General features: G+C 44.5%; 1 protein-coding gene across 1 annotated transcript; it reads left to right on the forward strand.

Moving 5' to 3' along the window:
• Positions 1-9,901: 9,901 nt before the first annotated feature.
• On the forward strand, positions 9,902-106,877 carry TNN (tenascin N). Its single transcript, XM_075320146.1, has 15 exons — positions 9,902-10,004; positions 21,148-21,520; positions 31,682-32,056; positions 37,056-37,430; positions 38,644-38,907; positions 40,999-41,184; positions 59,628-59,717; positions 74,121-74,384; positions 76,259-76,389; positions 79,183-79,315; positions 81,537-81,688; positions 81,789-81,885; positions 89,573-89,737; positions 90,240-90,403; positions 103,664-106,877. The coding sequence occupies exons 2-15, from the start codon at positions 21,169-21,171 to the stop codon at positions 103,748-103,750; spliced, it is 2,835 nt and encodes a 944-aa protein (XP_075176261.1). The 5' UTR covers positions 9,902-10,004; positions 21,148-21,168; the 3' UTR covers positions 103,751-106,877.
• The last annotated feature ends 37,302 nt before the right edge of the window (positions 106,878-144,179 follow it).

Here is a 144,179-nt window from a genome sequence, read left to right on the forward strand (position 1 = left end):
AGTCACTACTACATATGCTGCAAAAATGTTGGGGAATGATAAAGTGAGAAAATGTTCAACTTAATCATTATTTGTTTTTTCTTTTCTGCTTTGATACACCCTCTGATGAAGCAGGGCGAAACGTGTGTTGGTGTGGAGGGACACAATAGCTTGATATTCTACTGGTAATTGATACAATTGTGATTATGCTATTATCTTTTCTTGATGTTCTATGACTATTCATTTATATTTTAATGACTTGGCCTGTTTACAGAAACTGAGGATCATTATGGCAGCACTTTTCTTGATATGCTGCACTATTAACTGTGCTTGTTCGAGTAGGCCCGTTTAGTGTCCTATTTTGTTAGGTACCTTGTTCCTTTTATAATTTTTTTTTATACCTGTATGTACATTTCATTTAATAAATGTGATCATTTTAAAGGAATTCTGTTTTTGTTTTCATTTCTTAATGCCCTGGGCCTCTTTTTTTTATCTTTCCCTGGGCATTTAGTAGGACTATTGTCTTCTCCAGTAGTCACATCCATGTTTTTTGTCATTTATTGCTTTATTCTCGAAGTAGAAAACAGCCACACAGTCCACGAGGAACTAGCAATTATAGCTATATGGTTTCCTTTATAGTCATTACTACATATGGTGCAAAAATGTAAGGGGATGACAAAGTGAGAGTTCAGCTTAATCAATAGTTGTTTTTTCCCCCCTGTTTTGATACACCCTCTGATGAAGCTGGGCGAAACGCGTATTGGTGTGAAGGGACACAATAGCTAGGAATTCTGCTTGTAAATGTTACATTTGTGATAACACTACTGTCTTTCCTTTATGTTCTATGACTATTTATGTATATTGTATTGATTTAGCCTTTTTTCAAAAGCTGAGGATCATTAAGGGAACACTTTTTATTCTCTTGATATGCTTTACTATTAACTATGTGTGTTCGAGTAGACCCATTTAGTGTCCTGTTTTGTGCTTTTATAATTTTTTTATACTTAAATGTACATTTAAATTAATAAAATTGATAATTTTAAAGGAATTTTGTTTTTGTTTACTTCTTAATGCCCTTGGCCTCATTTTTTTTTAGCTGTCCCTGAGCATTTAGTAATACTATTGTCTTCTCCAGTAGTCACATCCATTCTTTTTTCTCTTTGAGGGCTCTTTTCTCAAGTAGGAAACAGCCACACAGTTCATGAGGAACTAGCATTTATAACACGTCCTCTTAGGGTTATGATGCAGTCAAATATTAATATTTTAAAATAATGTTTCCTTTTTAATAAAGAGTGAAGAATACAATGTTTCCCTCATTTGTTGAACGTACTTCTACTGGGAGATTTTTCCTATTATACAGATAAACTGGATCTTTGGAGCAGGATACCAAGACTAAAGGGTGCTTTACACGCTGCGACATCGCGAGCGATAGCACCTGCCCCGTCGTTCGTGCGACATGTGGTGATCGCTGCTATAGCGAACAATATCGCTACGGCAGCGTCACACGCACGTACCTTGTCAGCGACGTCGCTGTTGCTACCGAACAATCCCTCCTTCAAGGGGGAGATGTGTTCGGTGTCATAGCGACGTCACTGCGGCGTCACAAAACGGCCGCCCAATAGAAGAGGAGGGGAGGAGATGAGCGGCTGGAACATGCCGCCCACCTCCTTCCTTCCTCCTTTACGATGGACGCAGGTAGGATGATGTTCGTCTTTCCTGCGGTGTCACACATAGCGATGTGTGCTGCCGCAGGAACGACGAACAACCTGCGGAATGAAACACCAACGACATTATGATTTGGAGCGACGTGTCAACGATCAACGATTTTTGCCATTTTTGTGATCGTTGATCGTCGCTCCTAGCTGTCACACGCTGCGATGTCGCTAACGACGCCGGATGTGCGTCACAAACACCGTGACCCCGATGATATATCGTTAGCGATGTCGCAGCATGTAAAGCACCCTTAAGTGACATGTGTGGATACCACGTAGGATACCAGGACTTAGCGACACTACCATATGGCACAATGTGGTGACAAACCTTATCTTTGTGCCTCCTTGTCATAGCACTATAAATATCCATTTTACTAGCTGTGCTACTAGCATCTGGACAGAATTTGCAGGACAAAAAAGAATGTCCTAAAGCAAAGCGGGTTGGGGGGATGTCAGTGAAAATCACACGCACACACAGAAAATGCTGATGGCAATGGCTGGTACATCTGCGTATACTGTCTGCAGTGTGCTGACTGTCAACCTGTGCCGGATGATTAAAGGGAATGCCCAACTGTATACAATTAAAGTACAACATTATTATTATTATAATTATTATTATGTATTGCTTTTTTTCTTTTACTGTGTTCCTTTCCAAGATGACACAGAAATAGGAAATTTAATAGGGATCATCAGTAAGTCCAGAAACAAACTGTTTTCTTAGATTAAAGTGGCTCAGTCAGGGGCTAAGAACTTTGCACAAGTAGAAATGTTTTTCTTCATTGTCAAAGCCATACAACTAACTTACTAATTGAAGTAACATTACAACAAATGAATACATATGTATCCATTTTCCTACTGAGAACATCACTGCAGGGACTGCCTGCTCCAAGCCTTTGATATTTTGCTACCCGCCAAAATAAGCAATAAAATAACCACATATAAATATTAACATGTCAGAAATTTTGGATAAGGTGTGATTGGAAGCAGATTTATTTACCAAGATTTTGTGTTGTATGAAGAAATAGCAGTTCTATTATTATTATTATTATTATTATTATTAATAATAATAATAATAATAATAATAATAATTTATTCATATAAGTCATACTCCTTTGTCCTCCAGCTTCATAATAATAATAATAATAATAATAATAATAATATTAATAATCTAATATATAAAGCTGAATGTGTGTGTGTGTGTGTGTATGTGTGTATGTCCGGGATTGGCATCTGCACTGTCGCAGCTACAGCCACAAAATTTTGCACACTCACACGTCTGGACCCCGAGAGCGTCATAGGCTATGTTTTAAGGGGAAATTTTAACCCCGCGCTTTACAGTTATTCGACAAAAAACCTGCCTCCATTAAAGCGAATGGAGCTGGGAGCCACAGTGCAGCCAGAACTTCAGAAGAATGCACAGCCACGCCCTTATATGGAATGTTGGCGTGTCACAATGCAGCCAGGGAAAGAGACAGACACAGACAGGGAAAGAGGCAGACACAGACAGGGTAAGAAACAGACATAGACAGGTTAAGAGACAGACACAAAGAGACAGACACAGACAAAGAGACAGACTGACAGGGAAAGAGACAGACACAGACAAAGAGACAGAGACAGACACAGGGAAACTGACAGATAGGGAAAGAAAGGGAAAGAGACAGACAGGGTAAGAGACAGACAAAGACAGGTAAAGAGACAGACAAAGAGACAGACACAAGGAAAGAGACAGAGGGAGAGAGGGAAAGAGACAGACAGGGAAAGAGAGGGAAAGAGACAGACAGGGAAAAAAAATAGATAGACAGACAGGGAAAGAGACTGAGACAGATGGAGAAAGAGACAGAGACAGTCAGAGGCAGACAGGGAAAGAGACAAACAGACAAAGAGATAGAGAGAGATAGAGAGATATATACAGAGGGGGAGACAGACAGAGAATGGGAGAGAAGTAGAGAGACAGTTACTATCCCGGGCGTTAATACATTCCATTTATACATTCTATCCCGGGAATGTTAATACATTCTATTTTGTTAACAACAGTTATTAACCTGGGCGAAGCCGGGTAGTACAGATAGTTTATTAATATAAGTCATACTCCTTTGTCCTCCGGCTTCATAATAATAATAATAATAATAATAATAATAATAATAATAATTTATTAATATAAGTCATACTCCTTTGTCCTCCAGCTTCATAATAATAATAATAATAATAATAATTTATTAATATAAGTCATACTCCTTTGTCCTCCAGCTTAATAATAATAATAATAATAATAATAATAATAATAATAATAAAATTAATTATCATTATTATATTATTATGAAGCTGGAGGACAAAGGAGTATGATGCTTACAAAAGGTATATTTTATTAGTGAATATAATAACAACGTACAGAACAGTTATTTAAACAGATGCAAAAGATTAAAGAAAAAAATGGAGCAGATAAAAAAGGGCTGAGTCAATCAGAAATAATACTGGGAAGGCACTAACAACAAGAGCCGTTCATGCATAAGAATATATTAAAGTGCATCTGCAATTAGCAATGCAAGTAGAGTAGAATATGTCCTGAAAGGCTATACTATTAGCACAGGAGTAAAGAGCAATCTCTTAAGCATATACCACCTATAAGCCAACATCAAATAAACATCCTAGTGTGCAAGACTACTCACATGAGTGACCAAGACCATACATAGATAAGTGTACATAACCATATTATCAAATATAGAAACATAAAGCGTGTTTCGCAGTGTATGTCAGCTTCATCAGGGGGAGGAGAAAAGTTGTTGTACGAGGGGTTGCTGATAAGTCTTTGGCTTTACCTAGAAAGAAACAAGATAGATGATGAAACTTTACATTTATTCCACATACTCTCCACTGATGTCACCACACTTCTTACATTGGTATTCCAAGTTCTGTAATCCTAGCAAGAAGAAGGATTTTGCTTGTGCCTCAAACCAGGCATTTGTAACAGCCATTGCATCAGAAATGGTGTGAAATTTGGTACCCTTGAGGTGTTTCTTCAGGTTTGGAAACAGATGATAGTCGGAGGGAGCTATATCTGGTAAATATGGTGGGTGGTCAACCAGCTGGAAGCCCAGCTGTGCGAGTTTTGCCGTGGTCGCTTGTGAAGTGTGAGCGGAGGCGTTGTCTTGCAGGAACAAGATACCTTTGGACAGCTTGCCGCGCCTTTTGGCCTTCAGAGCTGCCTTCAATTGGTCCAAAAGTTCAATGTAATACCTTGCATTGATAGTGGAACTCTTTTGAAGGTAGTCCACTAGCAGCACGCACTCCTTATCGCAGAACACAGATGAAATCACCTTTGTGGCTGATTTTTGCACCCTGAACTACTTTGGACGAGGAGAACCACTGTGCCTCCACTCTTTTGACTGCTCCTTGTTTTCAGGGTCATACAAATAAATCCAGGTCTCATCCATAGTGACCAGTAGATCCAGGAAGTTCTTATCAGTCCAGAAACGCTGACAAATGGACCGGGAAGTTTTCACTCGCATGCTTCAATGATCTGTTGTCAAACATTTGGGGACTCACTTTGCAGAAGCTCCCTCATGTCCAAATGTTCATGGATAATGACACAAACACGTTCACGGGAAATCCTCATGATGTCTGCTATTGTTTTAGCTGAAATTCGTCGATTCTCCAGTATGAGGTTGTGCACAGCATCGACGATCTCCGGAACAACAACCACTCTCGGTCATCCAGGACGTTCCTCATCATTGGTGCTGAAGGGGCCTGTTTTAAATTTGGCAACCCAGTTCTTAACTGTGGAATATGAAGGGCATTGATCCCCCAATGTCTGCAACATATCACCATGAATATCCTTTGCAGACTTTCCTTGCAGAAACAAGAATTTTATCCTTCCTCTGCTCTCAGTTGCTGTGAAAATGGCATTAGACGCCGCCATTTTGTTTTCCCGCGCGAGTGCCATAAGCAACAAACACAAAGTTTTGAAAACATATATTAGACACATAAGGCTTTGATGGGATGTAACATTTGTTACCATAGAAACAAAAAAAGATCACAAAGCCAAAGACTTATCAGCAGCCCCTTGTACCAGTCAGATAAAGGTAGCTCTTATGTCTGTGGAGTGGGTCACATGAAAGCTACAACGCCAATGAGACTGCCTGTTTTTGTTGCTGATATTGTTACTATTATTATTTTTTTAGGGTGAGGGGACATTTTTTTTTTGCATACTAATTTTTCAGATTTCCTTCCTTAGCCAGCAAAAGGTTGTTATAAATGGCCTAGATGCTCTTTTTGGAGGTGAGGTTGTACCTCGTTTACTCTTTGTGGCTGTGTACAGGTGCAGGGTGTGTTATAACACTGGACAGCACCACTGCCATCACGCTGCGGGCATCACCTCTGCATCAAGGACCGAAAACCACCCGGGCGGACACATCATTGGTGCAACCTGTGCGGTCACACATGGGCCCAAGGGGTAAGGAGGCCCATTTCCACCACCAAAGTAGGTGAAATAGAACATATTGATGCATTTTTGGACTGAAAAGGGACCATATATTGTTCTTGCACAGGGACCCTTTTCTATCTTTGTCCACCAGTGAAACCACCACTTGCGTTGCCTTCCTCTCTCCTGTTTGTGTCTGCACTGATCAGGACATGTGTTTCCAGCCTCCACTGCTCTCAGATGAGGTAGCAAAAACCTGCTGACAGATTACCTTAAGGCTATGTGCGCACTAGTGCGTTTTACCCGCGGATTTACCCGCGGATTTGCCGCGGAAATTTCTTGAGAAATGTCTGCAATCTTTGTGCAGACATTTCCCAGCAAATCCTATGGTAAAAAAAAATAGCTGTGCGCACTGGTGCGGATTTTTCTCAAGAAATTTCCTTGAGAAGAATTTCTCGAGAAACTTTCTTGAGAAAATGAACATGTCCATTATTTCCGCAGGTACCCTGCGGATTTCGGCAGTACAGCCTGCAAAAATCCGCAGGGAACCACCCGCGGGAAAATCGCGGCAATTCCGCGGCTATTCCGCGGCTAATCCGCGGCAAATCCGCGGCAAATCCGCATGCGGATTTGGTGCGGATTTTTTACGGAGGTCCGGAAATCTTTCACTCCCAGAAGTTTCTCAAGAAATTTTCTTGAGAAACTTCTCATTTCTAGTGCGCACATAGCCTTAAGCATGTGAAATGGCGAAATGTAGCTCAATGGGGTTGAGCTCTGATGATTGACTTCACTTCCACTTCTTTAGCTTAAAAATCTCCTGTGTTGCTTTTTCAATATGTTTTGAACCATTGTCCATCTGTCCTATTAAGCTCCCTCCAATCAACCTTGCTGCATTGTTCAGTGCAGATTCAACTAAATGCAGCAAGGTTGATTGGAGGGAGCTTAACAGGACAGATGGACAATGGTTCAAAACATATTGAAAAAGAAACACAGGAGATTTTTAAGCTAAAGAAGTGGAAGTGAAGTCAATCACCAGAGCTCAACCCCATTGAGCTACATTTCACCATTTCACATGCTTAAAGGGAATCTGTCAGCAGGTTTTTGCTACCTCATCTGAGAGCAGTGGAGGCTGGAAACACATGTCCTGATCAGTGTAGACACAAACAGGAGAGAGGAAGGTAACGCAAGTGGTGGTTTCACTGGTGGACAAAGATAGAAAAGGGTCCCTGTGCAAGAACAATATATGGTCCCTTTTTAGTCCTAAAACGCATCAATATGCTCTATTTCATCTACTTTAGAGGTGGAAATGGGCCCCCCTTACCCCTTGGGCCCATGTGTGATCGAACAGGTTGCACCAATGATGTGTCCGCCCGGGTGGTTTTCGGTCCTTGATGCAGAGGTGATGCCCGCAGCGTGATGGCAGTGGTGCTGTTCAGTGTTATAACACACCCTGCACCTGTACACAGCCACAAAGAGGAAACGGTGTACAACCTCACCTCCAAAAAGAGCATCTAGGCCATTTATAACAACCTTTTGCTGGCCAAGGGAGGAAATCTGAAAAATTACTATGCAAAAAAAAAATCTCCCCCCACCCTAAAAAAATAATAATAGTAACAATATCAGCAACAAAAACAGGCAGTCCCATTGGCGTCATAGCTTTCATGTGACCCACACCACAGACATATGAGCTACCTTTATCTGACTGGTACAAGGGGCTGCTGATAAGTCTTTGGCTTTGTGATCTTTTTTTGTTTCTATGGTAACAAATGTTACATCACATCAATCAAAGCCTTATGTGTCTAATATGTTTTTCAAAATTTTGTGTTTGTTGCTTATGGCACGTATCGCCCTGTACACGTCAGGAGTCATCCACCTGCTTCTGTCTTCAGTAACATCATCAATAAACCCTAGTGACCCGAGGCCATTGGAAGCCATGGATGCCTGGCCATCACACTGCCTCCGTGTTACAGAGAATGTGCTGTGCTTTGGATCATGAGCTGTTGCAAGCCTTCTCATTATTTCGTCTTGTACAGGTTGATCTAAGTTTCATCTCTCCAAATAATGCTTTTCTAGAATTGGATGGCTTCATATGATTTTTTTTGGCAATGTCTAATGTGGCTTTCTATTTTTAAGGCTGATTAATGGTTTGCACCTTGTGGTGAACCCTCTGTATTTGCTCTCTTTAAGTCTTCTCTTCATGTTAGACTTAGAGTTGGAGTTTTTTTTCCTGCCATCTCTCTTTTTTTTGTCCAACTAATTACATTGTTTTCTCTTCCATTGAGAGCTCCTTTCACCACATGTTGTGGGTGCACAGTATTAGCTTCCAATTGCCACACCTGGAATCAGCTCCAAACCTTTTACCTGGTTAATTGAAAATGCATTATCAAGGGAATAGTCCATGCAGTCCATTCAATAGATTCTGAGATAATTGGCCAATTACTTTTGGTCCCTTGAAAAAGGTCCAGCTACATACATAACTGATGCAGTTCCTAAACCCTTACTCCAATTAGGATGTGAATACCCTCAAATTAAAGCTGAGTCTGCACTATAAGTCCAGATTGATTATATAACTGTATCTGGAATATTAACAGCTAAAATGACCAAACTTATGTTACTGTCCAAATATTTCTGGATGTAACTCTGCAATTATGATGTTGGGGTCCACTAATCAAAAGAAGGGCTGGGTATGCCAGCACGTAGGAGGAAGATCGCAGGGTCCCAAAAAGCCATCCACTGTTATCTAGAGATAATAGTTAGATTGCATAATTAATACTTCATCAATGTCTGTAATGAAGTCCTTTAAAAGGGTTGACCACTACTTTTATATTGATGGCCTATTCTTAAGGCCACTTTACACACAGAGATAAAATCTTTGACAGATCTGTGGTTGCAGTGAAATCATGGACATATTGTTCCATTTGTACACAGCCACAAACCTGGCACTGATTGTCCACAATTTCACTGCAACCACAGATCTGCCACAGATTTATCTCTGTGTGTAAAGTGGCCTTTAGGATAGGCCATCATCATCAGTGTCGGATCGGCCGGGGTCTGACACCCAAAATCCCCACCGACCAGCTGTTGTCGGTCTTGACAGCGGTAGCAGGCAGCCGGAAATGCTCAGTTCCGGAGCTGCTCAATCTTCTGATAGTGGCACTGCACATCCGCCTCCCATTCTAATCAATAGGAGGTGGATGAGCAGTACCCGGCCGCAGCCGCTATCAGAAGACAGAGCAGCCCCGGAAATAAGGGTTTCCGGCTGACTGCTGTCTCCGCAGGGACTGACAACAGCTGATCAGCAGGGATGCGGGGTGTCGGACCCCGGCCGATCAGACATTGATGACCTATCTAAGGATAGGACATAAGACATTGATAAGGATTGGCCATCAATGTAAAAGTAGTGGACAACCTCTTTAATTTTGGCTGATCACAAGATCTGCGACCACAGAGCCAGATCAATATTATATGCAGTGGCCTGGGCTAATCAATACTGTCATGTCAGATAATGAGGAATGTAATGTTCAGCCTGTCAGTCTGCTAATCATAACCTGATGTCCAACAAGTCGGGAATATCATCTTTCCGAGCCTTCCAATGTGTAAAATACCTGCTGACATTTGTTCAGTGTGTTTTACAGGGAGTTTTGTGAGCTGTGAAGGCATGGGATGGGGGGGAGGTCTTCATATGGGCAGATGGGCTGTAGGAAATCTAAGCAAGAATTTTAAAAAGAAAGGGGGGTGGGATAGAGGGATTACAGGGGTCCATGACACTTAGTAATAAACACTGGCATGAGAGCAACTCCCCTGCATTGACGATTGGTCCCTTCTTCTAGATCTGTGCAACACTTAAACTTGCTGAGAGAGCAAGAAGTGAGCAGAGTCCAAGTCTTCTGAGTGGGGTAGGTGTGCCCTGAGCTGTGGTGCCCAGTGCACTGTCCTATGGGTGGCAATGGCTGCATGTTACTATACTGTGCCAATCTGCGCCATCAAAGACATTGACGTGAAGTTTTTGGTGCAGTTTTAACCGAAAACTTAGGGCGGTATAAATTGTAATGTGCCATGGAATGAGATGGATTATTATAGCTTTATTATGGAATTACATTGTGCATGTGTTTTACCATTTTACGTGTAGGTTTAACTTGATGATATATTAGAGTTTTATCTTTTTTTTTTATTATTTTTATCCGAATTGCATAACTTCGGACTAATAGATCTACGGTCTCTGATGTCGATTTTTCGGATGGTTCTGCATTGCCCATTGATCTGACTTCTGTTGATTGATTGCACATTGAATGTGGTCCTGAGCTGAAAATTGTTTGTATTGATGTGAAGATTTTGTTTTGATTATTTTATGCTTTGTCTTTTTTTTTTTAATCGTTACTTCTACAGTCAGATTATGTGATAGTAATGAGTAAGAGATGGATGATTTTTCTTAGAATAGATATTTCTGGGGTTTTCTGACTTGTAATTTTTAATACAGACACCAATTTTTGGAGAGGACTTGTCGGCTCTCCTGACATATTCCCCTTGAGATAACCATGGAGGAGCATCTTTTTTGAACTGTATAGCTCCTCTGTTGTCACTTATGGTAAATGACTAATAAATTAACACCTAGGAGTTACCATTCTCCTTGGCAAAGGGGTGTGTCCCTAAGCATTGATTGGACAAAGGAAAGGGGATGCTAATGCCCAGTTGTCAATTTGGTAATATATTTCCAAGAGGAATAACAGAGGAATTGAACTGTTCAAAGAAAACAAGTTCCAAAATAGGGTATTTATTAAAATATACATATCAGATCCTCTTAAAGATTAGAACATGTCATTTGAGTGTTGATAAGCATGAAGGGGTTAACGTCATTATATTATAATAGTTTTCCGCCCCTTATTGTTTTTATGGCTTTTACTGCTGGCATAGAAAGAAGTGTATTTAATCACAGATTCAGGCTGCTGCTCTTCCTCCTCCTACATGCTTTATACTGCAGCTCTGCTTGTTCACATTATTTACTGTGTATATACACTAGCTAGTGACTATCACCTATTGAGAACATCATAATCTTTGATGTCCAACCATTCTGACAATGAAGGGTATGAGGTTCTGGTTTAGTGTAGTGCTGCCTTCTTATTAATTATTCCTTGGTCGGGCTCTGGGACCACCAAACTGTGCAGGGTGGCCAGGGGGTCTGCTGTGCAGAGTAAATGCAGGAGCCCTGAGATGTACATGTGGAGGCCACGGTGCACATGTTGAGTCTTTGGAGAGTTTTTTACCTCAGTATTTGCAAGGCCACGTGCACATGGTGAGTATTCAGTGAGATTTAACATCCTTATTTGTAAGGTCATGTGCACACGGTGAGTATTTAATGAGTTTTACCTCAGTTTTTGTAAGATCACATGCACATGTTGTGTATTTGGTGAGTTTTTACCTCAGTATTTGTAAGATCAGGTGCAAACGGTATTTATTGAGCTTTTACCTCAGTATTTGTAAGGCCACGTGCACATGCTGAGTGTTTAGTGTGGTTTTACCTCATTATTTCTAAGTCCACATGCACATATTGAGTATTTGGTGAGTTTTTACCTCAGTATTTGTAACCCCAAACCAGAAGTGGGCGATAAATACAGAAGTGGTACCCATGTGTCTATTATACTTTTCCTCTGATTGTTCCCCTCCTGATTTTGGCTTACAAATACTGAGGTAAAAAACTCACCAAATACTAACAAAGTAAATGTGTCCTTACAAATACTGAGGGTAAAAACTCCTCAAATTCTCAAAGTGTGCACGTGGCCTTACACAAATACTGAGGTAAAAACTCACTAAAAACCGTGTGTTCATGGCTTTACAAATATTGAGGTAAAAAACTCCCAAAATACACATTGTGTGCAAGTGACCTTGCAAATACTGAGGTAAAACTCACTAAAAACCTTGTGCTCATGGCCTTACAAATATTGAGGTAAAAAACTCCCAAAATACACATTTTTGTATTTGCGGGTTTTTTTTGCATAGACTTACATTAGTGCCGTATTGTGCCGCATGGGCTTGCGGTCGGTCCGGTTTTTGCCGCATGCGGCAAATTTAGCCGATGCCGCGGCCGGATGGAACGTTGCCTGCAACGTTTTTTGCTCCGGCAAAAAAAACGCATCGCGCCGCATCCGGCCGCTGTGGCGCATTTTTCAATGCATACCTATGGACGCCAAATTCGTCGGGATGCAGAAAAAACGCATCCGGTCGCCGCATGCGGTTTCTTCCACTGCGCATACTCAGTAGCATGCCGCAACCGGAAAAAAATGGACGGGCCGCATGTAAAAACTTATGCAAAAGATGCTGTGTTTTCGCCGCATCCGTTGCATAGCTTGCACAGCCGGACTGAGCCGCACTGCTCAAACTGGATGTGTGAAAGTAGCCTAAGGCTATGTGCGCACTAGAGCTTTTTACCCGCGGATTTGCCGCGGAAATTTCTTGAGAAATGTCTGCAATCTTTGTGCAGACATTTCCCAGCAAATTCTATGGAAAAAAAAATAGCTGTGCGCACTGGTGCGGATTTTTCTCAAGAAATTTCCGCGAGAAGAATTTCTCGAGAAACTTTCTTGAGAAAATGAACATGTCCATTATTTCCTCAGGTACCCTGCGGATTTCGGCAGTACAGCCTGCAGAAATCCGCAGGGAACCACCCGCGGGAAAATCGCGGCAATTCCGCGGCTATTCCGCGACTAATCCGCGGCAAATCCGCGGCAAATCCGCATGCGGATTTGGTGCGGATTTTTCCGGAGGTCCGGAAATCTTTCACTCCCAGAAGTTTCTCAAGAAATTTTCTTGAGAAACTTCACATTTCTAGTGCGCACATAGCCTAAGAGAGATGCTGGTGACCCATAATAGTCAATAGCCAACTGAGAGGGGAGAGGGTGGATTGCCCTCTGGAGAGGGGTTCAGCCCCTTTTTCTTAGTGGTCATTGAAGATTTAATACCTGAACTTCTAAAATACAATCTTCTGTCGTGTCTCTGATACTTTTTTGTGTCCAAAGGATATTTTAAATCTTGAAACCTTGCACAATAAATATTAATTATATAAATTTAGGATCAACTTTATATTATACTATATATACGTTTCAAGCATATACATATTGCATTCATCTGCCGGGTTGCTGGTAGATTTTTTTTGTATTTTTATTTTTTTATTTTTCTAGACATCTTGTAAAAAAAAATCACCGACAGCCAAGATTTTTTTACATACACATTATGGTTAGTGATGAGCGAATACAAAATTTTCGGATTCAGATTATTCATACTGAATAACTAGTACTATTCCAGTATTCGTCATGAATAATGAACCTAAGGGCTCTTTTCCACTTGTGATTTTCATGTGTGAGTGCGATCCGATAAAACATCGGATTGCATTCGCACCAGTGTTAATCAATGAGGCAGTATCCTCTTACCGTTTATTTCTCGTCACAAATCGTGCTCTCGGTGCAATCGCAGCATGCGAGCCTTGGCTCACGCACCCCCATACAAGTCTATGGGAGCGTGTGAAACATCGCATGTTATGCGACTGCAGTGCGATATACAGTACACAGAGACAGACAGCAGAGATGATGGGCAGAAAGTTCTCCCTCCCTCTTCTCCGCAGCTGTGATATGATTGCAAGATCGCATCACAGTCGCATGACCCTCGGCTGACGCTCGCAGCAGAGGGTCATTAGCATATCACTTTCGATGCTCTCGCATCGGAAGCCGTACGCAAGTGGAAAAGAACCCTAATGAAAGTCATTGGGGAACCAGAGCATTTTTGAGAAATCTTCAAGATAAATGCTTTGGTTCTATTGCATTAGGTTCTTTATGTGTCACGAATACTGGAATAGTATTCGATATTCAGTACGAGTAACCCCAACTCGAATATTTAGTATTTAGTCATATTTAATTGTAATAAATCATTGGGATTTTAAAGAGAATCTGTTAGGCCCGTATGCCATCCAAGCCAGCAGGATTCACATTTCTGCATCAAAATTCCCTCCTGACCAGCCATGTATAACTTCATTCTATAAAATCAATGTGTAAAAAAAAGCATTTGTTACCTCAGTTTTTCGTATGCAAATAAGGACATGTGATTAGTCGCAGGAGCGTTAGTTTCCCTAGACTAGTTGGCCCTCTTTCCATGTTATTACTCCTCTGTAGCAGTGATAACATAATTTCCAAGAGTCGGCATCACCGAAGCTCCTGGAAATCTTGCGCATACGCACGGCTCATGTCGGCAGTGTCAGTGTGACTCAGAAGCTGGGTGTATGTGTCACTGTTTCAAATAGGCGCACTACGCATGATCGGAAGTGCAGAAGCTGTTCTTCCGATCATGCGCATTGCACCTCTCTGAAGCGTACAACCGGCTTCTGACGAGGACCAATGCTGCCAATATAAGCCGTGCGCATGCGCAAGAATTCCAGAAGCTGTGATGACGTTGGCTTTTGGAAATCATGTTATCACACCCACAGAGGCGTAATAACATGGAAAGAGGGCCGACTAGTCTGGGGATACAACGCCCCTGCGACTAGTGAAGGCATTAATTAGTATATGAAAAATGGAGGTAATAAATGCTTTTTTTTGCACATTAATTTTAGAGAATGATGTTATACATGGCCGGTTTGGAAGGGGATTTTGATGTGCAAATGTGAATGCTGCTCGCTTGAAGGGGATACGGGACAAGACAAGTTCCTTAAGGGATACATGTCTGCAGCCCATAATTTTGATATGAAGACATCAGCTGCATTCACTGGGAACTGTAAAATGATAATAATCTACATAGATTTCTCCAACTTTAAAATAACAGATTCATCAAATATTTCACAGACAGGGGAAAAAAAGTTCCCTATTTTTTACGTTCTGTCCGGGAATTTCTGGAAAGTTGTCAAACCTGTTCATCCATTGTCTCTGATTTAGGAACATCTGGAAGCTCTTAATATATATCTTCCCCTAGCAATAATGATCCGGTCATTACTCATTAAGGCTTGGACTGGAGTAAGCTACACAGTAGCTGCGAACAGTTCTCTGACATCTGTGCTAGATTACAGTAACTAAAAACATTACTCAATGTTATATCTACTCTACTGGGCAATATCAGTCTGGACAATGGATTTTGTTTTATTGAGTTTTGAGTTCCTCCTACCTACAAATTCCCAAAAGTACAAAATAAAATATTGTGTCTGTCTGCAACCACCACTAGAGGGTGCCAATGAACCATCTACATACAGATTCCTTATTTATCTGTACATACCCATGTTTTGTTTCCCCAAAAATAAGACAGGTTCTTATGTTATTTTTTGGTCTGAAAGAAGCGCTAGGGCTTATTTTCAGGGGATGTCATATTTTCCCACGAACAACAATCCACATTTATATTGTTGAAGAAAAAAAAATCAACAATTATTCAAATATAATCATGTCATCACATTCTGGAACATCAACATTTTCCATTAATTCTATTACTGGGTGAGATGCACATTTTCTTATCTGATCTGCTATTCTCATGGTGCAGAATCCGTCCTATAGTGGTAGATATATACCAGATTTACAATGGTTTAAATTATTTGCTTTAATTTATTATCCTCTATGTATTGCTAAGTTTACCCCCAAAAGAAAGGAGACACCCCCTAAAAGAATCACACTTACCAGACCCCACACAATTAGAGTTGTTAAGTGAATGGGCTCTCACATACAAATCTGCGTCACTGTCAGGTCCCCCTGTGTTCCACAGCGGTTGCCCCCCCTGGTGACTGGAAGCAGTATCACTCTCGCGGAATGATACTAGCACCTGATCTGTTTGTTAGAGATGCCATGCAATACAGCTGGAATGGCGAGGGACCTAACCGCAATGCAGATCTCTGTGTGAGAGCCCATCCACCATCGGCACTTGCCAACTGTAATTGTTTGGGGTCTAGTGAGTGTGATTTTTTGGGAGGAGGGAGAAGGTCTGCTTTTTTTGGGGGGGGGTATTTGCTTTTTATTTATGGATGCCTTCTTTCTTTTGGGAGTGTCTTCTTTCTTTGATGAAGAGTCCTGCTGTATTCTTTAACTTTTTTAGGTGCTTGGACACTTCCTTATTGAAGCGCAGCTACGACTTATTTTTGGAGTAGGGATATTTCAAGTATACTTAAAAAAAAAAAAAAAAGGCCCCCAAAATCCTACTAGGGCTTATTTTTTGGGTAGGGCTTATTTTCAGGGAAACAGAGTATCAGTATGCAGTAAGCTCCCCCTAGTGGTGGCTACTAGCAGCTAGTGTAGTTTATTATGCAGACTTATTTTTATTAGTTGCCAGGGTGACACGGTGGCTCAGTGGTTAGCACTACAGCCTTGCAGCGCTGGGGTCCTGAGTTCAAGTCCCACTAAGGACAACATCTGCAAGGAATTTGTATGTTCTCCCCGTGTTCGCGTGGGTTTCCTCCGGATACTCCGGTTTCCTCCCACACTCTAAAGACATACTGATAGGTAATTTAGATTGTGAGCTCTAATGGGGACAGTGTTACCAATGTATGTAAAGTGCTGTGGAATCAATAGCGCTATATAAATGAATAAATATTATTATTATTATTATTATCACTATAAAACATTTATTATACTTTCTATAAATACAAGACGTTATTAGATGATGATGTAGCTCTAGGAAGTATTCTCTCTGGGCTTGTGTAGGTTTATGAATCCCTATCCATTATTACAGGTTCACTTACTGTGCAATTATATTTTACAACCCTTCAGGGATTTGACACTCATTGAGCTTATATTACAGAAGCCTACTATTGAAGTTTAAAAAAGTCCTACAATAAAAATAGCACCCTTAGAAGCAGAATTTCTTAAAGGGAGTTTCCATATGATTTATAAGGACTCTGAATGCCTTACAATACTTTTTTTGGCATAGCCCATCCTGCTTTCCATGCACCATTTTGACAGTCCATTAGCACAATATAAAAGCTCCTCCTGGTGTTGCGCTATCTGTATTCCTTTCGTTAATGATGATGCATCGGTGTCTTCACTGTCATGTTAGAGGTTTGTACATCCTAATAATTACAAAGGTCAATTGGATTTGTTAACCTCTGACCTCTAGGATGAGATATGGGATGGTCAGACACTAAGCATTTCTCCCAGCAGATGAACAAGACGCATGAACCAAATTTCCCATGGAGAATTATATGTGGATATCCATGCAAAGAGGAAGAAAACACAGTAAAAACCAGTACTTAATGACTGGACAATTTTTATATTTTTTTTTTTGCTTTTATCATGTGAAGCTAGAGAATACAGGTTTTGCCATGTTTTTAAATTTTACGCTGTTCACGTGTCACACAATCTGAGCCATTATTAATTAAAAAACATTGGGTGGATGGCTAATAATTGTTATATTGTTTTTATGAAATGTGTGGAAGATAAAATATTACATGTTGTTTACACTAATTATTTGCGTTTTCTTCCGTTTTTTTTGCAGGAATTTTTTTGCTCATTTTTCCTTCATGCAGGAATCACAAAATATTTTTAGGACATCATGATTTGTTTTTGTTGTACAGATTTTCCCTGTAACTGAGCATCAGAGGCTCAGTGGTTAGCACTGTACTACACATAGGGAGCATGGTGGCTCAATGGTTAGCACTGTACTATATATAGGACACCACAGTGGCGCAGTGGTAAGCACTGTACCCCACATAGGGCAGCATGATGGCTGAATGGTTAGCACTGTACTATATATAGGGCAGCACACTGGCTCAGTGGTTAGCACTTTACTTTACTATATATAGGGCAGCACAGTGGCTCAGTGGTTAGCAATATACCATATAGATGGCAGCACAGTGGCTCAGTGGTAAGCACTGTACTACATATAGGTCAGCACGATGGCTCAGTGGTTAGCACTGTACTATACATAGGGCAGAAAAAAAATTGCTGAGTGGTTAGCAATATACCATATAGAGGGAAGCACGGTAGCTCAGTGGTTAGCACTGTACTACATATAGGGCAGCAAGGTGGCTCAGTGGTTAGCACTGTACTATATATATGGCAGCCCAATGGCTCAGTTGTTAGAACTGTACTTTACATAGGGCAGCACAGTAGCTTAGTGGTTAGCACTGTACTATATATATAGTGCAGAACAGTGGCTCAGCGGTTAGCATTATTATATATAGAGCACCATGGTGGCTTAGTCGTTAGCAATATACTATATAGAGGGGCAGCTCGATGGTTCAGAGGTTAGGACGATACTATATATAGGGCAGTATGGTGGCTCAGTTGTTAGCACTGTACAATAGATAGGGCAGCACGGTGGCTCAGTGGTTAGCTCTGTACTATATATAGGACAGTACAGTGGCTCAGTGGTTAGCACTGCACTATATATACTTTATGGCAGCATGTATAAAGCAACATGGAATTTCTGGACGGTTGGTAACCCTGTTCCTTGGTGCACCAAAAGTGGCATAACTGCACATTGTGTTGTGAGTGGTACAAAAGGGTGCAACAAGTGGTCTCCTATTCACTTGTATGGTGGTGGGGGAAGTCTTAGGGTATCACTGGTCTGATATTAATGATCCTAGGAAATGTAACCAATATTAAAGGGAAAACTGTCATCTGATTCATGCTACCCGAAATAAAATCAGATATTGAATACACTATTGCAGCAATGTATGAATTACTCTGCAATCTGCCGCGTTTCAGAGAAAAAATACTGCAATCTCCAGCGGCTTCTCCCCAACCCTATCCCTTTGACTGACAGTTCCCTCCCTATTTTCACATACATTGGGAGTGAACTGTTAGTCTAGGAGAGTGGGGAAGTGAGAAGGCGCCAAGGACTGGTTTCCAACTAGTCTGCTGAAATACATAGTCCTCAACTTTTTTAAAGTAAAATTTGCCCATGGTACAGATTGGTCAGACATCTTGCACCCCCACCATATAAGTGAACACGTGAATTTGTGCAGCATGAATCAGATAACAGGCTTCCTTTAAATGGTACCTGTCATGTAAAAAATGCTATTACGTTGCAGATATGGGATTAATCTGCAGAGTATTATAGTTCTGAAGTCATGTGGCTGCCACACTGAGAGCCTCGCCGCTGGGAGAAAAAAAACGTATTCCTCTGGGCAGCATCAGGCTTTCAGTCATAGGGGAGCGGCCAGTGTGGTTTCATTCAATGCTCTGTGTGTAGAGAGTGGCGGCTGTAACCACGCCCCCAGCACTGACTGACAGCCGCTCTGAATTGATGCAATGCTGATGAGGCTGCCAATTAATGCCAGATACAGTCGCCAATCATTCTGCACAGAGAGGTAACTGAAGGAGCATATGTTTCACTCCTATGACTAAAAGTCGAAGGCTGCTGGGAAGAATAAAAATCATTTCCTCCCGGCAGCAGGGCTCTGAGTGCGGCAGCCGTACGGCATCAGAAGTTCCAATAAGCTTGAAAATAACCCTTAGGCTACTTTCACACATCCGGTTTGAGCCCTGCGGCTCAATCCGGCTGTGAAAACTATGCAACGGATGCGGTGAAAACACCGCATCCTTTGCATAAGTTTTTACATGCGGCCGGTCCGGTTTTTTCCGGTTGCGGCATGCTACTGAGCATGCGCAGTGGAAAATACCGCATGCGGCGACCGGATGCGGTTTTTTCCGCATCGCGCCGCATCCGGCCTCCATAGGGATGCATTGAAAAATGCGCCGCAGCGTCCGGATGCGGCGCGATGCGGTGTTTTTTGCCGGAGCAAAAAACGTTGCAGGGTACGTTCGATCCGGCCGCCGCATCGGCTAAATCTGCCGCATGCGGCAAAAACCGGACCGAACGCAAGCCCCTACGGCACAATACGGCACTAATGTAAGTCAATGCAAAAAAAAACCGCAATCGGCGTTACAAAAGCCGGTTGCGGTTTTTCTGCAGAACGCCGTATTGTGCCGCAGAGCAAAAATCCGGATGTGTGAAAGTACCCTAATAGTGTTTTTTAACAGACAGTTTACAGAGAACCTGCCACCAGGTCAATACAATAGTGGCTATTTTTTTCTCTTACTTTATTCTTTATGCTGCCCTGACTAATATTTTTCTGCCATACTGATCCAGAGATATAGGCCTTTTTATTCAAGGCTAATTTTCATGACCCTTACCAAGGGGGCATGAGTGACCCACATGGTAATTATGTAGGACAGCATAAAGACGTGTGCCAGAGGATCCTGTGAGCCACACCCCTTTGTAAAGACCAGAAAAATTTGCACTAAATAAAATAGAGCTAATCTCTAATGCATTTTTTTTTTCAAAATAATCCAATAGTGTAAATATAAGCAATATTAGTGTGGTTATACCCTGCTAAAATATTTTTGTTGCCGGGCTTTGTTAGAACTTGAACCCATGGTTAACAGGTTCAACTCTAATGACCTGTCACACTGAGATTTTCACAAACTTTGACGACTGTCATGGAGGCATCAGGTTCTGTTCAGATTACAGGTTCTGTCTGACACAATGCCTGAGAAATTCTCTGGTGTATAGGATCAACACAGTCAGACTCAGGCTTTGACCAGCTGTGTGCTGATTCACGGGCAGGCTAGCAAGAGTTAATCTCTGCTATTCTGCTTGTTTGCTCTCTTTGATCACCTGTTTTGAGGGAGCCTATCACATCTGCTCCTCGCCTGTATATGCTGGCTGGGTCCTTCCTCCTATGCCATCTATAGTATATCTTAGTTGCGATGGTATGGCGTCCCAGACTATATGGTGGTTGTAGTACCTATTGCTTTGTGCAGTTGTGGAGTTAACCCCAGTTGTCTTTTGTAGCTACCTTCCTGCTCTTGTTTTCCTCCTGAATTTCTTATTGTCTAATCCTTTGTATGTGCAGTGTGTCAGACTTTTGGCTTTCCCTTGTCTGTCTTTATCTGTGGTTAACATCACACTTCTGCCCGTTGTCTCCATAGTGGGAGGGGGATGGGGGGGTGTATCAGATTAGGTCTGGTCAGGAGCAAGGCCAGGAACAGGACTCAGAACAGAGGTTCTGATTTTATTTAGTTCAATTCTATATAATTATTAACACTTTGTGAAACTCATTCATTCATCTTTCCCATGCAGTGCTCCTGGTGAGGACTCACAATGGACCCGTTATCATTTTGGAGAGTTTTGACTTCGCTCCTTCTTTTCGGTCCCTATCATCTTCTAACTTCTGGAGCCTCCATCAAAGTCTCAGAAAACAAGGGCTGCAGCAGTGAGAAGGCGCTGTCCATCACCCACATCTACAGTGTGCCAGGAGAAGACAATGAACAGCTCCAAACCATGGAATCAGATGATAATAAGCTGGTGTTCAGGCACCTCCTGCGGCTCCAGAGCCCGGCTGAGGACTGCCAGAAGAACGCTTTCCTAGATGACCTCCTCGCCAGACTGCAAGCATTAGAGCTGGGTATGAAGGAAATGAAGGAGCAGTATGATGGATGCTGTGTAGCTGCAGGTAATTACCGCGCATAGTAACTGGGATATTCTGTGCAAGGTCAATATTACTAAAGATCAAGTGCCCGATTCCTTATTTCCATTTTCTTCTGCCTCTTTTGGTGCCAAATCCTTCAAATTAGTGCATGCAGTTCATACATTTTGCGCAATATTAAAATGATATTTATCTTTAGCCTTATGTATGACCTTTCAGCTCCATAAAATTATATAAAATTTGCACAAAAAATTAAGATGTACAAAAAAAAAATCACTCTATGTCACGTTCATCTCCCTGTTTTTAGAGATCAGTGACAGTCGTTGGACTGGAGCCTTTCTTCTGGCTCTCTACATTTAAATGCGTTTTGTTTCTCTTAGTACTGAAATGGTTAAATGTCAGTTTTTCTCTTTCAGCTTTTCAAAGTAGTTCCTAGCTGAGTGCTTCAGATGCAGTAGCTTTGTAGTCACGCCCTTCAGATTTAAATAGCGGTGTTATCCAGCAATCCCTGCTGAAGATACAATGTTATTTGGTCTCTGGCTGCCTTGGAGGAAGGTTCTGCTATGGAAGTTTCCTGTTCTCAGGGTTTAACCTTTTGGTTGTGTTTTCTCCTTGTTTGTCTTTACTTACCATGTGTCTGGTTAGTGCAGTGGTGAGGTCTAGTGAACCCCAACTGCCCTTCACTAGTCAGGACCTCTATAGGGTCTTCTGAGGGTCTCAGGTTCCTGCTCAGTGACAGTTGTGGAGATTGTATAGGGACTGGCTATGAGAGGAGGAACAGCTGCAGGTGAGGTTAAGAGGGTGTTCCACCAACCCCTCTCACTAGTTCAAGGGCCTCCCGCTGTATTGTGTCCCCGATGTCCCCTTTTGTTTGTAGTGTTTTTTATTGTGCATCAGACGCATGTAAGTCTGAACGCCTCTCACCAAACTTCCTACACCCAGCCATCGTCACACTCCAGGGGGGGACTAGAGTACATTTGCGCCCACAGATTACTGACATGGCTGATGGACCAGGTCTTCCAAATCAATTTATACCATCTGTGTTCATCATAGATGAACCCCCAACAATGAATGATGTCCCCAAAGTGCCCTTCTACCCCATCCTAGGAGTGCACCAGGTAAATGAATATAAATACTTAACGAGCCCCATTCCCATAGTGAACTGAATAGTGGTGCAGGGAGCTGAAGGCTCCGTACTCCACCATTCTATTGAATAGCGTCTGCATCTTCAAAATGAATGGGGATATATCGCAGACCTGCTAGGATTGAGGAATAGCTTCTCAAATCTCGCATGGTTGGGAGGTATAGACGTATTTTTGGTCCTTTTCCTGCACTTGTTAGTGCTGATTTCCTCACAGATTGCACAGCTTTACTGTTCTCAAGAAGACTCCTGGTGGAGGAGCATGTGACCAGATGAATGCAAATAAACCCCCAACAATGAATGATATCCCCAAAGTGCCCTTCTACCCCATCCTAGTAGGGCACCAAGTAAATAAATAAAAATACTTACCGAGCCCCATTCCCATAATGAGCTGAATAGTGGTGCAGGGAGCCTTTAGCTCCCTACTCCACCATTGTATTGAATAGTGTCTGCGTCTTCAAAATGAATGGGGATATATCGCCGACCTGCTAGGCTTGAGGAATAGCTTCTCAAATACCGCATGGTTAGGAGGTATAGAAGTATTTCAGGTCCTCCTCCTACACTTGTTAGTGCCGATTTCCTCAGGGACTGCACAGCTCTGCATTTCTCAAGAGGACTGCTGATGGAGGAACATGTGACCAGACCCGCCCATCAGACTCCACCAATAGAAAAACAGCCTTTCCATGTTCAGTCTTGTTTAATTGGAGGAATTTGATTGGAAATCTCAGATCACATGCTCCTCCACCAGCAGCCATCTTGAGAACAGCAGAGCTGTGCAGTCTGTAAGGAAGGGAATGTGTAATACTTATATGTTAGTATAATTAGTATATATTATACAGGGTAGTCCAAAAGTAGGTGGATAGTATGTGTGATAGGGTTATGAAGGGGGAGATTTACCTGTGAAAACTGGATCTGTGAAACTGACTCAGTTGCCCTTAGCAACCAATCAGATTCCATCTTTCATTTTCCAAAGCGTCTGTGAAGAATGAAAAGTGGAATCTGATTGGTTGCTAAGGGCAACTGAGTCAGTTTCACTTTACACCATGTTTGATAAATCTCCCCCTTCATAACCCTATTACACACACGGTCCACCTGCTTTTGGACCACCCTGTATATTAGTAAGTGCCACAAAGTCATGTTGCCAACACATTTGTTAAAATTAAAATATTGTGGACAACCCCTTTAAGGCTAGGTTCACATTTCCGTTGTGTTGCATCAGTGTGTTGCTTGACGCATGTGACTGATGCGTTGTACAACGGATGACAAAGAACAGAAATCATTGTCGGACTCCGTTGTGTGCGGGGGGCGGAGCCAAGCAGGGCCGTGGCGCTGAGGACGTCAGTGCCGTGGGGACTGCAGGGCTGGGGACAAGTGAATGTGTGTAAGTGTGAGTGTGTACACATGCGGAGTGCGGGAGGGGGCGGAGCCGAGCGGGGAAGTGTCGGCCTCCTTGCACACGTATCCAGGGTAAATATCGGGTAACTAAAAGCAAAGCACTTTTTGCTTGGTTACCAGATATTTATCTTGGATACCAGCGTACACCGCTTAGCGCTGGCTCTCTGCACACGTAACCACTGTAAATATCGGGAAACTAAGCAAAGCGCATTGCTTGGTTACCCGATGTGTATCCTGGTTACGTGTACAGGGAGCCAGAGAGAGCATGCACAGCAAAATCCTATGCATTGCGCTGATCAAAAAACGTTACAGGCTGCGTTGCTCCCGCCCGGCGGTCAGTTAAAAAACGACTGACCGCGACGCAGCGGATGCAACGCAGCGGATGCAACGCAGCATCATCAGTCGCAATCCGTCACTAATAGAAGGCTAAGTTCACACTTCCGTTGTTTTGCATCAGTCACATGCGTTACTTGACGCATGTGACTGATGCGTTGTACAACGGATGACAACGGTGACAAAGAAAAGAATTTCTTTGTCGGACTCCGTTATGTGTGGGGGCGGAGTTTGGGGGGGCGGAGTTCGGGAGGCGGTGTTCGGGGGCGGAGTTCGGGGGGCGGAGCTGAGGACGTCAGTGCCGCGGTCTGCATGGCTGGGGACAGGTGAGTGAGTGTGTGTGTGTATGTGTATGTGTATGTGTGTGTGTGTGTGTGTCTACATGCGTGTGTACATGCGGAGTGCGGGAGGGGGCGGAGCCGAGCTGGGCCATGGAGCTGAGGACGTCAGTGCCGCGGGGACTGCAGGGCTGGGGACAAGTGAGTGAGTGTGTGTGTGTGAGTGTGAGTGTGTGTGTACACATGCGGAGTGCGGGAGGGGGTGGAGCCGAGTGGTGAAGTGTCGGCCTCCTTGCACACTGTATCCAGGGTAAATATCGGGTAACTAAAAGCAAAGCACTTTTTGCTTGGTTACCCGATATTTATTTGGATACCAGCTTAGCGCGGGCTCCCTGCACCCGTAACCACTGTAAATATCGGGTAACTAACCAAAGCGCATTGCTTGGTCACCTGATATTTATCCTGGTTACGGGGGCGGGGAGCCAGAGAGCGCATGCGCAGCGAAATCCTACGGATCGCGCTGCTCAAAAAACGTTACAGGCTGCATTGCTCCCGCCCGGCGGTCAGTTAAAAAACGACTGACTGCGATGCAGCGGATACAACGCAGCATCATCAGTCACAATCCGTCACTAATAGAAGCCTATGGGGAAAAACAGGATTCCTGCAAAATATTTTGCAGGATACCGTAATTCCTCAAGGCGACAGATTATGACTGATGCAAAACAACGGAAGTGTGAACCTAGCCTTAGGAATAAAAACACAACTATTTTTACCTCTCCCCATTAGGCTGCTTTCACACTACGTCTTTTTAACATGCGTCCTGAACGTTTTTTTGCTGCAAAAGCGGATCCTGCTTTTACAGCAAAAAACACATGCAAACGCATGTTTACTTTGCAGGATCCTGTCACTGGATGTTTAGGGGCGGGCATTGGAGTCATGTGATCGGGAGTGATGGGAACTAAACGTGCCAGACTGGGAGCCGGCTTCTTACAACTGCGGAGGTTCGTAACCAAGGTAAACATCGGGTATACTTGCTTGGATACCCGATATTTACTTTGGTTACAAGCGTCTGCAGCTGCTAGGAGCCGGGCTCCCTGCACACGTTACCAACGTAAACATCGGGTAACTAAGATAAGTGGTTACCCGATATTTACGTTGGTTACGAGTGTCCGCAGCTCTCAGGTGGGGGAGAGGGAGAGGGAGAGACAGGAGAGGGAGGGGGAGAGACAGGAGAGGGAGGGGGAGAGACAGAGAGGTAGGAGAGAGAGGGACTGATCACGCGAGACTGGTTCTGGGCATGCTCAGTAGAGCAAGCAGGATCCTGCCTATCAGCACGCCAGCGTTCACATACGTTTGCATGCTGTTTAGTCAGGATCCAGCGATTTGTAGTATTTGGACGCAGCTCAAAAACGCTACATGTAGCGTTTTTGAAATATGTTAAAAAACTGCAAGTCGCTGGATCCTCACTATAACGCACGCAAACGCAGGTGAACGCATGCTAACGCGAGTCCATTGCAAATGCTTTGAAATGAAAACGCATTTGCACTGGATCCGTTTTTGCGTTAAAAAAACGTTCAGGACGCATGTTAAATAAACGTAGTGTGAAAGCAGCCTTATTTGTACTTGTCACACGCACAGTTTCTGGCTCTGTGTATAATTAATAGTTAATTTTATCCAAATAGTCACCTTTAATTCCTCTGTTATTCAAATACAGAAGCAGAAATCACTTTTTCGGCTTAGACAGCTTAGTTATGGATGTCGTACATGTGCTGTGGATATGCTTCTTTCAAGGACGTTGGTCATCTGTCTCACCAGTGTCTATTAATACCCCCGGATCCCAATTATAAGATTAATAATTAAAGCCTGGCATGACTCTTAAGTCTTTTCTTTAATCTTTGATGATATATCTCTAGATAAAGTGTCCTGGGAGATAAATTTTTATGACATTTTCATACAGATAGTTGGTTAAATTAGTATAATTGATTTCTGCTGTTCAATGTTACGTCCCTATCTAAGGACGGCTGTGCTTCCTGGCTGGAGGCTGACAGCGGGACTGGTATTAAATGAGGCGTTAAACACTTTCCTATTGCTATATTGTGCTACATATATATCTGTCATCATGGGATGAACATTGATGAGGGCGGCTCAAAATTAAAGGGTTATTTTCATATTCAATAAATGGGTATTTTTGAATAGTGCTTGCAAATACAAGCAAATTTACAATTTACTGCTCATTAAAATTTGCAACCGTTCTTGAGATATTAACACTTTTCTTTTGCTTTCAGCTTGTTGCCTTGGAGACCGACCACCACTGTTAGACATGAGAACATGCGCATTGCTTACAAGCTCTTTTCTATTGAGCTTGTAAACACTTTTTTTTTTTAAAGCTAGGGCAGGATTGCTGCAGTGTGCTGTTACCTCCTAATCTTGGGGAGCTTAACCACAGTGCTTTCAAGCCAGGCAGCGATGGTCGGTTTCCTAGGCAACGAAATGTAAGCAAAAGAAAAAAGTGTTAATATCGCAGGAACAGCTGCAAATTTTAACATGCAGTAAATTGCAAAAGTGCTTGTTTTTGCAATATCTATCCAAAATATCCATTTATGAAGATGGGGAATTAACCCTTTAAGCAAATTCAATATGGCCACCATTCCACCTGTTATTATTCCTTTTAGCTCATATTCACTCAAAGTAGCTCTCTGGTTAATTAGACCATTATATGATCCTTACAATGTTAGGGGTACATGGATATGTGAAGTTGCACCAAATCGTCATTCCGAAATTCACAATTAAGGAATTGGAACCCATAGATAAGGTATCAGTTGCATAAAAGTTTACGTGTTCAGATTATTCGGGAAATTGCTGCATCTATAAGTAGGGATTTATGGGATTTCAATAGACAAAGAGAGATAAGCTGCTGCCTGCTATTGCTTATCACTGTAAAACAGTAGAAATGATCTGCAAAAAGTCTAAATTCTCCAATCTCACGTCAGTGTTAGGATCATGTCACATCTTCAAATTTGTCCTTCTTTACATTTGTTCTTTGCTTGACATATCATGACATTTTAGGCTTGACAAGACATGAAATTTAAAAAGGATATATATATATATATATATATATATATATATACTGTATATATATATTTTTTTGTGATACCTTGTCGTAATATGTTTATGCTCTATGTGTCAGTATGTGGCCATCTAGTGCTTGTGATGTGAATTGCAAACTGTCAAGGTTTTTTTTTCTTTAGCATGTTGTGATATTATATTAAAGGGAACCTGTCACCAGATTTTGGCCTTCTAAACTAACACTAGCACCTTAATCAGCATCTGTGCTGTATTCTATAAAAGTACAAGTTAACCCCTGACCCTACAATTACCTTTATAAAATCTCCCGCCATGTATGTAAATTGTCCGGTCCACTCTGATGAGCGTCCTAATCTGTGTCTCCTGTCCCTCCTTTCGCCTCTTGTGCTGATTGATGTGGATGATGCGCAGTGAACTCGCCGGTTTGCGCAGGCGCACCTATGTTTTCGGCTCTGCCTGCAACAGTGCAGAGCAAAGTGCGCCTGCGCGAGTAGGAAATATGGCGATGTGGATGAAGTAGGTGATATCATCCACGTCAATCAGCACAGGAGGACAAAGAAAGGGGGGGACAGGAAGCACTGATTAGGACACCCATTGGTCTGGACCGGACAATTTACATACATGGTGGGAGATTTTATAAAGGTATTTGTGGGGTCAGTGGGTAACGTGTACCTTTGTAGAATCCAGTACAGATGCTGATTAAGGGGCAAGTTTTAGTTTAGAAGGTCAAAATTTGGTGACAGGTTCCCTTTAATTGTTTCATGTGAAATATGACTTCTTGATCAATTTTGTGCAAAGGTGTTGTGATACCTTGTCGTAATATGTTTATGATCTATGTGTCAGTATGTGGCCATCTAGTGCTTGTGATGAGAAATGCAAACTGTCAAGGTTTTTTGTTTTTTTTTTTTAGCATTTTGTGATATTATATTAAAGGGAACCTGTCACCAGATTATGGCCTTCTAAACTAAAGCTAGCACCTTAATCAGCATCTGTGCTGTATTCTATAAAAGTGCAAGTTACCCCCTGACCCTACAAATACCGTTATAAAATCTCCCGCCATGTATGTAAATTGTCTGGTCCGGTCTGATCGGCGTCCTAATCTGCGTCTCCTGCCCCTCGTTTTGCCGTCCTCCTGTGCTGATTGATGTGGATGATGTCACCCGCTTCATCCACATCGTTGGGCAAAATCTCACTCCTGCACAGAGGACTCGCCAGTTTGCGCAGGCGCACCTATGTTTTCGGCTCTGCCTGCAACAGTGCAGAGCAAAGTGCGCCTGCGCGAGCAGGAAATACGGCGATGTGGATGAAGTAGGTGATATCATCCACGTCAATCAGCACAGGAGGACAAAGAAAGGGAGGGACAGGAAGCACTGATTAGGACACCCATTGGTCTGGACTGGACAATTTACTTACATGGTGGGAGATTTTATAAAGCTATTTGTGGGGTCAGTGGGTAACGTGCACCTTTGTAGAATCCAGCATAGACGCTGATTAAGGTGCTAGTTTTAGTTTAGAAGGTCAAAATTTGGTGACAGGTTCCCTTTAATTGTTTCATGTGAAATTTGACTTCTTGATCAATTTTGTGCAAAGGTAAAGGTACACTTGACATACCTGTTTAGACTTCAGCATTGTGCCCCTACATCAAAGATTTCTCTGCCCACTCAGCTGCTTCCTTTTCTATTGCTGTTTTTTCATTTACATAATTGCAATCTTTTGACATCAGTCCGTGGAAATGAAAGCGCCTGGATCATTTTTCTACTATGCTTTCCCCTCTCCTGTTGCTCTTTTTTTTTATAAGATTCTTCAAACCGCAATCAAAAGTGTCAAACGCAGTACTGGAGATGGCACGATAACTATTTAGTTCAGCTTTTTATTAATACCCTCTATTATTGTAGTGATGATAAGGATAAAAAAAAAAAGAAAAGAAAAAGTTGTAGAGGAACCAGATCATTATCTCTGCGGTGACCCGGGGTCAGTTGACTTTTCTCCCTAATTAATATCAGATGCTGCTCGCAATGATTAAAGCAGTTGATCAAAGCGAGCCGCAGACATCCTGCCATTCTGAAACACTCCACTAGATAGCACCTTGCACCAGAAGATAATAAACTGCATAGGAAATGATAAAAACATGATGCTTTAAATTACAAAAATCACTCAAAACTCCCTTGAAGACGTGATAAATTCAGGATTATTGCCCATAAAATTCCGGAATTTTTGCAACCATCAATGTTCTACACCGGCGTAATAATCGGATGCAAGGGAGGAAAGGAAACGGCAAGATCCTTTGAATTTACTTACTAAATTGGCCGAGTAAAATATTAGATAAAAGATGCGTCTTCAGAACTCTCCTTCTACTTCTACGTCTCTAAATTGATGCAATTTAATACCATTTTAATTGCGGCTCCCGCAGTGATATTGTATTGTCGCAAAGGATTGTGGGATCCTTTTATATTACAGGTGTTAGCAATACATCTTAATTATCTTTATTTATTCCCCTTCATTCTCGTGATTATCGCACAGTTTCCATAGTTAACCTGTTGGTAGTTTATTTTGGAATTTCAAGAAAATGATGCCCCCAATGGGCAAGCAGAACCGTGACTTATTAGATGCTGGCGATTGCTTAAAGGGAAACTATCATCAGAAAATCATATTTTGTGTTTCAGGTTTTTGTGTTTTATGTATTTTTTTTTGAAAGATTTCATTGTAAGGCTGCATGCCCACGATCGGGGTTCACAGCCTTTTGGATGCATGTTTCAACTGCATCTAAAACGCTGCAATGTACAGTACAAGCACAGTGGATGGGATTTCTAGTAATCCCATGCCCAGTGTGTGTACGGCCCACAGCAAATACTGAACTCCTGTGCGGCTTTCCGCAGCATGTCAATTCTTTGCTGCAGAGACGCGAGTGTTCTCTGCAGGGACAACAGAAGAGAGAGACCGCAAGTGCCTGAGACGGATCGTGAGCACGGGCAGCTGTGGTCTCCTGCGGAGGAGACTCGCGTCCCTGTAAGTCAGGACCCGCCGCGTCCAGGACACAGCGGGTCCTGATCGTGTTCACATACCCTAAAGGGGAGATGGCACAATGGCAAATGGGGGTTACATCAGATACTGACTGGTCTTATGACCCCCCCTGGATTCCCCTAATACCGTAAAACTACATATTTTAGAGTGGCCTTTTATTGTGTCCAGCCTAAGGCACACCTGTGCAATAATCAACCTGTCTAATCAGCATCTTGATATGCCACACCTGTGAGGCAGATGGATTATCTTGGCAAAGGAGAAGCACTCAGTAAGGCCCCCTTCACACGTCAGTGATTCTGGTACATATGTTGATGTTTTATACGTACCAGAATCATGGACATATGCAGACCCACTAAAATCAAAGGATCTTCGCACACATCAGGGATTTTCCACTGACGTGTTTCCGTGTAGCGTACATGTATGTCCTTGTGTTCCGCATGGAGACAAATCCATTTTTTTCTAGCATCACTACAGTCCCATGGACCACACTATGGTGTGATCCGTGAAACACATACCAGAAAAACACGGACATTTAAACTAAAAAGCTTTTTAAACTCACCTGTCTCCAACGATGCTGTCTCGAGCCGCTGCTGTCTCCTGCTTCCAGGCTAATTATGCTCATGCATATGCACTGCACAGCCGACCTGGAAGTAACATCACAGTGGAGACAGCGGCAGCCGGATAAAGCATCGCGGGATACTTTAGCACCACGGACAGCAGCGGCGTGGACAGGTAAGTATAAGTGCCTGATCTCCGTGTATTATCCCGGATAGCACACGGAGATCACACGTGTGCCCACATCATGGCACAAGGGAAGAACATACGTACCTTTAACATGTTAATGAAAAACGTTGAATGTGCAGCAAAACAAAAATAATTGTATGTACCTGATTTCAAAATGATTTTACAATGATCTTCTATTTAATCTCTTTTCAGCACTTCAGGGTAAATGTAGTGGAAATGGAAAGTATGTCCCAGCATCAGGCCAGTGTCAGTGTGATGAGGGCTGGGAAGGACCGGACTGCTCCATAAAGAAGTGCACCTATGACTGCGGCAAGTTTGGTACCTGCGTTGATGGAGGATGTAAGTGTGCGGAGGGATACTCCGGCCCGGCCTGCAGAAAGAAGAAATGCCCAGTCGATTGTGGTGAATTCGGGAAGTGTGTCGATGGCACCTGTGTTTGCGCAGAAGGATACACCGGTGTGGGCTGCAAAGAGAAAAAATGCTCCGTCGAGTGTCGTCCTAATGGCCGGTGTGTAAATGGCGTATGTGTCTGTAATGAAGGTTTCATGGGTGATGACTGCTCCACAGGTAAGAGGCTTCAACTGACCACGTCTCCCTATTGGATGGTCCAGAAATGATAATGTCACAGAAATATATTCCATACAGGTTTGGACTGGCCCACAGGGGAGCAGGGCAATTCCCAGGTGGGCCCCTACGGCTGGAGTGAGCCACTTACCCCACAATATGAGCAGTAGTTGACCCAATTACATTATTTGCTATGTTCAGAACAAAGCAGCATCTCATTATTCACTCAACAAACTACCCAATGCGTTATTACATAGAAGTACAGATAGATGTGTGAATGAGGCTAATGTACTATTTGCATGGTGCTGAACTGTGGGCCCATCTGTATGTCTTTGGAGTGTCGGAGGAAACCAAAGAATCCGGAGGAAATCCACATAAACACCTGGAGAACATACAATCTTCTTACAGATGTTGTCCTTGGTAGGATTTGAACCCAGGACTCCAGTGCTTACCACTGAGCCATTGTTCGGCCCTATATATAGTACAGTCATAACCACTGAGCCACCGTGCTGCCCTATATATAGTACAGTGCTAATGACTAAGCCTTTGTGCTGCTCTATATATACAACAATGTTAACCACTGAGCCAATATGCTGCCCTATATATAGTACAGTGCAAACCACTGAGTCACCTTGCTGCTCTATATATAGTACAGTGCTATCCACAGAGCCAGTGTGCTGCCCTATATATTGTACAATGCTAACCACTGAGCCAGCATGCTGCCCAATATATAGTACAGTGCTAACCACTGAGCCACCGTGCTACTGTATATATAGTACAATGCTAACCACTGAGCCAGTGTGCTGCCCTATATATAGGATATTGCTAACCATGAGCCACCGTGCTGCTTTATATATAGTACAGTGCTAACTACTGAGCCAACATGTTGCCCTATATATAGTACAGTGCTAATCACTTAACCAGAAAGCTGCCTTATTTAGAGTACAGTGCTAACCACTGAGCCACTGTGCTGCTCTATATATAGTACAGTACTAAACACATATACCGTACTGCTCTTTATATAGTACAGTGCTAACCTCTGAGCAACCGTTCTGCTCTGTATATAGTACCGTGCTAACCACTGAGCCACGCCATAAATGTCTTGTAGATGCACTTCCCACCTCTGGGATTCACACCTATCTCTGACTTCTGTCTCACGGCTGCGCAAAAAAATCTTGCAATTCTTACACTAGCCAATAGGCCCAATAATAGATTTAGACTTCCTGTTGTTTTCAGCAGCTGCACGGGCATAAATAGTAACAGACTGCCTCTGACTATGTTGAATTGTATACAAGTGTTTTTTGGGACTTGCTTTGATCAAGACAGTTACAAAGAGAGGGGGAGGAGGTGAGCTGTAACATCAGCTATTGTGAATGATCAATCTTGTGTTATATACAATATATAAAGGTGTTTCCTGCCATTATAATCCTGCCTGTAATGATAAGGAGCCTGCTGAAAAGTTTTCTGTAAAGAACAGCCAACGTGAAAATGGCAAGAATTCTGTTTTTGTTTCAATTTACATACCATACTAATATGGAAAACTAAAAAAAAAATATATAAAAAAATAAGAAAAAAAGCAAAATATAAAAACCTGATTTATCTAAAGGGGGTTTATTGATGAAACTTTTCCTGTAATATCATGCTATGTATTGGGGTTTTGTGTATTTGGATATGGATTGATTTGTAGGTAAACTCAGAAGTTTCCATGACATTTTTTCTTCTTATTTTCCAGCTTCAGGTACATGCTTTTTAATTTTGACATTTGAAGCAATATTGTCTTAAATGTCAGCAACAAGATGATTTATAGAAACTAGAGCAAAGAAATAATGGTGGCCTTTCTCATAGCAACCTCACGTTTGTTTCCAAACTTTGCTGAGATATATAGCTGTGATATGGGACAGGATCACTAGTATAAAATGTCATAAAGGACGGTATATGGCTGCTTCCACTGATTCTTCAAGACACAAAGCATCAATAGTCATGGAAATCCTTGGCGTTCTAGTCACGTCATTGAATTCTTTATACAATGGAATTGCATTGTGCGTGCACCGAGGACATGAGCTGTGTCTCGCCCACATTTCCCTCAAAAATAGACCTTTGTAACCCAAGTTTTACAGAGTCCATATATAATAATATCCTGGTGTGCAATATGTAAATAAAAATAGTGAGATAGATAGATTGCTAGATAGATGTTGCGCTCCTGACTAATTGACAGTTTTTACAGTTGCCAACATTGAGATGCTGCTCCCAACTGTGCGCTGTCCAATGCGGCAAGCAGAGGCAGAGCCGAGGCAAGCAGAGGCAGAGCCGAGGCAAGCAGAGGCAGAGCCGAGGCAAGCAGAGGCAGAGCCGAGGCAAGCAGAGGCAGAGCCGAGGCAAGCAGAGGCAGAGCCGAGGCAAGCAGAGGCAAGCAGAGGCAGAGCAGAGGCAAGCAGAGGCAGAGCAGAGGCAAACAAAGGCAGACCAGAGGCAAAGATAGGCAAAACAGGGGTTGCTTTACCTCTGCAGCATCAAATCAGCTATCTGGCCAACTTTCCAGGAGGGGGTTTACAAGCTCTATAGCAAAGAGCTTGCAACTATTGGCCTAGGTCAGTGATGGCGAATTTTTCAGAGACCGAGTGCCCAAACTAAAACCCAAAACCCAATTATTTATCTCAAAGTGCCAACAGGACAATTTAACCCGAATAACAGACTTTGAAAGCATTTGGCATGTTTTTGAACAATTCATGTGATTTTTGCTGTTGCATTCATGCTGATAACTTGTCTAATCTTGACTCATACTTTGTAAGTTTGAGAGCAATGCAAGCAGCACTCAGGTCATTTGTTAGTCTGTTTCTGATACCAGATTTCATATCATTCAAAGCTGAAAACAGAGCCAATCTGTTATAGATGTCCCCTTCACAGTCCCATCCTGGTATATATGTCCCCAACATTGCTCCATTCTGGTATAGATGTCAGTATCATAGCCCAATCCTGGTATATATGTCCCCAACATTCGTCCATCCTGGTATAGATGGCCCCGTCATTGCACCATCCTTGTATAGATGTCCCCATCATTGCCCTATCCTGTTCTAGTTGTCTCCACCATTGCATCTTCCTGGTATAGATGTCCCCTTCATTGCCCCATCATGGTATATATGTCCCCATCATATCCCCATCCTTGAATAGATGTCTCCATCATTGCCCCATCCTGTTATAGTTGTCTCCACCATTGCATCATCCTGGTATAGATGTCTTCTTCATTGCCCCATCATGGTATATATGTCCCCATCATATCCCCATCCTTGAATAGATGTCTCCATCATTGCCCCATCCTGTTATAGTTGTCTCCACCATTGCCTCATCCTCGTATAGATGTCTCCTTCATTGCCCCATCATGGTATATATGTCCCCATCATATCCCCATCCTTGAATAGATGTCGCCATCATAGCCCCATTCTGGTATAGATGTCCCCATCATGTCCCCATCTTGGTATAGATGTCCCCATTATAACCCCATCTTGGTATAAATGCCACACACTGTACAAAAAAACCAAAACCCCAATTATACTCACCTTCCCTCTACTGCCCCGGTGTACTCCTCCGATGCTGTCATGACAGTAACTGACTTGAGTGTGTGAGCGGAGCAGCACATCATGTCCCTCTTGTGCGCAACCAATTACACCGCCATCAGCTGCTGGCATATTTGCTGCTCCACACACATGGGATTATGAAAGTGGGGAATAGTGAATAATCATTCTCTTTAATAGCGGCACACATGACCACCCAGCTGCTGTATGTAGGAAGCTGGCTGCTGGGTGGCCACATGTGCTGCTATTAAATATGATGAATATTCACTGATTACCATGCCTATAATCCCACCCAGCTCTCAGCACTGGCTTCAGTGCAAAGAGGTGGGTGGGATTTGGGGGAACAGTGAATATTCATATCCTTAATCAGTGCGCACATTACAGTGCATGCAGCTTAGGAGAGTGAATATCTGAGCTAAGAGTAATGTCTCCTCCACTCCAACACAACTTAAGAACTGCTAGTACAATAGCGCCAGCAGTTCCAAGCACCAGCTCTGGCTGAAGCGAAGGCGCTTGTGCCAACAGAGAGGGCTCTGCGTACCATAGGTTCACCATCACTGGCCTAGGAGAATAGCCACTGCTGATAAAATGCAGAGTTTTCATGGTAAATAAGACAATTAGCAGAGGTTGGATGCATTTCTTATTTTTTTGGGTGTGAGAAACTGGAAGGGATCTGTTCTTGACAAGTCATAATTACAAAAGAAGAATCATGAAAAATGCCCAAGCATGGGGGAGGAGAGAGAGAGAGAGAAGGAGGGAGGAGGAAAGGGAGAGAGAGAGAAAGAAGGAAGGAAGGGAGAAAGAAATAAAAAAGGAGGGAGGAATGAAAAAAGGAGGGAGGAATGAAGAAAGGGAGAAAGAAAGAGAAAAGGAGGAAGGAAAGAAGGAAGGAAGAGAGAAAGACAGAAAGAGTAAAGGAGGGAGGAAGGAAGGGAGAAAGAAAGAGAAAAGGAGGAAGGAAGGAAGGGAGAACGGAAGGGAGAAAGAAAGAAAGAAAAGAGAAAGAAAGAAAGAGAAAGAAAGAAAAGGAGGAAGGAAGGAAGAAAGGTACAAAGAATGAAAAATAAAGAGAGAAATAAAGAACGAAAGAAAGAAAGAAAGAAAAGGAGCGAGGAAAGAAAGAAAAAAAGATAGAAAGAAAAGGAGGGAGGAAAGAAGGACGAAAGAAAGAAAAAGACGTATGAACTAAGGAAGGGAGAAAAAAAAGAAAGAAAGGCTTTAAGTAAGATACATAGATTTACAGTTGATAGATCAATAAATAAATAAATATGAAAAAACCCCAATGTGAGATAAATATGAGATAGACAGATAGATAAAATATGTACAATACATACTGTAAATAGATTGATACAATAGAGATATGAGATAGATAGAGAGATAAATAGATTTTTGTTGACAATATCCCATAACAATCCTTCTTATCTCTCTTTCAGACATGGCCGGTCTTTGCAGTTTTAAAGGCAGGTATAATCCCGTCACTCGTTCATGTGTGTGTGATGAAGGTTGGGAAGGACCAGACTGTTCACAACGAAGCTGCCCCAACAACTGCGCTAACAATGGCGTATGTGTCAATGGCGTTTGCCAGTGTGCAGTTGGTTTCACCGGTCCGGACTGCAGTGAGAGGGCATGCCTTTTAGATTGTGGTGAAAATGGCAGATGTGTTGATGGTACCTGCCAGTGTAACGTGGGATTCACAGGAGTGACCTGTCTAGAGGAGGACTGTCTCGTCAGCTGTGGTGATAATGGGCGTTGTGATGGTGGCCAGTGCTTCTGTGAGGAGGGCTTCTTTGGTGATTCATGCTCAGAAGGTAAGATCCTGTATCAGTGTCGTGTCCATTCAATGAGATGTCTAATGATCAAAACACATTTCCTTTTGTGCTATTAGAGCATATGGACGTCATGGAGCGAGGCACCCAACTCATAACTCCTATTAGCAATGCAGAAAACAACAACAAAGAGTGTGTGATCCTCAGTGATCACATTGTGGTCTCATTATATCGTCTGCCTTACAATGTAACAAAGAACGGCTCTATGTATACAACTGTGTCTACTGCAAATAAAGCAACACAGTTACATCTCATTAAAGACATCAAATAATACATTAGTTAGAGAAGAATTAGTTATAATAATAGCAAGATGCAAGGAAAAAATAGATAAACACCAATTCTCAGAAAAGTTTGCATTTCCAACTAAGTCAAAATATTGTAAAAAAAAAACCCCAATTGTTATAAAATAGAATATCCTAAAATAATTGCTTATTTTTTCTAGGTGTATTCTTGGAACAGGTCACCCATATCAGAGCCCGGCATTCCCAATGATCAGCTAATTTAAAGATGCTGTGGCACAGATCAGTAGTGGTGGGGAAGGGGAGAGTCATGGGGCTTCAAATTTTATAGGGGTGTAAAACTTTTGGGCTTCCTCCTCCACGTTGAGTGGCATACAGCCCCAATGAGTGCTCATCTGGAGAGCAAAATGAATAACACAGACAGTGGCAAAAAAAAAAATAAAAATGCAAACAATAAATCAAGGCCACTAATTCCATTTAGTTTCCGAATGATTGTACCATTATGTGCCAAATTAAAAGCTGCATATGGTTATTAAAAATATGGTGCCCTAGAGTGGAGGAATGCCAACCACGCAGTGCTATACATAAAAGAACAGAATGGTTCTATACAATGTTTGAGTAATACGGATACAATTCATAATTGGTCAAAGGGTTTAGGTGCCCTTCAGGAAGGTCAGATGTTGCTGCTCCCTCTGCGATCACACAACATGAATGTCGCTGGGTCTCATCCTGGTTATGTACAAATAATGATAATTCACCACTAATCTTTGGAGTGTTATAAACAGTAGCGTCTTCATTTATAATTTTCTCATATATATATATATATATTTTTTTCATCTTGATCAATGTAAACATTTTCTTGTCTAATAAAAGAAGTGCAAAGATGCGATCAGTCACCGGCTGTTTCAGTGTCAGAGGTTAATATAAGTAATTTACCCATTTCTGCTTTATGACAGTGATGGCCGTGCAGAACTTACGTCTCATCAGTACAACAGAGGACTCTCTGAGCATTGCCTGGGATCTGCTGGTGGAAGTGGATTATTATTATATTAGTTATTATCCTTTTGGAGAGGAAGGCTTGAAACGGCAAATAAAAGTTTCTGCAAACCAAGACTTTTACCAGATTGATGGTCTGAACCCCAGTACATTGTACAAAATACTGATGTACCAAGTGAAGAATGGTGTGACCAGCGATCCCGCCGAGCTTCAGGGCCGAACTGGTAAGAAGCGTCAAAAGAAATTGTTCCTTCTTTCTTTCTTCCTTTCTCCCTTCCTTTCTCTCTCCCTTCCTTCCTTCCTTCCTTCCTTCCTCCATCTCTCTTTCTTTCTCTCTCCCTTCCTCCTCTTTCTGCTTCTTTCTTACCTTTTTTCCGTCCTTCCTCTATGCCTTTCTTTCTTTCTCCCTTCTCTTTCTCTATTTCTCACTTTCTCCCCTCTCTTTCTTTCTTTCTTTCTTTCTTTCTTTCTTCCTTCCTTCCTCTATGCCTCTTTCTTTCGCACTTCCTCCCTCTTCTTTCTTTCTTTCTTTCTTTCTTTTTCCCTTCCTCCCTCCTCTTTTTCTTTCTTTCTTTTTCTTCTGTATTTCCTCTATCTCTTTATCTCTTTCTTTCGTTCTTTATTTCTACCTCCTCTTTCTCTATTTCTCCCTTTCTTCCTTCCCTCTCTCTTTCTTTCATTCTTTCTTTATTTCTTACTTTCTTCCTTCCCTCTTTCTTTATTCTTCCTCTTTCTCACTTTCTTCCTTCCCTCTCTCTTTCTTTCTCCCTTCCTCCCTCCTCTTTTTCTTTCTTTCTTTTTCTTCTGTACTTCCTCTATCTCTTTATCTCTTTCTTTCATTCTTTATTTCTACCTCCTCTTTCTCTATTTCTCCCTTTCTTCCTTCCCTCTCTCTTTTTTCATTATTTCTTTATTTCTTACTTTCTTCCTTCCCTCTTCTTTCTTCTTCCTCTCTCACTTTCTTCCTTCCCTCTTTCTTTCTTCTTCCTCTTTCTCACTTTCTTCCTTCCCTCTCTCTTTCTTCCTTCCTTCCTTCGTTTCTTTTTCTTTCTTTCTTTCATTCTTTCTCTTTCCTCCTTCTTCTCTCTCACACTCTCTCTCTCCTCTCCCTTCCTTGGGCATTTTTCATGATACTTTTTTAATTATGACTTTTTAAAAACAAATCCCTTTCAGTTTCTCACACCCAATAACATAAGTGGTGCATCCAACCTCCTCTGGCACTTTATCTATCTATCTATCTTTCTTTTTGTTTATTTCATATCTATTGATCTAACTCCTGTATATCTATATAAAGCCTTATTCTTAAGTTATGCAAAGTGCTAGTAAAAAACATTCTATAAAAGGAGGGATTTTTAATTTTATAGATTATTGCTTATTGTCATAGTTACTGTCAAAACTCTTCATTTTCTCAGCAGTGGCTATTCTCCTAGGCCAGTGATGGTGAATATATGGCACACAGAGCCCTCTCTGTTGGCACAAGCGCCGTCCCCTCAGCTAGAGTCATACTGCCGCTTTGCACTGCAGGCGCTATCACGTTAGCAGTTCAAAGTTGTGTTGGAGTGGAAGAGACATTACTCCTAGCTCCGATACTCACTCTCCTAGGCCACAGGCACTACAATGTGCCCACTGATTAAGGATATGAATATTCACTGTTCCCAAAATCCCACCCACCTCTTTGCATTGAAGCCGGTATTATGGGCATGGTAAGCAGTGAATATTCATGCTGTTTAATAGCAGCACACGTGAACTCCCATCAGCTGGCTTCCTACATACAGCGGCTAGGATGTCACATGTGCCACTATTAAAAAGAATTATCATTCACTGCTCCCCACGTTCATAATCCCGGGTGTATGGAGCAGCAAATATGCCAGCAGCTGACGGTGGTGTAATTTGGTGTGCATGACAGTGATGTCATGTGCTGTGTTGCTTACATGCAAAAGTCAATTGCTGGCATGACAACATCGGAGGAGGACACCGGGGGAGTGGAGGGAAGGTGAGTATAATCATGTTTTTTTTTTGTATTATGAGTGATGTCTATACCAGGATGGGGCTATGATGTGGACATCTATACATTTATACCAAGATGGGGCCATGGTGAGGGAAATATAACAAGATGAAGACATATACCAGGATGGGGCCATTAATGCCATATCTATCTCATATATTTATACTATATATAGCTTTCCAATGGCCAGTTTGGCTTGTCCACTAACAGTTCCCTATTCTTGACTGATGGGATATATGGCGTAAAGTCTTCTCCAGATTACATGGATTTCCTTGCAGTAGAGGAAGTGACATTTACTTTCCATTTCCAGATGACTCTGCTCTAGGAACGCTCTGGGTGACTGAGGAGACGGAGGATTCCTTGGAGGTGGAGTGGGAGAATCCTGATACTAGAGTGGACTATTTTAAACTGAAGTATGCTGCCCAACCTGGAGGAGCGGAGACAGAGGTCCAAGTGTCCCAAAGCAAAGACCCCAAGACAAGATACATAATTCGAGGTGGGTAATCCAAAAGGCTCTTCAGACACTCATAACCTACGACCTTTCTTAATATGTTGGCACTTTGTAATTAATTGCAGTGCAACATGACGGGATAAAGGGCTTTTGTACTTGTTTAAAGAAAAATTTGCACAATGATAGATTAGGATAAAAGTTAAGTATACCTTCATACAGATTTTTTTTCCATTGTCATAGCTTCAATTTTGCAGGAGCTTGTGCTCCTGGTTTTTATGGCCCTTCGCTCTTGCTCTTCCCCTCCCTTCTCTTTATGTTAGAGATAACAGGAGGTAGAAGGTAATATGTGTATATTCACAGCATTGAGACAGTGGAAAGTATAATGGGGAGGCACAAGCACGTGAAGAGGAAATAAGAGCAGTATAGAAGCTGTGCATATACAGTATATGTGCAGTGAATACAGCAGCACCCTGGAAACACACATATCTTACATCCAGCCTATATTACTGGGAAAGACACTCTTAACCTTCGTCCGGCTGAATAGGTACAATTGTAACTATTCCCTTTTTAAATTGCAATCATTTTTTTTCTCGAAAAGCCGTAGAGGGCTGAAATTTCGTGACATCTCAGCAGTTTTGGTCCAGAATATATTGGCCAAATTTCAATAAAATATCTCCACCCCCTTCCGAGATAAGGGGTCGAGAAATTTTGGCAAAATTATGCAGCCTGACAAAAGTTAAAAGAGAAACATCTGAACCTTATATCTGCATATTAGGTGATCTGAAAATGAATGAAGAAATGAAGATTTCAGACTGAAACTTGTCCATTTTATGAACTAAAGTTATCTCCTAAGATACATACACATATTTTTTCAAAGTCAAAGGTGTCCATGGATTTTATGCGATGTCTAACTTAGCCCTGCTAGATCTTTGGATAGCGAAAATACAGAAATCATACGACCCCATATCAAAACTTACATTGGGCTATAAAATCTACATTTCTGTCAACTATACTGTGTTTTTTAGTGACCCTTTTCTAACACTCCTTGACAAAGGTCAGTAGAGCTCCATATACCGTGCTTTTCTTCAAATAGTAAATGATAAAATCCTATCTGCTTGCAGCCACCAATAGGGGGAGCTCAATGCATTTAGATTTTTACTTCTAATATTGAATTCAGTAGTAGTAATCTCACAATGTGACTGAAGGATAATGAGGAAGAGGGGGCTCCTATACTGTCCCTCATATTAGGGGACCCTAGGTTATCCCTAACCTCAGGGTTACCCCCAATGGTGGAGATGCCTGAGTCCTGTGCCTGGCTGCTCTCCGTACCAGAGTTAATCTGTCTCCCCCCTATCCCCGAGAAGGAAGGGGTAGGAGTGTGATGACAACTTAGATTTAGACAGACAAGAAAAACCAAAACTCAGACATTCTGTAAACTCATAAGAACAAACAAACTAAGGGAAAAGTAAGAGGAGTTAGGCAGCAACAAAAGGACAGCAAGGGTTAACATCACAAACGATCACAGCCATAAAGCACAACAACCACCAGTAAGTCTGGAACTATATCTCCAAACCAGTATAGATAAACTATAACTGGCACTAATGGAAGTATCTACCCAGCATATATAGTGGCTGAGCAAATTTGATTGGCTTCCACACAGCATCTGATCAAAGGAGACTAACAAGCAGCCCATTAGAGATTAACTCTTGCTAGCCTGCCTATGAAGTACAAGTCAGTGGTTCAACACCTGAGTTAGCCTGCACTGATCACAGACATCAGAGAAGTTAGCAGGCAGAGTGCCAGAATCTGTAGTTTCCATAAACCCTGACACTGCTATTATATTCGACGATGCGTGCTATAACCTCTTTGTGGCACTTTGTTATTGTCTTATTGTATGATAGCATAAGTGACATTAACTGGCCTTTAGTCCAAAAACATGGGATTGTTGCCTTAAAGTAACCCTTAATATTATTCCATACTTTGATTTGGGCTGAAATGGATAAGTGCATAATATCATAATGTCTTTTTTTCTGTGTTTTTTGGTAACTTTATACCATCTGGCCCAGGACATGGTAAAACATCGCTCTTTCTGAAGTTTCCATTATTATAAATGGGTCAAAAGTGTCTGAGATTAATGGGAGGATTGAATGAGAAATAATTGATTTGTGATTCCAATGGGGACTAGGACCAATATCAGCCGGTGGAACATCATTATGTTAGTGGAATAAGTCCAACATTAGGTGATCATTTATTCCTTTTTGACTTTATAATCTTATCCATCGTTTTTATTCATTAATGTTTCTTATATCTTCTCTTGTGCGTTTTGTCTTCTTAAATCCCAATCTTAGATGACATGTTGGGTAACGGTATTTTTCTGTGATTTCTGACACAGATGAAGTTTCACACGGATTTGGGGGGGGACACAGTCTGGAAATTGCTGTCAGTAGCACTTTACTTTAACCATCTCCATATGTTCAGAGGCTGTGCTGAAAAGCCTGTTAAGGGCTGTCAATGTATGGCTGGGCCCCAAGGTAACAAAGGAGATAAAAGGCCTGTAATACGTGTGTAACAGCCGATACTGATGCACCTACTCCAGAGGCCAATAGACTGAACAGTGTTTATAATATATATCTATTTGATATATAAGTAATCCAAAACTGTATTGGAAGATGCACAAGAAAGCCTGCAAACAGTTTGCTGAAGACAAGCAGACTAAGGGCATGGACTACTGGAACCTAGTCTTGTTTTCTGATGAGACCAAGAGAAACATATTTGGTTCAGATGTTGTCAAGCATGTGTGGTGGCAACCAGGTGAGGAGCACAAAGACAAGTTTGTCCTGCCTACAGTCAGGCATGGTGGTGGGAGTGTCAAGTGTCAGTGCTGCCGGCTGGGGGCAGCTACAGTTCATTGAGGGAACCATGAATGCCAACATGTACTGTGACATACTGAAATAGAGCATGATCCCCTCCCTTCGTAGTCCAACATGATAACGACCCCAAACACACTTCTAAGACGACCACTGCCTTACTAAAGAAACTGAGGGTAAAGGTGCTGGACTGGCCAAGCATCTCCAGACCTAAACCCTATTGAGAATCTGTGGGGCCTCCTCAAATGGAAGGTGGAGGAGCGCAAGGTCTCTACCATTCACCAGCTCTGTGATGTCATCTTGGAGGATGGAAGAGGATCCAGCAGCTCCTGTGAAGCTCTAATGACCTATGTGCCTAAAAGAATTAAGGCAGTGCTTGAAAATAATGATGGCCACACAAAATATTGACACTTTAGGCACAATTTGGCCATTTTCACTTAGGGGTGTACTCACTTTTGGTGCCAATGATTTAGGCATTAATGTCTGTGTGTTGAGTTATTTAGAGGACTTACCAAATTTACACTGTTATATAAGCCGTACACTGACTATTATTATTATTATTATTATTATTTATTTATAGAGCACCATTAATTCCATGGTGCTGTACATGAGAAGGGGGTTACATACCAAATACATATACAAGTACATTGTATCAAAGTGTCATATGTTTAGTGTTATCCCATGAAAAGATGTACTGTAAAAAAGAAAATAATCAACTTTGGAAAGTATGTGCCCCCTGGTAATGAATCTGATGTACACTGCATAGGGCAAAGTTATGACTTATAGATGTAACTGCAGGGGGTGAGAAGTCACCCCTAAGTCCTGGTGCCTTTCACTTAAGCATGGGACATGGTAGGTGGAGAGGAGAGACCTTCTTATGGATATCCAACTGTGAACCTTGTTAAAAAGATTTTTTGCTTTTCCCGACACAGTTTGTTACAAAACAAACAAACAAACGGTGCTTTACTCACACTCACCAGGTCCAGTACTGAGTCTCTGAGCACCCGAGCATAGTAGTGCTCACTCAAGTCATCACTAGTTGTCTGCACCTCTGATGTAGTTCATAGAACTGCAGCCAATCGGTGAGCTCAGCGTCTCTACCCAAATAAAGTCACTTAGAGCCACTGATTGGCTGCAGCATTGTCGGTGTGATGTCAAACACTGCAGACAATATGAGATACCGGAAGCAGCGGAGGAGACTCTGCCTCTGATCCGGTGAGGGTGAGTAAAACACATTTTGTTTTTTAACACAAATTACAGCCAGGGGACAAGGATTTTCCAAAACAGAAAAACCCCGTTTAGTGATTCTGGTGCACACTACACAAGGGAGAGATAGTGGCTAAGGGTATATCAGTATCACTATCCCCATTAGGGCTCAGTATCTAAATTCCATATCTGTATCTTTTGATGAGGAAGTTGCCCAAAGCAAAGAAAAAAAGTTTATTATACAGTCTATAGTGGTACAAAATCAGGCATAATTATAATTTTTACCATCTCATAAGAAACACTATAACCGCCCACGTCCAATACACACAAAAGTATAAAAATATAGCCAGATAGGTGATAGAAATATATTAGATACAATAGAGAGATAGATATCCTGCAGCTGTAGATGACAAAAGTGAATACACCCCTCACATTTTTGTAAATATTTTATTACATCTTTTCACGGGACAACACTGAAAATATGACACTTTCATACAATGTATCAATATTATACACTTACACATGTGGCACTAAAGGGTGTTTAAAGGCTTTGTTTAACCTAATAAATAAATAATTAAAAAATAACAAGTGGTCCCCTGTATTTTTGACAACCACAAAGGTAAAGCAGACAGCTGGGGGCTGATATTATTAGGATGGGATGGTCAATGGTTATTTGGCCCCTCCCAACTTAAAAATAGCAGCCCGCAGTTGCCGCAGAAATGGCGCATCACAATAGATGTGCAAGTTCTGGTGCTTCTCCTCGACTCTTCCTGATTTACTGGTGTGGTGGTCAGAATAATGGTAGTTGGGGTTGATGTCAGCTGTGTAATGTCAGCTGGCATCAATCCTGGTGCAAGTAATGGAGAGGCGTCTATCTACTAACCCAGTAGGTAAAAAGAAAAAAACACATAGAAAAATACTGTATTGAAAAAACACTCCCCCACTTACCCTGCTTCACTATTTTATAAAATCTACCCCCAAAAAAATTGACTCAGATGTAGTGCACAGAATCCGATGTAGTCCACAAATGGAAACTTGAAAGACATAAAAAGAGAGAAATAAAAACATGAGACTGTCCTTCGTTCACCAATTTATTAGAATGCAAAGTTCCTAGGTCCGACATAGTCCAGCGGTTCCCATGAGGTTCCTTGATTACCTGGATCAAAAGCTATGGCGCCTCAGCACAAGGCCTCAGAAAGAAACTCCATAGACTTTGATTAGCAGCCAGTCCCGATTCACGCTGCACACGGCGGGAACTGGGACACTGATGAGCGGTGATGCTCATCAGTGTCCCGGGTCTCGCAGAGCACAGTGTGAGCTGGGATTCCCTGCTGCTCAAAGTCTGTGGAGCCTCATTCTGATCCTGGTTGCTGAGCAAAGTCTATGGATCCTCATTCTGATCCTGGTTGCTGAGCAAAGTCTATGGAGCCTCATTCTGATCCTGGTTGCTGAGCAAAGTCTATGGAGCCTCATTCTAAGGCTTCATAGCTTATCATTCAGGTAATCGAGGAACGTCGTAGACTACGTCAGACCTGGTAATTTGCTTTCTAATAAATTGGTGAACAAGCGACAGTCTCTTTTTTATTTCTCTCTTTTTATCTTTTTCAGGTTTAATCCATTTTTGAGGGTAGTAATGTCTCAGAAATTCCTCTTATTGTTTAGATGTCCTTTCTTGAAATATCCTCAGAGTTAGCCATGTTTTAGTTTAAGAAGTGAGATCTCTTTACATAGTAAGTTAACACAACTTAATGTGTCCTGTTGAGTTTGTTGCATATCCAATATTGTATTGTTTGCTCTGTTCAATTTAGAATTAATGGCGGCTGTAATCTCAGACACAATCTCTGTATAAAATATGGTGAAGAGACAAACTCAATTTGTTAATTATTTTCTTAACAAGTATTTCTGAAACTGGAATATTTAACTCATGTGAGTCAATTGTTGCTGATTCTTTTGTACTGAAAAGAAGATTGCTTAACGATTCATTGCAAGAACTATTGCAAGATTTGTTTTTTGAGTTTGAAGGCAATGTATCCTTAGTATCCTTGATTACACAGTCTTTGGTGATCTTATTAGCATAAAGAGGGTGATTTTTCAAAATATGTCGTAATAGCATCAAATAGATCTCTCACAAAACGTACTGTAGCTGGCGCATCCGTGGCTTGAATATTCTGATATATATTATGAGTTTGATATGCTGTCAGTAATAAGACCTTCCGGATTCTTTTCATCATACTCTTTAGTGGTAGAAAAGGTATTATGTTTAACATATTCATTCTTACCATTGTCACCAGAAGTAGTAATTTTTCTGCGATAATGTCTGATTATGTGTTTCAGGTATATAATTCTTATCAGAATTAGAATTATCCTATTCCAGAGCTTCTGTCATGAGGGACTATGGGGTTAGCAGGAAACCTGGGCCCCTAAGCTGACCCTCAGGCTAGGATGCCCTGTCCTATCCATATTGTCAGAGATACCCCTAATGGTGGGGATGTCTGAGTCTCCTTCCTGGTCCTGCTCCTGACCAGCCCAGTTATTATACCTCCTCCCCCTCCCCCAGGGGAGGCCGGGACAGAAATGTGATTTAACCCACAGAAATAGACAAACAGGGGAAACCAAAACTCTGTCACACAGCACACACACACACACACACACACACACACACACACACACACACGCGCACACGCACACACACAGGTATAAGACAATAAGAGATTAGGAGGACATCAAGAGCAGGGTGGAAACAACAAGACAACAGGTAAACTCCAGAACAACACCAAGCACAAACCAACTCTTTCTCAAGCAACTCCGGGACACCAGAAGTGACAGACCAACACAGCATAAACTATAGTTGGCTAAGGTAGAAGATTCCCTCCAGCCTAAAAATGAGAGGGGCAGAAGTGATTGGCTTCCTTACAACATGGGATCAAATAAGTCAAAAAAGCTAATGACCCATCTACTAAAGATTGTAGGTGAAGGTACAGGAAGAGGGGATGCCAAACTCACAATTTTTTTTAACAGCGATTTGTGAAGCACATTATGAATCTTGTGCAACACCAGTAATGCCTGGTTCTGCTTGAGTTGATGAAAAACATCAGAGAAACCATCAAACAGAGTGTCAGACTCTGTAATGAGAGCCTGATGCCGCCATGACAGTCATCAACTTTTGTGCAAAACTCCGTGTAACAGCTTTGGCCAAGAAGTAACCTTGTAGGTAAAGATCCTCATAATCTTGGTGAATTGAGTCAATGGAAGTGTTCTCTTTTCCATTGTATATCCTGAGCTAATTTATTGTAGTTGTAATCCTCATCAAGTGGGCTAACAGCATTAATGTCCTCATATGCAGAAAACTTAGATTCGACCTTCATAATAGGAGTTTCCGATCTCTCATTAGATGACAAAGGCACTTCCCTTGTATACTCATCTCCACCATAGTTACATAGGTTGAAAAAAGATCTAGGTCCATCTAGTTCAACCTTACTCCATCACATAGTTCTTTAAACCTTCCATTAGGAGCCACAGTGGGGTATTTCTCTATTTTATTAGTGACAGTTCTTTTAATATGACCCTTGGAAAACTTTTTCATGAGATTAGTACTTTCTCCTCGTCTCTGCTCCTTTAAAATAGTGACATCAGCGTTATACTCCATAGGTCATGCTTTGAGAGATGCTTAAACAGCATTTATGTTCCCCAGGGGAAAAATGTCCAAACCCTTTGCTTTTTAGATTGAGGTGGGGAGGCCTTCCTCAAGCTGCAAGAGCCCCTGCCTATCCGCAGCATAAGCTTCGGCGCAGAAACTTGCTGTTGGCGTCCTGTCTGTGATTGACACCCGGACCTCAGCACTCATGGTCTCCACCTCATGAGGTAGGGAAGCCCTCGGTATTAGAAAGGGAGAAGTCTCCCTTGTCCTCCGCTATGTTGTGACAAGAGTATTAACATTGTTGAATACTGCTGGCGGTATGTCACTGGCCGGCATACAGTCTGCGGCTGCCTCAATCTTGCGTTCCTAGCAGGGTTTTCCCTTTGACACTCGGTTCTCCAGATTATAGTCACCTAGACTTGGGTTGGGTATTCCTTTGAGACCTTGTTTCGGAGTCTTCTTAACTTTAGAAGGTTGAGGAGGAACAGTGATTTTCTTTGAAGAATGGCGATAGCTCTACTACAAGAGCAAGAGCTTGCGGCAATCCAAGGCTTCTCAGGAGGATCTTTTAAAGTCTGTTTCTTCTTATTTGCAGTAAATCCTCTTCTTAAAAAAGCTTTAGCCATGATCCTGGATGTTTTGAGCACAAAACCACTGTTAAGTAATCCAAAGTAGCTCTTTCAGAGGGTTAGTAAGGAGCTCGGACATACAACGCTTGCTCCAGACCTTCGGCAAACCCTCTTCCTATAAGCCCATCTTTAATTCACTGGTCTACCTGAAGAAAACGGCAATTCTGCCCTTTGATATTAGTAATAAGGGGTCTTAGCACCTGGACCCCACTGATCAAAACTTCTGACTTGTTTCTATGAAGCTTTAAAAGTATTTTTTCCAAGTACCGTTACACTTTTTACCAGTTGACACCTCTCTATGGGTGATGCAGCGTTGACTGATATGGGGGACAAACAAAGAAAGAAAGGGGGTAAACAAGCAAGGGGCCTTTCGTGATTCAGAAAGGGTTTATATATGTTCTCAAGGCCTGTTAGAAAGTAGGACACATTGAAATGTCAGTGGTGAACTCTTCTCCATACTACATATACAGCTGTAGTTTTCTATCCACATATTCGACTAATTATGAAAATGACCAATCAGAAAAAAAAAACCAAAACACTTCTCAAAACTTTCTTTCATCCCTTTAAGAATTTAGTCTTTATTTTTTTAGGACAGAATAAGAAAATATCTTCCCTGCACATTACTGAGTTATACTATACAAATGTAAAATGTACAATTTTTCCAATCTGATGAAACGGTAAAAAAAAATGTATTTGGAAACTGTAGATAAACACAAGCTTAGTAAGATAGGCCTGGAGAATACGAAATTCTGCTTAGATAAGTATAAATTAGGTTATGCATCAAAGATTTGTTCTTGTAAGATATGATATTCCTAAAACAAATTTACTGAACACAATAGAAATTAGTTGTATTTTTCTGCGGTCAATTTTTCAATGAAAATATAAAACTGCACCCTGGTGTATGTGACTGGTAGAAAAAGAGATATTATATTAAAGATATAATTTATATTCCTAGTTGGTTTTGTATCTAGGAGAACATTGTTTTATAATATTATATCATAAACCATCATAAAATGGGATTTATAGAATCTGATTTAAAGGGATGCATTAGCTAAAGATAACTTAAGGAAGTTCCAATAGTATCTCCCGATACGACTTAATGAGTCCTTAGATGTCATTGAACGTAAATGTTTATGGAGACAATAGTCGAATTATAATGCCATAGCGTTAGATACTCAGACACTCAGCATAAGGCCTCGGTTCCACTTGCATTTGCAGGGATGAGCGCAATCCGAAAAAAACATTGGATTGCACTCGCACCAGTGCAAAACTATGGGGCAGTGTCCATCTGCGGTTGATTTCTCATGCCATACCGGCCTGAGAAATTAATTGGCAGCGATTCTCGGCTATGCACCCCCATACAAGTCTATGGGAGCGTGTGAAACATCACACTGCACTCACATGCCATCCGACCGCAGTATGATGATTAGAGACAGGCAGCGGAGGAGATGGGGAGAAAGGGCTCCCTCCCTCTTCTCCGCAGCTGTGATCCGATCGCAAGATTGGATCACAGTCGCATGACTCTCGGCTGACACAGCAGAGGGTCGTTAGCATATTGCTTCTGATGCTCTCGAATCGGAAGCTATGCGAAAGTGGAACCGAGGCCTAAAGGACAATCACAAGTAATCTTCTTCACTGGAGAGTCAAGAGATGGTGCAACGCTTGGTTTCATCATCTAAGTTGTGCAAAAACAGGACATGATGGCTCATCCAACTTGCAGAACAATTAGCCCACCACTGTTACCTAAACCCCTAAATTATATGTTTATAAACTCCTTAAAGGGAACCTGTCACCAGATTTGACGACTATGAGCTGCAGCCACTACCAGTGAGCTCTTATATACAGCATTCCAGAATACTGTATATAAGAGCCTACACCATTGTGTAGAATGTAAAATACACTTTTATAATACTCACCTAAGGGGCGGTCCGGTCCGATGGGTGTCGCTGCTCTTCAGTCCAGCGCCTCCTCTCTCCGGTCCAGCACTTCCTCTCTTTGGCGAAAGCAGTCCAACTTTTTTCTGAGGTCCGTGTGCATGATGCATCCTACGTCATGCACACCAGCTGCCATTAAGGTCCTGTGCAGGTGCACTTTGATTTTCCCTACTCAGGGCAGATCAAAGTATTGTAGTGCGTATACGCAAATGGTCTTTAACCTTTCCTCGTGCCTGTGCATTACAATACTTTGATCTGCCCTCAGCAGGGAAGATCAAAGTTTGCCTGCGCAGAACCGCACTGTCGGCCTGTGTGGATGATGTAGACATGTCATCCACGCTGTGCTGGGTAGAAGGAGGACGGAGATCGCAGCAGAGATGAGTCGCCAGACCGGAGAGAGGAGGCGTCAGACCGGAGAGCAGCAACACCCATCAGACCAGATCGCCCCCCCCCACTCCCCTCCTCTAGGTGAGTATTATAAAAGTGTTTTTTACATTATACAACACGGCCTAGGCTCTTATTATAAGTCAACCTGCCAGTCAATACGAGGCTTAAATAAGAGTCTGGTAGTTATCTGACAGTCAATAAGAGTCTTATATACAGCATTCTGGAATGCTGTATATAAGAGCTCAGTGGTAATGGAAGCAGCTTATAGTCACCAAATCTGGTGAAAGGTTCCCTTTAAAGAGGGTTTTGCCACAAATTTGTAGGAAATTCTAGCGTTTTCCACCTCTAGGACCTTCACAATAACTAAATTTGGAAGGAGATATTTGGTAAGCAATGGATTTGAACTCAATTGCTCCATTAAACCTGCTGCTCACTTTGATCATTCAATAGTGAAGAATGTGAGGATGAACCCTTGATAGTATTTATCACATGGTACCTAGGGGAAAGGTTCTTGGTGCCAAATCCTTTAGGAAACAAGAATTCTGAACACATATGACAACGTAATGAAATGGAAATTGCAGCCTTAAAGACAATATGTCTCTATATTGTGTGCTTCTAAACCACTGCCCCTGTATTGTACTGTATGGGAACCTAAAAGGGCCGTCTGAAAGAAAAGCCCGGACGCCTGCCCTGAAAGGGCTCAAGGGAGGGCAACATGACTGAGGAGGGATGCTAGGCCTGAGGGTTAGCAAGGGGTTAAGGTGCAGGGTATTTTGTGCGGGAAAAGTGGGAGGTGGAGTTATAGGGCTGTGGGGCCATGTAATTGGTCAGGGGGTTGCTAGGGTAGGGGAGTATATACAGGGCTAGATTAGGAGGTGGGAGGTCATTCACTACCTGGAAGACGTCTTGAATTGTTGCTGAATCGCTTGGATCCTGAAGATCGAGGGCTTTGGGGTACAGATGAAGAGGAGGAGGAGCAGCTGCAGCGATGGCCCGGCGAAGTCGGCGGCGCTGCAGATGGGGACCCCTCTGCCTCCGAAGCGGCAGTGAAGACTGCGGTTTCCTTAGCGCCTCAGCCTGGAGACGCCGCCGAGGACCCGACGGCGGAGAAGGAGCCCCAGCGGAAGACCCACGGCAGCGGCGGCAGATCGAAGAAACGGGACACAGCGGGGCCTGGGCCAGAAGTCGGGCCACGGGCATCAAGGCAGCGGGGCGGTGAGTGACATGGCCGGCCTCCCCTCCAATTCCGGTTCGCGGGGCGCAGTGTGATGCGCGCGTCGCGGCTGCGTGGCCCGCCGCGCTCACCTGCCCCGCCGAGCTCACCTGCCCCACCGCGCTCGCCTGACCCGCCGCGCTCGCCTGACCCGCTGCGGTCACGTGGGTCGGTGGTGTCACGTGGGTCGGCGATGTCATGTGGGGCGGCGGTGACACGTGGGCGGGCGGCGCGGTTACGTGGGCCGGCGGCGCGGTCACTTGCGGTCCCAGGAGTGAAGATGTCGCGGTGACCTGCATCAGATGTCGGCAGCGGGGCGGTGTGACGTGACCGGCCTCTCCTCCACTTCCGGGTTGCGGCGCGCACTGGTGACGCGCGCGTCGCGGCCACGTGACCCGACGCGGTCACGTGGTCTGGCGATGCGGTCACGTGCTTCGGCGCTGGTGTCAGCTGACCCGGAAGTGTCGGCGAGGAATCCTGCAGCGATCGGCGGCTGCGGCAGAGCAAGATGCGGGGAGGATTTCGCAGACCCAGACGACCGTCCAGCAGCGGTGCGGGCAGTGGTAAGTGACATCACTGGCCCTGACAGCCTCAGATTGGTACGGCGCGGGGGTCAGCGTGATACCTGGGCGGCGCGGCCACGTGACCCATGGCGCGGTGCGGGGTCTGGCGGCGCAGTCACATGCCCCTGGCATCTTGGTCGTCTACTACTGCCGGGGATCTAGGTGGAACAGCCTGAACGGGGTCCAGCAGGCAGTGGCGGCACGTCTGGCGCTGGCTCGGGGGGTCAGCAAACGACAGGGCTGACCCAGAGCTGGGCTTGTCATGCGATCGTCTGCATATGCCAGGAGTGCGGCCTGCGCAGCTGCGTAGGGTCTGGTCAGCGGCTGGGTGGCAGCACGGGTTCCAGCTGGCGGATGTGCGGCTGGAGCGCACCACCCCCCCCCTAAGTTGTGGCTCCGAGCCGGTGACTACTTGACAAGCGTCCCCGGCTGGCCGGCCAGTCCGGCCGGTTGCGTTGCGGCCCTGGAGGGCTGCAACCTGCGTTCACCCGTGGAGAAGATGGCGGTGCTCGACGCGGAGGACATGTGACGGCTGTTCCGTGGGATCCCATGGAGTCAGCCTAGTAAGTTACGGCTCACTTAAAACCTTGTATTAATGCTTGAATTATGGTGGGTGGTAAGGGTGTCGATAGGTATGATTTTGGGTGCATTAGGGCGGTAGTTTGTTTGTCAGCGGGTTTCGGCAGGAGGTTGGGGGCCTTGAGTACGGCGTTGAATTTTGTGTGTGAGTGGTTGCTACGTGGTCTCGGGTGCCTTGCTATGCTAGGGTGTCTATCTATAGGTGACGACTTTGTTTCTTCTGGATGGCGTAATAGCGCTTGCATTCTCTGGGTGTTGTTGTATGATTGGGTGATTTCCAGGTGGTTTGTGACTGATTCAGGTGGAAGTCGGCGGTGGGGTGGTGATTGAGGCAGGGATACGAATACTTGCAAAGGGGTTGTGGATAGCCATGGTCACGGCAATTCCATGGTTTCTGTAATGGTCATGGGGGTCTTTTAGCTAGAGGATTATCGCGGTTCATATGTGTTAAGAGTTCGATGGTAGTCCACTGACATGGTGGCCCGGTATGCGGGGGCGCATTTGCATTCGGCGTCTTACTCTGGAGCGTTGAATGGGGTGTGTGCTATTTGAGAGGTGAAGGGGAAGGTGGTTGCGTTTTAAGAGGGGTGTTTTAAGTTTTATGGCATCGGGCTAGCCCGGTTCTCCAACTGGTGTTGTGTGAGTACTGGGGGTATTTTGCTGGTCCACTGGGGCGCGGCATGTTTTGTTGCGGCCAGATGTTAAGGTCGAGATGATTGGGACAGCAGTTTTGGATATCTGTCCTTCCTGGCGGCGGTGGACGACACCTTTCTGGGGGTCTTGAAATTGACCAGTCACCTGTATGCGGTGCCCAGGTTAGCCGTCTATTGACAGGAGTAATAGGCGATAAATAAAAAAAAAAAAAAAGTCACGATTTTGTTGCCCTTGCCTGTAATTGGGTTTTCAGTGTTTGTTTCCGATATCTTTTGTACATATATTGTGTGGAGCTGGATGCTTTATGGTTGCGCAATGTCCGGTTATTGTGGTCTATGGTTCGGGTTCGGTCCCATAGTTGGGGGATTATCCAATATTCTGGATGGTTGAGTGCTTATTTTCTGGTTCTGGGACAACCTGGCCTTGTTAAGCTGTTTCTTCATGCCCAGGGTGTATTTGCAGAGTTAGAATGTGTGTGATAAATCGATGTGTGTGGTTCGTATAGGTGGGGCCCTATGTTTGAGGTACAATTACGGGCCATTATCAGGTTCCCGGGTATATCGTGCTACTGTTTTGTGGTCCAGTTTGGCTTCTTGAATTCGTGGGTTCACGTGCCGTTTGGGGGTTCATGGGGAGATTACGGGAGTCTGCCGGCAGTGTCTGCACAGGGGCAGTTTTAACAAGTTTTATACGCGCGGATTGGTATGCGGTTCTTAGTAGGGTTGCCGGCTTAACGTTGGCAGTCCGTATTGGGCGGCATCCGTCATGGCGGTTGATAGTAGCTCCACAGGAGTTTATAATAAGAGTGGGTGGTTCTCGTTTACGATGGGTTTGGGGTGTTTCTTTTGGGTACAGCTGACTTGGTTTTGCCTTATGGGTATATGGTTCGTCTTGGTGTGTTTCTTCCTGGTGCCCCCCGTGTGGGGGGCTCGGGTAATCTGTCGGTGCGAGGAATAAGTGACATTTGCGTTGGGTGATCCAGTGTGTGGCTTATTGGTGTCGGGGGGGGCCTCCTATTGGCGACTTGTGGGAGTTTCCAGCCAGGTAGTGCTGCTGGCGGGTGTTGCTCCATTTGTTGATTATGTGGACAGACCGTGGGGCCTGTTGTGGGTTTCGCTGGCTGTCACGCGGTGGTGCAGCCCCTCCCGGCTGTACATTGCCGGGCGGTTCCTTTGGTCTTACGTATTGGTCGGGACCGGCAGGTATCACTGGTACACAGTGGTGCGGCGCAGTTGCGGGTGAGGTATTTGAAGTAGTGTGTGAGTAGGTCGCAACTATGCCATCAGCTCCCGCAATGTCGGGCTGGATGGCTGGGGTAGCCAGTGCGGTATGCAATGGCTCTTATGGTTTAAGGACGTTTGGGGCGGTGCCCCGTTTGGGGGTTGTTTTGCGGCGCTTTAGGGCTGAATGGCGGACAGGCACCAGACACTCGTGGGTGCAACGTTGATGGTTGGCCCCGGCTTATGGTGTCTGCAATTTCGGAGAAATATGGTGTTTGAGTTTCCCGGGATTATGGGTCGAGTGGGAGTTTCTGTTCTCTCATTTTGTGAGTTGTATTGAGTCTGCAGTTTAGCGGGGATTGGGCGTGGTGTGCAGTTGGTTTTTGGTGAGAGGGTGGCAGCGGTAGGGTTGTGCTTCCAGGTTCAAAGCGCACGGAGATACCAATTTTTAACTGTGCTCATGTGCCCCCCTTTTACGGGGCTTTGAGCATTATGCGGTGGTCAGAAGGGTGTATTCTGACTTAGTTAGGGAAATCATCTGGTGGTGGGAGTATGGTTACACAGTGGGATATAGTTAAGGTCTTTTCTTCAGGCCGGTGGTCGGCCTGACTGTCTTTGGTCCCGTGTTGTTGTGTCTTTGGGGTGGAATGGTTTTGGCTATTGGACTGGGTGGTAATTCCAGGATCGGAGTGATAATACACAGTTTACGGGAACAGCAGCGTTTTGGTACCGCACGTGGGTGGAGGAGACGTGGTCGCTGGGGGGGCATCCGGGGTGCTTGATCCGTGACATCGGGCTTGATTGCCCTGGGCCATTTCTTCCTGCCTGGGTGGCGTGCTCGTGTTGTTGTTCGCAGGGGCATGACTGTCTAGCGGTTTATTATTTGGTATGTCTTAGGATCTGCCAGAGGTTGGGGAAACAGGGGAGGTTGTTTTGTTTCCTACTATAAGGGTTGGCTTTGCTTAATTACCAGCTGATATGTAATTTTTGGAGGCGCCTGCAGTGTTGCTGTCTCAACGAGGCCGAGCCTGCCCCCTTATTCCTTGGAGATGGGGGCGGCGGCTCAGGTGGCTCGTTGGGGACTGGTCGCGCAGGCGGTGCATAGGATCGGACAGCGTGGTTGGCTAGTTGCTGGTCTTGGGGCGGCTGCCCTTGTTGTACTGGTACACCAATAATGGTTGGCTTTGTTTAATTATCAGTGGATGTGTAAATTTCAGCGGCGCCTGCAGTGTGGCTATCTCAACGAGGCCAAGCTTGCCCCCTATTCCGTGGAGATGGGTGCGGCGGCTCTGGTGGCTCGTTGGGGACTGGTCGCGCAGGCGGTAAATAGGATCGGACGATGTGGTCGGCTAGTTGCAGGTCTTGGGTCGGCTGACCTTGTTGTATTGGTGGTTTGGTGCAGGTTGGCATCGTAAGGTCTATTGGGGGGTCATTTTGCTCGATTGACATTGGTCCCGCAGTATTGGTTGCTCGACCCGAGGAGTCGGCTCGGGTCGGGTTTTGGTGGTGGGGCTCGCACGTACAAGGTGTCATACGTGCTCGCTGTGGCTGAAAGGAGGGGGGTATTTGAAGTCGGTGGTTTGCACAAAGAGCGGGGGGGAACCCAGTGCAGGAGCGGGTTACCCCTGGTGTGCAATGGTATGGTTGGTGGGTCCCTGCTGTGCTCGGTCACAACGGGACATGTTAACGTGGGACCCTGCTGTGCTGGGTCACAGCAGGGCATGTTAATGTGCTGGGTGTCCTCGAGCCGGTGTGGTGCGGCTGAGGGCACATGGTGGAGCAACACTCGGCTGGGTGTCCTCGAGTCGGTGTGGTGCGGCTGAGGGCACATGGTGGAGCTGGTGTTGCAATCATGGACAAAGGGACTCTTCACTTACCCCCCCTCCTTTGCTGGTGGTTATGCTTATGGAGTTATTTACTATATTGATGAATAAAATGTTATTGATTATTTTGGTGTTAATAAACGAGGCTGCTGTGGCCTTTACATCCAATGTCACGCAGTCTGTGTCTTATTTTAGTGGAAAAGTGGTGAAAGGTGGATAACTGGTTTGGGTCAGAACGGCAAGTTCGGGCCGTCAGTCAGACGTTCCTAAGTCAAGAAAAGCCCGGACGCCTGCCCTGAAAGGGCTCAAGGGAGGGCAACATGACTGAGGAGGGATGCTAGGCCTGAGGGTTAGCAAGGGGTTAAGGTGCAGGGTATTTTGTGCGGGAAAAGTGGGAGGTGGAGTTATAGGGCTGTGGGGCCATGTAATTGGTCTGGGGGTTGCTAGGGTAGGGGAGTATATACAGGGCTAGATTAGGAGGTGGGAGGTCATTCACTACCTGGAAGACGTCTTGAATTGTCCCGCCCACCCGCCCTATTTTGGATTCCTGGCGATCGTCATGGAGAGACGAGGAGGATCGACCTTGTCGCAGCAGTCGGCGGAAAGGAGGGGGGTATTTGAAGTCGGTGGATTGCACAAAGAGCGGGGGGGAACCCAGTGCAGGAGCGGGTTACCCCTGGTGTGCAATGGTATGGTTGGTGGGTCCCTGCTGTGCTCGGTCACAACGGGACATGTTAACGTGGGACCCTGCTGTGCTGGGTCACAGCAGGGCATGTTAATGTGCTGGGTGTCCTCGAGCCGGTTTGGTGCGGCTGAGGGCACATGGTGGAGCAACACTCGGCTGGGTGTCCTCGAGTCGGTGTGGTGCGGCTGAGGGCACATAGTGGAGCTGGTGTTGCAATCATGGACAAAGGGACTCTTCACTTACCCCCCCTCCTTTGCTGGTGGTTATGCTTATGGAGTTATTTACTATATTGATGAATAAAATGTTATTGATTATTTTGGTGTTAATAAACGAGGCTGCTGTGGCCTTTACATCCAATGTCACGCAGTCTGTGTCTTATTTTAGTGGAAAAGTGGTGAAAGGTGGATAACTGGTTTGGGTCAGAACGGCAAGTTAGGGCCGTCAGTCAGACGTTCCTAAGTCATGAAACAAGTTATCATCTGTGCACAAGGTGAGTTATAATTTTTTTGAATTAGTGGCGGGTCTGACTGCTGAAACCTCCATGATGGCAAGAGTGGGCCACTTTAATCCCTTTTAGTATGGAGTGGCAGTGCGCATTCTCCACTGCCGCTTTCTCCGGTAGCCCCATAAGGAATTAATAAAGCGGCGATCGAGCATGGGCACTGCTATGCCTTTCTAACAGGGATAAAAGTGTCTGATTCTGGCGATCGGTGGGGGTTCCAACAGTCAGACCCCACTGATCTATTAGTTTTCACCTGTCCTGTGGATAGGTTATAAATTAATCCAACTGGACAACCCCTTTAACATATGGGGATAGCCCTTCTTTTCTGGAGAGTAAAACACTGATTGGTCCCTAAACATGCTCTTTCTGGGTTGATTGACATCTCTTTTGTGGCGTCTGGCGCATGCGCAATCAGTCCACCTCTGCTGGCCGCAGCTTCATCTGCACCCTGCGCATGTGTCAGGCGGAGGTGGCTTGTGACGACGTACCGCAGCCTGTATTGTACAGCCAGATAATGTGCGTTATATTTTAGAAATTGCTATTGTTATTATACAAATTAAATATGATTATTTACTTTTTCATTCCTCAGGCCTAAAGCCAACTACTACGTATGATATCAACGTCCAGTCTGTGAGAGGAGGACGGGAAGGAAAAGCCTCATCTGTAGTCGGCATAACAGGTATGATGGTAAATCTATTGTGGGCAATGTATGTACAGTGTGTCGTATCGGAGAAAGTATAACTGGGACTTGGGAAAAACTAACAGAGAGACACTTCATTATGAGGACATCGGCACCTTAGCCCCTGCTGCCCACAAGTAGAAGTGCACATACTATTAACGAAGGAGTCATGACCACACACCACCATCCATTAAGTCTATATGTAGCAGGGTTTTTTTCTATAAAATTTTGTGAAAGCAACTGGGAATTCTGCAGTGGCAAATCCCTACTGAAAAGTAGGGGTTTGCCTGCTTGCTTAGTCCATTTCGCAGCAATATAGTCAGGCTTGGATTCTCAAAATGTTTGTCACGCTTCCTGAAATGTTCTGTATGTCTCCCAATTATTCATTTGATGGCAGATCTGTATCCTCTCATAGATATCAGTGCAGTCAATGCAGGATAAACATGGGTAGACTACCAATGAGCAGTTCAACTGTAGCCTCCATATCAGAAAAAAGAGGTGAACTATTGATGCTAGAGAAGTGACATAAAAGTATTAACTCACTAGTGTTGCCAAACCTGAAACAATGTATGTCCTATAATGCAGTTCTGAATTTCTCCCAACCATTCAATTGATGGCAGTTCTGTAACCTCTCATAGATATCAGTGCAGTCAATTGAAATTAGTTGTCAGTACCCCCTAGGGGCTCCTCACTTATACCTTTCATATCAGGAAAAAATGTAAACATACACATTGGAGGATGGACATGACAATACTATAAGACATATACAACCTGAAGGCAATATATGTTCCCCAATGCAGTCCTGTACGTGTACCAACCATTCATTTGGTGGAAGTTCTGTATCTTCTCATAGATATCAGTGCAGTCAATGCAGGGTAGACATGGGCAGACTACCAAGGGGCAGCTCAATTGTAGCCTCCGTATCAGAAAGAAAAGAGGTGAAGCTTTGACGCTGGAGGTGTGACATGAAAGTACTAACTAAATATCAGGGTTGCCAATCCTGAAGGCAATATACATCTCACAATGCAGTTCTTTGCTTTTCCCCACCATTCAACTGATGGCAGTTCTGTAACCTCTCAGTGATATCAGTGCAGTTGTCGCGGGCGGGGAGGAGGGTGTCAGCACACCGCGCTCACCCCTTCTGCTCGGGTCCGGCAGCTGCTCCTTGGTGGCTCGAGCGGTGGGCCGGATCCCGGGGTGTCTCGAGCGACACTCCTCGCCCGTGAGTGAAAGGGGGTGTTTGTTGGGTGTGGGGATTGTTATAGTTCGTGACGCCACCCACGGTTGTGGTGATTGCACCACCGCTGCTCAGTGTGGGGGTCCCGGGGATGGTGATGCGGAGCAGCCAGGTGTTGTGTTGCCCCTCCGTGGGTAGGGGTTGGTGATCCCGGGGCCCGGTGATGAAATGTGAAGTGTAGGGCCTGGAGGGCGCAGGGGCGCGGGGGCAGCGCTGTGCCTTGCGGCACTATGGTACTCACTCAGCCTGACACACGGACACAGTTTGTACGGTAAACCAACGGCTGGTAGGACGGTCCCACAGACGGCTGCACCTGCACTCCCGATAGGTGACGGTGACGTTTCTCTTCCTTGCACCTATGTTGTCTGATGGTAGCGGTGGATTCCCTCCGGTTACCCGCTCCCCGACTGCAATCTGGGCCGGAGGAGCTCTACACTTTGCCCGCAGGCGCTGGCCCTGGGGAAACTGGTGCCTTGGCGGTGGCGGTGTCTCCCCGGTAATGGTCGGGCTGTTGCCGTCAATCGGGACTTGGTTGCTGGGGGATCTGCGTCCCCGTCACTGACGGATTTGGCAAATTTGGCGACTCCTAGCCTTGCCGGGGTCCGAGAGGTCCCTGCCCTGGTGCTGACTGTCCTTCGGAACACTGCTCCAGACCACCGGGCACACAGCCAACGGGGTCCTTCCAGGAACTTCCAAACGGTCCCCCTCCAAACAGTCACCGCCGTCGCTGACCTTGCATGTTCTAGCCCTACACACAGCTGGGCTCTCAGGCTTTGCACACTCTCTGCGCTGTCACCTTGCTTGCTTTCCTCCTTTACTCCCTTCACTTTCACTTTGTTGTTTACTCTAGCCCTCAGCTAGACTTCACTCTTCCCCTGCCCGGGGCTATCTGCCTGGTTTCTTCCTGCCTCCAGAGTTGTGAGCTCCTCGGTGGGCGGAGCCAACCGCCTGGCCCACCCCCTGGTGTGCATCAACAGACTCCTGGAGCAGGGCAACAAGGATTTCTGGTTAGCAGGTGTGCCTACCTGGAGTGTGGGGTGTGGCGGTGTTGTTACTCGTGTCCCCTGGCTTGCCCAGGGCGACACATTCCCCCTTAGCAAAATGCAGACCGTCCGCGGGCTGCCGTCCTACACCGGTTTTATTTTTCTGTAAAAGGGGATAACAAGGGTTAATCAAACATCAATAACATTTTTAATCAAAAACTCTTCCCAAACGGGAGGCACATTTTCTTAAACGTTGCAACGGTGTACGGTCACGGTTTCCGCTCTCTCCCACCCAAGCAACCTGGCCCTGATGCTGCCCCTAAAACCCAGGCAGCACCCCTTGACCCACAGTCCAGCACAAGTCACCCGAGCGGGATCTGTCCTTCCCCTCCAGAGGGTGGCCACCGGTTCCTTTGGTGGCTGGGCCCTGCCCTGCTCTGCTAAGGGCCCTCCCTCCAACCTGCCTCTCCGGAGGCGGCATTGCGGAAACGGTAACGGTACCCAACATATTTACAAGCCACTTAACGTCTGTGGTGCCCTGCAAGTTCACGGGCTTGTCCATGGATAGTTCCCATGCAAATAAACTTAAACGGTCCCCACGGGGACAACGGTGCCGGCTCCAGCCGGTTGCAAATCACACGGTGAATCAGGTGAAGTACTCGGTCATTTTCATTTTCATCATTTCAAACTTTCAAACAAACACAATGGTGGTCCCAACGGGGACTGTGCAACGGTGCTCCGCTGCCTTTTGCGGCTTAACAGTCCATTCTCACTCGTGGGGCTCTAGTGCCACCCTCACATGGTGCACCGCTCTGGACCCCAATGGTAGCTCGCTGCAGGCGATCTTCTTCCATATTCATGCGGGCATGCACATCCGCTCTACACCCCTCTCGGGCATCGATCTCCCTGCGCAGCTGCTGTTGCCGTCGCTCCCAGCCGGGAGCACTTTCTTTTTGCTCCGGTTCAGCGTGTGCGAGGGACGGGCCCAGCCAGAGTCCCTCCGTGTCGGCTACGACCGGCACCTTCAGTAATGAGGGACCCCGCTGTGACATGGCCTGCTCTGCCTCCTGGCAGCTGCATCCCCGCCGTGCCTCCGGTGCATCTTTGCTGACGGGCTCAGCCTTTGGCTTCTTCCATAGAAGCTGTTCAGGGTGGTCATGAGCTTCTGCTGCAGGTCGGTCCGCCGGGGCGGATTGGCAGGGTACCGCTACCGGTGGTGGTGGTAGCGGGCCTAGTGGCGGGGCAGCAGCAGCTAACGCGGGTAGCGGTAGAGGCAGCAGGGTGAACGGGTGTAGGCCGGGCCCCTCAGCCGCAGCGGCCGATCCCTCGGGAATACAGGGACGTGGGTCTCTTACCCGTTCCTCCAAATCTTCCTCCACCTCGCATCTCCACATAGCAGCCACCACTTCCACCATGTCGGCCTCCCGCTCCTCCAGGAGGAGCTGCCTGTGGATCTGCAGACGGCTGCTTAGCTGGACGGTCCGGACTTCCACCCACGCCACCATGCCGGGCGCGGGGACCACGGTGTTGTTGGTCGGACTCAGCATCTTTAGCAGCGGCCTCTTCCAGGAACCAGTAAATGGCCGCAGGGTCCTGGCATCCCTGCTTCCATAGCCGCGCTTACATGCGGCCAGCCGCCATTTCGTCCCCCTTAGCTCTTTCCGGCCCCTCCTCTCTCGGGGCGGGGTTTTGGCCTTCGCGCTTCTACTGCTCGAGAAGACGCTCGAGCGGGAACTTTTCGCGCCAAAGATGGCGGCTTCTGAAATTTTTCTGCCGGATGCCTCCGGCGGTAACAAGGCGCACCTCTACCCAACGGCAGAGCGGTAAGATCCTGTTCGTGATGCCAAGTCGTCGCGGGCGGGGAGGAGGGTGTCAGCACACCGCGCTCACCCCTTCTGCTCGGGTCCGGCAGCTGCTCCTTGGTGGCTCGAGCGGTGGGCCGGATCCCGGGGTGTCTCGAGCGACACTCCTCGCCCGTGAGTGAAAGGGGGTGTTTGTTGGGTGTGGGGATTGTTATAGTTCGTGACGCCACCCACGGTTGTGGTGATTGCACCACCGCTGCTCAGTGTGGGGGTCCCGGGGATGGTGATGCGGAGCAGCCAGGTGTTGTGTTGCCCCTCCGTGGGTAGGGGTTGGTGATCCCGGGGCCCGGTGATGAGATGTGAAGTGTAGGGCCTGGAGGGCGCAGGGGCGCGGGGGCAGCGCTGTGCCTTGCGGCACTATGGTACTCACTCAGCCTGACACACGGACACAGTTTGTACGGTAAACCAACGGCTGGTAGGACGGTCCCACAGACGGCTGCACCTGCACTCCCGATAGGTGACGGTGACGTTTCTCTTCCTTGCACCTATGTTGTCTGATGGTAGCAGTGGATTCCCTCCGGTTACCCGCTCCCCGACTGCAATCTGGGCCGGAGGAGCTCTACACTTTGCCCGCAGGCGCTGGCCCTGGGGAAACTGGTGCCTTGGCGGTGGCGGTGTCTCCCCGGTAATGGTCGGGCTGTTGCCGTCAATCGGGACTTGGTTGCTGGGGGATCTGCGTCCCCGTCACTGACGGATTTGGCAAATTTGGCGACTCTTAGCCTTGCCGGGGTCCGAGAGGCCCCTGCCCTGGTGCTGACTGTCCTTCGGAACACTGCTCCAGACCACCGGGCACACAGCCAACGGGGTCCTTCCAGGAACTTCCAAACGGTCCCCCTCCAAACAGTCACCGCCTTCGCTGACCTTGCTGTTCTAGCCCTACACACAGCTGGGCTCTCAGGCTTTGCACACTCTCTGCGCTGTCACCTTGCTTGCTTTCCTCCTTTACTCCCTTCACTTTCACTTTGTTGTTTACTCTAGCCCTCAGCTAGACTTCACTCTTCCCCTGCCCGGGGCTATCTGCCTGGTTTCTTCCTGCCTCCAGAGTTGTGAGCTCCTCGGTGGGCGGAGCCAACCGCCTGGCCCACCCCCTGGTGTGCATCAACAGACTCCTGGAGCAGGGCAACAAGGATTTCTGGTTAGCAGGTGTGCCTACCTGGAGTGTGGGGTGTGGCGGTGTTGTTACTCGTGTCCCCTGGCTTGCCCAGGGCGACACACAGTCAATTGAACATAATTGTGAATACACCCTAGGGGCTACTCACTTGTAGCTTTCATATCAAAATGAGAAGAAAACATAAAGCATACTTGCTAGAGGAGAGACATGGCAATACTATAAGGGATACACAACCTGAAGTCAATATGCGTCATGCACGGCTACCAACCATTCATTTGATAGAACTTCTGTAACCTATCATAGATATCAGTGCAGTCAACTGAATATAATAAGTATCCCCAAGAGGCTGCTCAATTGTACTTTTCACATCAGGAGTAGGAGAAACACATGCTGGAGGAGGAACATGACAACACTATAAGGGTTACATAACCTGAAGGCAATGTGCATCCTGCAATGCAGTCCTGTACGTCTACCAACCATTCATTTGATGGCAGTTCTGTATCCTCTCATAGATATCAGTGCAGTCAATGCAGGATAAATGTTGGTACCCCCTAGTGGCTGCTCAACTATTGTTTCCATATCAGAAAGATGAGCAGGGGTGAATCATGCCCATTGGAAGAGGAACATGAAAATTAGTAAGGGTATTGGACTGTGAGTTCACTGCACATGTGCAGAGCCGATCATTGTAAGATTTGAGAGTTAGGAAACCTAAAGTAATGATTTGAAGAGCTAATTTTCTCCCAGTTCTAGCAGTGCAATCCCCACCTATTAGGAATGTTTGTCATAAATGTGGTTAGATGGGATTTTAGGCACTCTAATGACTACCATCCAGCAATGAGACTTCTTTTTCTGATGAATATAATACAAACCGTGCAATTAGTGATGGCCATCCTACACTTAAAAAGTGCTGACAGGCGAAACAAGAGAAAGCATGAGAATTATTCATTAACCACTAATGAAGGGAAAACTGCAGATCTCAATTACCGTATATTTAAATATACACAGCATACATTAATGTTATCATGCAGAATATGTCATGCATCGCTCAGACCAAATTTATACGGATATCACATCAAATCTGCATTTTTACATTCATTACAGTCCTATAACTATTCCAGGGACAAATTGGAGTCTATTAACATAATAATAAAACACACCAACCTCTCCAGTTGGTAAAATGCTGGAATGTTTAACTCTCATCTCAAAGAACCTCCAACCTGGGCAAGAATGATTACTTTTGTAAAAACCCTACCTTTTTTGGAATGAGATATGTTTATATTTGTTGAAAATTTCAGCTAGATTTGCCAAATTTAAGACTGTTGGCAAATATGGTATAGCGTTTTTAATTGATATGCAAAAAAAGGCTGAAGAGCTATTTGGAGATCTGAAGCTTCTGTCACTCCAGTTCTATTTCCTATCCAACGTCACCTCCTCCTGTGCCTGAAGACACACAGTATGGCCTTGGTTCCACTTGTGTTTTGCACAGACGAGTGCACTCCGATAAAACATCGGTTTGCATTCGCACCAGTGCAAAACTATGGGAAAGTGTCCACCTGCAATTGATTTCTCACCGCATGCTGCATTTGGCAGCGATTCTCAGCTCACACATACCCATAAAATTCTATGGGCACATATGAAACATCACACTGCACTGTCATGTCATTCAAGTGCAGTGCGATGTACGCAGAGACAGGCCGCAAAGAAAAGGGAGAAAGTGCTCCCCCCTCCTCTGCAGCTGTGATACAATCACAAGATTGGATCACAGTTGCACGATCTTCGGCTAATGCTCGCAGCAGCGCATCATTAGCATATCACTTCTAATGCTCTTGTTGCGGGCGGGGAGGGCGCTGCGCTCATCCACTGCTCGGGTCCGGCACGGCTACTGCTTTGCTTGCTCGCTGCTCGGTGGCTCGAGCGGTGGGCCGGATCCGGGGACTCGAGCGGTGCTCCTCGCCCGTGAGTGAAAAGGGGAATGGTTTTGGGGATTGATTGTCCGTGACGCCACCCACGGTTGTAGTGAGGTTGTGACACCACCGCTGCCCCGGACGGGGATCCCGAGAGCGATAACAGGGAGCAGCGCAGTTGTTGTTTTCCCCTCCGTGGGTAGGGGGTTTGGTTGTCTCAGGGCCCGGTGAGGGAGGGGTGTGTAGCAGGCGTGTTACGGGGCCTGGTGAGGTGCAGGGTCGCGGGGGCAGCGCGGTGCGGCACGGCACGGTGGTACTCACTCAGCCAATGACGAATGCAAAGTTCTTGGTAAAACACACGGCTAGATGGACGGGGCCCACTGACGGCTGCGCGGTGGTTTTCCCCTGACCCAGTTTAGTAGTGTAAGTCCTTTCCTGCCCCTTCATGTACGCTCATCCTGCGCTCCGGTTTCCAGCTGGCTCCCCGGTTCGGTACCGATGGGCCACCGCCCAACCCCGGCTACCTACGGTTCCACCAAGACTGTCTTCCCGGCTCCTGCAGACGGCCACCACCGTCTGCCTCACTGGCTACACGAGGGACCTAGGCTCCAACCTAGGCCCCAGTCTGCGTCTGCCTCTCTGCAGACCTCCTCTTTCTTCCTCTGCCTGGACTTGTCTGAGCTGGTTTTTGCCTCAGGCCAGCTAGACTCCTCGGCTGCCTGACTCCGCCCACCTGGTGTGTCTGTCTGAACCCGAGGGAAGAAATCAGGTCTCGCTGGGAATGACTGCTGTGAACTGCTGGGGGTGGGGGTGTGTGTGTGTTGTTACCTGTGGCCCCAGGCTTGTTCAGGGCGCCACACTCTTGCATCGGAAGCTATGCGCAAATGGAACCGAGGAAATTTAGAACAATGCCAATGTCCTTCTTTCACCTTCTGTAAAGTAAATAAGAAAATATAAAATTAATGTATGTGGTATCTCTTTGATTAAAAAAATCTGATCTTTCAAAATATTACATTAACCAATCGATAAATGATGTAAAGAGCAAAAATTAAAAATAACAGAATTCTATTTTTTCATCATAACACTGCAAAAAAAGGAATGCAATGAGAAGTTATTAAATTTCACATGTATTTTAAAATCATACCAACAAAGCGCCAGCTCACCATGCAAAAAACAGCCATCACCCAGCTACATTGAGCGAAAAATGAAAATGTTACAGATCTTGGAAAATGGTGACACAACCTGATTTAATCACTGCTAGGTCTCTTTCTGATTACAAATATGACTAACATTCTATAACTATTACTTGATATCACGTTTCATGTTTAATTCTGCTGTTGCAGAGCTGTCATTGGTGCCTGGCTTGGCGGTTGGTGTTTTCCGGAGCGTTTCCGGTTGGAGGAGTTTATCCCTCCGTGCCTTGTTTCCGGGATCATGTCACCTTATCATGGTGCCAATTCCATCGGGTCGGCGCCAGTTATAGTCCTGCTCTGCAGTGAGTTCTCTGGTTCCTGTAAGTTAGCCTGATCCTGCGCGCCTACCTTGTCTGACCTCCCTGACTCCTGTCCTCCCTACTGCATCCATCCTCCCTGACTCCCGTTCTCCCTACTTCATCCGTCCTCCCTGACTTCCGTCTTCCTTACTGCATCTGTCCTCCCTACTGCGTCTGTCCTCACTGACTCTCATCCTTCCTCTCCCGTCCCCTCTCTGTTGTTTCATCTCTGTGTTCCCCGACTACTACCTGCTGTCCTGGCTCCTGACCTTGGCTTGTTACTGACTCCGGTTTAGCTCATCTCCGGTCCCTGATAATACCTCATGGCTTCTGACCTCTGGCTCTTCTTTGACTCTGACTTTACCTCCTCCCTAGTAGTGCGTGATCTCCTGGCTTTGACTTCGGCTTGCATGACTATCCCTGACAGATCCACAGGTGCAGCAAGTGAGACCTAGGATTCATCACCACTCTTCGTCTTTCAGGAGTTCCAGCTCCCCTGCTAGTATATTTCATTAAGGGGTTCAGCTCCCCCTGGTTAGATATTACACTTGTTATGACGTTGCGGGACCTCTATCAGGTGCTATGTATCCAGTGCCCTAAGAACATTGCACTTTGCTATGGGATGAGTAATGTCTTTGCATTTTATGGTTTTACCTTGGGTGGGGGTGGGGGAAGGGGCTTTCATTTAGCAATGACAGCAGTAATGATATTGTCTCGCAAATGATAATTTACCTTCTTGAAATGTAAGCACCTCTGCAACATTTCTCCCAATGCTACACATGCGGAAACTTGGGTGTACCCAGCACGGCTCATGTCCGGTCATTATTAAGTCATTTTCTGACTTTGTGAATGATTTATTTGCACTATCACTAGGTTTATTCAATCACTTGATCAAACTATCTCGTCATGCAATGATTCTCGTCACTGATGGTCGTTCCTGGACCCGTTCGCAGGTCTAATCAGTATACTCGCTGGATGGATATGTATATTACGAGCTGTCACACACTCTGTGAGCAATTGTCACCGATGAATATTACATAAGCGTACCGGAAGATGTTAACTATGGCATTTACAGCCCTTGACGTAAAAATTATTGTGCAGCCGCTTCGCGGACATACATTTATTTTTATCTCCCATCATGTAAATTTAGAAGGGGTCTGTTGAGGGCTGTGATTTCCGGCTTCTCGGTGATTCTTCATTAAACAGTACTATTTACCCACATGAAAATGCCTTATTTGCAATATCTATCTCAGGGCACACAAGTACTCGTGGGTATCGTAGCGTATATATCAGCAGCGGGCCGCCTTGTACATCATTCAGATAAATATCGCTTATTCTGCAGGCTTGCACCGTTTCATTATTTGTGTTTCCCATCTCTGGCATCAACCTCAATCTATAAATCCTTGAATTATGAATCTTTTAACCCTGTCTGCGAGGCAATCGTTTATCCTCAGCACAGAGAGACTTCTCCATGGTGCTAAACAATCCTAATTATTTTTTTTTTATGTACTTCGGGCAGCCGTGTAAATATACTTGCTTTGATTAATTTAATTAAGAAAACTGGTGCATAATAAAACAAGTAGATTATAATAAGCAGGAAGCTGCAGAGCGGCGCGTAATGCCGGTGTGAGCATGGAATTGGGATCTGTCACCTCCTGTGACAACTGCTCATTGTCTTCTATTGTCGAGAAACGGATATTTGAAGAGTGAAGAGAAAGCAGATTTACTTCCATTTGCAGGGTCCACATGGGAAAAGGAACATTGAGAATGGTAATTGTGTTCTGAGTGTTGCTCACTCCTTCCCCCACTTCCCTGCTCTTTATAACGTGGTATTATTGTGCAGTGGTAGTAATGCAGTAGTGCAGAAATGTGCCCATTGGGTTAGAATTAGTCTCGTATCCACCCTCGTATTCTTCAACTGACGCAATGACACATACAGTTGAAATCCGAAGTTTACATATACAATCTAAGGCCTTCTTCACACGTCCATGTCTCCGGTACGTGTTTGGGCCGTTTCCTCACGTGCCGGAGACACGGGCACACGTAGACCCATTAAAATCAATGGGTCTGCGCACACGTGCGTGTTTTGCTATGGACCGTGTGTACGTGTGGAGCATACGTGTGCCCGTGTGCTCCACACGTAGACATGTCCGTTTTTCTCCGGCATCACGGGAGTCACACGGCCCGCACACGGACCACACGGAGGTGATCCGTGTGACACGCACCGGAGAAAACACACGTGTTTCTAAAAAAATAAAAGTCTATACTCACCTTCTCCAGTGCTGCTGTCTCTGCCGCTGCTGTCACTTGCTTCCGACCGCCGCTCATTATGATCATTGCATATTCACTCCACTGCGGCCGGAAGCAGCAGCAGCGGGGAGTCGGCAGGACCGGAGACCGAAGATCAGCACCACGGACAGCAGCGCCAGGGACAGGTGAGCAGAAAGGTCCCGTTTTCCGTGTGCTATCACGGATAACACATGGAGAACACAAGTGTCCGGCACACGGAAGGCAATACGCAGCTTTGACACGTCCGTGAAAAACGTGCGTGATTTTCACGGACGTGTGACAGAGGCTTACAAAGACACATCTGCATAATTTTCTCACTAACTGACAGGAAATCAGAATAAACCTCTTAGGTCAATTAGGAACCAAAATTATTTATATTTGCCAAATGCCAGAATATGAGAGAGAGAGAATGTTTTAAGGCATTTTATTACTTTCTGTAAATTGAGAAGTTTACATACACGAAGAGTACTATGCTTTTAAACAATATGGGTACACCCACATGATGATGTCATGTCTTTGGAAGCTTCTAATAGGTTTATTGGCAACATCTGAGTTACTAAGAGACACACCTGTGGATGTATTTTAATACACACCTGAAACACACTGCTTCTGTCAAGATCAAGGCTGGCTTTTCCCTGCTGCTGGTTACTCCCAGCTCTGACCTGGTCATGTCAGGGGTTAACGTCCCTTGCCTCGTTCTGGATCCCAGGACGCTATATATTGCCTCTCTACCTCTGGCTCAGTGCCAGTGATATTTTTGCCTTGCAGCGTGTATACTGGTTCTCGTGAGTGTTCCCGATCTGTCCTGCCTCCCTGCTACTGTGTTCTGACTTTGACCGTCCAACGTTCGTCTGCCTGTCCCGGTCCCTGACTTCCTGCTCCTGTCTGTTGTTTGTGTTTACCTCTGCATACCTGATCTCCCGACTTCCGACTCGCTTCTGTTTTCTGACTTTGATATTGATCCTCCCTTTGCAGTGACTCGACTTTCCTAGCTAGACCCTGACTGCTTGATTACTCTATTGCCCCCTGGTGGTTCGCCTGTTAACTGCCTGCTGAAGTTACTCTGCTGCACTTCAGCTGCCTTTCCGTTACAGTGTTTCTTTGTCTTTCCTTCACTACTCTGCTGCCACCTAGTGGGGATTACGCTGTACTACGTCTTACTAGCCTTTGTACAGCATGACAGCTTCTTTGTGTAGCATCATGGGGAAGTCAAAAGAAATCATCCAAGATCTCAAGAAGAGAATTGTAGACTTGCACAAGTGTGGTTCATCCTTGGGTGCAATTTACAGATACCTGAAGGTGCCTTGTTCATCTGTACAAATGTGTGTTAACATGTAAATGCTGCTCGTGGAGTGTAGGTTTCCGATCTAACAGAGCCAGGGTTGTTTACCAGCGGGCGCCACCTAGTGGGCAGGCTGGAGAAGCAGTAGATTAGGTATCCAACAGGACAGCGTAAAGTTGAGGTAGAGGAGGAGTGACAGGTGGCAAGTGAGTGATTGGTAGTGCGGGCCTCATGGGGTGCCAGTTCTGGATAGGGTCTGAGTAAGAGAAGACATGGCCACAGTGTCAGGGCCAGTCAGGGAACCTTGAGGTAACCTTATGAGGTCAGGAGTGGGCTTAGAGAGTCGTTGGGGCCCAGAGAAGCTGTCTGGGCCCAGAAGAGGACGAAGGTGTAAGGAAAAGGGGAAAGAGAGACACAGACCCGGCCGCTTGAGGATGAGTTCCAAGATTGTGGGGGACTGGTCAAGAAAGATTACCGCAGAAACAGTAGAATCAGAACAGTGAGGCATAAGGCTGTATCTACTGTATAATGGTGTGAAGAATAAACAGAACAATTTTGGTTTCCAAGTGAAGTCTTTTGTTGCATGGGTTACTATTTCATCTACGACGATGACCGGCAGTGGGGTAATGGACACCAGCCTGAAGAAACCAGTAAGTGTTGCACACTCCACCTGAAGTCACACCTGTACACGGAGTCTCCTTGGCGAAGGAGCGCTGTGCCCGTACAGATTTATACAGAGCTCATGAATATAGAGAACTACCTGGCAGCAGGTTTATGAGCCCTCTAGTGATAATCTCCAGCTTGAAGTATTTTTCCGCTATAAATCAATAGTACACATGAAAATAAAAAACTTTGTAATATATATTATTGGAGAAGTCCTTTTCTTTCTCCTCCTTCACTGATCTTTCATCATCAAAATTCTCATTTCATTGGTAAAATGTGTCCCCATAACATCATAACATCATCATATGGGCTGTCCTATATTGTTTAAAGGTATAGTACTCTAAGTGTATGTAAACTTTTGACTTACAGAATAAAAATGCCTTAAAACATTCTCTCTCTCATTATTCTGGCATTTGGCAAATATAAATGACTAGTTGTAGTATCCGGCTTTGCCCAGGATAGTAACTGTCTGTCTGTCTCCCTCTCTGTCTGTCTTTGTCTGCCTCTCTCTCTCTGTCTGTGTGTCTTTGTGTGTGTATCTCTGTCTCTGTGTCTCAGTCTCTGTGTGTCAGTCTCTGTGGGTCTCTGTCTGTGTTGGTGTCTTTGTGTGTCTGTCTCTGTGTGTCTGTCTTTGTGTGTTTCTGTCTGTCTCTGTTTGTGTCTGTCTCTGTGTGTCTCTGTCTCTGTGTGTCTCTGTGTGTGTCTCTGTGCATCTCTCTCTGTCTCTATATCAGTCTCTGTATCTCTGTGCGTGTCTCACTGTGTGTATCTCTGTGTGTGTCTCTCTGTGTGTGTATGTCTCTCTGTGTGTATCTGTATGTCTCTATCTCTGTCTGTGTGTCTCTGTTTGTGTATCTCTTTGTGTGTGTCTCTGTGTGTCTGTCTGTTTTTTTTCTGTGTGTCTCTGTGTGTCTCTGTAGAGACCAATATCATATTACCTCACACATAAGCTTCTTATGCTAAGAACATCCTTCTTTGCCTATAGCAACCAATCACAGCTCCTATTAATGACCTGTAGCTCCCCCGCTTCATTGACTTTAATGTAAGTAGGTTTTTTGGCGAATAACTGTAATGCGTGGGGTTAAATTTTCCACTAAAAACATAGTCTATGATGTTTTCTGAGATACATGGGGTGTCTGTGGAAAATTTCGTGATTGCAAATGCGACGGTGCGGATTCCTTTAGCGGACATACACACACACGCACACACACACACACACACACACACACACACACACACACACACTCATCTTCATATATTAGATTTTGGTTCCTAAGTTACCTAAAACGGGAAAGGTTTTATTCTGATTTCTTGTCAGAGTGAGAAAAACGTGAAGATGAGACGTTTTAGATAGTGTATGTAAACTTCTGGTTTCAACTGTATAAAGGCTGATGTGATGCAAAAGGTATAAAAAAAAATTCAGTGAATTAATATTTAGAAACACATTTATGAGCAGAAAAAAAAGCCGCACTGATCTGTGCTCAACGCAGCGGGAGACCAGAATGGTGTTTGTGATCAGAATATCCAATGAATATTGTAGTTTATGACTGAAGAGAGTAACACTTGGCTATTATCTGTAGGAATTGATGGTCCTAAAAACCTGGTGGTCACAGACGTGGGTGAAGACACCGCCAGCTTATCCTGGCAGGCCGCCCGAGCTCAAATAGATCGCTATATATTAACATATGCATCTCCTGATGGACACAGTGAAGAGATGGCTGTGGGCAAGGAGAAGACCAACACTTTCCTGACCGGACTCACCCCCGGAATGGAGTACATATTCAACATATGGGCAGAAAGAGGAAACAAGAGGAGCAAGCGAGCCACCGTTACCGCCACAACAGGTGAGATTAGACATATTGTAAAATGGCTGAAGCTTACTATACGATTGGGAGTAATGCAGCTTTTTAATTAAACCTACGTCCCTGAGCCATTACTTTCTAGAATTACTTTAATTATTTTTAGACATATGGAATGGCCTCTTCATATCTAGGTGATGCCCCCATAAGACATTCATAAAGTGAGTCTATCACCCCCAAAATGCAAATTACACTACTTAAACATTTATATAGGGGACATAGACCCTATAAAATCATGCCAGCAGTAATCATTTTAGTGTTTTAGCAACGGAGAAATTGAGTTGTATCTCAAATGCAAATGAGGGAGCTTTAATGCACCCTTGCTATGGCCAAATGCTCAGTGCCCTGTAATGCCCTCCAGATGTCATTCCAGATAACTGTTAGGATACTGGGGGACAGGAGAACCTATAATGTCCTTCACACTAGGGGACCCTAGGCTATCCCTAAATTCAGGTTACTCCTGATGGTGGCGATGCCTGAGTCCCGTTCCAGCTATGCTCCTGACCAGTACTACTCTGATACCCCCCTCCCACCAGAAGAGGACAGGACAGGAGTGTGATACGAAACAGATAAAGTCAGAAAAGGGAAAACCAAAACTCCACTCTGCACACACAGGAATAGACAATGAGAGACTTATAAGTAAAGCAAGAGCAGGAAGGTATCAACAAAAAGGCAACAAGGGTTAACTCCACAACTGCACTCAGCAACAAGTATAATAACCACCAGATAGTCTGGATCACAATACCTCACTAGACCAGCTAAGGTAAACTATAGCTTGCATAGGTGGAAGGATGTAGCCAGCATATATAGGAGCTGAGCAGATTTGATTGACTTCCCCACAACATGTGATCAAAAGGAGACTAACAAACAGACTAGTAGACATTAACTCTTGCTAGCCTGCCTATGAATTACCACTCTGCAGATCGACGCCCGAGTTTGCCTGCGTTGATCACAGACACCAGAGAAGTTATTGGGCGGAGTGTCAGAATTTGTAATCTGAACAGACCTGCCGTCGCCACCATGACAGTCGGCGAAGATTGTAAAAATCTCTGTGTGACATCAGATTTCAAATTGAGCAGTTTCCCTGTTCCTTGCTTGACAGTGCTCGCTTACCCACTGCGACGTCTGCCTGAACTCAGTCCGCATTCCTTCACATGCGCACTGACACTGGAGGAGCCCATTGTCAATGTGGATACATTTTAATCACTGGTTCTTCTCTGAAGCTGCTTCCTCACTACACTTCTGGGTGTATCCTTATAGTGTGTTGCGGCTGCAGACAGGAGCCAGCGATCATAGCGCACCCACACCGACACTGTGTGTACACCAGTATAACGCATAGTGAGCTATCCTTCACTTCTAGAAGGACATGCATTTTTTCTTAGGCAATGGAGGAGCCCAGTGGCGCATGCGCAGTGTCAGTGTGCTCATGCTCTGATACCTGGTTACTGTTTGTGGCTGGCACTCACTGCGCTGATGGGCTCCTCCAGTGTCTAAGGCAGAACGGACTGCCTTTCTGGAAGTCCAGGATTGCTATCAATGCATTACAATGGAGGAGCCAGCGACGCACACAGTGTCAGTGTGCATGCACTATGTCTCCTGTCTGCTGCTCACTATAATGATACACCTGGAAGTGTAGTGAGTGAGCGGCTTCAGAGAGAAGCCAACGATCAGAGCACACCTGCACTGACACTGTGTGTGCGCTGCTGGACTCCTCCAGTCTCTAAAGGAGAACCGCCTGCCCTTCTGGAATTCCAGGATTACTCCTAATTTCAGGAGGTGTAGTCAAGCGCATGACAATACAATTACCATAATGTGTTGTAACCTTTCTTTAATGTAATATTTTATGTCCTCTAATCTAGATATTGATGCACCCAAAAATCTGCAGGCCACTGAAGTTTCACAGAATGAAGCCACCTTGACTTGGACTCCTCCTGTAGCTCAGATAGATGGTTACATACTCACCTATGAGGATGAAGGTGGAAACCGACAGGTAAAGGATTTACTGGGTGATCATGAACCCCAAAAATAAAGACAGACAAGTGAAAAGACAAAGCTATGCACACAGAAAGGTTAAGACAATAAGAGATTCAGGAGGAAAAACAAGAGCAGGAGGGAAGCTACTAAACAACAGGGTTAAACTCCACAACCGCCTCAAGCAATAAGCCCACCTTTCTCCAGAAAGTCTGGGACACCACACCTCACAGACACAACAAAGACAAACTATAGCTGGCATGGGTGGAAGGATTCAACCAGCATAAATAGGAGGGGAGCAGATGTGATAGTTCTCCCCACAACATGTGATCAACGGAGCAAGCAGACCAGCAGAGATTAACTCTTGCTAGCCTACCTATGATTCAGCACACAGGTCAACACCCAGAGTCTGCCTGTGTTGATCCCAGACACCAGAGAAACCATTGGGCAGAGTATCAAAATCTACAATCTGAACAGAGCCCAACGCCACCATGACATTCGGCACAGTTTGTGCAAAACTCCATGTGACGATAGGAGGTTGGACAGAAGGAAGATACCTGATGTCATAGCAGAGTATAGCACATATATCTCATATTGCTTGGGGCCTTGCATGTTCTGAACGGAAGTTTGTTAGTAAGGAATAAGCATAAATTGCTGAGTCGGATGCAAAAACGGGGCAGCGGCATAATTGTGATCACTTTGTCTTCCTTACTGACTTTGGCCTACTTACTGACGTTTGCTTATAGGTCACAGAGACCGGTGCTCTACATAATCATAGAAAGCAGAGTGCGGCTGTAACCACTTCCACTTCTCTTTTCAATCAAGCTCCACTGAATCCATATTTGCTTAGAGTATTAGCCTCCATTGCACTGAATATTCTGAAGTTTTAACACTATTCAGAGCCTGTAACAGTGAACCGCTCAAGCCCTAGGACATAAACTAGTAATTTGGGGTTGTACTTAAATCCCAATGGTTTCATTTCCATATCTAAAGCCTGGTTTATGTACAGTAACATAAAGAATATGATTGAGCAAACCATGGTATCTAGTGCATGTAAAACTCTGCAGTAAAGTAATTACTGCCATGCCAGATGGAGGAATACGAGCTGGGTTTGTTTAGTAAGGCTTTAATATCTACTTAATGATGTCGAAAGTGGGTGGATTTTAGCGCTGAGAGATATAATATAGATTCAATAGTATTAAAGAGGCTTTTTATGGTCTCTTTTTTCTGTATCTAGGTATTTGCAAGCACGTGGATTAGCCTTGAAGTGATCCGATTGTGACACCTTTCAGGTCTGATATATGTGACCAGTTCTATAATAATATGCCTACAGCCACTACTAGCAGGACCAGGGGAGCTTAGCGCATACAATTATACAGACCAGTATGCGGTAAGCTCATAAGCTCCCCCCAAGTGGTGTCTGAAGGCAATCAGAATTTAATTATTTAGATTCAATAGTATTAAAGAGGTTTTTTTGTAGTTTTTTTTTAAGGTATCAAAGTGTTTGCAAGCACAAGGAGTAGCCTTTAAGTGATCCTTGTGAGCCCCAAGGGGGGGATTAAAGGGGTTGTCTAGGCAAAGTGTAAAAAAAAGTCCAAGAATGTCTTGCTCACCTTACTGGTTCTCTGCCACTCCTGTTTGCATGCTTCTTAAACTCCCTTTCTTTCCCCTCTCTTTGTGCTTCTGCTGCTGCTATGATTTCCCCAAATAAACATGTGACTGCTGCAGCCAATCACTGCCTGCAGTGGTGACATGCTACAACCAGTGATTGAGTGCAGTGGTCACCTGTCAAAATGTCACTGCTGCAATAGTAAGCACAAAGACCAGGATTGAGACCCAGAAGCATCGAAATAGGCACGATGGCCAATTATTAAAGAGGACCAACCGCCAGGATTTTCCTATATAAACTAAAGCCTGTGCTATACTGGCGCTATCATGCTGATTCTATACATACCTTTAGTTGTGAGATCGGTTGTATACTTTCTGAAATACAGGCAAGTAAAGTTTGTGAAATTCATTTTTACTTGATTGATAGCATCTACAGAATATCTAGTAGGAGGGTCAGGTTTTGCTAGTTATTCCCACCCCTGTCTGCCTGCCTGTCCTTCCTCCCCCCTGTCCTTCCTCCCCCCTGTATGCCTGGTTGTCCTTCCTCCCCTGTCCTTCTTCCCCCTGTAATAACAGAGACAGGGAAGAAGGACAGGCAGCAGACAGGGGCGGGAATAACTAGCAAAGCCCGACCCACCTATTAGATATTCTGTAGCTGCTATTAATCAAATAACAGTGAATTTCACAAACTTTACTTGCCTGTATTTCAGAAAGTATACATCCAATCTCACAACTAAAGGTATGTATAGAATCAACATGATAGCGCCAGTATAGCACCGGCTTTAGTTTATATAGGAAAATCATGGTGGTTGGTCCTCTTTAAGGTAAGTATGACTTCTTATACTAATTAAACCTGTGCTTTTTGGGCCGGACAACCCTTTTAATTCTAGGATTTAGAGATCTGTATCAGAAAATAATCAAACGTTGACCCCTGTGATATTTTCAGAAATGGATCTGCACAAAATGTTTGACCTAAAAAAAATAAAAATAGTGTTGAAAAGTGAACATTTACTTTTGAAAACACATTAAAGGATATAATAAAATGTCAAGTTATAAAATCTAAGCAGAAGAACGAAGGATTCTGTGACCCGAGAGTTTCCCGTCCACCTGCTGAGATGTGAACGTTTTCACCTCTACTGTTATTAGGATGGTTCTGTCGTTGTTGTGTTGCCCAGAAAAAGATGAATTTATCTGTCAATTACAGGAGATTAAATTAGATGCTGCAGCCAAGAGTTACGATCTGAAAGGTCTCAAGAGGGGGTCAAATTACAATGTGTTCCTGAAAGCTTACAAGGGAGCACGGAAGAGCAGACAAGCCACCACCACGTTCCTCACTGGTAAGGGCGTAAAAAGGATTTTTTTTTATATATGGGTCATGCTGTAAAGTTCTGGTCACCATCACTGGTGCTTCGAAGTCAAGAAAGTTTGCCTTCTAACATGCAGTACCAATTTTTACCACTTGGTGGCCATACTTACAGCACCAGGCTGCTTTCACACATCCGGTTTTTGCAGAGCGGCTCAATCCGGCTTAAAAACCTATTCAACGGATGCGGCGAAAAAAACGGATCCGTTGCATAATTTTTTCCATGCGGCCCGTCCGTTTTTTGACAGATGCGGCTTGATACTGAGCATGCGCAGTGCAAAAACCCGCATCCGGCCGCCGGATGCGTTTTTTGCCGCAGGACGGCGTCCATAGGCTTGCATTGTAAATCACCGCACGAAAAAACGTGCCAGGCAACGTTCCATTCCATGGGCTAAACATGCCACATCCGGCAAAAACTGGACGCAACGCAAGGCCATGCGGCACAATACGGCGCTAATGCAAGTCTATGCAGAAAAAACGCAACCGGTGGCAAAACAAAACGGTTGTTTTTTTTCTGCAAAGCGCCGTATTGTGCCGCTCAGCAAAAACGGGATGTGTGAAAGCAGCCTTAGCCTTTCAGGGTGGTTTTCATGTATCCTGTGTTTGGTTGTGGGTAGCAAAACATTTAGAACCCAGTTATAACTACTTTTTTAGAATGCAAAGTCATCAAAACATACAAATTAGAAAAACTATAGATATAAAAAGCTGTCATATGTTGCTAATCACCTATTCCAGTTATTTGCGCGGCACCTCATCCAGAAAAAGTCCATCCGTAGATATTGTAATCACACCCCCTAGGCACACTTTAAAATCCTTCCTATAGCAACTCTATCACCTGATTTCTCTTATGCCAAGAAGATGGAGCTATGCAGAGGACGTCAAGTCCAAAAGGAAGTGATTTCAGTGCTTGTAGATGGCTTGTTCCTACTTGAAGAGAATTTGTCAGCAGATTTTTGCCGTGTAATCTGAGAGCAGCATTATTAGAGCCCAATTCCAGTGATGTGTCACTTACTAAGTTGTGTGTTGCTGTTTCAATTAAATCAGTATTTTATCAGCAGGAGATTATCACAACAGGACTAGGTGTCTTGTGTCTCCTACTCAACTGCTCTGTGCAATTCCGCCTACAACACTGATTAGCAGCTTTCTGCCTATTCACAATGTACACAGAAAGCTGCCAATTAGTGGTGTGTGCGGGGTTATAGAGAAAACTGATTTTGTGAAGAGGAAAGCAAGCAGACCAACAAGTGAAACATCATAGTGACCAAATGTAGAACTGGTGGGGGAAGGTTGAACTAGATGGACCTAGGTCTTTTTTCAACCTAAGTAACTATGTAACTATCATTGGAATCAGGGTCTCAGCCCCTATGCTGCTCTCAGATTACATAGCAAAAACTTCACAAGAGGACTATATGTCTCGTAATTCCTAGTAAACTGTTCTGTGTAATTTCACCTAAAGTATTGATTAGCAGCTTTCTGCTTATGCACAGTGCACACAGAAAGCTGCCAATCAGTGTTGTTGGCAGGGTTATAGAGGGCTCAGCATTGGAGCACCGCTGAATCAGCAGCAGAGAAAACTGTGATTGCCTCAAGATGAGAGCAAACAGACCAGCATGTGATACATTGCTGCAATGAGGGTCTCAGCCCCTACAATATGCTGCTCTCTCAGATTACATAGCAAAACCTCAAAACAGGACTAGATGTGTTGTGACTCCTAGTCAACTGCTCTGTGTATTTCCACCTACAACACTGATTAGCAGCTTTCTGCTTATGCACCGTGTACACAGAAACCTGCCAATCAGTGGTGTGGGCGGGGTTATAGAGGGCTCAGCATTTAAACAACTGCTAGATCAGTAGAAGAGAAAACAGTAATTGCCTCAAACTGACCAGCATGTGACACATCACTGGAATCAAGGTCTCAGCCCCTACATTATAATGCTCTCAGATTACATAGCAAAAACCTGCTGACAGATTCCTTAAGGCACTGCCCAGAAGATTAAACTTAGATTAGGGCTTGTGACTGCTGTAAAAGTTTATTTTGGGGTAGAACCTTATCCTAACAAAGAAATATAGAAAAATATGGCCATAGTGGGAGTTTGGGAGGTTTGGAGGAAGTGACACGTACACTTTAAAGAGTCACTATTATACATAGGAAAGAGTATATTCATCTTCGTGGTGCTCTCTGATTTCTCCACCAGTGGCAATCGTCATTACATTCCCCTTGGATTGTTCCCAAGTCCGACTTGCCGGTAACAGAGCGAGTGGTGTGTACACCATCTACCCCGGAGGAGAGAACACACCGGGAGTCAGAGTGTACTGTGACCAGGATACGGATGGAGGTGGATGGACTGTAAGTGATCCCTGAGTTATCTTTTGTGTTTTTTTTTTTTTTATTCTCACGCTTTTTCTATATGAATTCTGCCATTACCTTCTTTTTGTTAACCTTGTAGGTTTTCCAGAGAAGGACAAGTGGGAAGCTTGACTTTTACCAGCGCTGGAGGACATATGGAGAGGGATTTGGAGATCCCAGTGATGAATTCTGGCTTGGTATGTTAAAAGCGTTGAAATGTGACAGTGTGAATGTAAATGTATGCCTAGATAATTGGATTATATCTGTGGATACTCCATACATGGCTCAGATGGGAATAGCCGAACCTGTCAGCACCTTTTTTTTTTTTTTTTTTACATACACGAGTAGGGGAAATCTGTGTATGCATTTGTCCCTTATTAAAAATGATACCTATTTTGTAGATGCGCCAGTCATGAGAAATCTATTGTAGAACCCATGTGCAAATCAGGATGGAAGTGCTCCAGGGGTGTGTCAATGCATTTGGACTGCTTCTTTTAAAGGGAATCTGTCATCAGGTTTTTATACCCCATCTGAGAGGAGCATAATGTAGGAAAAGAGACTCTGATTCCATGCGTCACTTATTCGGCTGCTTGCTTTGGTTTTGAAAAAAAAAAAAATCTTTGTTTTCTGCTACAGATTTAGCAGTTCTCTGACTGCTGAGCTCTGTGTAACCCCGCCCACACCACTGATTGGCACCTTTTTGTATACACTGTGTGTGCCGCGTCAGCAGCCGGGCTGCTCAGATCCGTATCCGCGGTGGCTCGAGGGGCGTCCGGACACGGGGGTCGTACGGCCACTCAAATAAAAGGGGGTATTTACAGGGATTGTATATCTAAAGTTCGTGACGCCACCAGTGGTGTGTGGTAAGGTGGAGTACCACCGCTGCAGCTGGCAGTACCCTGGGGCGATGGAGTGGGCAGCTAGGTGTTTTAACGCCTCCACGGGTAGGGGGGCTGCTCCGGGACTCGGTGATGGTGTTGTGGAGTGCCGTTTGGGGTGAAGGGGGTCACTTGCGTACTCACTCAGTCCATAAAGCTGACACCGACAACTTGGGAAACCAAAGTTCTGGACACCACTGTCGCTGAGGGGAGCTAGTTTGGGTCCCGTCCCCGATGGTGTTGCCTGATGATCTGTGACTTTCCTCCTGGCACTAAGTTCACTTGTCAGTTAGTCCCGGTAGTGTAGAACTAGTCGGGTCCCGCTCCCCAGTGTGGCTGAGAGAGCTTGCTCTCAGGGTTCACGCTTGGGATTTTCTGGACCGTTTTTTTGGAAAGTCCTATCCCCTCGTTGCGCTAGTACCCCGATTTTGGAGCGGGTGGAGAGCGGATCTTGAAGGCTCCGTTCTCGTCGGGTAAATTGTCAGGTGGCCTGAAGCTACTCCCTGACCGTTGTGCCCCTGTCCCAGCCCAGTGATGGTACAAGGCCGCCGGCTGTCCTCCTCGACAGTTCCGTGCTCCTTGTCACGATCCCCTGCAACCGGGGGTCCAGCTCCTACTAGGTTCAGACCACCGTCTTCTACCTAGTTACTTCCAAAGAGCCCGGCTCCTGACCTCTTCTCTCCTTCATTTCCTACACTTCACTGACTTACTCCTAACACTCCTGACCTCCCCTTAACCAACCCCCCATGTGGGCGACCCTATTCCACTCAGGCCGTCCACTGGTGTGTCTGGTGGGTGTGGTGCAGAGTGTTCCTAGGATTTGATTGGCTGATGTTGGCAACACCATAAGTTGGGGACCCGTAACCAAGGAGGAGGTGGATATTGCACAGAAGGGCAGATTGCACAATACCATGTGACGACCTGATAGGCCAGGGCGTCACATGTGCATAGGCAGCAGGTCGCCATCTTAGTAGAAAGACACAGGAAACTGGAGAACTCTTGGCAAAATAACTGCAACCGGTTTAATACATCGTCCACCTTCACGACAGACATGGCCACACTTATACAGTTCTGTTGCCGCTCTTTCCGGGGGTACTCTGGCTTGGCCTATCCCACTATCTGGCACCTAGTCCTCCAGCTGCTGGGTATCTGCCTCTGCGTCCCCCCTCTCCGTGGCTAGCTGTGGTGCTCCCACTGCTACTGACGGCTTGTAGTCACTTGACTATGTTAGGCGCGTACTCAGGTACTCTTGCTCTGGGCGTCCATCTAGTTTCTGGACTCTTCTAAGCCTGTCCCAAGGTGAGCCGTAGGTTCCGGACCCTTGAAGGATAGCTCCGGGTTCCCCGAAGGACCCAATTTTCAAGGTCACGTTTTTACTCCAGCAACCCGAATGCAGAACTAACTCCCTAGAGATCCATCTCTCTAGTCAACCCTCTGTCACTCCTCTCACCTTTGCTCCCAGCTTCTTCTATTCACAGGGACTCCATCTTCCCTCCTGTATCTGTCACTGTCTACATAACATTCTTATACTTTACATTACACTGCTAATACATTAATAGCACATAACGTAATGTGAAGATCACACTTCACATTACCGTATACACAGTTACTACAGCTACCCGCAGTTGGTTTTATCAGGCCTCAGTGCTAGGTGGCGCCGGCCGCTGCACAGCTCTGACTCCGTTAAATTCGGGAAACCGCAAATGACACGCCCGCACCGGGGCCGTGGGGTGACTTGTTAGCGAGCGGCGGTTCTGGCTTTGGGGCTCCGCGGTGGCGTGGCCCGGCTCTGTGATCCCGGCGGTGTCGTTTAGGGAAAATGAAGGGGATATGTGGTATGCGGCAAGTTAGGTGCCGCTGCTGTGAGATGTGGGCTCCATGGGGCAGATGGTGATGCAGCTTAGATGGTGTAGCTCTCCACAGGTAGAGCTGGGCCTCAGGGCGGAAGGGGCTGGTAGTAGTAGTCTATCTTGACGGGCGCAGGCTAATAACAGAGCGACACAGGGATACAGTCGTGAAGGTTTTTACTCACTGTAGCTGGTTACACACACACCAGGGACCACCTTTGGAGTTCCGGGATTCACCGTGATGGGCTCCAGCCGATCCTGGGTAGTTCGGAGGTCGAGTCCGGTGCACCTTTGTAAAGTATAATCTTTCCTGGTCGTCTCTGCGCTTGCTTCGCCCTCCTGCCTTTCGCTCTCGCTCACTGAACCCTGTATCAGTGCCCGTGAACCCTGTGGAGTGGCGTGAAGCTTTGTCCCTTCGTCCTTTTGGGTCACCTTCTAGCGAATTCGTGTGCGGTGTATGGCTGTGGTGCTTGGAATCACCCCAGCCATTGGTTTTGCTAGCGGAGCCCGTAGGCTCTTCTCCTCTAACCAAAGGACCAATCCCCGTATTGCGACCTGGTCCTTCCACCTGTAGATTATGTGTGGAATAAGGACATGTTAGCTCCCGTGGTCTCTAGGAGCCTTTCTGTTGGTGCCCGGACCGAGCGGTACCTGCTCCACGCTGCGGGGCTTAGTTCCTCCACTGCACCTCTTTCTCTCTCTATACTCCAGTCTCGTGTTCCCATTCCTACGACTCCACCCCCCTAGCCTTGCTTCAGGTATAATCACGCCCTCTGCCATGTCTGATGACGTGTTTCTGAGCCTGGGTGTTGTGCTTCTATGTGAACTAGTTGTGATCTCCTCCTTACCCGAGATAGAATACCACACCTCTGGCTGAGGTGCAGTACCTCTGTGGTGACTGAAGCCTCAGGGGCGCCACACAAACTCCTGCAGCATCTCTGCTTCGCACATGTAAAACATACTTGACATACAGTGTGTCCACCCATATCCTATCCACCACCATTAACTTGAGAACGGCAGCAGCTATAGGCATAGAATGGGGTCTAGGTATAATAAAGTATCCATGCGCTATGCAATGAAACCACCTATAGCGCCACCTGGTGGAAAACAACGGAGTTAGCATTTTTATCTCGAAAACGGAACGAGATAGAGAAAAAAGTGAATTACAAAGTTGTAGGGCATCATCAATTCAATGCGAATCAACACCTTGCATACAGAAATGCTATGATTAGAACGTGTAAAGCTCACAAGGCTGCGGACGTGAAGCAATACCTCATAGAGACCTTCCTACAAGTCATTGGGTATGGTGGCTGCTTGGAGTGGTCTCCACGCTCACCTGACCTGACCCCATTGGACTTCTTTCTGTGAGGTCACATCAAACAGCAGGTGTATGCGACCCTTCCACCAACATTGCAGGACCTACCACGACGTATCACAGATGCTTGTGCAAACGTGTCACCCACCATATTGCACAACGTGCAGCAAGATACAGTATGCTGTCCAGAGTCCAGATGTGCATTGCAGCTGACGGGGGCCACTTTGAGCATCAAAGTTAAATGAGCGCCATATGCGTGACCAGCATTTAATGTTTTTGGGGCTGTCATAGGTTTTATATCATAGCATTTCTGTATGTAAGTTGGAGATTCGTATTGAATTGATGATGCCCTACAACTTTGTAATTCACTTTTTTCTCTATCTCGTTCCATTTTCGAGATAAAAATGCTAACTCCGTTGTTTTCCACCAGGTGGCGCAATAGGTGGTTTCATTGCGTAACACATGGCTACTTTACTATACCTAGACACCACTTTTATGCCTATAGCTGCCGCCGTTCTCAAGTTAATGGCGATGGACAGGATATGGGTGGACACACTGTATAACTCAAAAGGAATGGGGGTGTGGGGAACACCACCACCTCCTACACTGCTCTCAGATGAGGTGGCAAAAACCTGGTGACACTAACCAGTGCACGTTTAGCTTGATTTGCATATGGTTTCACATCTCATTTTTACTGGGGGACAAGCGCCTCTACAGCCATATCACTACTTCAATATGTGAAAATGTGCCAACAGGTTCCCTTTAAAGGGTGACTATATAAAAACTGTCTTATCCCTGGTGCAATGTGTGAGGGGTGACTGCACAGATATTCTAATCACACCAGCAAAAAAATACTAGACAAGTATCGGCACTTCAGCCACATTGGACATATAGCCGGTCAAACCAAGGTTGTCTGTTTTTGGCAGCTTTTGGAATGCATTAGCAGTTTGGAAGACAATACATCATTTTCTAAAAAATTAATATAAGCAGTAGTTTAGAAGTGACCTTAATATTACTTTGCAAACTTGAAAGGGTACTTTACACGCTGCGATCTCTCTAGCGAGATCGCAAGCGATCGTACCCACCCCCGTCGGTTGTGTAACACGGGCAAATCGTTGCCCGTGGCGCACAACCTCGCTTACAACCGTCACACTGACTTACCTGCCCTGCGACGTCGCTCTGGCCGGCGATCCGCCTCCTTCTACGGGGGTGGTTTGTGCGGCGTCACAGTGACGTCACACGGCAGGCGTCCAATAGAAGCGGAGGAGCAAAGATGAGCAGGATGTAACATCCCGCCCACCTCCTTCCTTCCTCATTGCCGGTGGACACAGGTCGGAGATGTTCCTCTTCTGCGGTGTCACAGACAGCGATGTGTGCTGCCGCAGGAACGACGAACAACATCGCTAATGAGCAGAGAACGATTTTTGGTTTCAGGACGACCTCTCCGTGGCAAACAATTTTGACCGCTTTTGCGATCTTTTAAGGTCGCTCGTACTTGTCACACACTGCGATATCGTTAATGACGCCGGACGTGCGTCACTGACGACATGACCCTGACGATAATTCATTAACGATATTGCAGTGTGTAAAGCCTGCTTAATAGTATGTGCACATGTAAAGTATTTAGTGCAGGAATTTCTACATCTCTTGGCAGGAAAAATGCAGCTGCAAAAATGCACTTTTTTTTGCAGCGCTTTTGATGTGTATTTGGTGCAGATATTTCTGTCATTAGTATGGGTTAAATCTGCAGCAAAAACGCTAAAATAATTGACCTACTGCAGATTTAAATCTGCACCAAATCGGCAGAGAAAACACGTGTGCATGAGACTTCAGGATTCTCATTCACTTTGCTGGTATCAGGAAACCCTTCAGATTTTATGACAAAACTGCACTGAGAAATGTGATAAAAATGCCACATGTGCACACCGCTTAATATGCGATCCAAGATGACAGGATTTCAGTGGTACTCAAGAAAGTTCTCAGGACCCTGGTCCTGCTGTTGCTCCCATAGATTCCTGATATGGACACTGGACCAGGATCTTGCAAATCCCTTTGCTCAGCTCTTCATGCCGGCCATTTATATAAATGACTGACCATTGGAAAGGGTAGAGTGGGCGCTTTTCTTGAAGGGTATATATATATTAAAGCGTATATCCACTACTTTTACATTGATGGCCTATCCTTAAGCCTGTTTTACACGAGACGACCGATTGTGCAATAGCACGATCGATCGTACCCGCCCCCGTCGTTTTTGCGTCACGGGCAATTAGTTGCCCATGGCGCACAAACTCGTTTATCCCCCGTAACTCGTACTTACCTTCCGGACGAGCTCGCTGTGGGCGAAGGGATCTTCGGCGTCACAGCGACGTAACACAGCGGCCGGCCAATAGAAGCGGAGGGGCAGAGATGAGCAGGATGTAAACATGCCGCCCACCTCTTCCTTCCACATAGCCGGCAACAGCCGCGGGAGGCAGGTAAGCTGCTGTTCATCGTTCCCGGGGTGTCACACGGAGCAACGTGTGATGCCACGGAAACGATGAACAACCGCCGCCATTTTAATTAAACAGTTTTATGAAACCTAGCGATGAGTACACGACTCACGATTTGTGAGCATTACTGCATCGCTAGGAGGTCTTACCCGAGACGATGTCGTGTACGATGCCGGATGTGCATCACGAAAACCGTGACCCCGACAATGCATCGCACGATCAGTCGTCTCGTGTAAAGCCCGCATTAGGATAGGTTAGGATAGGTTATCAATGTCTAATCGGCCGGGGTTCGACACTCTGTTATCGGATCAGCTGTTATCGGTCCTGGCAGCGGCAGCAGGCAGTCGGAAATGCACAGTTTTGGAGCTGCTCTGTCTTCTGATAGCGGCCACAGCCAGGTACTGCACATCCGCCACCCATTCTAATTAATAGCAAGCGAATGTGCACCTGTCCTTGGCCCCTATCAAAAGATGGAGCAGTGCCACAACTGAGTATTTCCAGCTGCCTGCTGCTGCCGCCGGTACCGAAAACAGCTGATTGGTGGGGTTCCGGGTTGTCGGACCTGGCCGATCAGACATTGATGACTTAAGGCCCCGTTACACGCAGCGACGTATCTAACGATATATTGCCGGGGTCACGGATTCCGTGACGCACATCAGGCATCGTTCGCGACGTCGTTGCGTGTGACACCAACGAACGAGCGTTAATGATGGAAAATACTCACCTTATTGTCCATCGTTGACATGTTGTTCATTTTCAAAAAATCGTTGATTGTAAAGGACGCAGGTTGTTCATTGTTCCTGAGGCAGCACACATCGCTCCGTGTGACACCTCGGGACCGACGAACTACAGCTTACCTGCGGCCGCTGGCAATGCGGAAGGAAGGAGGTGGGCGGGATGTTATGTCCCGCTCATCTCCGCCCCTCCGCTTCTATTGGGTGACCGCTGTGTGACGTCGCTGTGACGCCGAACGTCCCTCCCCCTTCAGGAAGAGGATGTTCGCCGCCCACAGCGAGGTCGTTTGGAAGGTAAGTACGTGTGACGGGGATTACCAACTTTGTGCGACACGGGCAACAAATTGCCCGTGACGCACAAACGATGGGGGCGGACCGATAAATTGACGCGTGTAACGGGGCCTTTATTCTAAGGATAGGCCATCAATGTAAAAGTAGTGGAAAACCCCTTTAATAAAGCATGCACATGGATTAGAATTCTTGTGAGAAGACCCCTTCAATGATTTACTGTTTTGTGTCAACATCCAATGGTTCAGCGCATGGGAAAATCTAATAGGCAGAATGTAAGAACAGTGGGTTCTGTTTTTCAGTAATATTATCTGTATCTGTACATCCGGGCAGGTCTGGAGTGGCTTCATAAACTTACAACTGGTCCAGTGAACTATGAGCTGCGTGTGGACCTCCGCGCCGGAGATGAATCAGCCTATGCCGTTTACCGCAACTTCAATGTGGGTTCTTCTAGGGACAGATACAAACTAGTAGTTGACGAATACTCCGGCACCGCAGGTAAGACTTCTTAATAACCTTCTTAAAGATTCTAGAACTTCAGCAGTATTGAGTTATACACTGAGTATTACAAGAAGACCTTACAACTATTGATTAGTGAGCGTTCTCCCCACAGCTCGTTAGGCCATCGTGCCTTGAGCATCTCGGTTTGAAAATGCTCGAGTTTCCCATTGACTTGCATTATACTCGGTTCTCGAGTTGCGTTGGAGAACCCCGGTACTCGATCAAGCACACTCGCCCATCTCTACTTAGAATCTATTTTGGGGAAATTATTTTTGGATTTATGCAAAAAGGGGTGTAAAAAAGTTGCAAATATTTATGGTGCATGACACATTTGCTACTTTCTGCAAATTCGCTGTTCTCTCAACTTTTTTGAAAGGTATATATGATTTACTAGGGGTAGACACGACTTTCTGGAGTCTGCTAAATTTATTAAAATGTAATCTGACATATTGGGTTTTCTTTGCCATTTTTTTTTATAATTCTTTGCTGCTGTTTTTAGGCGATGCTCTTAAATATCACAACGGATTGAAATTCACTACATGGGATAAGGATAATGACCTTGCGCTCACTAATTGCGCTCTTTCGCATCGTGGTGCCTTCTGGTACAGGAACTGCCACCTTGCCAACCCTATGGGGCAGTATGGTGATAACAATCACAGCCAGGTATGAAAACATAAAAAGTCACAAGGTTTGGCTTTACTTGAATAAATAATAAATGTAATTTAGGCCAGACATAGGTTCCATTTTGCTGTAATCTGTGGCTAAATTAATGAATAAGTGTCCAGTTTTCCTGCAATGCCTCCATAGGGGAAATTAGGCATTACACTGTCACCAATCAAATCAATGTGTTGCTTGAGTAATGCATGAAAGGACAGGTCCTCCAGAAAAAGAGATGTTCTCCATTCTGACTCAAAGACATCCTCTTTATTAACTCTGAATTTCCTTGTATAGTTTATAAAAATTGGGTTTCTGCAACAAACCATGGCTGTAATTTATTTTTATATAATTCTAAATTCTACCATAGTGTCTCATTGATTAATCCTCAGACGTCTACGGTAGAACCAGTTCTTATAATCAGGCTTAAAGCACCACTTCAAAGTTTTTTCAAAAAAACTTCCTAGCCGGAGTGGTATCACTATTGTATGTTTCTTTCTTCTAGTAATATACTTACCGGCCGCTGAATTCTTCTGTTCTTGGCACCTCTGCGGTCATCTTCTGGTTGGGAAGTGCCGGATTACTCCAGTGTTTGATGGACAAGCCATAGGTCACTTCTTTGTCACAATGTGACTTGTTGGATAACAAGAGATAAGGGCCCTTATGCTGTCCCTCATGTTAGGAGGCCCTATGTTATCCCTAATCTCAGGGATACTCCTAATGGTGGAGACGCCTGGGTTCCATTCCTGGCTCTGCTCTTGACCTGACCTAGTCTGATTTCCCACCACCCCCTCCCATCAGGGAACGACAGAGCAGGAGTGTGATATTAAACACAGATGTAGACAGACAAGGGAAAAGCAAAACTCTCACACACTACACACTACACACACACACACACACACACACACACACAGGATAGGACAATTAACGATTCAGGATGAAAACAAGAGCAAGTAGGATATTAAAAAAGGCAACTTCTGTAAACACCACAACTGCATAAAGCAACAAGAACTACTAGCACCAGAAAATCTGGGACACCACACCCAGGGCCGGCTCCAGGTTTTTGTGGGCCCCGGGCGGAAGAGTCCCAGTGGGCCCCATCCACACACAGACACCGATACGAACACGTACATATACATATTTAAAGACAAACTCACAAAAATACATATAAACAGACAAATCTATACAGTCATATACACTTACAGACAGACACACACACACACACACAAACACAAGTCTGCTGCATACAGACAGACACACACACACAAGTCTGCTACATACAGACAGACAAACACACACAACTCTGCTACATACAGACAAACACACACAACTCAGCTACATACAGACAAACACACACAACTCAGCTACATACAGACAAACACACACAACTCTGCTACATACAGACAAACACACACAACTCTGCTACAAACAGACAAACACACACAACTCTGCTACATACAGACAAACACACACAACTCTGCTACATACAAACACACACAACTCTGCTACATACAGACAAACACATACAACTCTGCTACATACAAACACACACAACTCTGCTACATACAGACAAACACACAACTCTGCTACATACAGACAAACACACACAACTCTGCTACATACAGACAAACACACACAACTCTGCTACATACAAACACACACAACTCTGCTACATACAGACAAACACATACAACTCTGCTACATACAGACAAACACACACAACTCTGCTACATACAGACAAACACACACAACTCTACTACATACAGACAAACACACAACTCTGCTACATACAAACACATACAACTCTGCTACATACAGACAAACACATACACAACTCTGCTACATACAGACAAACACACACAACTCTGCTACATACAGACAAACACACACAACTCTGCTACATACAGACAAACACATACACAACTCTGCTACATACAGACAAACACATACACAACTCTGCTACATACAGACAAACACACACAACTCTACTACATACAGACAAACACATACAACTCTGCTACATACAGACAAACACATACAACTCTGCTACATACAGACAAACACATACAACTCTACTACATACAGACAAACACATACAACTCTGCTACATACAGACAAACACACACAACTCTGCTACATACAAACACACACAACTCTGCTACATACAGACAAACACATACAACTCTGCTACATACAGACAAACACACACAACTCTGCTACATACAGACAAACACACACAACTCTGCTACATACAGACAAACACACACAACTCTGCTACATACAGACAAACACACACAACTCTGCTACATACAAACACACACAACTCTGCTACATACAGACAAACACATACAACTCTGCTACATACAGACAAACACACACAACTCTGCTACATACAAACACACACAACTCTACTACATACAGACAAACACACAACTCTGCTACATACAAACACATACAACTCTGCTACATACAGACAAACACACACAACTCTGCTACATACAGACAAACACACACAACTCTGCTACATACAAACACACACAACTCTGCTACATACAGACAAACACACACAACTCTGCTACATACAAACACACACAACTCTGCTACATACAGACAAACACATACAACTCTGCTACATACAGACAAACACACACAACTCTGCTACATACAGACAAACACACACAACTCTGCTACATACAGACAAACACACACAACTCTGCTACATACAAACACACACAACTCTGCTACATACAGACAAACACATACAACTCTGCTACATACAGACAAACACACATAACTCTGCTACATACAGACAAACACACACAACTCTACTACATACAGACAAACACACAACTCTGCTACATACAAACACACAACTCTGCTACATACAGACAAACACACACAACTCTGCTACATACAGACAAACACACACAACTCTACTACATACAGACAAACACACACAACTCTGCTACATACAAACACACACAACTCTGCTACATACAGACAAACACACACAACTCTGCTACATACAAACACACACAACTCTGCTACATACAGACAAACACATACAACTCTGCTACATACAGACAAACACACACAACTCTGCTACATACAGACAAACACACACAACTCTGCTACATACAGACAAACACACACAACTCTGCTACATACAAACACACACAACTCTGCTACATACAGACAAACACATACAACTCTGCTACATACAGACAAACACACATAACTCTGCTACATACAGACAAACACACACAACTCTACTACATACAGACAAACACACAACTCTGCTACATACAAACACACAACTCTGCTACATACAGACAAACACACACAACTCTGCTACATACAGACAAACACACACAACTCTACTACATACAGACAAACACACAACTCTGCTACATACAAACACATACAACTCTGCTACATACAGACAAACACACACAACTCTGCTACATACAGACAAACACATACAACTCTGCTACATACAGACAAACACATACAACTCTACTACATACAGACAAACACATACAACTCTGCTACATTCAGACAAATGCACACAACTCTGCTGCTCTGTGGGGCCCACACCCGCGGCTCGGCGGGGACAGCACCCGCGGCAGCACCCGCAGCTCGGCGGGGCCCACACCCGCGGCTCGGCGGCGACAGCACCCGCGGCTCGGCGGGGCCCACACCCGCGGCTCGGCGGGTACAGCACCCGCGGCAGCACCCGCGGCTCGGCGGGGCCCACACCCGCGGCTCGGCGGGGACAGCACCCGCGGCAGCACCCGCAGCTCGGCGGGGCCCACACCCGCGGCTCGGTGGGTACAGCACCCGCGGAATCGGCGGGGGGGATTGGCAGGGGCCAGGGCATACATCTGGGGGGATTGAAGCAGCTCACCGGGGCCCATAATGGGGAGGCGGGGAGGGCACTTACCCGATTAGGTCACGGTGGAGAGGGGGCCCACACAGCGCCGGACAGAAGCTCGCCTCCTTCATCTGTGGGACTGAGAAGGCGGTAGCTCCGCCCACAGATGAAATTCAAACCAGGATGTCTGCGCGCCTTAAAGTGACGGCGCCGCAGATTGCTGCCGAGGACTGCGGTCCCCAGAACTCGGCCAGGGACCGCAGAACTGTAAAGGCGAGTGGGCCCCGGCCAAGGGACAGGAGAACTGACGAGGCCGAGTGGGCCCCCCCGGCTCTCCAGGGCCCCGGCATTTGCCCGGGTTTGCCGGGTGCTGACGCCGGCCCTGACCACACCACACAAGACCAAGAAAGACAAGCTATAGCTGGCATAGGGGGATGGACTCAGACAATATATATAGGAGGGGAATGTATCAGCACACAGCGGGTTGACGACCGAGTCTGCATGTATTGATCCCAGACATCAGAGAATCTCTCAGGCGGAGTGTCAGAATTATGAATCTGAATAGGACCTGACACCGCCATGACAGTCAGTGAAGTTAGAGAAAATCTTCAGGTGACATTCTCAAGGTAAAAATGCCTCATAGGCTTGTATTAAGAGTTTGTGACCGTTAGCTCTGACTTCTGGTCAGTCAGAACGAAGCTGCGGTCACACGATGGTGGAACAGGAGTGAAGTGGTGCCGGGAAGAGCAGAATGCTGGTAAGTATCTTAATGAGGGCAGAGAACATTTATTAGTGATACCACGCCAGGGGGTGAAATAAATGAAAAAAAAACAAAAACACCAGAAGAAATCTCTAACAGCCATAGAAAATACCCTTATGACTGGTTAGGAATCTGCTGCGGATGTGTGGATGTGAGGCTACACCAAGCCAACAGATGTATACCACCTCAGGAGCACAATTACACATTAATTAGGACACAAAGGAATTACGTTCACACCGATTTTTCATTATTACTTTCATATTATTCTCTCAACATCTGTCTCCTTCGTCAATTATTGGCATTGTTCATTGGCCAAGGCCTTGTTCTAGTTTAGGAAGGAGTTTGGGCATATGTGAACAGCCTCTCGTACAGACATAGTTAGGAGATCTGGAAGCAGAAGCTTATTTTCTTGGAAAAGTTAATACATTCTTAATTTGTGAATATATATATATATATTGTTTTGGCAAATATTATTGCTTTGTTTCAATTCAGGGCATACATAAGTTTCTCTAATAAGACGTAGTTGGTGAAACTGCACCCTCAAAATGCTTCCTACTGAAAGGTGGTGGTACTTATTAGCAAAGAGCCCCTATTTTCCAATCAGAATTGTGGAGAGTTGGGGTGCGCTCAGATAATGTGCCCCCGATTATAAAATTGTAACCATTTGTTCTGTTAATTAGCCTATTGTTGCCTGTCTTGGCTACTGGCAAAGAACAGAATGTAAACGTGAAAATCAACTCTATTATGGGGTTGCCACCAAAGACAGAAGGGTGTAGAGTTTAACTTTCCTCCACCATTTCCATGACCCTTGGGTTATTTTTTCAGTCTTTGCTGGATACCAACACGGTTCTTTTAATTAACTCCTGCATGGGATCTCCTCATCCACTAGCGTCCTTTTCAAGGGTCACAGTGTCTTCTTCCATGGTATGTACGCACTTAGCTACTGAGCCAATCGGGCAGATCACAACTGGATCTAGTGCTGTATTATAGTATAGAGTGGAAACATAATTGCTAATCGGCTCATGACCGGGAGCTAAATGTGGAATTCAGGACAGGAAAACACATAGGCTATGTGTCCACGGTAGAATGTACCTGCGGATTTTTCTGCATGAAAGTCCGCGACTTTCGCGGCAAAGCCGCACCTTATTTTTGCCGCGGATTTGACGCGTATTTACCGCGGATTACCGCGAATTTACCGCGGATTCTGATGCGGATTTTTTTTTTTTCCCCATTCTATACCCAAAATCCGCACCAAAATCCGCAACAATAATTGACATGCTGCAGATTTTTCCGGATCAAAATCCGCGGCAAATCCGCCGCGGAAAAATCCGCAGCGTGGACACAACATTTCCAAAATGCCATTGAAATGGCTTGGAAGTGCCGCTGCTGCAGATTTTCGGAAAATCCGTGGTAAATCCGCGGCAAATCCGCGGCAAAATCCGCGGTAAATCCGCAGCGTGGGCACATAGCCTAAGGGCGGCTTTGCACGTTGCGACATCGCAAGCCGATGCTGCGATGTCGCACGCGATAGTCCCCGCCCCCGTCGCAGGTACGATATCGTGTGATAGCTGGCGTAGCGAAAATTATCGCTACGCCAGCTTCACATGCACTCACCTGCCCTGCGACCGTTGCTCTGGCTGGCGACCCGCCTCCTTCCTAAGGGGGCGGGTCGTGCGGCGTCATAGCGACGTCACACGGCAGGCGGCCAATAGCGGCGGAGGGGCGGAGATAAGCAGGATGTAAACATCCCGCCCACCTCCTTCCTTCCGCATATCCTACGGAAGCCGTGGTGAGGCCGGTAGGAGATGTTCCTCGCTCCTGCGGCTTCACACACACAGCGATATGTGCTGCCGCAGGAGCGAGGAACAACATCGGACCGTCGCGTCAGCGTAATTATAGATTACGCCGACGCTGCACCGATGATACGATTACGACGATTTTACGCTCGTTAATCGTATCATCTAGGCTTTACACACTACGATGTCGCATGCAATGCCGGATGTGCGTCACTTTCAATTTGACTCCACCGACATCGCACCTGCGATGTCGTAGTGTGCAAAGCCCGCCTTAGGCCCCTTTCACACGTCAGTGATTCTGGTACGTTTGTGCTTTTTTTTAAACGTACCAGAATCACTGACATACGCAGACCCATTCTAATGAATGGGTCTGCTCACACGTCAGTGATTTTTCACTGCACGTGTATCCGTGCGGCGTACCCGCGTGTGCGTGATTGCTGCACGGAGACATGTCCATTTTTTTCTGGCATCACTGATGTTCCACGGACCACGCAGTGGTGTGGTCTGTGAAACACGTGCCAGAAAAAAACGTGCTTTTAAAATAAAAAAACATTTTAACTCACCCGGCGTCCAGCGATGTCCTCTGCAGCCCGTTCTCCCTGCTGCTTCTGAGCCGGCTCATTATTGTCGCGCATATTCATTATGCGCGACACAGCCGACCCGGAAGCAGCTCCTGCAGGGGTCACCACCGGCCGGATGCTGCGTCGCGGGAGCGATCAGCACCATGGACAGCGGGAGCGGGCGCAGGTGAGTGAATCTCTAAGTGAAATCACGGGCCACGGAGAACGGAGCCCGGATTGCACTTAGACAACCCACGTGTGCCGTGATTTTCGGCACACGCAGGGACATGTGCGTGTTTTACACGCCAGTGAAAAACGTCTGTGTTTTTCACTGACGTGTGAAACGGGCCTTAGAGTAGCAAAAATTCTTTTTTAATCAGTCTTTGCAAAGACTGCAGAGTATGTTGGCGCAATAGAAATAAAGTATTATTATATACTCTATTATGTTATCTTTCTTCCTTTTCTCTCAAACTCCTTGTTGAGAGTGCTGTTTTAACTGCCTTGTTCATGTACCTAGAGTAGCTGTTTTGGACGGCAGGTCTCACAAATATCAGTACACCAGTGTGAGCTTCTCTGTTCCCATCTCACATGCCCAGACAGGGAAATTTTTTGTAAATAATGTCTGACATGAGGGAGAGGAGCAGAGAAGCTCACACTAATGTACAGATATTTGCTAGTCCTGCAGTTCAAAACAGCTACTCTAAGTGCATGAACAAAGCAGTTAAAACAGCAGTGAAAATGTTGCAAGATAAGGTAATGGAATACATTACAGATATTCATAGCCTTGCAAAAACTGATCAACAATTTATTTACAAAAATAGCTTAGTTGGTTTTTAAAGCAGTTGTCCAGGTTTATTGATGACTTTCTTCTAGAAAAGAAATGTTTAGATTAGCCGAGAGGAACGGCTATCAGCTCTTGTAATTTTCACCCAATGAATGAGCAAAACTTTTGTTCATCGGGTGATTTGATTTTTATGCGACAATCATTTTTATCTTCAGCACATCATGTTATTCAGTGTTGTGCTGCCAATAAAGGAGCAGTCAGACACCCGTATAACATAGACAACGATTGCATCACATCGAAATGCTCGGACTGGTCGGCGGCTCTCCTGAGCCAAGCATGACTATTCTGACTCATGGATGTGATGGCGCCTGAACAGACCATTTCTTCGGGTATTGACATTAACCGTACTCATGTTCATATCTGTTTCTCAGATAGTATAACTCAGCCACAATGAGAGAGAGAGAGAGAGAGAGAGAGAGATTTTCTGACCAGCAGGGGATTTACACATCTGAGCATGCTCAGTTAAAAAGAAACGGAATCCATCGCAGTAATCCGTCATTTCACAGATGATGACGGATCCTGCACCCGTAGGCTTACATTCCAACAAACGACAGATGACGACGGAACCGTCACTATCCGTTTTGTTGACGCAAACAAAAAACGTTACTGTGGATGTTGTCTCCGTCCGACGGACAAACATTTTTCGACTGTCGAAAGACAAATGAAACGTGAGGCCATCCGTCGCAATCCGTTGCTAAAACAAGTCAATGAGAAAAAAGTGGATCCAGCGCTGGATCCGTTTTCTTCAAAAGGCGACAGATTGTGACTGATGGCATGTGTGAAAGGGGCCTTACATGTAAGATGGCTGATGCAAAACACTCCATGGAGAAGAAGGGGCGGGTAATGCTGACATCACAGAGCTACAGGGAGGAGGAAGGGACAAAATACTAGGAAAGTCAAAGCTTCTGCCTAGCAACAGAAAAGCAATACACAGCAATGAAAACATTGAATAATTCCCTAGTCGTGGAACAAGACAGTGACAGCTTCATAGAAATTCAGGCTAGTTATATAGAAGACACAAAAGCACAATAGGGTTATATTGGAGGGATAAATGAAAGGTAATGAGTGCAGACTTGCTCACCTGGCCAGGTTTTATCAGACGGAACCACTGTTGTAGCTTGAAACGGCTCCAGCAGCCCCAGAGATACAAACAATCCTTCAATGAAGTCTAAAGGGTTAACACCACTCTGCCATAGGAACAAAAACTTCAGATAGGATCCTGCATAGTGATTTTATTCTACACGTTTTGCAGATACACTCCTTCCTCAGGAACAATCACCAATGTGATGGTGATTTTTCCTGAGGAAGGAGCTTATCACTGAAACGCGTAGAGTAAAATCACTATCAATGATCCTACCTGAAGTTTTCTTCCTACGGCATAGCGGTGTTAACCCTTCTTTCTCCACTGAAGCTTATAAATACATGACGTCACTCTCAGGTCAAGAAAGCCACCAGAAATTGTCATCTTTGTTGACTGCGCCCTTATATGCACTCTCTATGGTAACACAACAGTCGCATTAGCGATCATTTTGTCCCCATCACTGATCCCCGTCATTGTTCGTTGGCTAGTAAATGAATAGCAAACATATTGAATATTGTCATTTGGTGCTTGTTGCTGGCCTGAAATCAGCTGGTAAAATTAAACCAAAACAGTGCCACACCTATCCTGGTACAGTTTTGTTTGTTCCCAGAAGAGTCCTGGAGGTGGGCTTAAATGTCCATGTAATGTTGGACAGTGTGCCTTTAACTGCTGCAGAATATTTCTATAGGGACAATATCACGTTTTTTTTGTAGTTGCGGAATATGTAGTTTATAGGAAGCATAAATGATGATTTGCCCAGCAGGGTTTTTTTTCTATCACATTTCCATTTTGTTTTATGGCTCCTCTAGAAATAATCCCCTCTGCGTAAGATATTCATCCCTGGGAAGACGTGAGGCTCCTTGTTATGGTATATCACTCCAGAAAATGGCTCAGAATAGATTTGCTGTCACTTCTTCTGCCTTGTAAGGCTGCAAAAACAGTCGATGTAGGGTCTGATCTCCATTGGAGACAATGGATGTTCTGCTGATTTCAGGCATTTACATAATTTCACTGCTATTTTTGGATTTCTGCCAGAGCCATTAACATAATATACTTTACTTTAAAGACATATGAATTCAGAATCTTTCCACTTTGTGCCACGTCTCTGCCGCTGTAGAATATCTTTAAAGGAGTGAGATAATAGAATATTGTGCTTTCTAAATGCCGAAGTACACACACAAATACTGCCTTTATCAATAATTACGCTGGCTCTACTGCCCTTGACGCTTTCTATACTGTACTCTAGAAGGCCCCCTGGATCTACATTTTAAATGGGGCTTAGGGGTACTTTGCACGTTGCGACATCGCTAGCCGATTGTAGCGATGCCGAGCGCAATAGTCCCCGCCCCCGTCGCAGATGCGATATCTTGTGATAGCTGCCGTAGCGAACATTATCACTACGGCAGCTTCACATGCACTTACCTGCCCTGCGACGTCGCTCTGGCCGGCGAACCGCCTCCTTCCTAAGGGGGCGGGTCGTGCGGCGTCACAGCGACGTCACACAGCAGGCGTCCAATAGAAGTGGAGGGGCGGAGATGAGCGGGGCGTAAACATCCTGCCCACCTCCTTCCTTCCTCATTGCAGGCGTGACGCAGGTAAGGTGAGGTTCCTCGCTCCTGCGGCTTCATACACAGCGATGTGTGCTGCCGCAGGAATGAGGAACAACATCGTACTTGTCACTACAGCGAAATTATGGAAATGGACGACACTACACAGATCACCGATTTTCAACGCTTTTGCGATCGTTTATCGGTGCTTCTAGGCTTTACACATTGCGACGTCGTTACCAGCGCCGGATGTGCGTCACTTTCGATTTGACCCCGACGAGATCGCAGTAGCGATGTCGCAACGTGCAAAGTAACCCTTAGTCTTGCTAGCTCCTCTTTCCTATATGCAGTGTTTCCCCTCCCTACAAGCACAATGGAGGTAACATTTCTTATCGTAGCTACTGCAGCAATTATACCACTACTTATCTGTTTTTATCAACGGCTACGATTGGGATCATTTAGATAAAGCAGATGCGTTAGGCACAGACCTGAGCATATGTTGCTTAAAGTGGTTTTTCAGAATTTCTGAAAAGTTGCTAAAGATTAGGGAACATATTAAAATAATGAAATAAATATTACTTCCCCCCCCCCCTTGACTCCTTTGCCGGCCGGGGTCGGGCTAGCCCGGGGGGGCAGGGGGGCATATGCCCCCCAGGCCTGTCACCAAGCAGCTGATTAAGGCTGCTGGGGCACTGTTTGTATATCTGCAGGCTGGCTGCAACACAATTGCTACTCTTATGGCCCATGCTAGTCGAGCTGTGACGATGTCCTATCCATCATTCACGTGATTGCTGTAGTTAATTGAGAAGTCAAAGAGAAATGTCACCGCTAAGGTCAGTTATTCGCTGCAGTGGTCATGTAAAAGGGAAGTCATCAGTGTAGGACTGGCAGGAACCACAAGGATTGGCCGTTCTGGTGAAGTGGGTGGTTGAACGGGTAAATAATGGCTATATACTGTATTTCGTATACAACATTTTCTAGACTAGGCAACTTTAGAAATGCCTTTACTACCAGGACCACTTCATGGATGCCATTAGGTCATGCACTTTGAAAGTCTCATATACCAGATGCTTGGCCATGGATGACTTGATGGCTACTTGAATGCACTCACAATATTCATCCCTGGCATTCTAGCTCATATTTATTGAAGTATTTTTTTCCACTGACAATCAGAGCAAGACATTTTATTTTTTATGTTCCGCTTTTCCTTTTTGTTTGTTACAAGATTTCTCTGGGTGCGTTGCCTTTATTGGTGGCCCTCCTGAGGGATATGGGTGTTTCTGGGATTATTCACCCTCTTGCTACCTGCTTTTTCAGGAATGACAAATCTAGACTTTGGTTTACTTGGGAATGTTTTCGTTACTGACCTTTCTGGCACAGAGGATTGGGAATACGCTCTTTGATCTTTGTTTTTTGGAGGCTTGATCTATTTGGGTTGATAAGGATATATGTCTTTAAGATTAGTGGAAATTTGCTAAGATATGTTCCGTTATCCTTGTTCTTTGTGTGGATCTCCGAGCCTACATACCTGCAATTGCTTGACATAAATAAATAAATCTTTATTTTTATATAGCACTAAGATATTCCGCAGTGCTTCACATACATCAGGAACGCTGTCCCCATTGGGGCTCACAATCTAAATTCCCTATTTGTATGTCTTTGGAGTGTGGGAGGAAACTGGAGGAAACCCACACAAACACGGGGAGATCATACAAACTCCTTGCAGATGGGTGTCCTTGGTGGGATTCGAACCCAGGACCCCAGCGCTGCAAGGCTGCAGTGCTAACCACTGAGCCATCGTGCCGCCCGACATGCACTGGAGTGTATCTATCAAAAAAATGTTTCTACTAGAGCTGGTGCTAATCAATTCGCAAAACCCAGTCCATCAGCCACGTCAGTATTCTGTGTTCATGGGACGGGAGCCCTGAGAACAACCTTTTATCTGCTGCTCTGCTTTTAATTATCCAGCCTGACATCATTGTTGTTAATTGTTAATCAGCCTGACTAATCAAAAGAAGAGCAGCGGAAGCCGACAGGAGACGGCTCTCTGTGCTCCCGTCTTGCAACCACAGATTACCGATATTATCCTCCACCAGGCACTGTAAAAAGATTTGCACCAACTCTACCGAATTGTTCACAAAAAAGGATAAAAACAGCTCACCGCTGCAGGAGCAAGCCTGTATAAATCCTCCAAATGGATATCCTGGGTCCCAGCACGGTACTCGGCAGCCAGACGTATGAAAACATGAAGTAGGGAATGGAAGGAAGGATCCAGCTCAGACTCCAAGGATAAATAAAACTTTATCTTTATTTCTTCTTGTTAAAATATATATCCAAATAAGTATTATGGCACTGGCTTAATCACACTGACAGATGTAAAACAGTAAAACACACAATGCGTTTCGGCGGGACGCCTTCTACAGGTCAACCTGAAGAAGACGTCCTGCCGAAACGCGTTGTGTGTTATACATCTGCCATCTGTCAGTGTGATTAAGCCGGTGCCATAATACTTATTTGGATATATATTTTAACAAGAAGAAATAAAGATAAAGTTTTATTTATCCTTGGAGTCTGAGCTGGATCCTTCCTTCCATTCCCAACTCTACCGAATGACATATACGTTGCGGATTTCCTATCTGCAACCGCTTGAAAGTATTAAACGACCTTCTCCCAATCTAAACTGGCTAATAATGGGGAAGAATAAACTATCTTCTATCACACCCAAAAATATACATGGGACAAGACTTTGGTTAATTGGAGGACTTTTTACTTTTTAGTGAAATGAATGTTTTTTTTCTGTTTTCTAGGGAGTTAACTGGGAGCCTTGGAAAGGTCACGAATTCTCCATACCATTCATAGAAATGAAGATGAGACCTCGAACCCCATCTGCGTGATCAATAGATTGAGAACAATTCACTACAAAATTCCATCTTTGAAAAGGTTGTATGAGATGAGATAAACATGGCTGCTCTCTCCCAGAAACGGGGCCATTCTCGTCCATGATTGAGTCTAGTATTGCGGCTCAGCTGCAATACCCTAAGTATCCTGTGGTCAAGAATGGCGCTGTTTCCGGAATATAGCGGCTATGTTTTTATCAATTCATATAACCCTGTTAAAAGAATTTACTGGGTTTATATCAATAAATGTTAATCACTATACCAATAAAACATTCAAATCTCTAATATATATATATATTGTTTCAATTCTTCGCTATTTGCAAGATATCTTTGCTGTCAGTGAATGAAAAACAGTCTTGTTGACAGCTATAGGCTCTAAACTTACATATATCTAAACTGTACAGGAAAATACATTGTAGCACTAGCACCTCGCTCTATCAAGTGAGTGCGCACCAATTTTTCAGAAGAACATTGTAGCAAACGACAGAGGTTTGTGCGCAGCTGCTGCTGTATTTAGCACACGTAGCATTGTCTCTACTAAAAATAATTGGACCCATTTCTCATTTTACAGCAGGACTAGCAAAGTATGGGTGAATATAATCAAGTGTTCTCATTTACTGACAGCATATAAATATCTTCAGAATAGTGAGGAATTAAACATTAAAGGGGTTGCCAGGAAATAGCAAAATAAAGAGCCAATAGCATATAAATACTAAAATTATTTTATCCCCTGGCACCCAAGTGCCATCACTTAGGGGATCTACACGAGACCTGATGACCTCACGTCTGTCATTCAATCACGTAACCGCTGCATCTAATCACTGGCCTCATGAGGTCAGTGATTGACTGCAGCGGTCCCGTGACTAATGGACGTGGCATCATCACTGTAGAACCAGCAGGGATTACCGGAGAAGCCAGGGAATGAATAGATAAGTAATGGTTATTTTATTATATTAATTTCTTTTATTTTAGATCTCAGACAACTTCTTTAAAGGGGTTTTTCTAAAATCGCCAGGCACTGTACCAATCTTTTTCTGGTAGTCCCAGAGACAATGACTAGTGCAGAACCCAACCATGAGCATCTCCAATGCCTCTTTTTTGGGGTCCCAGGATCATCCCAGAGACAATGACTAGTGCAGAACCCAACCATGAGCATCTCCAATGCCTAGTTTTTGAGGTTCCAGGATCTCTGGGAGTCCCAGTGGTCGGACCCCTGGCAATCAGCAATTTTGTAAATAGAGGATAACTTGCAATTTTGGGAAAACCACTTTAATTATGTAAGAAGGATGAAGGTATTTACATTTATGGCAGGTTCACATGAGGTGGGAAAGATGCATCATTTACACAGGTAGAATCCACAGAGGATTACAGCAGCAGGCAATTGGACCTTGTGCCTTTCAGTGTAGCAATGGTGAACCGGCATTGATCTACATCTGCCGCAAAAAAAATCTGGCGTGTGTGTACCTGCTCTTATATAGTGATTAGTCTTTATTAAAGGGAACCGGTCAGCAGGTTTTTCCCTTATGAGTTATGGCCACCACCAATAAGCCTTTATATACAGTATTCCAGAATGCTGTACATAAGAGCCCAGGCCGCTCTGTATAACATAAAAAAGACCTTTCATTATACTCACCTAGGGGGCGATCAGGTCCAATGGGTGTCACTGCTCTCGGTCTGATGCCTTCTCCATCTTGTGGGATCGCCATCCTCCTGCCCAGCCCTGTGTTGATGATGCATCCTGCGTCATTCACAGAGAGGTCACCATTGTGCTCTTGCGCATGCGCACTTTGATCTATCCAGCTGAGGGCAGATCAAAACACTGTAGTGAATGCCTTCAATTGGTCCAAATGTTCAATGTAATACCTTGCATTGATGGTGGAACCCTTTTGAAAGTAGTCCACTAGCAGCACGCACTCCTTATCCCAGAACACAGTCACCATCACCTTAGTGGCTGATTTTTGCACCCTGAACTTCTTTGGATAAGGAGAACCAATGTGCCTCCACTCTTTTGACTGCTCCTTGTTTTGAAGGTCATACAAATAAATCCAGGTCTCATCCATAGTGACCTATTGATCCAGAAAGTTATTATCAGTCCAGAAACGCTGACAAATGGACCGGGAAGATTTCACTCGCATGCTTCTCTGATCTGTTGCAAATGTTTGTTGACCCACTTTGCAGATCACTTCCTCATGTCCAAATGTTCATGGATAATGACACAAACACGTTCACGGGAAATCCCCATGATGTCTGCTATTGCTTTAGCTGAAATTCGTAGATTCTCCAGTATGAGGTTGTGTGTGCACAGCATCGACGATCTCCGGAACAACAACCACTCTTGGTCGTCCAGGACGTTCCTCATCATTGGCGCCGAAATGGCCCATTTAAAATTTGGCAAACCAGTTCTTAACTACTTGCATAGAACACTGTTGCCATAAGTAACAAACACAAAATTTTAAAAACATATATTAGACACATAAGGCTTTCATGTGATGTAACATTCGTTACCATAAAAACAAAAAAAGATCACAACGCCAAAGACTTATCAGCAGCCCCTCGTATAAGAGCTCACTGGTGGTGGCCGCAGCTCATAAAGGAAAATCCTGGTGACAGGTTCCCTTTAATTATAATCCTCCTTTAAGGTTAGAGTTTTATCCTTGTGAATTATAGGAAATACATTCTGACGAAATATTTTACCTGTGACTTGTGCTCTATTTATGCCACGTGGGGCTCAGATTCTCCAGAAAATCCCCGCAGCAGCAGCCGCTCCATCATTTGTTGTTCTTGTACTTTATACATCACATTTTGCAAGTATTTAACCTCATTCCAAGTTTTTTTTTTCATGATTATTTAATGCAAAATCCTTGCAGCATGACTTGATTAAATGATGTTTGTTGTGTTTATGTTATTTCTTGAGCTACCTAACTCTAGAGAGTGGTTGTGACTGTGTGCACCGGTCTTCACCCCCCAGAAGCGGCAGGATATGTAAATAGTCCATTTCTACAATGTCTCTCTTGCTGGCAAGCTAACTACTCACTTTACTGTCATCCGTACATATGTATATAGCTGTATACTGCACTGCAAGCTACATCTGTACTGAAATAGAAAAATAAAGACTTTCACAGGAGTACTTGACTAAGACATTTTTTTTTCATTATGTAAAAGAAAATCTGCCAGATACATTTGTTTGAATTAAAACAATCTATTTCAAGTAACGAGAAAAAAGATCATGGTCAGTCAATATGCACACTCAGTTGTGGTTTTTTAGGAGGATTTGGAGAGTTTCCGCTCAGTTTCTGCTTCAAAATCTCAGCAAAAACTCATTGTGCACATATCTTAACCCAAGAACACGCAACCATAGAAATCTACACTTTCACATACCTGGGGCCTTTTAGGCCTGTGTGCAAATAACATGGCGTAAAGGCCCCGTTGCAACGACGTATAACGATATATCGCCAGGGTCACGGATTCCGTGATGCACATCCGGCATCGTTAGCGACGTCGTTGCATGTGACACCAACGAGCGACCGCTAGCGATGGAAAATATTCTCCAAATCGTCCATCTGACACGTCGTTCATTTTCATAAAATCGTTGATTGTTGAGGACGCAGGTTGTTCTTCATTACCGAGGCAGCATACACCTCGGGAACGACGAACTACAGCTTACCTGCGGCCGCCGGCAATGAGGAAGGAAGGAGGTGGGCGGGATGTTACGGCCGCTCATCTCCACCCCTCCACTTCTATTGGGCGGCCGCTTAGTGACGCCGCTGTGACGCCGCACGAACCGCCCCCTTAGAAAGGAGGCGGATCGCCGGCCACAGCGACGTCGCTAGGCAGGTAAGTCCGTGTGACGGGGCCTAGCGATATTGTGCGCCACGGGCAGCGATTTGCCCGTGACGCACAAAAGACGGGGACAGGTACGCTCGCAAGCGATATCGCTAGCGATATTGCTGCGTGTAATGGCCCCTTAAATCAAATAGAAATACTTTTCAAAGTTTATTTGAGATGTGAATATTTCAAAACATTATAATTATGCGCGTAAAACAAAAAAAAGTAATTACACCGGCTTAAAACGCCCAAAATAAGCATTCTATATAATTCTTGTTATATATATATATATATATATATATATATATATATATATACAGTTAGGTCCAGAAATATTTGGACAGTGACACAAGTTTTGTTATTTTAGCTGTTTACAAAAACATGTTCAGAAATACAATTATATATATAATATGGGCTGAAAGTGCACACTCCCAGCTGCAATATGAGAGTTTTCACATCCAAATCGGAGAAAGGGTTTAGGAATCATAGCTCTGTAATGCATAGCCTCCTCTTTTTAAAGGGACCAAAAGTAATTGGACAAGGGACTCTAAGGGCTGCAATTAACTCTGAAGGCGTCTCCCTCGTTAACCTGTAATCAATAAAGTAGTTAAAAGGTCTGGGGTTGATTACAGGTGTGTGGTTTTGCATTTGGAAGCTGTTGCTGTGACCAGACAACATGCGGTCTAAGGAACTCTCAATTGAGGTGAAGCAGAACATCCTGAGGCTGAAAAGAAAGAAAAAAACCATCAGAGAGATAGCAGACATGCTTGGAGTAGCAAAATCAACAGTCGGGTACATTCTGAGAAAAAAGGAATTGACTGGTGAGCTTGGGAACTCAAAAAGGCCTGGGCGTCCACGGATGACAACAGTGGTGGATGATCGCCGCATACTTTCTTTGGTGAAGAAGAACCCGTTCACAACATCAACTGAAGTCCAGAACACTCTCAGTGAAGTAGGTGTATCTGTCTCTAAGTCAACAGTAAAGAGAAGACTCCATGAAAGTAAATACAAAGGGTTCACATCTAGATGCAAACCATTCATCAATTCCAAAAATAGACAGGCCAGAGTTAAATTTGCTGAAAAACACCTCATGAAGCCAGCTCAGTTCTGGAAAAGTATTCTATGGACAGATGAGACAAAGATCAACCTGTACCAGAATGATGGGAAGAAAAAAGTTTGGAGAAGAAAGGGAACGGCACATGATCCAAGGCACACCACATCCTCTGTAAAACATGGTGGAGGCAACGTGATGGCATGGGCATGCATGGCTTTCAATGGCACTGGGTCACTTGTGTTTATTGATGACATAACAGCAGACAAGAGTAGCCGGATGAATTCTGAAGTGTACCGGGATATACTTTCAGCCCAGATTCAGCCAAATGCCGCAAAGTTGATCGGACGGCGCTTCATAGTACAGATGGACAATGACCCCAAGCATACAGCCAAAGCTACCCAGGAGTTCGAGTGCAAAAAAGTGGAACATTCTGCAATGGCCAAGTCAATCACCAGATCTTAACCCAATTGAGCATGCATTTCACTTGCTCAAATCCAGACTTAAGACGGAAAGACCCACAAACAAGCAAGACCTGAAGGCTGCGGCTGTAAAGGCCTGGAAAAGCATTAAGAAGGAGGAAACCCAGCGTTTGGTGATGTCCATGGGTTCCAGACTTAAGGCAGTGATTGCCTCCAAAGGATTCGCAACAAAATATTGAAAATAAAAATATTTTGTTTGGGTTTGGTTTATTTGTCCAATTACTTTTGACCTCCTAAAATGTGGAGTGTTTGTAAAGAAATGTGTACAATTCCTACAATTTCTATCAGATATTTTTGTTCAAACCTTCAAATTAAACGTTACAATCTGCACTTGAATTCTGTTGTAGAGGTTTCATTTCAAATCCAATGTGGTGGCATGCAGAGCCCAACTCGCGAAAATTGAGTCACTGTCCAAATATTTCTGGACCTAACTGTATATATATATATATAGATATATATATATATATATATATATATATACAAAACGATTTTTTTGGTCTAAAAGTTTTTTATATAAAAGTTGTAGTAAACATGGTGCAGGAATATTTCTTGTCAAAAACTTTCTTTTCAACATTACTGATTACCCCAACAATTTTCACATATTAATTTTTCAGAGAATGTTCCTTGCAAACATTTTGTCCACAAGTAGTACAGAAACGCTCAGATTTCCTTTCCTTCTTTGCTGGACAAATATAACAGTGCTTTCTTTTTTTTCTCTTGGCTTTGGATGTTACTGAAAATGTATATCACATCGGATCATAGCTATCATAATTTGCCTTGGCAAGCATTTCGTGTTGCTTCACTCTATCATGGTAGGCATCAAAAGTTCAAAGACAAAGTAAGACAAGATAAAGACAAAGTCTTCCCCAGCAACAGTACAGACAAAAAGACTGAGGATCACATGTAAACCAAGTACAGGCCTAAAAGGCCTCAGGAATGTGAATATGGGGTAGTCCCAAAAAAAGAGTTGTTTTACCGAAATGCCTATAACATAAAAATATATGAACAACTGGAAAGTACTATCAACTATATACCTGAGGAATACCTAGAGTTTCAAAATTCTAACAAAGGGCGGCGCGGGCTGTCAACACGGCACTCACTCCTCCCGGAAGAAGCGGTCTCGTACCGCGAAACGGCCGTCGGAGGTTCACCTCTGGTCTGGCTCCCCTGTACAACCATTGAATTAGGTAAGCGCCACATCTGATTTCATAACCTACCCCTGGATATGGGCTACTGTGATAACTGCTGGCATGCAATTATATTAAATACTAGCTGTACTACCCGGCTTCGCCCGGGTTAATAACTGTTGTTAACAAAATAGAATGTATTAACATTCCCGGGGTCGAATGCATAAATAGAATGTATTAATGCCGGGATAATAACTGTCTCTCTGTTTCTCTCCCATTCTCTGTCTGTCTCCCCCTCTGTATATATCTCTCTGTCTCTCTCTTTATCTCTTTGTCTGTCTGTCTGTCTCTTTCCCTGTCTGTCTCTGTCTCTTTCTCCGTCTGTCTCAATCTCTTTCCCTGTCTGTCTATCTATCTCTGTCACTTTCCCTGTCTGTCTCTTTCCCTCTCTTTCCCTGTCTGTCTCTTTCCATCTGTCTCTTTCCCTGTGTCTATCTCTTTGTCTGTCTCTTTACCTGTCTTAGTCTGTCTCTTACCCTGTCTGTCTCTTTCCCTTTCTTTCCCTGTCTGTCTGTTTCCCTGTGTCTGTCTCTGTCTCTTTGTCTGTGTCTGTCTCTTTGTATCTGTCTCTTACCGTGTCTATGTCTGTTTCTTACCCTGTCTGTGTCTGCTTCTTTCCCTGGCTGTGTCTGTCTCTTTCCCTGGCTGCATTGTGACATGCCAACATTCTATATAAGGGCGTGGCTGCGCATTCTTCTGAAGTTCTGGCTGCACTGTGGCTCCCAGCTCCATTCGCTTTAATGGAGGCAGGTTTTTTGGCGAATAACTGTAAAGCGCGGGGTTAAAATTTCCCCTCGAAACATAGCCTATGACGCTCTCGGGGTCCAGAAGTGTGAGTGTGGAAAATTTTGTGGCTGTAGCTGCGACGGTGCAGATGCCAATCCCGGACATACATACATACACACATACACACATTCAGCTTTATATATTAGATAGCCCACCTTCACTTGTAATGGTTTTGTTATTTATAAAGTGGTATTAGCGTCTTACCTGGTTTGTAACCTTCCTGGGATTTCTTAGGAAAACCCCTTTTGCACTGAATTTATATATTCTTTACAATTGTGGTCTATGGGACCTAGGTATTTATTCCCTAACTTTATGCTTGAAACGTCCTCTATGTATTTCTTACAATTTATTGATAATAAAATAATTTTCTAATTGCACCAAAACTCCTGTTGCTCTGATTATATACTTATTATGTGCAGGGTAGGAGGTGGAGTATGACATGATTAACTCCTAGAAACGGTAATGTAAATAACAGTGTATAAAGTAATCACCGACTGCATTAAATCCCATTTTTATATATGTTTTCATAATAATTCAACTATTTCTTATGCCTGTAAATGTGATCTATTAAGCAGCAGCGGCAGCTATGATGACATCACAAAGCACATGACATCACAGGTAGTGATAGTCACGATGTTCTGTAATATATTTTTTCTAGTGGGTTTTTTTGTGGATTTTTTGTAAGTGCTGTTACATAATACTAGGTGGGATATAATATATATAAAAATGGTTTGATTTGGTTAATACACAGAAAAAAATCTTAATTGGTGTGTTTCAGTTTATGATAATTTCTGATTTAGCTGTATTTAGTGCACTTGACACCTTATATATTTTTATATACATGTAGTGTTGGGATAAATGTTGATAAGAACTATATTTATTGCACTTTACACTTTTTGACCTTAAATATTGCAGCATTGGCCATAAATTATATGTGGAATCCTTTTTAATTTACCGTATGAAGTGTTATCCTGTTGAGTGAAGCACTACCTGGTATTGATTGTGTTCCTCTGAGGTGGCTTCCTTTTGTGTTTTTAATGGTGTTTTTTGTCTATATGTCATGAGATAAATTAACAAAAAAATGTTATTCAAATTTGTATACAGAAACCAATTACATTTTTTCACTTCTTGACCTAGCTTGGGTGATGCCTTGTGGGTTTGTGTTGAGTTATTGATTAATGAAGTGTATGCGTAAAAATTTCTTTTGAACGATTAGTTGATTCGTTTTGCCATTAGTCTGGACAAAATATACCATTTTTGTTACATATCCAATTACGAAATGCTACAATTCTCTATTGTCAGGTCACTTGGTCCTGTTAACGGGTTCTTCCAATCTTTAGAGTTATTGAATATTCATAGGGTCCCAGCGGTTGGACCTGAGAACCACATGTGAATGTAGGGCTGGCCAACCATGCGTACCACAGCTCCATTATTTCTCTATGGGGCTACCAGGAAAAGCCAAATGTTGTACTCAGTGCTGTATATCTCCCATAGCAAAGTTATGGATCGGGGGTGCATATGTGCCATGTTTTGCCACAGCTCCATTTAGATGGAGAAATGCAGAGCCCAGTTCTCAGGATCAGCAGTCAGACTCTCACATTCAGCAAAATATTACCTATCCTATGGGCAGCTGATAATGTCTAAGAATTGGAGTAACCCTTCAAAATATAAAGGTTCATTTAAATGATTGTTACAAATTAAAAATAATGGTGGGAGATATCTATAGTTTATATTTATTAAAAGAAATCAAATTCTTGCTCAATGTTATAAGCTTCATACATAAAACAGAAGTGACAGTGATGATGACATCACAGTGCGCATAGACATGAAATGACATCACAGGTTACATGACATCACAGAGAACACGTGACATCACAACCAATATGGAATGTACAACGTTCTAAACCTGAACCATTTTGTATCACTAGAGCCCGACAGTTTGAGGAGGAAAGGTAAGTCCAAGTAAGGTAAGTCCAGGTAAGGTACGTCCAGGTATATTAGATTGTAAGCTCCTAGGAGCAGGGTGTGTATTAGTCTGTGAGCTCCCAGGAGCAGTGGGTATATTAGATTGTAAGCTCCTAGGAGCAGGGTGTATATTAGTCTGTGAGCTCCCAGGAGCAGTGGGTATATTGTATGTGGGTATATTGTATATTAGATGGTAAGCTTATAGGACCAGATTAATATGTCTTTTTCTTTTACAGGGTCCTCTCTCTTGAAGCTGATTATTTCGTACAGATGATATACAGCAATATGCAGCAGGACAGACGAGATCCAGGGAAATATCCGATCGCCATGCTTGGGGTCAGGAAGGAATTTTTTTCCCCCCTGAGGTAGAACTCTCCTGGGGGTTTGTTTGCCTTCCTCTGGATCTTTGGGTCCGGTGGCCCTCAGCCTGTCCACAATGGCCACAGCTAGTTCTGTGGTCTTCACCGGACATAGCCTGAGAGTCACCGTGATCATTCTTAAATTTCTAAAAGAGCCGGTAATACTTCCATTACCATGCTACTTATTGCTATGCCAATAAAAAAAGATCTGTACCGTATATATTGTGATGTGTATTTTTTATGTCTGGGATTTCTCCTTACACAGTAACAATGATGAGAGTTATCACTACAACTCTCAGTATTGCAGAAATGGGAATTATACGGGGCTCCATGACGGATTGTTATGTAATAATGTCAGCTCCTGTCCAAAGCTACATTACAGGTATTATGGAGTTCAGGCTCTGTGATGGGGGCTAACATTGTATATGTCCTACACAACATGCTACCTGAAAGAAGACTGAAGACCGGGATACAGAGTTGGAGAATATAGAAGACACAATGGTCTGGTGTAAAAGTAAAAACACACTAGAGAGGTGCTGTTCGTGAGTATACAACAAATAGATATGGGACCCCAGGACAGAACCTGGAAGGAGGGTATGAGGCCTCACCCTAATAGCAGAAAATAGCCACATTGCAGTGATTTTTGCTTAATTTATTAAAAAGTGCAGGCCTCTTCATAAGTGTGATACAAGTGGAACCGTCTAACAACCACCTGTTTACATTTGCCCCCCATCAGTTTTGGTGGCCACAAGGCCCCTGCCATAATGCTTTCCTGACTACACACAGCTGCGTACGTACACACATATACTGTATATGTCACCAATACACTGCACAACCAGGGTTCTGCTTCAGGCCATCAGGTGGTCTACACTATTTGAGTCCAAGTGTATTGAGAAAGCCGTACCTTCTACATAAAGGAGCCATGGACTTGGAGCTCAGCCACAGTGATCTTGGAGTTCTTCTTTACCTCTCTCACCAAGGCTCTTCTCCCATGATTGCTCAGTTTGGCTGGACGGCCAGGTCTAGGAAGAGTTCTGGTGGTCCCAAACTTCTTCCATTTAAGGATTATGGAGGCCACTGTGCTCTTAGGAATCTTGAATACTGCAGAAATTCTTTTGTAACCTTGGCCAGATCTGTGCCTTGCCACAATTCTGTCTCTGTAGGGTAAAAGGAGAAAAAGATGTTGCACATAAACCATGCACAGCCTAAAATACAAAATAATGCAAAAGCCTTTATTGAACACGAATAAAAACAATTAAAATGCAAAACTGCATACACAATGACCCATACCCTGAAATGACCCCAGGGGGTAGTATATTCACAGTGACATCAATAATGATTACAGATAAATCACAGGAGTATAACCCCAATATAGCAAGTATGTGACAATTAATAAAGCATCCCTAGTGACCAAATGTCAGTATGCAATCCAAATGGCAGAGCAAAAGAGTATACATATGAATTAAATCCACAAGATGCAGTCATACAATCCAACCAATGGTTAAATAGACAACAGAGACACGAGTTCAGTCAGAAGCCAGCCAAGCTGGAAAGCGTGATACACCAGAGCTCTGCAAGCAATGGAACATACCCCAGGCAAACCAAGATAAATGCAAGGCTTGATAAACTGGACACCTAAAGGTGCATCAAGGGTAAGTAACCAAGGAGAGGGACTGAAGGGAAAGCTCCTGTGTCCAGGGGCAGGTGGGGTGGAGGGGTATGCAGAAACCCCACGCGTATCGCCGCTGCTGCGGCTTCGTCAGGGAAGGAGATGCACTGTGACCAGTGAGGTCTTATATAGACAGGTGTGCGCCTTTCCAAATCAAGTCCTATCAGTTTAATTAAACACAGCTGGATTCCAATGAAGGATTAGAACCATCTTAAGGAGGATCACAAGGAAATGACAGCATGGGACTTAAATATGAGTGTCTGATGAAAGGGTCTGAATACTTATGACCAAGTGATATTTCAGTTTTTCTTGTTTACAAAATTTGCAAAAATGTTTACATTTCTGTTTTTTTGTCAAGATGGGGTGCAGAGTGTACATTAATGAGAAAAAAGTGAACTTTTTTGTATTTACCAAATAGCTGCAATGAAACAAAGAGTAAAAAATGTAAAGGGGTCCGAATACTTTCCGTACCCACTGTATGTTCACACAGGCGTGTGCAGAGTTTTCACAGCAGAAACTGAGCAGAACGTCCACATTTTTGAGGATTTGTGAGTTTTTTTGAGGAGGGTTTGGAGCGTTTCCAATCAGTTTCTATTTCAAAAACACAGCAAAGAGAGTCACTAAATGAGAAAGGCAAGGCACCTGGGGCATGGATAAATTTCCCTTCTTGAAGGCAGTGTTCACATGGAGTCTTTTTTGCAGAGTTTTCGGAGCAGAATCTGAGCAGAACCTCCATGTTTTTGAGGAGAATTAGAAAGCCATGGACCCCATAGGGGGGAGGGGCGACATGACCAGAGGGAAGGGAGGGAGTGAGGGGTTAATAAAGTTATAATGAGGGGCATTATGGGAAGGTATAGGGGATTGGTGGAGAAAGGATCCCTGTAGGGGAGGGGGGGGAGTATAAAAGCGATGAGGGAGGGTCTTACCTCCCCTTTTGGACTCCGGACGGCGACAGATTCCCGCCCACCCTCCCCTTTTTGTGTTTGTGAGTTGTTTAACTATGTTCAAAAAAAAAACAAGAAGACAACAAGGAATTATTATAAAAGGGATGTATGTTTTGTCGCAGCAGCGGGGGTAGGTCTGGTCCAGAAGCGGTTGGAAGGGATTTGTAGCTGGACCGAGAGGCACTGTCTTGGTATGGTGTCTCTGGGTTCAGGGAAATTGCAGGCACGGGGTTCTGCAAAGTTTGGGGGGTATTAATCCGTGGTGTGATTAATACCTCATCTCTGGGTCGGAGTGTTGCGGCCAGGGATATTGGTGTAGAAAAGGGTTTCTGGACCGGGCCTACATAGGGTTTCATGTACCGTTTATTATTATGTGTTACCTATTATTCTGTGTTTGGGGTCGCCCGTTGGACGGCGCCCCCTTTGTGGTTAGTATGTTAATAATAGGTAATAAAGGCTGCTGTGGCCAATTTGTTTAACCAAGTCGCATGCAGTCGGTGTATTATTTTTAGGTTAAGTTTTAAGGGGTATAGTAACCATCACGACCGGAAAATCCTTCCTCAGTGGTCATGGACAGTTTTTGTTTCAAAAACTCAACAAAAAGACTCACTAAATGAGAAGGGCAAGGACCCTTGGGCACTGATTCAGTTCCCTGTGGATGCTAAGTTCATACTGAATCTTTTTGCAAGGTTTTTGAGCAGAAACTCAGCAGAACCTCCAGGTTTTTGAAGAGTTTTGAGATTTTTAGGAGGATTTGGAGATTTTCTGCTTCAAAAACTCGGCAAAAAACCTCACTAAATGAGACGGGCAAGGAATTTGAGGCACAGATTTAGTTCTCTCCCGGAGGCTATGTTCACACAAAGTCTTTTTTACAGAGTTTTTGGAGCAGAAGCTTAGCAGAACCTCCAAGTTTTTGAGGAGAATTTGTACAGTTTCCACTCAGTTTCTGCTTCAAAAACTCAGCAAAAAGACTCACTAAATGAGAAGTGTGAGGGACCTTGGGCACTAATTCAGTTCCCTGCGGAGGCTAAGTTCATACTGAGTCTTTTTTGCAGGCAATAAAGATTTGTATCCAGCATCTAGAAATAAAAATCCAACCTTTACTGAATCAGTTTAAAACATGATAAAATCAAGCATAGACAGTATAGACAGACCGGCCTACACGTTTCGGGCAAAGTCCTTCGTTTTGACAAGGCTAAGGGCTTTGCCCGAAATACGTAGACCGGTCTGTCTATACTGTCTATGCTTTATTTTATCATGTTTTAAACAGATTCAATAATGTTATGAATTTTATTTGCGGATGCCAGATACTAATCTTTTTTGCCTTATCCATGGATCCAGGAACCAGCCGAGCACCACAGCTGCATTATACTGAGCAATTAGTTGGAGCTGTCTGATCTTCACTTTTTTTGCAGGGGTTTTTTTGAGCATAAACTTTGCAGAATCTCCAAGTTTTTGAGGCGTTTTGAGATTTTGAGGAGGATTTGGAGAGTTTCTGCTTCAAAAAAAAAATCAGCAAAATGACTCACTAAATGAGAAGGGCAAGGAACCTGGGGCACAGATTCAGTTCTCTCCTTGGGGTTATCTTCAGGCCTCTTTCACACGTACATTAAAACCACGTACGTTTTACACGGACGTTTAAAAGGTGCTTATGGCCCTCCGTGTGCCGTGATTTTGGCAGACGAATGTTCTCTGTGTGTTATTTGTGATAATACATGGAGAGCAGGAACTTTCTGCTCACCTGTCCCTGGCGCTGCTGTCCATGGAGCTAATGTCTCCAGCGCTGTTGCCTCCGGTGCCCGATGCAATGAATATGCAATGAGCATAATGAGTGGGGTATCGGAAGCGAGTGACAGACAGCAGCACTGGAGACAGGTGAGTATAGAAAATCATTTTATTTCACAGATTTGTGAAATAAAGAAGTCCGTGTGACGGGGCCTAGCGATATTGTGCGCCACGGGCAGCGATTTGCCCGTGACGCACAAAAGACGGGGACAGGTACGCTCGCAAGCGATATCGCTAGCGATATTGCTGCGTGTAATGGCCCCTTAACTCAAATAGAAATACTTTTCAAAGTTTATTTGAGATGTGAATATTTCAAAACATTATAATTATGCGCGTAAAACAAAAAAAAGTAATTACACCGGCTTAAAACGCCCAAAATAAGCATTCTATATAATTCTTTATATATATATATATATATATATATATACAGTTAGGTCCAGAAATATTTGGACAGTGACACAAGTTTTGTTATTTTAGCTGTTTACAAAAACATGTTCAGAAATACAATTGTATATATAATATGGGCTGAAAGTGCACACTCCCAGCTGCAATATGAGAGTTTTCACATCCAAATCGGAGAAAGGGTTTAGGAATCATAGCTCTGTAATGCATAGCCTCCTCTTTTTAAAGTGACCAAAAGTAATTGGACAAGGGACGCTAAGGGCTGCAATTAACTCTGAAGGCGTCTCCCTCGTTAACCTGTAATCAATGAAGTAGTTAAAAGGTCTGGGGTTGATTACAGGTGTGAGGTTTTGCATTTGGAAGCTGTTGCTGTGACCAGACAACATGCGGTCTAAGGAACTCTCAATTGAGGTGAAGCAGAACATCCTGAGACTGAAAAAAAAGAAAAAATCCATCAGAGAGATAGCAGATATGCTTGGAGTAGCAAAATCAACAGTCGGGTACATTCTGAGAAAAAAGGAATTGACTGGTGAGCTTGGGAACTCAAAAAGGCCTGGGCGTCCACGGATGACAACAGTGGTGGATGATCGCCGCATACTTTCTTTGGTGAAGAAGAACCCGTTCACAACATCAACTGAAGTCCAGAACACTCTCAGTGAAGTAGGTGTATCTGTCTCTAAGTCAACAGTAAAGAGAAGACTCCATGAAAGTAAATACAAAGGGTTCACATCTAGATGCAAACCATTCATCAATTCCAAAAATAGACAGGCCAGAGTTAAATTTGCTGAAAAACACCTCATGAAGCCAGCTCAGTTCTGGAAAAGTATTCTATGGACAGATGAGACAAAGATCAACCTGTACCAGAATGATGGGAAGAAAAAAGTTTGGAGAAGAAAGGGAACGGCACATGATCCAAGGCACACCACATCCTCTGTAAAACATGGTGGAGGCAACGTGATGGCATGGGCATGCATGGCTTTCAATGGCACTGGGTCACTTGTGTTTATTGATGACATAACAGCAGACAAGAGTAGCCGGATGAATTCTGAAGTGTACCGGGATATACTTTCAGCCCAGATTCAGCCAAATGCCGCAAAGTTGATCGGACGGCGCTTCATAGTACAGATGGACAATGACCCCAAGCATACAGCCAAAGCTACCCAGGAGTTCATGAGTGCAAAAAAGTGGAACATTCTGCAATGGCCAAGTCAATCACCAGATCTTAACCCAATTGAGCATGCATTTCACTTGCTCAAATCCAGACTTAAGACGGAAAGACCCACAAATAAGCAAGACCTGAAGGCTGCGGCTGTAAAGGCCTGGCAAAGCATTAAGAAGGAGGAAACCCAGCGTTTGGTGATGTTCATGGGTTCCAGACTTAAGGCAGTGATTGCCTCCAAAGGATTCGCAACAAAATATTGAAAATAAAAATATTTTGTTTGGGTTTGGTTTATTTGTCCAATTACTTTTGACCTCCTAAAATGTGGAGTGTTTGTAAAGAAATGTGTACAATTCCTACAATTTCTATCAGATATTTTTGTTCAAACCTTCAAATTAAACGTTACAATCTGCACTTGAATTCTGTTGTAGAGGTTTCATTTCAAATCCAATGTGGTGGCATGCAGAGCCCAACTCGCGAAAATTGTGTCACTGTCCAAATATTTCTGGACCTAACTGTATATATATATATATATATATATATATATATATATATATATATATATATATATATATATATATACAAAACGATTTTTTTGGTCTAAAAGTTTTTTATATAAAAGTTGTAGTAAACATGGTGCAGGAATATTTCTTGTCAAAAACTTTCCTTTTCAACATTACTGATTACCCCAACAATTTTCACATATTAATTTTTCAGAAGAATGTTCCTTGCAAACATTTTGTCCACAAGTAGTACAGAAACGCTCAGATTTCCTTTCCTTCTTTGCTGGACAAATATAACAGTGCTTTCTTTTTTTTCTCTTGGCTTTGGATGTTACTGAAAATGTATATCACATCGGATCATAGCTATCATAATTTGCCTTGGCAAGCATTTCGAGTTGCTTCGCTCTATCATGGTAGGCATCAAAAGTTCAAAGACAAAGTAAGACAAGATAAAGACAAAGTCTTCCCCAGCAACAGTACAGACAAAAAGACTGAGGATCACATGTAAACCAAGTACAGGCCTAAAAGGCCTCAGGAATGTGAATATGGGGTAGTCCCAAAAAAGAGTTGTTTTACCGAAATGCCTATAACATAAAAATATATGAACAACTGGAAAGTACTATCAACTATATACCTGAGGAATACCTAGAGTTTCAAAATTCTAACAAAGGGCGGCGCGGGCTGTCAACACGGCACTCACTCCTCCCGGAAGAAGCGGTCTCGTACCGCGAAACGGCCGTCGGAGGTTCACCTCTGGTCTGGCTCCCCTGTACAACCATTGAATTAGGTAAGCGCCACATCTGATTTCATAACCTACCCCTGGATATGGGCTACTGTGATAACTGCTGGCATGCAATTATACTAAATACTAGCTGTACTACCTGGCTTCGCCCGGGTTAATAACTGTTGTTAACAAAATAGAATGTATTAACATTCCCGGGATCGAATGTATAAATAGAATGTATTAACGCCCGGGATAATAACTGTCTCTCTGTTTCTCTCCCATTCTCTGTCTGTCTCCCCCTCTGTATATATCTCTCTGTCTCTCTCTTTATCTCTTTGTCTGTCTGTCTGTCTCTTTCCCTGTCTGTCTCTGTCTCTTTCTCCGTCTGTCTCAATCTCTTTCCCTGTCTGTCTATCTATCTCTGTCACTTTCCCTGTCTGTCTCTTTCCCTCTCTTTCCCTGTCTGTCTCTTTCCCTCTCTTTCCCTGTCTGTCTCTTTCCATCTGTCTCTTTCCCTGTGTCTATCTCTTTGTCTGTCTCTTTACCTGTCTTAGTCTGTCTCTTACCCTGTCTGTCTCTTTCCCTTTCTTTCCCTGTCTGTCTGTTTCCCTGTGTCTGTCTCTGTCTCTTTGTCTGTGTCTGTCTCTTTGTATCTGTCTCTTACCGTGTCTATGTCTGTTTCTTACCCTGTCTGTGTCTGCTTCTTTCCCTGTCTGTGTCTGTCTCTTTCCCTGGCTGCATGGTGACATGCCAACATTCTATATAAGGGCGTGGCTGCGCATTCTTCTGAAGTTCTGGCTGCACTGTGGCTCCCAGCTCCATTCGCTTTAATGGAGGCAGGTTTTTTGGCGAATAACTGTAAAGCGCGGGGTTAAAATTTCCCCTCGAAACATAGCCTATGACGCTCTCGGGGTCCAGAAGTGTGAGTGTAGAAAATTTTGTGGCTGTAGCTGCGACGGTGCAGATGCCAATCCCGGACATACATACATACACACATACACACATTCAGCTTTATATATTAGATAGCCCACCTTCACTTGTAATGGTTTTGTTATTTATAAAGTGGTATTAGCGTCTTACCTGGTTTGTAACCTTCCTGGGATTTCTTAGGAAAACCCCTTTTGCACTGAATTTATATATTCTTTACAATTGTGGTCTACGGGACCTAGGTATTTATTCCCTAACTTTATGCTTGAAACGTCCTCTATGTATTTCTTACAATTTATTGATAATAAAATAATTTTCTAATTGCACCAAAACTCTTGTTGCTCTGATTATATACTTATTTTTTTTTTTTTGTCTGTTATCTTGCTTTAATGCAAGTTGGGGGTGCAGCCCTCCTGATACTGAGGCTGAACAATTACCTGCTTCTCACTTTTTGCTGTGTATTTAATCTGGGACCCAGCTAACCACTTTACCATCCATATTGAAGATTTGACATGACACTAGTCAGGTACAGAATATGTTTTTAACTTTAGTAGGTTAGGGACTGTCTCAGATGGGTACACCGTGACGAGGTGAGACAGCTTCTTACCTTTTTGTAAAAATGTATATACTAAGTACCCTGTTTATTAAGCACTTGCAATTTATTTATTTATTTATAGTCAGGGTATTTTTTTCTACAATTTTTTTTTCTACAATTTTCTCCTTGGTTTTTTTCTAGTCTTGAGGCTGCAATTCACATGCTTGTAATGTTGCATGTTTATTGAATATTTGTTACAGCTCAGTTTTTTTTTTTGTTTTTTTTTTTGGTTATTATGTGCAGGGTAGGAGGTGGAGTATGACATGATTAACTCCTAGAAACGGTAATGTAAATAACAGTGTATAAAGTAATCACCGACTGCATTAAATCCCATTTTTATATATGTTTTCATAATAATTCAACTATTTCTTATGCCTATAAATGTGATCTATTAAGCAGCAGCGGCAGCTATGATGACATCACAAAGCACATGACATCACAGGTAGTGATAGTCACGATGTTCTGTAATATATTTTTTCTAGTGGGTTTTTTTGTGGATTTTTTGTAAGTGCTGTTACATAATACTAGGTGGGATATAATATATATAAAAATGGTTTGATTTGGTTAATACACAGAAAAAATCTTAATTGGTGTGTTTCAGTTTATGATAATTTCTGATTTAGCTGTATTTAGTGCACTTGACACCTTATATATTTTTATATACATGTAGTGTTGGGATAAATGTTGATAAGAACTATATTTATTGCACTTTACACTTTTTGACCTTAAATATTGCAGTATTGGCCATAAATTATATGTGGAATCCTTTTTAATTTACCGTATGAAGTGTTATCCTGTTGAGTGAAGCACTACCTGGTATTGATTGTGTTCCTCTGAGGTGGCTTCCTTTTGTGTTTTTAATGGTGTTTTTTGTCTATATGTCATGAGATAAATTAACAAAAAAATGTTATTCAAATTTGTATACAGAAACCAATTACATTTTTTCACTTCTTGACCTAGCTTGGGTGATGCCTTGTGGGTTTGTGTTGAGTTATTGATTAATGAAGTGTATGCGTAAAAATTTCTTTTGAACGATTAGTTGATTCGTTTTGCCATTAGTCTGGACAAAATATACCATTTTTGTTACATATCCAATTACGAAATGCTACAATTCTCTATTGTCAGGTCACTTGGTCCTGTTAACGGGTTCTTCCAATCTTTAGAGTTATTGAATATTCATAGGGTCCCAGCGGTTGGACCTGAGAACCACATCTGAATGAAGGGCTGGCCAACCATGCGTACCACAGCCCCATTATTTCTCTATGGGGCTACCAGGAAAAGCCAAATGTTGTACTCAGTGCTGTATATCTCCCATAGCAAAGTAATGGATTGGGGGTGCATATGTGCCATGTTTTGCCACAGCTCCATTTAGATGGAGAAATGCAGAGCCCAGTTCTCAGGATCAGCAGTCAGACTCTCACATTCAGCAAAATATTACCTATCCTATGGGCAGCTGATAATGTCTAAGAATTGGAGTAACCCTTCAAAATATAAAGGTTCATTTAAATGATTGTTACAAATTAAAAATAAGGGTGGGAGCTATCTATAGTTTATATTTATTAAAAGAAATCAAATTCTTGCTCAATGTTATAAGCTTCATACATAAAACAGAAGTGACAGTGATAATGACATCACAGTGCGCATAGACATCAAATGACATCACAGGTTACATGACATCACAGAGAACACGTGACATCACAACCAATATGGAATGTACAACGTTCTAAACCTGAACCATTTTGTATCACTAGAGCCCGACAGTTTGAGGAGGAAAGGTAAGTCCAAGTAAGGTAAGTCCAGGTAAGGTACGTCCAGGTATATTAGATTGTAAGCTCCTAGGAGCAGGGTGTGTATTAGTCTGTGAGCTCCCAGGAGCAGTGGGTATATTGTATATTAGATTGTAAGCTCATAGGAGCAGGGTGTATATTAGTCTGTGAGCTCCCAGGAGCAGTGGGTATATTGTATGTGGGTATATTGTATATTAGATGGTAAGCTTATAGGACCAGATTAATATGTCTTTTTCTTTTACAGGGTCCTCTCTCTTGAAGCTGATTATTTCGTACAGATGATATACAGCAATATGCAGCAGGACAGACGAGATCCAGGGAAATATCCGATCGCCATGCTTGGGGTCAGGAAGGAATTTTTTCCCCCCTGAGGTAGAACTCTCCGGGGGGTTTGTTTGCCTTCCTCTGGATCTTTGGGTCCGGTGGCCCTCAGCCTGTCCACAATGGCCACAGCTAGTTCTGTGGTCTTCACCGGACCTAACCTGAGAGTCACCGTGATCATTCTTAAATTTCTAAAAGAGCCGGTAATACTTCCATTACCATGCTACTTATTGCTATGCCAATAAAAAAAGATCTGTACCGTATATATTATGATGTGTATTTTTTATGTCTGGGATTTCTCCTTACACAGTAACAATGATGAGTTATTACTACAACTCTCAGTATTGCAGAAATGGGAATTATAGGGGGCTCCATGACGGATTGTTATGTGATAATGTCAGCTCCTGTCCCAAGCTACATTACAGGTATTATGGAGTTCAGTCTCTGTGATGGGGGCTAACATTGTATATGTCCTACACAACATGCTACCTGAAAGAAGACTGAAGACCGGGATACAGAGTTGGAGAATATAGAAGACACAATGGTCTGGTGTAAAAGTAAAAACACACTAGAGAGGTGCTGTTTGTGAGTATACAACAAATAGATATGGGACCCCAGGACAGAACCTGGAAGGAGGGTATGAGGCCTCACCCTAATAGCAGAAAATAGCCACATTGCAGTGATTTTTGCTTAATTTATTAAAAAGTGCAGGCCTCTTCATAAGTGTGATACAAGTGGAACCGTCCAACAACCACCTGTTTACATTTGCCCCCCATCAGTTTTGGTGGCCACAAGGCCCCTGCCATAATGCTTTCCTGACTACACACAGCTGCGTACGTACACACATATACTGTATATGTTACCAACACACTACACAACCAGGGTTCTGCTTCAGGCCATCAGGTGGTCTACACTATTTAAGTCCAAGTGTATTGAGAAAGCCGTACCTTCTACATAAAGGAGCCATGGACTTGGAGCTCAGCCACAGTGATCTTGGAGTTCTTCTTTACCTCTCTCACCAAGGCTCTTCTCCCATGATTGCTCAGTTTGGCTGGACGGCCAGGTCTAGGAAGAGTTCTGGTGGTCCCAAACTTCTTCCATTTAAGGATTATGGAGGCCACTGTGCTCTTAGGAATCTTGAATACTGCAGAAATTCTTTTGTAACCTTGGCCAGATCTGTGCCTTGCCACAATTCTGTCTCTGTAGGGTAAAAGGAGAAAAAGATGTTGCACATAAACCATGCACAGCCTAAAATACAAAATAATGCAAAAGCCTTTATTGAACACGAATAAAAACAATTAAAATGCAAAACTGCATACACAATGACCCATACCCTGAAATGACCCCAGGGGGTAGTATATTCACAGTGACATCAATAATGATTACAGATAAATCACAGGAGTATAACCCCAATATAGCAAGTATGTGACAATTAATAAAGCATCCCTAGTGACCAAATGTCAGTATGCAATCCAAATGGCAGAGCAAAAGAGTATACATATGAATTAAATCCACAAGATGTAGTCATACAATCCAACCAATGGTTAAATAGACAACAGAGACACGAGTTCAGTCAGAAGCCAGCCAAGCTGGAAAGCGTGATACACCAGAGCTCTGCAAGCAATGGAACATACCCCAGGCAAACCAAGATAAATGCAAGGCTTGATAAACTGGACACTAGAGATGAGCGAACCGGTCCCGGTTCGGCTCGAGGCGGTTCGCCGAACGGGGGGTCTGGCTCGAGTTCGGCTCGTCGAACGTTCGACGAACCGAACTCGAGCCCATAGGAAACAATGGCAGGCAATCACAAACACAGTAAAACACCTAGAAAACACCCTGAAAGGTGTCCAAAAGGTGACAAACAACTCACAACATAACACAAACACATGGGAAAGTGACAAGGACATATACTCATGTGAAAACAAAACAGCTGGACAAGGAAAAAGAGGGAGACACACAGATATATGAGTATATGCAAAGAAACATCGATTCCATTATTGTGCAACTTGAGCCCTGCTCATTTTAGGCTTCCAATCTGGATAAATTGCCTGAGCTCGCCACGTACGCCTTGAGGATCTTGTCGTGTCCTGCAGCCAGCGTTCTCTCGGAACCTGTCTTCAGTGCTGCTGGGGGTCTGCTGGCAGATAAGCACACGTGTCTGTCCACTGACAATGTGGACCTGGCTCTCAGAGGACTTTTCTTCCCCTGGGTCAGCCAGGGGAGGCGAAAGGCACGCGTATTTTTGAGAGTGCTTCATGCAAAGCATCTTTTTCTTTGTCAAAAGGGGGGCTCAACCGATGCCAGTCAAGTGGGGTGTGTGTGGCCCAGTTAGTGGCAACGAGGGAGACTGTGGTTGGAGTCCCCTCGCTGTGTCTCTAAAAGAACCAAGATGAACAAGTCATGGCTCTCAGAGGACTTTTCTTCCCCTGGGTCAGCCAGGGGACGGGAAAGGCACGCGTATTTTTGAGAGTGCTTCATGCAAAGCATCTTTTTCTTTTTCAAAAGGGTGCTCAACCGATGCCAGTCAAGTGGGGTGTGTGTGGCCCAGTTAGTGGCAACGAGGGAGACTGTGGTTGGAGTCCCCTCGCTGTGTCTCTAAAAGAACCAAGATGAACAAGTCATGGCTCTCAGAGGACTTTTCTTCCCCTGGGTCAGCCAGGGGACGGGAAAGGCACGCGTATTTTTGAGAGTGCTTCATGCAAAGCATCTTTTTCTTTTTCAAAAGGGGGCTCAACCGATGCCAGTCAAGTGGGGTGTGTGTGGCCCAGTTAGTGGCAACGAGGGAGACTGTGGTTGGAGTCCCCTCGCTGTGTCTCTAAAAGAACCAAGATGAACAAGTCATGGCTCTCAGAGGACTTTTCTTCCCCTGGGTCAGCCAGGGGACGGGAAAGGCACGCGTATTTTTGAGAGTGCTTCATGCAAAGCATCTTTTTCTTTGTCAAAAGGGGGGGTCAACCGATGCCAGTCAAGTGGGGTGTGTGTGGCCCAGTTAGTGGCAACGAGGGAGACTGTGGTTGGAGTCCCCTCGCTGTGTTTTACATGCTTTTAGAAGGGCATGAAATGGCTTGGAGGTTGACTTTCATCATATGCAAACTGTTGGCTACCAAAATGCTGCCTTTCCAACAACTGTGGTTATAGGCAATGAGGAACATACTGATGAAGATGAGACGCAGATACCCGATTGGGATGACAACTTAAATATTCGGTCAGGGCAAGAAGAAACTCGGTCTGAGGGGTAGGGGAGTGCAAACACAACAATTGATGATTAAGTTCTAGATCACACCTACTGTCAACCCACAGTCAGACACTCGAGGAGGTCAACAGAGGCGGTGGAGGAGGATGCAACCGACGTCGAAGTAACCTGGCGCCTTCCTGGACACAGTCGGAGCACTGGTAGCACGTCTACAACTGCATCCTCAGCCACCACTCTGCCTCTGAGCATTATTCGGGGTGGATCAACAGGTCGCATGGCCTCTAAGCCTTGCCTAGCCAGGTCCTTTTTTGACATAGAAAAAGATCGCCCAAATTATGTGATCTGTAAAATTTGTCATGGTTCTCTTAGTAGAGGTCAAAACCTCAGCAGTTTGACAACTTCTTCCATGAATCGTCACATGAATAAATATCATATGGCCCGATGGGAAGCTCACCGTGCTGCAATGCGGCCTAGCGGAGCGAACCATCCACCGCCTGCCCCTTCCAGTGCATCCGCGCGCTCGTCATCTTCTAGGACTGTGGGGACAGCTGTCACACCTGTTTTTCCACCCACAACTTCCACCACTGTAACCGCAACAGGCAGTTTGCTTGGTAGGTCGTCAGTTGGTTTGGAAGGGGAAACAAGTGAGTGTGTACAGCTCTCTCAGACATCGATAGCACCAACTTTGGATGAAGGCAACATCATGTCTCCGCCTGCACTTTCCTCACAAAGCTGCATTTTTCCAGGGACACCCGACTCAACACCGTCTACACACAGCAGCCAGATCTCTGTCCCTCAGATGTGGTCAAATAAAAGGCCACTTCCTGCGACCCATGACAAAGCGAAGAGGTTGACTCTATCCCTCTGTAAGCTGTTGACTACAGAAATGCTGCCTTTCCGCCTAGTGGACACACAGGATTTTAGAGACCTTATGTCTGTCGCTGTGCCCCAGTACCAGATGCCTAGTCGCCACTACTTCTCTAAGAAAGGTGTGCCCGCGCTACACCAGCATGTCGCACACAACATCACCGCTTCCTTGAGAAACTCTGTGTGTGAACGGGTGCATTTCACCACCGATACTTGGACCAGTAAGCATGGACAGGGACGTTACATGTCGCTGACTGGCCACTGGGTAACTATGGTGATAGATGGTGAAGGGTCTGCTGCACAAGTCTTGCCGTCCCCACGACTTGTGTGTCAATCCTCTGTCTGTCCAAGTTCCGCCACTGCTTCTGCATCCTCCACCTCATCTGGGTCCTCCACCTCCGCCCCAAGCCTGCCTGGTCAGGCCACCAGCGTTCTCACTGCGCAGAAGGAATCACGCACCCCTCATTACTATGCTGGTAGCAGAGCGCAACGGCATCAGGCGGTCTTTAGCTTGACATGTCTTTGAAATAGGAGTCACACAGCGACTGAGTTGTGGGCAGCTCTGGAGACTGATTTTGATAAATGGTTGTCTCCACTCAACCTGCAGCCTGGTAAGGCCGTGTGCGACAATGCTGCAAACCTGGGTGCGGCCCTTCGCCTGGGCAAGGTGACACACGTGCCTTGTATGGCTCACGTGTTTAACCTTGTTGTCCAGCAATTTTTAACACACTATCCCGGCCTAGATGGCCTTCTGACCAGGGCACGGAAACTGTCTGCAGTGCTCACTTCCGCCGTTCAACCGCCGCACCTGAGCGACTTGCATCGCTCCAGAAGTCTTTCGGCCTGCCGGTTCATCGCCTGAAATGCGATGTGGCGACACGCTGGAATTCAACTCTCCACATGTTACAGCGACTGTGGCAGCACCGGCGAGCCCTGGTGCAATACGTCATGATGTATAGCCTGGGCCAACGAGATGCAGAAGTGGGGCAGATCACCCTGATGGAGTGATCTCAGATCAAGGACCTATGCACCCTTCTGCACAGTTTCGACATGGCGACGAATATGTTTAGCGCTGACAATGCCATTATCAGCATGACGATTACAGTCATTTACATGCTGGAGCACACGCTAAACACTATTCGTAGTCAGGGGGTGGGACAACAGGAAGGGGAGGAACTACAGGAGGATTCATATGCGCAAGACACAACAACATCACCAAGGTCCAGACGTTCATCATCACCAACGCGGCAGGCATGGGACCATGGGGGACAGGGATCAACAAGGGCGCATGGTAGCAGGTGAGATGTTGAGGAAGGTGCAGGAGGACATGAAGATATGGAGGACGAACTGTCCATGGACATGGAAGACTCAGCAGATGAGGGGGACCTTGGTCAAATTTCAGTTGAAAGAGGTTGGGGGGAGATGACAGAGGAAGAAAGAACGGTTAGCACCTCTATGCCACAAACACAGCGTGGACTTGGTGCGCATGGCTGCGCAAGACACATGAGTGCCTTCTTGTTGCACTACCTCCAACATGACCCTCGTATTGTCAAAATTAGAAGTGATGATGACTACTGGCTTGCCACACTATTAGATCCCCGGGACAAGTCCAAATTTTGTGACATAATTCCACCCATAGAAAGGGACGCACGTATGCAGGAGTATCAGCAGAAGCTGTTACTCGATCTTAGCTCGGCTTTTCCACCAAACAACCGTGCAGGTGAAGGGAGTGATTCTCCCAGTTGTAACTTGACAAACATGGGACGGCCTCGTCATCTTCAACAGTCTACCCGTACCAGTAGGACCGTATCTGGTGCTGGTAACAGCAATTTTATGGAATCTTTTCAGAATTTTTTTAGACCCTCCTTTGCAAGGCCACCAGAGACAACAAGTCTGACACATAGTCAACGGATGGAGAGGATGATACAGGAGTATCTCCAAATGAACATCGATGCAATGACTTTGCAAATGGAGCCTTGCTCCTTTTGTGCTTCAAATCTAGAAAAATGTCAAGAGCTCTCCAGTTACGCCTCGAAGATTTTGTCGTGTCCAGCTGCCAGCGTTGTCTCTGAACGTGTCTTCAGTGCTGCTGGGTGTGTGCTGACAGATAAGCGCACGCGTCTGTCCAGTGACAATGTGGACAGACTGACGTTCATCAAAATGAACAAGTCATGGATCCAGAAGGAATTTACTACCCCTGTGTCATCCTGGGGAGAGTAAATGCTTGTGGATTTGGAATGTGCTTGATGCAAATCAAAACATCCTGTTTGCAACTAGGGCACAAGTGCTGCCACTGATAAGGTGTCTGTGTGGGGCCCAATTTTTGGAAAAAAAGGGAGACTCCGCTTGGAGTAACCCTTGCTTGCTGTGTTTTTTAAAAATGATACAAGATGAACAGATCTGAAGGCAAGATGAAGCCAACATCATGTCTCCGCCTGCACTTTTCTCACAAACCTGCATTTTTCCAGGGACACCCTACTCAACACCGTCTACAGACAGCAGCCAGATCTCTGTCCCTCAGATGTGGTCAAATAAAAGGCCACTTACTGCGACCCATGACAAAGCTAAGTGGTTGACTCTATCCCTCTGTAAGCTGTTGGCTACCGAAATGCTGCCTTTACGCGTAGTGGACACACAGGATTTTACAGACCTTATGTCTGTCGCTGTGCCCCAGTACCAGATGCCCAATCACCACTGCTTCTCCAAGAAAAGCATGCCCGCGCTACACCGGCATGTCGCACACAACATCACCACTTCCTTGAGAAAATCTGTGTGCGACAGGGTGCATTTCAACACAGATACTTGGACCAGTAAGCATAGACAGGGTCATTACATGTCACTGACTGGGCACTGGCAAACTATGGTGAGAGATGGAGAAGGGTCTGCTGTACAAGTCTTGCCGTCCCCACGAGTTGTTTCAATCCTTGTTCTGTATGTAGAAGTTAATACACTGCTTCTGCCTCTTCAACCTCGTGTGGGTCCTCTACCTTTGCGCAAACCCTGTGTGGTCAGGCCACCCTTCCTTGCAACTGCGCACAAGGACTACCACACACCTCCTTACTATGCTGGCAGCAGAGCTCAATGCCATCAGGCGGTCAAAGTTTTACTTTGAAATGTATGGGAAATGTGAGTCACACCGCTATTACAGAGAATAGTAGTCAGGCAGGGTCAAAACATTAATTGAGGAACAGGAACAGAATGGGACGGCCAGGACTTAATCAGAAAACAAGCAGAGGTGAAATGCGTATCGGCCAACAAGGTACATAAACAGCAAGCAGGAAAAGTAGTCAGGTAACAAGCACACAAAATCATAAAACTGAACTGGGGGTAAAATTAACCAGAGGTTCATAGCTATGTCTGGCAGTGGTCTGCAGACAGGATGGGCATAAAAAAGGGTGTGGTGTCTTCCCATTGGTTGTAGCTGAATGATGGTATTTCATCTGTGAGATACCCACCAGCTACATTCAGCCAGAGATTCTGCATCTGTCAAGGTAATGCAGCCCAGTGGGTGAGCATAACCTGCGTCCACCTGCGCCGCTGGCATCGACTACTCTCCCATCATCAGCACTATTCATGAAAGGAACACGTTGTCACCTGGCGACCGGAGTACAAATTGACGGAGCGGACTCCGTTGGTGACTTAACAGCCGTGTGCGGCAATGATGCAAACCTGGCTGCGGGCCATCCTCAGGGCAATGTGACACACGTGCCTTTTATGGCTCACGTGTTGATCCGAATTCTCCAGCAATTTTTAAAACACCATCACGGCCTACATGGCCTTGTGCAGCGGGCACGCTCGCTATGTGCTCACTTCCATCGTGCGCACACAGCAGCTCAACAACTTTCATCACTCCGGAAGTCTTAGGGTCTGGCAGTTAAACGCCGGAAATGCGATGTTCCGACACGCAGGAATTGGAATCTGCACATGTTGCAGCGTGTGTGGCAGCACCGCAGAGCCCTGCTGAAATACGGTAAGACATATAGCCTGGGATAAGTTGATCCAGAGGTGGTGCAGATCACGCTGCTGGAGTGGTGTCAGATCAAGGACCTATGCACCCTGCTACACAGTTTTGAAATGTCGACGAAGATGTTTAGCACTGGCAATGTCATTCTCAGCGTGACAATTCTGGTCATCTACATGATGGAGCACACTGTAATTATTATTCGGAGTCAGGTGTTGGGACAAGAGGAAGGGGAGGAAGTACAGGAGGAGTCATATGCGGAAGGGATAACAAGATCTACGAGGTCCAGATGGTCAGCGGCACCTATGCGGCAGTCATGGTGAGGGAGAGGGATTAACAAGGGCGCATAGTATCAGCAAAAAGTGTTGATGAAAGTGCAGGAGCCCATGAAGAAATGGAGGACGAACTGGCGATGGGCATGGAAGACTCAGCAGATGAGTGAGAGCTTGCTCACATTTCGGTTGTGCGAGGTTGTGGGTAGAGGGCAGAGGAAGGATGCACGATTCTCACCTCTCTGCCACCAACACACCAAGGACTTGGTCCTCCTGGATGCACAAGACACATGAGCGCCTTCTTGCTGCACTACCTACATGACCCTCGGATTGTATGAATTTGAAGTAATCCTGAATACTGGGTTGCCACACTGTTAGATCCCCGGTACAAGACAAAATTTGGCGAACTAATTCCTGCCATAGAAATAGACGCACGTATACAGGAGTATCTGCAGAATGTGGTACGCAATCTTAGATCTACTTTTCCACTAAACACCAGTGCTGCACAGAGTGAATCTCAACACTTTGTCATGGATAGGAGGAAATGGTCTTTTACTTGTCCACATCGGAGGGACCGAGGGATGGCTGCTGTGCTGAGATGGCGTTGAGTACGGTGTCCCTGCACAGTTGCACTTTTGGTCATATCCCAAAATGAGTTGAAAAAGGACAGATGCTGTTGGAAAGGGGAACAGGTGTGTTGGAAAGGGGAAAAAAATTTGGGTCCGTGGATTTGGTGGTTAAACAACTGTAACATTTGCTGAAGAAACAACATCTGTTACAGTGGGACTGGCAGATTTGGATAAAGTGGTATATAATCTGTGACCGCTATATAACAAAAATTAATAAGAAAAGAAAGAGAAAGGTATATATCACCTTCAGCAGTCAGTGTCCACCGTGCTCCCAGTTGGAAAAGGAGAGGTTGGCAACTTGAAGGTTTGGTGGAGGATACAGAGCTGTGTGGCTATGAAACTAATAGTAGCCTGAACCGAGTTAGACGCCATTCGGATCTGGAGACTGTGAGCCCTGTTAGCGTCACAGGGTCCACATGCCCACCCAGCCCAGGAACTCCCTGTTAACAACACAGGGGCCATTGAGTACGCTGACCGTGTGCGTAGGGGCCACACCTGTGGACAGCAGGCGCATCAGCAGCAGCAGGCCTGTTAATGCCACTGGGCTGCACAAGCAGGACTGTTAGGACAGGAGCTGGTCTTAACCGTTCTGCGTTACCAACTGTGGTGGTGGCCTGCATCCACCACCCTATCCCTGCCTACCTCTGGCCTAAAGCCGCAATGGGTTCAACACATGGAGGTGTGCTCTTTCGGAGCATAATAGAAGACTGCGCACCTCCTTGTTGGCTCCAGCCCCTTTTATAACCTGGGTCCGCCCCAAACCAGGGTGAACCACAATGCACCTCCTGGAGACAAAAGCAGAGTGACACGTCATGAGTGGCATAACTAGCGTCCTATTTGGAAACGCAACTTCAATGATGACCTCATGGCTGCCATGACCCAAACACCTCACCAGTCATCGTCTGACCATCAATAATGCGGTGACAAGTCATAGGTGTGGGCCTCTGCAAGCCATTTGGGAGGACACCTGATGCCCTGTGGTCTATATGGGACCCCCACATCAGGGCCAGGGCCAAACAGTTCATTACCGGACCTAGTCTCTGATGCAGGAAGTGCCTGAGCATGCTCAGTAGCATGAAATACAGTCTCTGAAAAAAGACTATCAGCTTTAGCATGGTGTCTAGGCACAAAACAGGACTTAGACCCGGCACAGAATGCAAGCACCTGTGCAAAGAGGCTTTTCACACTTAGTGTGGGAGCATGCGCTGTATCCCGAAATGAAGACTTAGCGTCAGGAATGGCACAGTCAGGCTGAGCATACTCACTAGGCGAAACACTGTAATTATGCTGCAGCTGGGGTACATCGGCACACGCATGCGCACTAGCTGCCTCTCCACACTTAGACGTGGAGGGGAAATTTGTCTTGGAGATGCTGTCTATGAACAGAAGGAAAAGCTAAAGGAAGCCTGACTTTCTATCCCTCCGAATTATGAAATGCAGCAATGAATTCCATGAGTTTGCTATAACATTAGCGTAGCTAAATGTGCATGAGGGTGTGATGTAGAGGTGCTAGAAATAGCTTGTCACCAGTGGGGCACTAATGGAATACAACAGCCAGTTCTATGATGCCACAAAATGGCAGTATTTTGTGCTATCATTATAGCTTATTAAAAACAGAGCACGAGGTTGTCATGCAGAGGTGCTGCACATAGATTTGCAGTAGTGTGAATAGACAAAAGTACAATAGCCACGTTTAGGATACAACTAGGTACACTGAGTGTTTGCTACTATAAATGGCTGAGTTTAAAAAAGTTTGAGTGTGCAATGCAGGCAGACGTGCTGCAAATAACGTTCCAATACTGTGAATTGACAAAAGTACAATAGCCACGTTTAGGATACAACTAGGTACACTGAGTGTTTGCTACTATAAATGGCTGAGTTTAAAAAAGTTTGAGTGTGCAATGCAGGCAGACGTGCTGCAAATAACGTTCCAATACTGTGAATTGACAAAAGTACAATAGCCACGTTTAGGATACAACTAGGTACAGTGAGTGTTTGCTAGTATAATGGCTGAGTTTAAAAAAGTTTGAGTGTGCAATGCAGGCAGACGTGCTGCAAATAACGTTCCAATACTGTGAATTGACAAAAGTACAATAGCCACGTTTAGGATACAACTAGGTACAGTGAGTGTTTGCTAGTATAATGGCTGAGTTTAAAAAAGTTAGAGTGTGCAATGCAGGCAGACGTGCTGCAAATATCGTTCCAATACTGTGAATAGACAAAAGTAAAATAGCCACGTTTAGGATACAACTAGGTACACTGAGTGTTTGCTACTATAAATGGCTGAGTTTAAAAAAGTTTGAGTGTGCAATGCAGGCAGACGTGCTGCAAATAACGTTCCAATACTGTGAATTGACAAAAGTACAATAGCCACGTTTAGGATACAACTAGGTACACTGAGTGTTTGCTACTATAAATGGCTGAGTTTAAAAAAGTTTGAGTGTGCAATGCAGGCAGACGTGCTGCAAATAACGTTCCAATACTGTGAATTGACAAAAGTACAATAGCCACGTTTAGGATACAACTAGGTACAGTGAGTGTTTGCTAGTATAATGGCTGAGTTTAAAAAAGTTTGAGTGTGCAATGCAGGCAGACGTGCTGCAAATAACGTTCCAATACTGTGAATTGACAAAAGTACAATAGCCACGTTTAGGATACAACTAGGTACAGTGAGTGTTTGCTAGTATAATGGCTGAGTTTAAAAAAGTTAGAGTGTGCAATGCAGGCAGACGTGCTGCAAATATCGTTCCAATACTGTGAATAGACAAAAGTAAAATAGCCACGTTTAGGATACAACTAGGTACACTGAGTGTTTGCTACTATAAATGGCTGAGTTTAAAAAAGTTTGAGTGTGCAATGCAGGCAGACGTGCTGCAAATAACGTTCCAATACTGTGAATTGACAAAAGTACAATAGCCACGTTTAGGATACAACTAGGTACACTGAGTGTTTGCTACTATAAATGGCTGAGTTTAAAAAAGTTTGAGTGTGCAATGCAGGCAGACGTGCTGCAAATAACGTTCCAATACTGTGAATTGACAAAAGTACAATAGCCACGTTTAGGATACAACTAGGTACAGTGAGTGTTTGCTAGTATAATGGCTGAGTTTAAAAAAGTTTGAGTGTGCAATGCAGGCAGACGTGCTGCAAATAACGTTCCAATACTGTGAATTGACAAAAGTACAATAGCCACGTTTAGGATACAACTAGGTACAGTGAGTGTTTGCTAGTATAATGGCTGAGTTTAAAAAAGTTAGAGTGTGCAATGCAGGCAGACGTGCTGCAAATAACGTTCCAATACTGTGAATAGACAAAAGTACAATAGCCACGTTTAGGATACAACTAGGTACACTGAGTGTTTGCTACTATAAATGGCTGAGTTTAAAAAAGTTAGAGTGTGCAATGCAGGCAGACGTGCTGCAAATAACGTTCCAATACTGTGAATTGACAAAAGTACAATAGCCACGTTTAGGATACAACTAGGTACACTGAGTGTTTGCTACTATAAATGGCTGAGTTTAAAAAAGTTTGAGTGTGCAATGCAGGCAGACGTGCTGCAAATAACGTTCCAATACTGTGAATTGACAAAAGTACAATAGCCACGTTTAGGATACAACTAGGTACACTGAGTGTTTGCTACTATAAATGGCTGAGTTTAAAAAAGTTAGAGTGTGCAATGCAGGCAGACGTGCTGCAAATATCGTTCCAATACTGTGAATAGACAAAAGTACAATAGCCACGTTTAGGATACAACTAGGTACACTGAGTGTTTGCTAGTATAATGGCTTAGTAACAATGAGTTGTAGTGTGCAATGCAGGCAGACGTGCTCTGCAAATGTCTTTGCACTAGTGGGACTATAGCAAAGTCCAATAGCCACGTTTAGGATGCCACTAGGTACACTGAGTGTTTGCTAGTAAAATTGCTTAGTTTAAAAAAGTTGGAGTGTGCAATGCAGGCAGATGTGCTCTGCTAATATCTTTGCACTAGTGGGACTATAGCAAAGTCCAATAGCCACGTATAGGATGCCACTAGGTACACTGAGTGTTTGCTAGTATAATGGCTTAGTTAAAATGAGTTTGAGTGTGCAATGCAGGCAGACGCGCTATGCAAATGTCTTTGCACTAGTGGGACTATAGCAAAGTCCAATAGCCACGTATAGGATGCCACTAGGTACACTGAGTGTTTGCTAGTATAATGGCTTGGTTTTAATGAGTTGGAGTGTGCAATGCAGGCAGACGCGCTCTGCAAATGTCTTTGCACTAGTGGGACTATAGCAAAGTCCAATAGCCACGTATAGGATGCCACTAGGTACACTGAGTGTTTGCTAGTATAATGGCTTGGTTAGAATGAGTTGTAGTGTGCAATGCAGGCAGATGTGCTCTGCTAATGTCTTTGCACTAGTGGGACTATAGCAAAGTCCAATAGCCACGTATAGGATGCCACTAGGTACACTGAGTGTTTGCTAGTATAATGGCTTAGTTAAAATGAGTTTGAGTGTGCAATGCAGGCAGACGCGCTATGCAAATGTCTTTGCACTAGTGGGACTATAGCAAAGTCCAATAGCCACGTATAGGATGCCACTAGGTACACTGAGTGTTTGCTAGTATAATGGCTTGGTTAGAATGAGTTGTAGTGTGCAATGCAGGCAGATGTGCTCTGCTAATGTCTTTGCACTAGTGGGACTATAGCAAAGTCCAATAGCCACGTATAGGATGCCACTAGGTACACTGAGTGTTTGCTAGTATAATGGCTTAGTTAAAATGAGTTTGAGTGTGCAATGCCGGCAGACGCGCTATGCAAATGTCTTTGCACTAGTGGGACTATAGCAAAGTCCAATAGCCACGTATAGGATGCCACTAGGTACACTGAGTGTTTGCTAGTATAATGGCTTGGTTTTAATGAGTTGGAGTGTGCAATGCAGGCAGACGCGCTCTGCAAATGTCTTTGCACTAGTGGGACTATAGCAAAGTCCAATAGCCACGTATAGGATGCCACTAGGTACACTGAGTGTTTGCTAGTATAATGGCTTGGTTAGAATGAGTTGTAGTGTGCAATGCAGGCAGACGCGCTCTGCAAATGTCTTTGCACTAGTGGGACTATAGCAAAGTCCAATAGCCACGTATAGGATGCCACTAGGTACACTGAGTGTTTGCTAGTATAATGGCTTAGTTATCAGTTGGAGTGTGCAGAGGACAAGAGGGTACAGTGGCAGGATTGTGGTGCTCTGGGTAGAGGAATGGAAGCCTGCCTTTCTATTCCCTCCTAATGGTGAAATGCAGGTAGGAAATCCCTGACCTGGGCTACACAGACGCTGTTGCTGTTTGCAGGACCTGTCACCTATGGCTCTCTGACCCTGCCGGTTGGAGCCCTTAAAAGGACTGCTATAAAGTGCTCTCCCTAAGCTGTCTAACGCTGTGTATGCAGCGCATACAGCTGTATCGGCTATAGGACTCAGGAAGACGGAGCTGCGACAGTGATGTCTGACACCAAAGACGCAGAAGGCAGATAATGGCGTCCGTGAAGAAAATGTCCGGTTTTATAATGCAGGGACATGTGACATGCAGATCCTATCACACATGCCGTTGCTTCTCTGGCTCAAAGTCCACTTAGCTGTGTGTGTGTCTGGGATTGGCTGACATGCTGGCCCGCCCCACAAGACGCGCGCACTTAGGGAAGGAAGACAAGAAAAAAAAAAAAAAAAAATGGCGATCGCCATTATAGAAACAGCAGTGATCTGAAGGCGCTGTTCACGCACACTATACACTGAAATGTGATAATAGTTTGATTCACAGAGTGACTTACACTATTACAGCAGAAACCAAGCTATGATTTAGCTGTTTTTTGGCTGCTAGAACCGTTCTCGAACGTTTCTAGAACTACCGAGCTTTTGCAAAAAGCTCGAGTTCTAGTTCGATCTAGAACATGCCCCAAAATCACTCGAGCCGCGAACTGGAGAACCACGAACCACGAACCGCGCTCAACTCTACTGGACACCTAAAGGTGCATCAAGGGTAAGTAACCAAGGAGAGGGACTGAAGGGAAAGCTCCTGTGTCCAGGGGCAGGTGGGGTGGAGGGGTATGCAGAAACCCCACGCGTATCACCGCTGCTGCGGCTTCGTCAGGGAAGGAGATGCACTGTGACCAGTGAGGTCTTATATAGACAGGTGTGCGCCTTTCCAAATCAAGTCCTATCAGTTTAATTAAACACAGCTGGATTCCAATGAAGGATTAGAACCATCTTAAGGAGGATCACAAGGAAATGACAGCATGGGACTTAAATATGAGTGTCTGATGAAAGGGTCTGAATACTTATGACCAAGTGATATTTCAGTTTTTCTTGTTTACAAAATTTGCAAAAATGTTTACATTTCTGTTTTTTTGTCAAGATGGGGTGCAGAGTGTACATTAATGAGAAAAAAGTGAACTTTTTTGTATTGACCAAATAGCTGCAATGAAACAAAGAGTAAAAAATATAAAGGGGTCCGAATACTTTCCGTACCCACTGTATGTTCACACAGGCGTGTGCAGAGTTTTCACAGCAGAAACTGAGCAGAACGTCCACATTTTTGAGGATTTGGGAGTTTTTTGAGGAGGGTTTGGAGCGTTTCCAATCAGTTTCTATTTCAAAAACACAGCAAAGAGAGTCACTAAATGAGAAAGGCAAGGCACCTGGGGCATGGATAAATTTCCCTTCTTGAAGGCAGTGTTCACATGGAGTCTTTTTTGCAGAGTTTTCGGAGCAGAATCTGAGCAGAACCTCCATGTTTTTGAGGAGAATTAGAAAGCCATGGACCCCATAGGGGGGAGGGGCGACATGACCAGAGGGAAGGGAGGGAGTGAGGGGTTAATAAAGTTATAATGAGGGGCATTATGGGAAGGTATAGGGGATTGGTGGAGAAAGGATCCCTGTAGGGGAGGGGGGGGAGTATAAAAGCGATGAGGGAGGGTCTTACCTCCCCTTTTGGACTCCGGACGGCGACAGATTCCCGCCCACCCTCCCCTTTTTGTGTTTGTGAGTTGTTTAACTATGTTCAAAAACAAACAAAAAAAAAAAAAAACAAGAAGACAACAAGGAATTATTATAAAAGGGATGTATGTTTTGTCGCAGCAGCGGGGGTAGGTCTGGTCCAGAAGCGGTTGGAAGGGATTTGTAGCTGGACCGAGAGGCACTGTCTTGGTATGGTGTCTCTGGGTTCCGGGAAATTGCAGGCACGGGGTTCTGCAAAGTTTGGGGGGTATTAATCCGTGGTGTGATTAATACCTCATCTCTGGGTCGGAGTGTTGCGGCCAGGGATATTGGTGTAGAAAAGGGTTTCTGGACCGGGCCTACATAGGGTTTCATGTACCGTTTATTATTATGTGTTACCTATTATTCTGTGTTTGGGGTCGCCCGTTGGACGGCGCCCCCTTTGTGGTTAGTATGTTAATAATAGGTAATAAAGGCTGCTGTGGCCAATTTGTTTAACCAAGTCGCATGCAGTCGGTGTATTATTTTTAGGTTAAGTTTTAAGGGGTATAGTAACCATCACGACCGGAAAATCCTTCCTCAGTGGTCATGGACAGTTTTTGTTTCAAAAACTCAACAAAAAGACTCACTAAATGAGAAGGGCAAGGACCCTTGGGCACTGATTCAGTTCCCTGTGGATGCTAAGTTCATACTGAATCTTTTTGCAAGGTTTTTGAGCAGAAACTCAGCAGAACCTCCAGGTTTTTGAAGAGTTTTGAGATTTTTAGGAGGATTTGGAGATTTTCTGCTTCAAAAACTCGGCAAAAAACCTCACTAAATGAGACGGGCAAGGAATTTGAGGCACAGATTTAGTTCTCTCCCGGAGGCTATGTTCACACAAAGTCTTTTTTACAGAGTTTTTGGAGCAGTAGCTTAGCAGAACCTCCAAGTTTTTGAGGAGAATTTGTACAGTTTCCACTCAGTTTCTGCTTCAAAAACTCAGCAAAAAGACTCACTAAATGAGAAGTGTGAGGGACCTTGGGCACTAATTCAGTTCCCTGCGGAGGCTAAGTTCATACTGAGTCTTTTTTGCAGGCAATAAAGATTTGTATCCAGCATCTAGAAATAAAAATCCAACCTTTACTGAATCAGTTTAAAACATGATAAAATCAAGCATAGACAGTATAGACAGACCGGCCTACACGTTTCGGGCAAAGTCCTTCGTTTTGACAAGGCTAAGGGCTTTGCCCGAAATACGTAGACCGGTCTGTCTATACTGTCTATGCTTTATTTTATCATGTTTTAAACAGATTCAATAATGTTTTGAATTTTATTTGCGGATGCCAGATACTAATCTTTTTTGCCTTATCCATGGATCCAGGAACCAGCCGACCACCACAGCTGCATTATACTGAGCAATTAGTTGGAGCTGTCTGATCTTCACTTTTTTTGCAGGGGTTTTTTTGAGCATAAACTTTGCAGAATCTCCAAGTTTTTGAGGCGTTTTGAGATTTTGAGGATAATTTGGAGAGTTTCTGCTTCAAAAAAAAATCAGCAAAATGACTCACTAAATGAGAAGGGCAAGGAACCTGGGGCACAGATTCAGTTCTCTCCTTGGGGTTATCTTCAGGCCTCTTTCACACGTACATTAAAACCACGTACGTTTTACACGGACGTTTAAAAGGTGCTTATGGCCCTCCGTGTGCCGTGATTTTGGCAGACGAATGTTCTCTGTGTGTTATTTGTGATAATACATGGAGAGCAGGAACTTTCTGCTCACCTGTCCCTGGCGCTGCTGTCCATGGAGCTAATGTCTCCAGCGCTGTTGCTTCCGGTGCCCGATGCAATGAATATGCAATGAGCATAATGAGTGGGGTATCGGAAGCGAGTGACAGACAGCAGCACTGGAGACAGGTGAGTATAGAAAATCATTTTATTTCACAGATTTGTGAAATAAAGAAGTCCGTGTGACGGGGCCTAGCGATATTGTGCGCCACGGGCAGCGATTTGCCCGTGATGCACAAAAGACGGGGACAGGTACGCTCGCAAGCGATATCGCTAGCGATATTGCTGCGTGTAATGGCCCCTTAAATCAAATAGAAATACTTTTCAAAGTTTATTTGAGATGTGAATATTTCAAAACATTATAATTATGCGCGTAAAACAAAAAAAAGTAATTACACCGGCTTAAAACGCCCAAAATAAGCATTCTATATAATTCTTTATATATATATATATATATATATATATATACACAGTTAGGTCCAGAAATATTTGGACAGTGACACAAGTTTTGTTATTTTAGCTGTTTACAAAAACATGTTCAGAAATACAATTGTATATATAATATGGGCTGAAAGTGCACACTCCCAGCTGCAATATGAGAGTTTTCACATCCAAATCGGAGAAAGGGTTTAGGAATCATAGCTCTGTAATGCATAGCCTCCTCTTTTTAAAGGGACCAAAAGTAATTGGACAAGGGACTCTAAGGGCTGCAATTAACTCTGAAGGCGTCTCCCTCGTTAACCTGTAATCAATGAAGTAGTTAAAAGGTCTGGGGTTGATTACAGGTGTGAGGTTTTGCATTTGGAAGCTGTTGCTGTGACCAGACAACATGCGGTCTAAGGAACTCTCAATTGAGGTGAAGCAGAACATCCTGAGACTGAAAAAAAAGAAAAAATCCATCAGAGAGATAGCAGATATGCTTGGAGTAGCAAAATCAACAGTCGGGTACATTCTGAGAAAAAAGGAATTGACTGGTGAGCTTGGGAACTCAAAAAGGCCTGGGCGTCCACGGATGACAACAGTGGTGGATGATCGCCGCATACTTTCTTTGGTGAAGAAGAACCCGTTCACAACATCAACTGAAGTCCAGAACACTCTCAGTGAAGTAGGTGTATCTGTCTCTAAGTCAACAGTAAAGAGAAGACTCCATGAAAGTAAATACAAAGGGTTCACATCTAGATGCAAACCATTCATCAATTCCAAAAATAGACAGGCCAGAGTTAAATTTGCTGAAAAACACCTCATGAAGCCAGCTCAGTTCTGGAAAAGTATTCTATGGACAGATGAGACAAAGATCAACCTGTACCAGAATGATGGGAAGAAAAAAGTTTGGAGAAGAAAGGGAACGGCACATGATCCAAGGCACACCACATCCTCTGTAAAACATGGTGGAGGCAACGTGATGGCATGGGCATGCATGGCTTTCAATGGCACTGGGTCACTTGTGTTTATTGATGACATAACAGCAGACAAGAGTAGCCGGATGAATTCTGAAGTGTACCGGGATATACTTTCAGCCCAGATTCAGCCAAATGCCGCAAAGTTGATCGGACGGCGCTTCATAGTACAGATGGACAATGACCCCAAGCATACAGCCAAAGCTACCCAGGAGTTCATGAGTGCAAAAAAGTGGAACATTCTGCAATGGCCAAGTCAATCACCAGATCTTAACCCAATTGAGCATGCATTTCACTTGCTCAAATCCAGACTTAAGACGGAAAGACCCACAAATAAGCAAGACCTGAAGGCTGCGGCTGTAAAGGCCTGGCAAAGCATTAAGAAGGAGGAAACCCAGCGTTTGGTGATGTCCATGGGTTCCAGACTTAAGGCAGTGATTGCCTCCAAAGGATTCGCAACAAAATATTGAAAATAAAAATATTTTTTTTGGGTTTGGTTTATTTGTCCAATTACTTTTGACCTCCTAAAATGTGGAGTGTTTGTAAAGAAATGTGTACAATTCCTACAATTTCTATCAGATATTTTTGTTCAAACCTTCAAATTAAACGTTACAATCTGCACTTGAATTCTGTTGTAGAGATTTCATTTCAAATCCAATGTGGTGGCATGCAGAGCCCAACTCGCGAAAATTGTGTCACTGTCCAAATATTTCTGGACCTAACTGTATATATATATATATATATATATATATATATATATATATATATATACAAAACGATTTTTTTGGTCTAAAAGTTTTTTTATATAAAAGTTGTAGTAAACATGGTGCAGGAATATTTCTTGTCAAAAACTTTCTTTTCAACATTACTGATTACCCCAACAATTTTCACATATTAATTTTTC

This window comes from Anomaloglossus baeobatrachus, chromosome 8 (genome assembly GCF_048569485.1).
Source record: "Anomaloglossus baeobatrachus isolate aAnoBae1 chromosome 8, aAnoBae1.hap1, whole genome shotgun sequence".
Lineage (NCBI taxonomy): Eukaryota > Metazoa > Chordata > Amphibia > Anura > Aromobatidae > Anomaloglossus > Anomaloglossus baeobatrachus.

Excerpts from the sequence above, each read along its gene's own strand:
- TNN (XM_075320146.1), top strand. The coding sequence starts at position 21,169 with ATGGACCCGTTATCATTTTGGAGAGTTTTGACTTCGCTCCTTCTTTTC. Across the intron at positions 74,385-76,258 it reads CACCGTTACCGCCACAACAG|ATATTGATGCACCCAAAAAT; the intron begins GTGAGATTAGAC and ends CCTCTAATCTAG. Across the intron at positions 81,689-81,788 it reads CGGATGGAGGTGGATGGACT|GTTTTCCAGAGAAGGACAAG; the intron begins GTAAGTGATCCC and ends TTAACCTTGTAG.